The sequence below is a fragment of the Mus caroli genome, unplaced genomic scaffold (genome assembly GCF_978045245.1).
Source record: "Mus caroli unplaced genomic scaffold, Mus_caroli_1 scaffold_15, whole genome shotgun sequence".
In the NCBI taxonomy this organism is placed as follows: Eukaryota; Metazoa; Chordata; class Mammalia; order Rodentia; family Muridae; genus Mus; species Mus caroli.
Window position 1 is genome coordinate 2,706,722 of NW_028227270.1, and position 144,179 is coordinate 2,850,900.

The 144,179-nt window shown below is 37.2% G+C and overlaps 1 long non-coding RNA gene, 1 other non-coding gene and 2 pseudogenes across 2 annotated transcripts; 2 read left to right on the forward strand and 2 right to left on the reverse strand.

The window, feature by feature from the left end:
* Window positions 1-7,463: 7,463 nt before the first annotated feature.
* On the forward strand, window positions 7,464-67,655 carry LOC110307756 (phospholipid scramblase 3 pseudogene; annotated as a pseudogene).
* Window positions 67,656-70,259: 2,604 nt separating this feature from the next.
* On the reverse strand, window positions 70,260-106,762 carry LOC110308540 (uncharacterized). Its single transcript, XR_002379566.2, has 6 exons — window positions 106,719-106,762; window positions 99,441-99,592; window positions 77,323-77,373; window positions 76,578-76,665; window positions 71,473-71,726; window positions 70,260-70,368 (listed from the first exon to the last, which is right to left on the reverse strand). It is a non-coding gene; the product is annotated as an uncharacterized LOC110308540 (long non-coding RNA).
* Window positions 73,475-73,547, reverse strand: LOC147000845 (small nucleolar RNA SNORD36). The gene has a single exon (XR_015045502.1). It is a non-coding gene; the product is annotated as a small nucleolar RNA SNORD36 (small nucleolar RNA).
* On the forward strand, window positions 94,613-95,375 carry LOC110308538 (NADH dehydrogenase [ubiquinone] 1 alpha subcomplex assembly factor 4-like; annotated as a pseudogene).
* Window positions 106,763-144,179: the final 37,417 nt, after the last annotated feature.

Consider the following 144,179-nt stretch of genomic DNA (forward strand, 5'->3'; position numbering starts at 1 on the left):
CTGAAAACTAAGAATGGTCAAAGATAGGATCAATATGATAGTTCAATGGATAGGATGTTTCGGTTATGATCAGCCAGAGCTGATCTCTGAAACCTGCCTAGTAGGAGAAGAGATCTGAAGAACTGCTAAATCAAGGTACAGTAAACATACAATAGTAATTGTTGTTGTCTGAAAAAGTATTAGAAGGAGGATGTAGCTCGGGGGGTCAAGTACTTTCCTGACAAGTGCAAGAAACTTTCTTTGGTCCACAGCATCATTAAATAAAATAATATAAAATGGAGAATCAGATAAATGTGCATGTTGCTTTCATTTTAGTCTCATGCCCGTTTTCTATTTATCGAAGTAATATTGAAGATAAATATGCTATGTAAAAATGACCTTACATGCAATAAAACTGCTTGAACTTTTCCTGTTTTTTCAACATGATTAATTTAATTCTAAAAGTAGTATGCAATTATTCTTAATATTTCTCTTCTATCATAGAAGATATAGACAGCTTTTCTTACATGTTTTTTCTCTGTCTTGTGTACAATCTATACGGTCCTGTTTTACTTATTAGTAGAGATAAATCCTCAGTAGTGTACTGTCAGGTAGGTTTGCTTTGAGTGAGCACCCTGTCATAGGTTTATGCAGACTGAGATAGGCATGATGTTACCAGGTTTAATTCATAGACGGTTAGGTCTATGAGAAATCTAACTAGAATGTTATGTTATTATAGACTGAGTTGGTTTAGTTTAATATGAACTTGGCCCTGTAATGAGATGTTCAGTGGGGTGATAAATTCTGATTTCTGGCTTTGCTTGCGCAGACCAGCATTTGAATTGGAGTAAAGATGGTTTTCCTCATTGTGTGTAGGCATCCTCTGGTCCCCCAAAGGCACTGATAACAGGAAAGCTGACGAACAGAAATGCCACATCTTAAGAATATGGATCTAGATAGACTTGATTGAACTGTATCTCCAGCTGTCTAGTTTGCAGATGGCACACTGGGGGACTACTTGATCCTCATCAGCACATGAGTTAATTTCTTCTTTTAAAGTTTACTTTATTTATTTAGTTAGTTAGTTTGTTTGATGTATGTGTGCACTGCAGCATCTGCATCTGCACACCAGAAGAGGGCATCAGATCCCTCTGTAGATGGCCATGAGTCACCATGTGGGTGCTGGGAATTGAACTCAGAACCTCTGCAAGAGCAGCTGGGGCTCTGAACTGTCAACTCAGCCCTGTGGGAGTTAATTTCTTAAAAAGAAAATAAATGTTTCTGTGATAAACCTGTGAATATCCCATTGATTCTGTCTCTATAGAGAACTCTGACTTATACACAGGCCTTCAGTAGTGACCTAACAGAATACGAACAGTAACTGGGCTATGTGCCCAGACTGTTATCAGCTATATCCAAATCTTACATTTCACCACTGCATATCCACTAGCTGTATAATTTGGGGGGAAATTACTCAGTTTTTCTGTCTATTATTTTTTTCTCATATACAAAGTGGGAAAACACAGCAACTATACTTGTTTTGTACCAACAAGGTCTCTGAATAAGAACAGTAAGCTTGGACATTCCCTCAAGGTCTATTCCACCTTTACCCCAGCACATCTTACAGGCAGGAAAAATTGGAGGTGGATGGTTTTGTGGCTGAGTTATTGTCCCACCCCCCCACCCCCCTGAAAGCCTTGCCTGATGACAGAAGATGTGGGAATCAGGCTCCATATTCCTTGCTACTAGGAGTCCTTGCTAAGGTCACCCTTTTAGATTCCACTGTTCTGTGTTTCTACCTTACCCTCTTGAAATGCACCCCTACCCCAATTCTAGTTGTCTCTCCTACTACTCTGTCTCCCATCCCCACCCCAACCCTGAACGGATTCTCCCGTCCCCATCCCCGTCTTCTCCCAATCTATCCTTGAGGTCTATTTTATTTCCCTTTGCCAGGGAGGTCCATATGTTCTACCTTGAGCTCTTTTGTTATTTTGACTTTCCGGGTGAGTCTGTGGACTTTACAGCTAATGCCCACTTATCAGTGAGTACATACCCTGTTTGTCTTCTGAGTCCAGGTTGCTTCACTAAGGATGATTTTTTTTTTCTAGTTTCATGCAGTTGCCTGCAGATTTTATGATGTCATTTTTTTAACAGCTGCATAATGCCCCATTATGCAAATGTACCACATTTTCTTTATCCATTTTTCCATGGAGGGACATCTAGGCTGTTTCCAGTTTCTGGCTATACCCTGAGAGGGAGTCCATGTCTGACACTGCCTGGAGGGTCAGAAACCTGAGATTGAATAGCCAGAGACCTAGGATAGAACCAAGCACAACTGGCAAAAGAAAAAAAAAAAAGAGTCAATGAAATGATTTTTAATGATATTTCACTAACTTAGACCAGAGCCTAGTATAATCATCAGTAGAAAGGCTTCATCCAGTAATGATGGAAGCAGAAACAAAGACCATAGCTAAACATTTGGTGGAGCTCAAGGAATTCTGCAGAAGATGGGTAGGATGAATTGGAGGAGCCCTAGGGGTCAAAATCAACACAAGAAAACCTACAGAATAAATTAACCAGGGCCCACAGGCCTTGCAGACACTGAACCCCCAAACAGGGAGCCTGCATGAGTCTGACCCAGGTCCTTTGTATATTAATGTTACAGCCCTGTACCTTGATCTTCATGTAGGAGTTCTAGTGGCGGGAGCAGGGGCTATCTCGGATTCTTCTGCCCACTTATGGGACCCTTTCCTTTTACTGGGTTGCCTTGTGCAGCCTAAATGTGAAGGAATGTGTCAAGTCTTGTTGCTGGGTTTAGTTGATATCTGTGGGATGTCTGCCTCTTTCTTATGGGAAATGGAAGAAGAGTGGATCCGGGGGAGAGAGGAGGTATAAGGGGGACTGGGAGAGGGGAAATTGTAGTCATAATGTAATATATGAGAGAAGAATAAATAAACAGATAACTTTTTACAAAAGGAAAACAATGTGCCCATGCTGATGTGTATGAGGGAAGACCCATGAAGCCAGTATCCAGGAAGTAAAAGAACTAATGAATGTTGAGAGCTGGAGAAACAGTCTTCCCTACAGAAGAGCACACAAATTGGTTACCCAATACAAACGGTCAGCCCTGAAAACATACACACAAATAAAATTATACCTACTAAGCAGGAGCACTTCAGAATTTAGGCATATATGCATGTTTGTTGTGTGCAACAACAACTCATAAAAACAAAGGGTCATAAATTTGATGAAGAGCAAGGAGAGGTATGTGGAAAGGTTTGGAGGGAGAAAGGGGAAGGGGGTAATTGGGTAATTATATCATACTCTCAAAAAATGGAAAGAAATAATTTAAGAACATACATTCTTGGGGGGTCTTGCTAGGTGGCTCAGTGGGCAATGGCATTTGTAGTGAGAGCCCAGCAAACAGAGTTCAATCCCAGGAGCCTGTAGAACTGTGGAAGGAAAACCTCGTCCGGAGCCTGTGGTTGTTAGAGGCACTTGTGTGTGACATGACCAAGTGCTGTCCTGCTAACTTGTCACGCTGGAAAACTCCGTTCTGAACACTTATGTTTATACCCACAGATCAGCTCTATGCCAAGCCTCCATCAGAGTAGCCTCTTGCTGGAGCGGGTGGCTTAGTGCCAAAAGCAGAATCTGACCAGACTGCTGAGAAAGGGTGCCGGTGGAGCACTGTGACCCCTGGGAACTGTATTCCCGAGGTACTCTCTCATTTCCCGTACTGGGTGTTACAACAAGAATCCTTATTTACTAAAGATAAATTCCATTACTATCAATTTAACTTTATCAACATTTTAACACTTTTGCTCTACCATTTTTCCATTTACTTTCCATTGATTTGGGGGCTATTATTTTGCATATTACATGTAATATTGTTTAAAGCATAAAAAAGTTGTGTAACATTTACATTAACAGAAACTTGGGCTTAAAAAATAAAGTGTATGTGCTTGATTTTAATTTATGGTCAGATTTAATATTATTTCAGTATTTCTTCTTCTGTCTGTTTTACTCTCTACTTTTAGAGGATTTGTGATAAAAACAACTTTTTGTTAGGTTTCGAAAAATAGTGGTTTGGGGGTAAAGAATTTATGTTTGCAGTTTTCCTCTTTATCTCTCTCAACACCATGGTGCCATTTTGCCCCTTTGTATCCATTGTTTCTGAAGTGGTCAACAGCTAATTGGGTTATATTCCTCTGTTCCTGAAACTCACATTAGACATATGTTAGTACATTTGATTCTTTCTGTTTTGTATTTTGTAATGCTTTGTCAATTTTCTTCAGAGACCTTTTTTCTGCATTCTATAGATTTATTAATTTTATACCCTTAAGCTCATCCTTCTTGCTTATTTTTTTTTCTGCCACTTGAACTGTGTTTTTGGATCTCATCAGGTGCATTGTTTCATGACTAAATGTACTGGCCTATTTTCAGTTGTCAAAACACAATACTCGATGCTGGGTACTTTATAAAGAAAACAAACTTATTTTGTTGGCAGTTTGGAAAACTAAAGGTCCAGCTTCAGGTGGCCTCATCTATTTGTCCTCTGCTGAGGGTTTCATGGCAGATGACATCACAATGGCAACTGTCTGTACAGTGTCACATGATGAGAAGGAAGACAGAGAGAACCGGGGTTTAAGTTATGCTTTGTGTAATAACTCACTGGTCTACAAAACCACATTTCAGATTGGCAGCATCCTCAATGAGCTAATCACCTTCTAACTGAATCCCGCCTCTGGAAGGTTCCAACAGCTACTAAAACAGTATGTTAGGAAGGAAAAGTTCAGTGCAGGAACCTTTGGAGAAAAGCCAAACTACACCAGAGTCATAGCAGTATAATAATACCATTCAAAGATCCAACTTTCACAGATTCTCTTGGTCTACTGAAACTCTCCTATCTTCTTGATTCCTGCTACTATATTTGTCTTAATTCCTTCGAACATAATTTGTATATGAATATGTTTATAAGATTTCAATTGAAGTCTTTGCCAGGTCAACTTAACATCTGCTCCCAACAAAAGCTGGATGTTTTCATTTCTACGTCTGATGATAATTCACATTTCTTGTCTTGTTTTTATCTTTCAAATTTTTGGTTGAAATACTTTACCTATTTATGTGTTTATTTATTTACTTATTGAGACAAGATCTCACTTTTTTGGATCAAAGTGGGCTTTCTCTTTTTATTACTTCTTTTATTTTGGGGATTATAATATAAATATCATCCTCTTCTTCCCTTTCCTCCCTTCAAACCCTTCCATAAAGCCCTCTTTGCTCTTTTTAAATTTATGGACATTTTAGTAATGGTTGTTACATATATATTTCTAGACACAACCTGTTTAGTCTGTGTAGTGCCACTTCTATGCATGTTTTCAGGGCTGACCATTTGGTATCAGATAACCAACTGGTGTGCTTTTCCATGGAGATGATTTTTCCCACGCTCAGCATTCCCTAGTTGCTTGTGCTTCTTCATTGATTTTCTTGCATGTATGTCTGTGTACCATGTGTGCACCTGGTTCCCACATGGGTCAGAAGAGGGACTGGAGTTACAGATGCTTGTGAGCCACCACATGGATGCTACGAACTACACCCTGGTCTTCTGTGAGAGCAATAATCACTCTAAACTGGCTAGCCATCCTTCTACACATACCCCACCCTTAAGGTTCATGACCTGGGGTTAGACAGAAAAAGGAAAGAAGAGGAAGAGGGAGAGGACAAAGGAAGAGGAAGAAAGAGAGGTAAGAAGGGTTTAAAGGATTTTAATCTTCATTTCTTGGTGGATACAGACCCAGTGACATAAAATCTCCTACTAGGCCATCCATTGCTTAAAGTTTCACTGCTGCTAGATAGCAATCTATTCTAACACATCATCCTTTTTACACATTAGGATCCACACAAATCAGTATATACTAGAAATTAGTGCTTTTGCTAGTTAATGGTGTTTCAGTATTTTGCTTGGAGTTACCCCAAATCAAGCAGAATCTGGTTTCCCTTGTGCTGTTGACATGTTTGCTCAGGGTTTATTCTAATGTTAGGTTTTGCTTGGGTTGTTTTTGTAGATCAACTTTGCATCTGCATTATTCAACACTGAGATGAGGTCTATACGCAAATAGTTCTAGTCTGTAACTTTTCTCTTCTGCTGATGTACCTATGGGTAGTGAAGCAAGAACCACTGCGCAGGTAGCTGTAAACTGTTTTGCCTTATATTTTCTGAGAGGTTATTGTGAATTTCCTTGCAAAATGTCTTGTTTTTATTATTATTTACTTCCTTCTCCTTCTCCTTCTCCTTCTCCTTCTCCTTCTCCTTCTCCTTCTCCTTCTCCTTCTCCTTCTCCTTCTCCTTCTCCTTCTCCTTCTCCTTCTCCTTCTCCTTCTCCTTCTCCTTCTCCTTCTCCTTCTCCTTCTCCTTCTCCTTCCTTCTCCTTCTCCTTCTCCTTCTCCTTCTCCTTCTCCTTCTTCTTCTTCTTCTTCTTCTTCTTCTTCTTCTTCTTCTTCTTCTTCTTCTTCCTCTCATTATTATTATTTTCAGCCAAATTTTATTTAATCCTTCATTTATTTATTTTTTTATTACATTTCTGTCTAGTCCACTACTGCCCCCTAAATTGAATACAGCCTCATGCCGATAAAGAGGCTTACTTCTGGTTTCTTTCTCTCTAAAAATATTTGAATTTGATTTAATTTTATTTTTAAGGTTATAATATAATCACAACATTTCTTTCTTTTTCTGCCCCCCCCCCCAATTCCTCCCATACATTTCTCTCACTCACGGCCTTTTTTTTTTTTATACCAATTGTTTTGCATGCATCTATGCATATGCATATACATCGATACATTCCTAAATATAACATGCTCAGTTCATGTAATGCTGTGTGTATGTATGCTTTCAGGGCTGACCATTTAACATTGGACAATCAGTGGTGTGCTTTTCCAGGGGAAGGCCATCTCTTCTGCCCCCAGCTTTCCTCAGTTCTGTGAGTAGAGTTGAGGCCTCCTGGGCCTTTCCAGTTCACTTAGGGATGTTTTTGACAGAATTCACTTCTCTATTCATCTCCTTACATCTATTTCTACTAACTTGCTACTGCTGCCTGTGGTCACATTATGTAAAAAAAAACTCCAGTTTTACAGATAGCAGCATCCCAGGAAAGAAAGGTCCAGATCTTGCTCCAACTCACTAAAGTTCTAGCCCATGAGATTTTGCAAAGAATTAACTAAACCACCCACACCATAGTATAAAGTTCAAAAATTTGACTATGTTAACATAATGGCTACAACAACAACAACAACAACACTTATTTATTTATTTATTTATTTATTTATTTATTTTTGTATCCTAAAGAAAATCTTGAGATATGCAAAATATAATCAGAGCCTAAATTTTAAGAGATTTAAAAATGTTTGATTGTAGTTCATATTTTAAAAATTATTTGTTTAAACATTTTTACATATACTTATTATCTAGTTACTCTAACGAATACATGTGTATATTCACTTGCCATGCACATGTAGAAAAGTCAGGAGAAAACTTGCAAGAGTCAGTTCTCTCCTTCTGCCACATGGGTCCCAAAGTTGAGTTCGGGCTAGACACGTCAGCAGATACATTCAACCACCGAGAGTTGCAGGCCCTGGTTGTTGGTTTTAAACTGTGTGACATAAACTTTCTCCCCTGTGAAGAGTTGGTAATTGGGTCTTTGGGTCTTCTGGAACAAACTGACAATGGACTGGCTAGGCTAACAGGAGATGAGATACTAGTGTTCAGAATCTCAAGTACTCGGGTGACACAGGATACTCATTAACCCATCGTGATCGCAAAGTGTGTACAGCCTTCTTCATTAGCAAAATAAATAAATAAATAAAAAATTAAAAAAAAATGGCAAGGTAGGAGGCAATTTTAGTAAATGATTTTTTTAGCAGAGACAAATGAGTCCAAAGAGTAGACTGTGAGTAGGGACAAAGGCTCCCTGAGGTTTGGAGTGTGGTGTTTCACTTTCAAGCTCTTCTTTTGTGGGAACCATTACTATGCGATGAGATTATAGAGAGGACTCTCGTGTGACCATTGCAGGCTTCTAGAAGTACTGAGTCAGGTAAGAGACTGTCAGAGATGCTCTTCCTGGATTTTGGGAGAGACTGTTCCAGACAGGGGAGTCCAGGAGAACTTAAGCCTTCTTTTCTAGTTCAAAGCACCCGGATGGTTAAATGTCACCCTGGGAGCACTTCTGAGTCCCACACAGCATCTCCTCAAATGAAATGCTAGCTCTAGATCGTTCTTAAGCAGATGACGAAAGAGCACTTTACAGGGTGGAGGCAATTTTGAAGGACATGGAAAAAAAATTAGAAATTGTACAGAGCAGTTGTCAGACAGCCCCGAGAACTATTAGAGTTTTGGAAGGACTTTTGAACTTGGAGATTTAAGTGACCTAAATTGAGTCTTAATTACTCTTCCTCTGGAGTAAGACAGTGCCCTCCCAGGTGGGTGGTGGTTCTCTGTAATGAAACAGTAAGGTAAACTGGCCTCTCCTTTCAGCAAAACATCCTGTTTTGGTTTTCAGTTGCCCCAGGCTGTGGCAAAGCTCAAGTGCGCAAATTTGTTTCTGAGGGTATTTAATTGGAAAGTTCATTCTCCTTTGGTTTTGGAAACACACACACACACACACACACACACACACACACACACACACACACACACACACAAACACACACACACGCACGCGCACTTTCTTCCCATGAGTAAAAAGCGGTGAAGAGAAAGCGCTAACAGATGGTAGAACTCTCTCAGCATGGATTTAGCCACTTCTGACTGGTAGATTTTACACTCTGGCCTTTTTCAGCTTTTGAGGCAGCAGAGTTAGGTTCTTCAGGCAGAGCAGAGCAGGCTGGTGGAAGTAGTCTAAACACCATTAAGTGATTCTCTGATGTAAGAAGAATTTCCCTTGAATACCTACACCACAGTAATGATTCCATTGTACCTTAAGTCTTCCACAGAGGGATGGGCTTTTGGGTGAGTGTACTGCCTGAGTCTGTATAAAGCTTTCGAGTCATTTTTGGTTCATTTTTATGTTATGAGGCCTGCTGCCTCACTCTTACTACGACAGGAAAGATCTCACCCAGTAGATAGATAAGTTGTAAGCTCTTGCACACTTGCTTACAATGGATATAGTTATGGTTTCAACAAAATGACTATTTTAAGCTATTTGGGGAGCTTTTGGTAAGAGGTGTGATATTAACTCAACTTTCATTTAAAAGAAAGGTTGCAAGTTCCTTATTCTGACTTTTCAGGACAGGGCAGAATTAACAGGGATCTCTCTCACTTTGCTAGCAATCTTTCATGACATCTGGCCCCCTCTCCTTTGATAAGCCATTCTTGACAGATGGCAAATCAGCCGACACACAAAGGTTCCCGGGAAGATCAGTCTCAACAGACTTGGAGTCAGCAGCGCCGCATTTAATACCACCATGCAGTTCTAGGAGAACCTTTGCGATATAGAAATTACACTAAACATAGAGGCATCTTTAGTTGTGTCAGCTAAATACCTATTGGGAAGTATGTCTTCTGTCTATGTCAAATTCTGGCTTCACTCCCTGTCATCTTTAGTTTTGGGGAGTCTGAACTGTAATGTGGTTTAGGAGCATAGACTTAAATCTGTGCCTTTGTTTGGCTGCATGGCAATTTTCTTACATTTTATTTCAAGTATAGGTCTGCCGCTGAAAATTAGTAAGGATAGCAACATTTACTGCTGTTACTTCTTAGACACTGTGTCAGGCTCTGTTTCTTTCAAAGTCTGTAACTTTTAAAACAGTGTAACTATTTAGCCCTCACCAACCCCTTAGTTGAAATTCCCGATCACTGCAGCACAGAAGTGGGAAGCATCAGCTCTTAAAAAACCCTGTCCATCAACAAGGTCAAAGTAGGACAGCAGAGCGGACTCACAGGATAAAATACTTCCAGAGCACATTCCTCCCAGTGCCATCGGCACAAAGCCTTCCTCTGTAATATATGATGTAATTTTCATTACAAACAAAGTTTACTTTATAATTAAATTTCTCCTTTTTCATAAATGGTGCTTATTCAAATGTTTCATCTAACTTCTGGGGGAATCAGCATCCTGGGCCTCAAGCAGTATTACAGAGCAATAGTGATTAAACACTGCATGGTATTGGTTCAGTGACAGGCAGGTAGATCAATGGTATAGAATTGAAGACCCAGAAATGAACCCACACACCTATGGTCACTTGATTTCTGACAAAGGAGCTAAAACCATCGAGTGGAAAAAAGACAGCATTTTCAGCAAATGGTGCTGGTTCAATTGGCAGTTAGCATGCAGAAGAATGCAAACTGATCCGTTCTTATGTCTTTGTACAAAGCTTAAGTCCAAGTGGATCAAGGACCTCCACATAAAACCAGATACACTGAAAATGATAGAAAAGAAATTGGGGAAGAGCCTTGAGCAGATGGGCACAGGGGAGAATTTCCTCTACTGCTGGTGGGATTGCAAGCTGTTACAACCACTCTGGAAATCAGTTTGGCAGTTCCTCAGAAAATTGGACATAGTATTACCTGAGGACCCAGCTATACCCCTCCTGGGCATATACCCAGAAGATGCTCCAACATGTAATAAGGACACATGCTCTATCATGTTCATAGAAGCCTTATTTATAATAGCCAGAAGCTGAATAATAGTCAGATGTCCCTCAACAGAGGAATAATGCTTTTTTTTAAACAAGTGAACAATAGCTAATATTTTGGAGGACCAACTACATATCCATTAGTTACTCTAAAAATTCATATAGACTTTATAATAAAAAAAATCCCTGTAAGAAAATAAATACATTCCACACTAATGGTACAAAGTCTACAGAACTCAAGCATGTCTATACAAGTAGAATTAGCACTGGGAGTGAAGGCTGTGAAGCTTCGTGTTAAATGTTACACTTCAAGTATCATATGTATCTTATGCACTTAACAACCACTAAACACCAAAAAACTCATGGCAAAATTACAATGAAGAGATGTTGGTCCACAATTTAAACTTTCCTTTTTACTATGTAATGCATCCTTGCATGGAATACATGTAAATAGGTATTAATTTCTGACACTGAATTAAAATCCTCTAGGATGCAGGAAAGCAAACAAACAAATAAAAAGCCCGCGCGAATATGTAGAATGCCAATTGTGCATTTGCATATAAAACTTGAATTTATAGTAATCACAGATTATTATTTATTTAATGTATTCCTAACAATGCTTCATTGATTTAGCCTGATTATAGAATGTTTACAATCTAGTAGATATTGAGGATCATTTTTCCTTATACATTTAAGTGAATAGTTAGTTAACTTGTTGTTGTTTCCAAAAGAAAATACTGCAGAGAGGAAGACAGAAAGTGTTTTGGATTATTTACATTTTTAAAGTGTCACGAGTGTTGAAATGGCAGCTGTTTATGTGATGATGTGCCCATGCAGGTAAGAAAGGAACTTGCAGGACTCAGTTCTCTCCTTCTACCACGTGGGTACTAGAGAGCAAACTCAGGTGCTCAGGCTTAACAGCAGGTGATTTTACTCACTACACCATCTTGTTGACCCTGATTTGGATTTTCATTTAAAGTTCTAGAATTAGTTAAATGTTTTAAAGCCCAAACTGGACAGTACTGTTTACATAATGTATTGATAAGTATTTCCTAAAGAAACTTCTCTCCCTCTCCCCCTCCCTCTTCCTCCCCCCCCCCAACTCTCTCTCTTTGTCTCTGTCTCTCTCTGTCTCTCTTGGTCTTTCTCATTTTTTAATTTCATGTTTTAGCAGATTTTTTATTACATTTTGTATGACAGTTACTCTTCTAAGCATAAAGGCTATGCAAGGAGCCACAAACTATAGCAAAACATTATGTAGACACTCTCCTATTCTTATCAGAATACAGTTCTATGCTTGGCCTTTCTACACTTACTTTAAATACATGAGTGAGCTGTAGTGTATTGGTCTAATACTACTTGTATTCTAATGCTAAATACTGGCTCCTAAAGATGTGATTGCCCCCAAAGAGCAGATCTTCACATACTCAATTTGATGCCATGTGAAACTTTGCCCCAATTTAACTGGTCAATAAAATGCTAGAATGTGTGGTTGGCCAGTGGAGGGAGAAAGGTAGGACTTTAGGTTTGAGAGAGGGATTACAAGTGGAGAGAGAAGAGCAGAAGATGGAGGAGGAAGAAGCCACCATAGATCAGAACTGCATGGCCAGGAGAAACAGCAAGTAACAAGGAAAGGACTCCATAGCTATATAATAAGTTAGTATAGCTTTAGATCAATCTAGGCTTATGGCTTGCAAATAAAATACCTGGATTCTGTGTCTTTTATATGGGCTTGTTAGGATTATAAATTCATTCTACAGTAAACAAATGTGCTGTTCAATTCTGTGGCTTTGAAACACTTCAGGAACTTAGTGTCTTCAACTAATGTGGCTCAACCATCTAGACTGTAGAGAAACAATATTCAGGGAATAGACTTTCTTCTTTTTTTATTGTATACTTTATTTATTTACATTTCAAATGTTATCCCCTTCACCTGTTCCCCCCTCCCGGAAATCCCTTATTCCATCCTCCCTTCCCCTGCTTCTGTGAGGGTGTACCTCTACCCAATCTCCACTTCCACCTTCCCGCCCTTGATTGTCTACACCAGGGCATCTATCGAGACTTCATAGGACCAAGGACCTCTCCTCTCATTAATGCCTGACAAGGCCATCCTCTGGTACATATGCAGCTGGAACCATGAGTACTCCTTGATTGATGGCTTAGTCCCTGGGAGTTCTGGGGGGTCTGGTTGGTTGATATTGTTGTTCTTCCTATGCAGACCTGTTTATAGCAGTTTTATTTATAATAGCCAGAAGCTGGGAAGAACCAAGATGTCCTTCAACAAAGGAATGGATACAGAAAATGTTGTACATTTGCACAATGGAGTACTACTCAGCTTATAAAAACAGTGAATTCATGAAATTCTTAGGCAAATTGATGGAACTAGAAAATATCATCCTGAGTGAGATAACCCAGTCACAGAAGAACACACATGGTTTGCACTCACTGATAAGTGGATATTAGCCTAAAATCTCCAAAACCCAAGATACAATTCACAGACCACATGAAGTTCAATAAGAAGGAAGACCAAAGTGTGGGTGCTTCGGTCCTTCTTAGAAGGGGAACAAAATACTCACAGAAGTAAATATGGAGATAAAGTATGGAGCAGAGATTCAAGGAAAGGCCATCCAGAGACTTTCCCACCTGGGGATCCATCCCATATACAGTTACTGAACCCAAACACTATTGTGGATGCCAAAAAGTGCATGCTGAAAGGAGCCTGATATGACTGTCTCCTGAGAGGCTCTGCCAGTGCCTTACAAATACAGAGGCAGATGCTTGCAGTCAACCATTGGACTGAGCACTGGGTCCCCTGTAGAGGAGTTAGAGAAAGAACTGAATGAGTTGAAAGGGTTTGCAACCCCATAGGAAGAACAACAATATTAACTAACTAGACTTTCTTCTCATTCAACCATAAAAGATATTCTCGGTCATTTTGCTCTAACTTTTCTCCTGTATTTCTGTTGTTCACAAAAAAATTTCAGATATTTAGTGATTTGATGGAAAAAAAATCTAGGTGGTTTGTTGGGTGTCTCATATTACAAAGCATCCTGGTATTTATTTAAACATTAGTCTGTGTGATGTGGTCTCCTATATTTTATACCTAAAATCAAATATAGTTTATAAGATGAACTAAATTTAGCTTAGAAAGATATCACTTAAGTAAAAGTAGAATCAGTTTTCCGGGAAAGAATTATAGGTAAGATTAAATCTGGGAGCAAGTGGATTTTATGTAATTAACCTCAGTATAAGATTTTCAAGAATAAACCTTTATATTTTTAACTGCGTTAATTCTTATTACTACTTGATAAGTATTTGAGAATGGGAGAGTATTATAAAATAAGAAAGCAAAGTATGTCATTCAAAAAATGACAAAAAATAATATAGTATCAAATATGATTTTCAAATACTTTTGAAATGGAACCTTGAGTGAAAAGAATAACTTCAATCCACTTTGAACCTAAATGCCTACAATGAATAGGCCCACATACGAACGTAAATACAGCAATATTCTTGTCTATGCTTCCTTGACTATTTGTATAAAAATTTGACATCTAAAATTTTTACACTCGCAAAAGAACATTGTATTTATTATTGCCTCTAGTAAATTTATGCAAAACATTACTGTTAACCTTGCTAAGGTGGTTTCTACTGATAGTTTGCTTTTTCTGCTATCCTCATGGAAGTAGTATTTCAAGTATTTATTCATGTTTTCCTATTTTCATTCTGAAGGGTTTAGGCCCATTTGTCTTTCCAACTGCATGACTTATCTTTGTAGTTAACCTTTTCCATGGGAATGTCGACTTTGCTTTTGAAGCCTTCCATACATCTTCATGGTATCCGTGGAGGTAATTGACATAGTATAGTCTGTCTGGGGGTAATAAAAAGCAAAAACAGAATTTCAGTCTTAAATATGATCATGTCTTCTGTGCTTAAGAATATAATATTTTTCTTCTATAATCCAGTGTTTGATGAGGGTTTCAGAAGCATTGACATTTCCTTGTGTATTTAGCTACATTCAGTTAATAAATACTTGAACTTTTCTTATGCAAAGAACTAGTGTGTTAAAACTAAAGGTCAGAACATGACTGAAATGCTTGCATTTATCAAAGCAAATGTGAAATAAGTCATATGTAGAAAATTGGTTCATAATATCTTTGTTATTTGTTAGATGACTTGCAGTAGAACGAAAATGTGGGCTTCAAATAAACTTTATATTTAGAACATAGTTATCCTTGTTTTGCCTTGGTAACATAAGACCAAGAATATAGAAAAATATAATTGTGGATCAAATAACTTTTTTCCTTGAGCTGTTAGATTGCATCTGACTTTGCAAGTCTAGTGTTTCAAGTATCTTTATGCCTCCATTTTTAGAGTTAAAAATGGAGGGCAGATGGACACCATCTGTATCTGTCATTAATGAACCAATATGTTTCTACAATGAAATAAGAAGGCAGACATTTTCACAATACTGTGCAGTAAATGAACCCTTTCTATTAGAGACCATTAAGGATATGACTTTAAAGTAGAACTAGTCATCTGTGTACTATTACAAAATGTAACCATCAGGTACTTTAAAAAAGCAAAAAGGAATGAATCAGATAATGTAATTTGATATTTTGCTAACATGGAGTCTTTTAAAAACTATAGAGCAATTTGTAAGTATAATAAGCAAATTTTCTCTGACATAGCAGTAAAAAAAAACAAAAATCATGTTGAGAGCTTCTCTAAGGGAATCCAGTAGGGAAAGGAGAGTCATAAAAACCTGGAATTCTTCTCTCTGAAGGGATTTATAGATGACTCTATCACTTCTAAAAAATCTAGATGACAGACATGGCTACCTCCAGACAAATCTACTTATATAATAAAAATACACAGACCCTAGCCTTTTCATTCCTCTACTGCTAGGCACCTTATAAAAATCTTCATGCATCAAAATTAGCTATATCTAATATCTGTAAAAAAAAAAAAACACTGGATTTTGGTAAAGTTGAAAATAGTCATGCTGAAGTTGTAGAGCTTCACATTGGGTTCTACACATCCATGGTCAGATATATTTTGCCTCACTTATTTGCCATACATAAAATAAAGAAAAACCTAGAATAGAGCTAAAATTAGGAAAAACGTTGGCTTTATAGATTCTATCATGACCCATGTGGCCATTACATGCATCTGTCCTTCCCCATCACATAAATCTACTCCTTTCTCTTACTATCATATTGTACCCATGGGTATATTTATATATACCGCCACACCCTTACAGTATAGGATACCTGTAAGAAGGAGATCATGCCGTTTTTACTTCTTATTAAAATTGTGTGACCTCACTTAATATTCTACCTCTCAACTCCATACACTTTCCTGCAAATTTTGTAATATAGTTCTTTTATAGGTGAATAGCATTTCATTATCCATTCACTTGCTGGTGGGCATGTAGGTTGATTCTATTCTCTTGCTGTCATGAATAAGACAGTAGTAACTATGAGAGCTTAAAGAACTCTATGGCAGGGTATGGTATTTTATAGGTGTATGTCCAAGAGTGAAATAGCTGAGTCATAATGCAATTATAATTGTAATTTTTTGAAAAAAAATCTCTAACAGATTTCCAACTGGCCCTATTCATAATCCACCCATCACTGAATAAGCTTTATATTTCTCCATCTCCTCTCAACCTTTGATATCAGATTTCTTTATGATGGCCAGTCTGACTGGGATGAGGTGTTTAATTTTTTTAATAAATATACAAGCCTGGTCTACAAAGTGAATTCCAGGACAGCCAAGGCTACACAGAGAAACCCTGTCTTGAAAAACAAAAACCAAAACCAATAAATAAATAAATAAATAAATAAACAAAGAAAATAGAATATATTTAAACTTTGGATACACCTGGGTATGGTGCTCATTATGTGATCCCATCAGTTGAAGGCTAAAGAAGAAGGATCATTTCATCATGAGTTCAAGACCAATCTGGAATTCAAACTGGGCTAGCAACGCAAAAAAAGACACTGAGGATCACCAGCATGCGACTGTGCAGAAGGCTTCAGGACATTAAAACAGTAATTCAGAAAAGGCTTTTGAAGACTTATACAAAACAGTAAAGCCATATCACTTGAGGATTTTTGTCTTATGTGTAGTTATGAGTAATAAATGTGGTTTACTTCGAGTTTGCCTTGGCTTCTCACTTGCTATTATGTTATAGTGTCCATTAAAAGTCAAGCATTTATGGTTTGTTTTATTTACACTTTTATCATTATTTATTTGTATGCATGTGTACTGTGTGGAAGCTGGAAACCAAACTCTGGTCATCTGCAAGAAGAGCAAGTGATCCCCACTATTGAACGATTTCCCCAGCCCCACTGATGGTTTATTTATTTTTAGATGCTTTCCTTCAAATCATTAAAATGTTGCTACTCAAACTTCATATTTCTAAAATATTTTTATTTTCTTCAAATCTTTAAAATGTTGCTACTCAAAATGTATAGTTCTAATATTTTGTTGTTAAATAATCAAGACACTGTAGTTGACCTGTCATGTAATAACAGTCCACACAGACATGTAGCATATGCATGGAGGAAAATTTCCTGTGAAGAAAATACACATCAAAGCACAGAAATGTATGCTTTTCATATCTTGTCAATGTTGATATGAAATGTTATAAGATGATATTATACATTGTGTGACCCGTGTCTTTTATATTTGTGTTATATCATTTAAACAGTATATCTCTTAAGAAAATAATCAAACTAAAAGCAAGCCAAATTTTAATAAACTACCAAATTGACTTAACTTGCTTCAGTTCTGAAAGGCTGTGCGTATTGAGTTGTACTTGATGGAAGTGGGAAGAGATAAACCATAGAAAGACCTCAGATCTTTGGTAACAGGAGGATATTATGAAGAAACGTTTACACTTCGCAGCGCCTGAACAGGCTTCCAAACTCCATGTCAATATAGTAATCACTGGTTACTTCAGTGTCTTTGAGACAGAGAGTGAGGGTAACTCCAAAAACAAAATTAAAAGAACAACAGCAACAACAACAACAACAACAACAACAAAAAAGGATGGAGATCTGGGCAGCAATCTCTGACACAGAATATTTCCTCCCAGGAAGCTTTTAGTCTTTATATTTTCCCAGAAAGGCAAAATGTGCAAATCCCATCCTTCTAAATACCCAGAAGTCAGTTGGGGTTAGTCTATTTTAGTGGGGTTTAGCTTTAAGCTCTTGCATGGGTTGAGTTCTTTCTTTATTCTCTCTCTCTCTCTCTCTCTCTCTCTCTCTCTCTCTCTCTGTATGTGTGTGTGTGTGTGTACGAACATGTGTGTGGGTAACCTAGGAAAAATGTGATAGAATACCATCACTTTATCCACTAGGAACAAATACTCTTAGATGCCTGTAATGTCAGTGTTATCTACTCAGTCTGAATGGACTAGGCTAGGGTCTATGTGTTTGTATATTGATGGCGAGTGGCTAGGATCTTACTCATGCTTTGCTGAGGCTGTTAAAAACTCTTATCTAAACTCCTAGTCCTATCCAGACCAATCTTCAGACAAGACAGGTAATGGTAAAATCATAGCACATTTTTTACTAGATTACTCAACACGCTGGGGTGTGTTGGGTGCTGTCTGTCCTTTAGTCTTCATCTTGACACTCTATTAGAGAAGAGCATTCTTCATGTTGCCTGTTTTACAGAAGATACAGAGGAAGAAACTGGGTCTCAGAAATATTTTCTTATTTGCCCAACATCATTTAGCTATCAAATGAGGAAACATGCAGAGTCATTTTTCTATACCATCTTGCTTTTTAGATGGAGAGATAGGTTCTTTATAGCATCTTGCTTTTAGGATAGATAGTTAGGTTTTTGTTTTCTTGCTTGCTTGATTATGCTATTGTTATAAAATATCCTGAAAAAAAAACTTATGAGAGAAAGGGTCTATTTTTAGCTCAGTTTCAGGTTCTGGTCTGTAATTGTAGGAAAGTCTGGTCTGAAATTGAGAGAAACTTAAATGAATGCAAGCGTATTTGTGATGATCTCACTTTCTCTATTCTTATACTCTTCAATATCCCTGCCTAGGGAATGGTATCACTTACAGTGGGTCTTCTAACATCAATTAATGTAAAACAGGTAATCCCCTAAAGTCATCACTGATTACCCCTTATCAGGTGATTCTAGATTGTTTCAATTCGACAGTTAAAACTTACACACATGTATGTGTTTATGTGTGTCTGTGCGTGTGTAGTTCACATATTCTAATATTGTGGCAGTGCACTGTGACAGAATACTGCACAGGGTTATGTTCTGGCCTGTAGGCCTTGTTAAACAAAGATTTTCCCCTTCTCAATACAACCAGTTATATCCTATTACACCTCACAGGACTGTTTAACTGAAGTAGTATACAAACAGATAAGCTGAGAGGTGTCTACTTTCTCATTATTGTTTGCCAGAATAAGAAGTATCTTCTGTCCTGGAACTCACTCTGTAGACCAGGCTGGCCTCGAACTCAGAAATCCACCTGCCTCTGCCTCCCAAGTGCTGGGATTAAAGGCGTACGCCACCACGCCTGACAAGAAGTATTTTAAAAGAGATGAGAATTCAGTCTTTTGTGAGATCTGGATTTAATCTGTGACCTCTTTTACAGCATCATAATATTTTTCAAAATTTCAAAGGTCATTTTCACAAACACAGGTATCTGTCTGCTATTTCATATCGCCAACTTGTTATTTGTAATTTGAGGTTAAGACTGTAGGGACCCGCTGGGCGTGGTGGTGCTCGCCTTTAATGCCAGCACTTGGTAGGCAGAGGCAGGTGGATTTCTGAGTTCAAGGCCAGCCTGGTCTACAAAGTGAGTTCCAGGACAGCCAGGGCTATGCAGAGAAACCCTGTCTCGAAAAACGAAAAACAAAAACAAAAACAAAAACAAAACAAAAGAAAACAAAAAAAAACTCAAAAAATCCAAGACTGTAGGGACCCAATGAGTAAGAGCACTTGCTATTTGTGTAGTGGACCTGAGTTCAGTTGCCATTACTCACATGGTAGTTCACAGCCCCAATTTCAGAGGATCTGATCCCTCTTTTGGCCTCTGATTTTTATCAGGCATGTACATAATACATATACACAGGTAAAATACTCACACATAAATACATCTTTAAAACATTTAAACATTGAGGTTATGAATCATGTGCCTTTATGATACATATTAGGACATAGCTAATAATTTGCTAGAGATATTATTTTTATTCACTCAAATTCTAATATATTTTCTTAAATTGAATAAAAAATATAATGCATGATGGTTAACAAATCAAAAATTGTTCCTTACTGCTATTTTTCAAAATTGCTTCTTTCTAAAAAGAATTAAAATTTATCGTATTTGGTATATTGTCTCTAAAATTTGGTGTGCATGTTTACCGATTAATCAGGCTGATTTATATGTCTTTGGAACATAGTATGCTAGATAAATGGACAACAATTCTACTGTGTAGAGTCATCAAACAACTATGACCCTATAATGCTGGGTAGTTCTACAAATCAAGACTTGGCTCTTCACACCTAGTTCTTTTAGCCTGAAAGTCATGAATGGCATGTCATGTATAAATGAATGTTGAAAATTGATTGGTGATATGCTGTTATAATGAACTTTCAGAGCAAACTTTACTTTGAAAGCTAAAATCTTTTAAATTAAGGAAATTACCAATTTGCTGCAAAACAGTATATATAAGAAAAAGGGTGATGCAACAAATATTTTTGGGTACAATCAACTAAAAATACTCATGCATTTATTTTATTGGCTGTTGGTAATATGTTTTAATGCCCAGTATGCAGGTCTTGTAACAGTTGAAAAAGACAGAATTCAATGCTGTTTATATACAAAATAGCATTTTTACATAGAAAATATTCCTTTAGAATATTGTTATTTCATTTATTAAATTCCATTTTTTTAATTTAATTCATTAAAGAAGCTACAAATCTCCCCCTGTTTGATACTTCACTGAATTAATAGTCCTTGACTAGGAAATTTGTATTGTTATATGTTTATAAATATTAGTATTTTCAGTGAATGGCAGTAGGTTTATACATAGGGCAACTAAAGAAGTGGAACAGAGAATGACAGACCCTGAAGCTCTACCAATGTCATGTTCAGAACTGTGTCTTGAACACATCCACCCATTGTCACTCTCTGTTCCTTCTTTGTTTGGTTAGGATCAAATACCAGTCTTTCGTTTATTGTGTAGAGAGCCTACAAAGAAAAAACAAATTCTCAACCATTTTGGCAGACATTTGAATACTGTGTTTTAGCACGTGGATCATCCAAACAGAACCTTGGGCATCCCTACCATTAGCCGGGTCACCAGCTAGGCACAGAGGGCCACACCTGAGTAACCTGAGCAGTCTTCAGCCTGGCTCTTTGATTTGGCTTTCACAGGCCAGTCGTTTTTATTTCGTCTCATCTGTCGGCTATCATGTTAACAAGCCAAGCACATCTCAGCAGCTCATTGACAGCATAATAAAATGAGATGAAAATTTCACCGGCTAAAGAAAGTCTTATTTTTATGGCTTTTGGCCTGAGACGGTTTTCATCTGTGTCTCAATAATCAAATAAGGGTAAAAATCCCCCACACAAATCAAACAAACAAACAAGCAAATAAAACCACAGTGGTTGCCTGCAAAGGACTAGGATCCCCTCTGTGGCTGATTGAAAGCAAGATAAGTTCTAGACCAAAACAAAACGGTATTGTTCATATTATGACAAATTGCTGCCAGGCTCATCTCGATGTTGTTTTTGTAGCACTAGAAACTGTTACCTAATTTACATTTTTTAATAAGAAGCCTGGTTCAAGAAAAAAAAAAAAAAAAAAACAAGTGATGATGTTTGGAACTGCTGGGAGCCAGCTGCTTCATGTCAGGCGTTGAGAACAAATGGGTGGAGTTGTGGTCATGGAGTTCCTGAGGTACGTATCTCATGGCTACTGGAAATTTGGGCAGCTTCTAAAGGCAATTCTAACCAATGAAAACAAAGCTTAGGCATACAAACAAATAAACATTTCCAAGCTGGAAGGAAAACAGTATTGCTTATCGCACAGCAGGAGCTCTTATGAGCTGCAAATTAATATCTAATCTCAAATACATGCAAGCCTTAATCATGTTTATATTTTCAGTATATGCCATATATAATTAAGCTATTTAAAATTCTTTAATGGAAGTACTTGCCTTTAATAATAAGGTCTAAGCTTATTTGAGTACAGTGTGACTTGGTATGGTTAAGTGTCTAATGTCTTATTAAGGAAATTGCATTGGCATCTTCTGTATGAATCTCTACACTAGCTGTTTTCTTTATAAGTTAGACATGGTATGGAGATAGACTTGGAAAATTAGTTTACTATGTTCTATTCTACATGGCCCAAGAGACAAGGAGACACGTCCAATAGAAAGGCAAATAAAATGACTCTTGAGTGCACTATTCATTATTAATTAGTACAATACAAGAACTCAAAATAGCCCAGGCCATTTTAATGAGAATCAAACATATTAAAAACAAAGAAAAATGGTGATTTTGTAGCAAACTCTATTCCATCAATATTAATTGCTTTCCTTACATTTAAATCCTTGTGGTATTGAAAGGTAAAATAAAGCAGACAGCTGCAGGGCTCCTACAACAAACAATTCTTAAAATTTTCTTCTTGCCTAGCCCTATGGCTTCAGAAATCACAATTTGGATTACATACAGTATTCAGTGTTTTAGCTCTTGACATTTTAAAACAATATCCCTATGAAATTTAGCATGTTGTTTTATGATAAAATAATTGTGCTATGTATTAAATCTCTCTCTCTCTCTCTCTCTCTCTCTCTCTCTCTCTCTCTCACACACACACACACACACACACACACACACACACACACACACACACACACGGTTCCTCCCCATGTGTCTAAAGTGTATGTGAAGACAGGCTTTTCTCTTTTCTTGTATTGTTACATTAGAGTGTAAGGTTGATAAAGAGAATGAATAAATTATTAACTCTAAATTCATTTGTATTTAGTAGAGCAAATTTCATAGATGAATATGTCAAATCCTGATTCACTTTGGTTAATTAATATCTGAGTAATGAAGATGCTTTTTTCTTAGTGCTTTCTTTTTTATTAGATATTTTCTTTATTTATATTTCAAATGTAAATAAATGTACTCTTTCCCGGTATCCCCTCAGAAAACACCCTATCCCATCCTCCCTCTGTTTCTATGAGGGTGCGTCCCCCTCTCCTCTCCCCTCCCCCCCCCCCCCGTATTTCCCAACACTGCGACATCGAGCCTTCACAGGACAAGGGCCTCCCCTTCCATTGATGTCCACAAAACCATCCTCTGCTACATATGGGGCTGGAGCCATGAGTTGTTCAATGAGCACTCTTTGGTTGGTGGTTTAGTCCCTGGGAGCTCTGGGGGGAGGGGTATGGTTGGTTGATATTGCTGTTCTTCCTATGAGTTGCAATCCCCTACAGCTCCTTCAGTTCTTCCTCTAACTCCTCCATTAGAGACTCCATGGTCAGTCCCAGGGTTGGGTGCAAGCATCTGCCTCTGTATTTGTCAGGCTCTGTATATTAGGCTCCTGTCAGCTAGCCCTTGGCATCCACAAAAGTGTCTGGGTTTGGTGTCTGTATGTGGAATGCTCCAGGTGGGGTTTTCCTTCAGTCTCAGCTCCACAATTTGTCTCCATATTTCCTCTCTTGAGTACTTTGTTCCCCCTTCTAAAAAGGACTTTGGTCTTTCTTCTTCTTGAGCTTCATGTGGTCTGTGAATTGTATCTTGGTTATTCTGGGGTTTGGGGCTAATATCCACTTATTAGTGAGTGCATACCATGTGTGTTCTTTTGTGACTGGGTTACTTCACTCAGGATATTTTCTAATTTTATCCATTTGCCTAAGAATTTCAAGAAGTCATTGTTTTTAAATAGCTGAGTAGTCCATTGTGTAAATGTACCAAATTTTCTGTATCCATTCCTCTGTTGAAGGACATCTGGGTTCTTTCTAGCTTCTGGCTATTATAAATATGGTCAGGACTTTAAATATAATTTTCTTCCAGAAAGATGTGGTAGTCTACACCTGTAACCTCAACACTTGGGACTCAGAGACAGGAGGTTTCCCTGAGGTTCTCTGGTCACTTTCACCTGAAAGGCTAGAGGTTCATTGAGAGACTCTGTCTTCAAACGTAAGTTAGAAAGTAATAGAGGAAGTTCCCTGGTGTCACCTTCTGGCTTCTTCCTGAAGACACACAGGTGCTCACACTCAAATACACAAATTCCCCCCACCCCCCACACACAAACTGTCTTACTTATGAGTTCATATTGATGTTGATCTGTGTCAACCAGGATAGATAACAAGCTCAGTGTAGGTATTAATCTGTAGAATCACAATGAAGCTTTTTATGTCTAGAGGTAGCGATGTCTTTCTGACTTTAATTGCAACTGTTTGCAGTTGTGACTCGATCCATAAAAGAAAGATAATTCAAATCTATTCTGCAACATTATCTCATTCTCACAAGATATAATATTTGTTTCCTATTTTCATCAGGCATTGATTGCAAAATTCTAATTATGAGTGTTTCTATCCTGTGGATGTGTGTGCTATTTCAGTTTTTATAGGAATAAATTCAATATGCTTTTGTAAATGGAGGGCTTCCTCGTCGGTCAGCAAAGAAAGGCACTGAGGTCCTCTGCTTACAAAAGCAACCGGAAAGCACGATGTATTTTCCTATTGCCATCAGAGTTGATGAAAGGCTCTAACCAAAACTGACAGAAGCTGGTATGGCCGTATTCTTTTGTTTCCTTAAAGAAGTACTTTTGAAAGAAGACTGAGGCTAATTGTAGGAACTGTGTGATTATTTAATAGACTAGTTCTTATGCAACATTTTATTTAAAAGAGAAAAAACATCACAAACTGTTGGCAGAACCAAAAGAATGATACATTTTTAATTACACAGAGAATAAAGTAGATAGACTGGTGTAATCCTAAGAAAACACATCCTAATCATTAAAGCCAAGCATCTGAAAGCACTGAGCAATCTGTCCATTCCTCTTGTGATGGTCCAAGGATGCTGTGTTACTGCATCGTAGCAGGTCCTCTTACGTTTAGTGGCCATTGCTTTAGTTATTAACCGTGTTCAAAGAGTCTGTTCCCTTTGAACACTGTCTGTGGAAATGCTTATACTTACATGTGTGTATGTATTTTTACATAGAGTTCTTTGAATGAGTCATTGTCTTAGGGAGAAATTAGATCCAACAGCTTTTAAAAGTTAAGAGTGGAAATCTCTTATCCCAAGGATGAAACTCTCAGGGTTTGACAGACAGAGCTCTGTTGATATTATCTGCGATACAAAAAACGTGCACTTTTAACAATCTCATTGACTAGTTTGTGTTGGTCTGTTTTATGGAAAAATGTCATAAGAATTAGTCTTTTTGACTATCTGACACAATTTAGTGCAGGCATTTTTAGAATGGAAAATAATCAAGCAAATTACTTGGTGAATATTTAGTATTTCTATGATATTAATCTTAATTAACAAATAGTAGTTTCCATGCCACATATATTATATTTATGCTTAATCTAATTTATGATTTAGAATAATCTGACTAGGAAAAGAACTTAATTTTTGTTGCACTCTTGAAATTCAATGTTTTTAAGTTTTATTGATCTACCCTTTACCAGTACTTAATTTCTTAAAATTTTCTTCTGCACATAAAATGGGGAAGTTACATGCATAAAAGGGGTGTTCAATTTGAACACAGTAATTATACACTTAAACATTATTATTATTATTTTATTATCATTATTATTATGAAAAATCTTTGAAAATATTGACCAAAAGAAACATGTTTTTGTTCTTATTGGAATTATATTTTTTATAGATATATAATACTCAGAACTCTTTAGACTTACAAATATTGCCCCAGAATTTTTTACAAGGACGAAATGATTTATGCATATATGTCAGAACACACTAGTTTCTAACTGCATTTTGTTGTAGTATTGAGCACTTGAACTCTAACCAGTTTAACTGAGGGGCTATAGTTTTTATTTCTATTTTATTGGTAGAAAATTTAGTGCCACATTCTTGTATAGTATGGAATAGAGTATTATCTTTTAAAAAAAAAGAAACAAATGGATAATTGTCTTTGCCCTCACATTGATTATCACTAGGAAATTAATAAAGAGTATTTTCCAAGTATCATGAAGCATTTGTGCCCCTGTAGTACCTGTAACTATATCTTCACTTTTTCTGGGATTTACTCTTGAACTATCTTCAGGAACAAATTACTTTTTGAATGCCTGGACTATCCTTTGGAAACTAATGACTATTCAAAATACACTAGTAGAATATGCAATGTAAGGCTGATTATTTGGTGATGTATGTAACTCCAAAGAACAAATTCTATTTTGAGACAAAGACAAACATCAGAAATATACCTAAATTACATATAATCCTGCAAAATTAGTCTTTCTAAGTAATGAGATTGTCAGGCCAATTCTTCAACTTCAGGCTAAGCCAGTTTCAACACTTAACAACCAAAGTGTCAAAACCTGTGTCAAAATATTACATTGTAAAAATTACTGTATTAATTAATTTTAACTTCTTCGGCACCTGATCATCTCTCTTTCGTTTCTGGAATGCTTGTTTTGTGTGTGAGCCCTGGTTTTTTTTTTTTCCCCCTCAGAACATGTTATTGCCCCTGCTTTTCCAGTAAAAGCTCTTGGCTTCTGTGTTTCCAATCAAGAACTCCATTAAACAGTCACAGACGTTACTGTTTGGCTATGTTTGCAGTTAGTAGCTCTTGGTTTTATCTACTAAGTGGCAGTTTACAAATTCCTGCTAATGCTAAATTAGAACTGTAATTTCTGGAGGCTTCTACTACTCCTATCTTCTTTTCCTGTTCCCCAGCTGCAGATCAGAGATGGAGAGGAGAGGAATTGCAGAGAAGAGATGGAACACTTCAACCAATTCACCCTGTGGGATAGTGGATAAGAAAGATCACAGTTGTTTAGCCTGGGGATCTGGAACTTACTAATGTCATCAGACTTCTCCAACCTGCGGTGGCAGAAATTTGGACTCTTCCTGTTCTTAAGAGACCTTCCTGTGAACTGAAGCTCACTAAACTTTGTAACTAAATGAAGTCAGGGTTTCTTAAAATCCCCTCCTCCCTTCAATAGCCCAACAATTGGGTTAGTATTGCTAATGTCTCCACGCAGCTGCTTGCTGTCCAAAACCTGATGTGCCAAACCATATCACTTGGGTGACTCCTTCTCTCAGACATTAACCTGCTCCCTAAATTTGTGATTCAAAACATGTAGTTTATGAAGCCCTAGAAGGGAACACGCTGTGTTGTGTGAACAACCCAGTGCTGGCTCCTGAAGTCCTAACGGAAGAAAACGTTTGGTTTTGCAATTTAACCAATGTTCACTTCTTTCAAAGACATGTAAGTTAGTGAGAAAATTAAAAAAAAATGTTAAGTGTTAAATGTTAAGATTACCTATGGAGAAGGAGGAGATTTTAATCCTTCTTTTATAAAACATTTAGAATATTTATGGGAATGAATTTTCATTCCATTAAGCCCAATCTCCCCTGCACTAAGTCAGTGTATGCATTTATATGAGCATATATTTGATGACACTTAATCTGATTCAGGAAAATAGCAAAGGCAAGTATGATAGAAAACTGTATGATCTTGATCATGCCTCTTATTGTGAGTAGTTGACAGTATTGATAGTAGAGGTAGGTTTGCATGCCTGAAATGGCAATAGTTAAATAGCAAAATATTTAAAACCAACTTTAATTTGTTCAATTCAATAAGACTAATTATATGAGAGGGATGTAATTTATTAGATTGAGTGGAAGAAAAATCAAAGCTAGTGAAAAGCTTCATAGATTCCACTCTAATTTTTTATCTCAGAAGCCGTAGAAATGTGAAAAGAAAAATGTTTTGACACAAAGGAAAGAACTCAGTTTATTTTCAAGCATTGAAAGAGGCCTCTAAATTTGCCAGACTTGACTACTTGATTTATTGATGTATTAATGAATACATAGCTTCCATTCCACACTTCCACTTTACATAGATTAGCCTGTGTCATGATAGGCACAATATCTGTTTAGTCGTCTTGAAACCCTGTGAGGTAGGTACCAATGACTATCTGCATTCTAAGATGATGATGCTAAGACACCAAGCTGATAAGCTTCAGGCTAGGATTTTAACCCAGAGTGTCTGGACTAATGTCTCTGGCAGTACTTTGGATTACTCTGGCAGCATCCACTCTTTTATTTTCAATGCAGTGGATCTAGCCTGAGACCTCATGCATAGTTGAAATAGTTCTTAAATTTTTTTTCTTAGCATTGCTTTCAACTCCACTGTCTTACATGACTACCCTACTTACTATATCTAAATAACTGTATAATTCTCGGAACACTTTGGCTTATCAAGGTTAAACCAGACTTTCCAGAGACTGTGACTAAGAAGGCTCACCAGAGATGGACTGTGCTGGCTCAGGAAAGACTGTGACCCTTCGTCTGTCTCTACTTGGGAATCATATAGCTTAGTGTGACTTTTGCTCTACTGGTTCTGTCCTTCTGCGATGTCTATAATATTCTATCAAAAGCCGTGAGAACTCCAAAAGCTTTTCTCTCTCTGTGCCTTCCAAGGGAAATGGTGAGCAAAAAACAGCATAGCTCATTATTTTTACTATTTTGAGATTCAACCTGTAAATAAAAATTACAGGGGGAGGGGGAAGCAACGCCAATCAACAAATTCATCTTTGCTGTTGAAATTTGTAAATATTATGGAACAGATAGTATTTATTATTGGTCTGGTTGTTGCCTGTATCTACACTTCAAAAGGTTTTAGAGATGTTCGATGGAGTGAGCTTCATATGTAGTTGGTACCAGTTTCCAGCCTTTTGAACACCTAGCTTTTTCAGTAGAGTAAAAGGAAGGTCCATCCAATAAAAAGCATACTGTAACTTTTGCATTTTTAATCTTTTCCGAGACTGGTGATAGGGAGAAGGAGGCTTCCTGTTGGAGCTGGGCAGCAGTGGGAACCTCAGCTGAGAATTGCTTCCCTCAGATTAGCATGTAGGTGTGTATAGTATTTTCTTGTTACAAATCGATGTAGGGGTTCCCAGCCCACTGTGGGCCATACCACCCCTTTACTGGAGAGCATGAGCTATATGAGAGAGGTAGATGAATGTGATTCAGAAAGCAACCCAACAGGCAACACTGCTCTATGTTCTCTCTACTTCAGGTCCTCCCTCCAGTTCCTTCATAACTCCCTGCCCTGGCTTTCCTTAGTGACAGAATGCAAGCTGTAAGCTGAAATAAAGCCTTTTCTCCCCAAGTTCGGTTTGGTCAGTGTTTTGCCACAGCAATTGAGAAGCAAACTAGACCAAACCCTGAGCCAAAGTAGCCCTCTGCCAGAGGAGCTTATTGATGGGGAAAATGCAGTCTATTACTCAGTCTTGGCTCACACCTTTTATCACTATGGTGAACTAAGCTATTCTTATTTGCATATACTATAGTCACTTGAAAATCCCAATTTCTGTGTAACTAGGGGCTGGAGATGGAAGAGGCTATGCTTTGCTTATAGGAGGTGAACATTTGTGAAAAAAAAAAAAAAAAAAAAAGAGCAAATGTCTAGCTTTCCAGAGACTCACAGATAAGGGTGGAATGTTGTCTGGAGACCTTCCTTGGCCCTTATGCCAATCCTTAAAACAGTAGCTCAGAAATTATAAGGTTGTACACATGCAGTATTTTCTTCTGTGTTTTTCGGTGCGTTCAGCCCAACTGTTTTTTCATTTACTTTATTCTTTTAGAAACCTTGAAAGGAGATCACTGTTTCTTGTTTTGGGAAAAATGTTTTAAATATATTTCATTTTCAGATATTTTTCAGGTTGAGAGTCTGGTATGATCTGCTTTTAGATCTTTTCTGAGTCCTCTCCAGATATATTTACTGGCTGCCCAAACTGGTGTTGCTTACCACTATAAACAATGAGTTCTCCTTTGTATTTCTCCATTTTGATTGTTTTTAATTTTTTAACTTCCAGTCTTGTTATTTTCCCCATGGTCTGGCTTCCAAGTTGGAAGAGGAGGCTTCCTTGACCCTTTCCTCTTTATATCCACTTCTCAATGAATTACCAAGTCATGAGTACCTTGCTACAACCCTAAATTTTATCACATATATTTCCTTTACATCAGCCAACTATTTGTCTTAAAAACTAAATTTTTTTTATTGTGTATGTGTGGATTTGATGTCTGTGTATATGTGTACATGTGTTTGTAGTATACATACATACATGTGTGTGCACATATATGTGCTTGTGACATGTGCACATATCATAGGACAATTTGGAAGAGCTGTTTCTCTCTCTCCTTTCACTGTGAGAATTGAATTCAGGCTGTAAAGCTTACATGGCAAGCACTAGTCTAAGGCACTTAGACAAGGAGTAGAAGGTTGTTGAGGGTGAATGTCCCTCTTCACATACAATTTGGATCTCAACTCTAGTTTCCCTGGTAAGACTAGAAAGAAAGAAATAAAACCTCTGTAAATGCCATACATTAGGCCTCCTTGGCAAAAGAATGGAATACTTCATTCAAATACTTCACATTCAAGAGAATGGAATGGCAGTATGGTCTTTTCCAAAGATTAAAGCTTGCAAACTTTTGCTTTCTTTCTTAACAATTCATCTGAGGTTGTTGATCTCCTGGGCCAGGGTCCACTGCCCTCACAGCCTCACCACAGCAAAGGTTGATTTCTCCAAGCCATGTTGAGGAAGTGGGAGGAATAATTATCACCTTAATTAAGTACTGCACTTACTCTTTCCAGAAACATCTTCCCTAAGTCACGCATGTGTAAAGCCTCTGCCATGCAGTCTTACCCACTTTTCTGTGTTCTATCTTTAGTACCTATCATCTATCTATCTATCTATCTATCTATCTATCTATCTATCTATCTATCTATCATTCTATCATCTATTATCTATCTATCTATCTATCTATCTATCTATCTATCTATCTATCTACCTATCTATAATCTTTCATGAATTTATATCTTTCTATAATTTGTCTCTATCAATCATCTTTATGTCTGTCTGTCTGTCTGTCTGTCTCTCTCTCTATATATATATCCATATATATATCCCTCAACCATATATATATATATATATATATATATATATATCCCTCAACCATATATATATATATATATATATATATATATATATATATATATATATCTCCCTCAACCTCTAATACTGTTTCTCTGAAGGCTCTTCTCCTTTCCTCCAGGCATCTGCTTGCTAACCTCCATTACTGATGGTGCTGGCCCTCTTCAACCAACTCAAAAAGGCATGACTTTCTTTCTATCATCCCTCCTGGCAGCTCTCAGGATTTGCAGCTTTCCTGCTCTGTGTTTTTTCCCATCAAATTCAAATAAAATAATTCTCAAGTTTCCTATTGAGAAGTTTTAAAAAATCTTTTTATTAATGAAACTAAGGTTCCAAAAGGGAACCATAGTTTTTCTGGTAACACTTTCACATGCTCAGATATATTGTTGACCCTATTTGCCATTTTTAGCTCACACACAATCCTTACTCATTTTCATATTCTTTCAACCCCGAATAACAGTAAAGACAACCTTCCATTCATGCATATACACACAACTCTAGGACAGCCAGGTCATATGCAATAGGCCCCTGGTCTGCTTGTACCATTGTCAGGGAATTTCTTGTCTTGTCCTGCTTACCAAGATCTCTTTCTAGAACACTCATCACAGTTGGGGTCCCCTCTGGAAAGTCTTCTTACATATCTCAGGCTGTATGATGTGAATAATCAATGCTGAAGTATCGTCCACTGAATATGTCTAGAAATTTCCATTCTGTGATGGTTTCTGAGCCTGCTGTCCCTACTCTAGTGTGAACATTTTCTTCTAATTTCTCAAAGAATATCTGGCAAGTTTATAAATTTGGATGAGTTAGAAATTTCAAAGATATATCTAAAACACATTCATTTTCATTCTCCTTAAATATCCCAATGGGGAATGCCTTCAACTTCCTGCTGGATATCTTTCCCATAAGTTGTTTTGAGGAGTATCCTCCTGTTAGAAGCTCATGGAGCAGCAAATGGAAGCTTCAGTGAACTCCTTTCTGATCTCTTGTAGAACAGAAGACTTTCCTTCAGAGTCCCTCTTTTCCCTTTGAACTCACGTGTCACATTCCCTATCTGTACTCTCTCCCCAGCCCCAGGCTTCCTCAAAGTCAGTTCTAGCCCATTCTCTCTCCCTTTCCCTTCTCTGATCTCTGAAGAGCAGCTCTGGAGGTTTGAGATCTTATATTGAGGGGCAAGTAGTCCTGTCAGGATGTCATAACAGACTTATCCTCTGATAGTGAATCTCTATGATCATGTTCCTGCTCCTCAACCTTGATAAACAGAGCCACCCATAACAATATTTCTATCATAGTCCCCTCTACTCACTACTTCTTGCGTTTCTGAAGGTCATATACACACCACCACATCTTATCCAGCCCGTAAAATCGGTACCCTCTCTTCTTAGATTATATTTTCTCCTCATCTGGCTTTGTGAAAAATATTGTTCCTAATTTGAGGAACTAAGATTGGTTCCTCTTCCTTTAGTATTTCTCTTTCCCATAAAATCGAGGGCATCAGTCATTTCTACTGCACAAATCATTTATTACTTTCAAATTGCCACCTGTATCAGCTTCTAAATTCCAGAGTTTTGTTTTTCATTGTTGGACAATTTTCCTCTTCCACAAAGAGAACTTCAAAACCATAAATTTCATACAATAGCAGAGAGGAGCAGCTAGCCCAATTTTTATTAATAAAGAAGAAAGTAGAAAAAGACAGGTTGTACCATGTTTTCTGAATCATGAAATTGATATCAGTGTAGCCTAGATCCTGCAAATTTCAATTAAGCTGTTAACAACTGAGTCTGGACCTCATGCCTTCCCATCTGGTCATTGATATTACCACTTTAACACCCTGCTTACTTTACTATTTTATACAAGTATAAATGAACTATTCTCTAGTTTTCTTTCCTAGAAAAGGCAGATGGTTTGGAGGTGTTGATTTATGCCCCACGAGTTGAAAATGTATTAGTTTGGAAAGTAGATATTACCAAATTTCTCTATACATGAGATGACATTATTTATAAGCAGACAAAGCAATGCAACTTCCTTTCTAATTTGGATGCCTTTTGGCCCTTTCTTCTTCTTCCTTGCTAAAACTCTTTATATTTCTTTCTCACAATCTCAAGGGTATGAAGTAGATACTACTCATAATTAATAATTGTTATTTTCACTTGTGTAAAGATTACTTGAGGCTGAGAATCTTTTTATATTTATTGATTATTTTTATGTCATTGCTCTGAGTCATTTTCTTTTTTCTCTCCTTATTTCCTTCCTTCTTCCTTCCTTCCTTCCTTCCTTCCTTCCTTCCTTCCTTCCTTCCTTCCTTCCTTCCTTCTTTCCCTCCTTCCTCTCTCTCTTTCTCTTTCGTTCTTTCTTCTTTCTTTCTTTCTTTCTTTCTTTCTTTCTTTCTTTCTTTCTTTCTTTCTTCTTTCTTTCCTGCTTTCTTGCTTTACCTAATTACATTCCATAGGACTTTTAGCACACAGTATGCTAAGTAGAAGTGATGAAAAGTGGGCTTCTGTGCCTTGTTCATGATCTTAGACCAAAAGCTTTTAGTCTTTCATCATTGTTTGATGTTAATTGTGGACTTTGATTATTTTTCAGTGTTTTTGTTTCATGTCTCAATCTCTTTCAGATTTAAAATGCTGCTATAGTATTTCTTCTTCCCACAAGACAGCTTTATACCCATAAAGTGACTTACTGGAATGCTCAGTCATATATGTATGCAGATTCCATTAAGAGATACATGCACCTGTTTAATTATGATGCTTCCCATGACACTTCCCCAGGACTGATCAGTTACCATACATAGACCTTGGCTCACTGGGATTCAAGTGGGAGTCTGATAACATACCTGAGTTTATCTCTCATTTTAATTGGTCATAATTCATACCTTCATGTCTGTGTATATGGCATTAATTTGTTTTTGCTGCAGTGCTGGTGAAATAACTCACTGCCTATGGTCCTTCACTTCCCTTAGACTAAGTTTTGTGAGTGTGATGAATTTAGTATTTCACAGAAAGCTAGTTCTGACAAATGTGACTGAAGAGTAGTTAGGACCTATGGAATAATTTCATTGTGATAACAATCACGTATCAACAGTCACCAACAAAGTTTGCTACTTAGGGCAGTAGTATTTCACAGCTGCTAATAAGTTCTGTGAGCATGTACAGCTGTTGTCTGCAGTTGAAGATAACAAAAACAGCCCAGGAACAGCAGGAGGAGACATGGCCTCTGTTAGAAACATGCTAAAGAATCTTGATGTGTATAGTACTCTCCTTGATTAAAGTCAACAAGCATAACTAAATTAAGCCAAAAGCGAAAATTAAGATTTATTTATTTTAACGGGTTGAAATAAGTTTTGGCTTGCTTAAGCTTTAAGTGGAAATTATTATTTTTTAAATCATGAAATACTTTCAATTAGAACTGAAAAGGGAATTTAAGTATAACTACATCAATATTTCTCTGAAGCAATAGGATCATAATATTATAAACAATGTATAGTTCTTCTTAAAAAATTAAGACCTGTTTTCAAGTCTCTATTGAAAATTAAGTTACCATGGCCTGTCTTTTGATCGTAGGCACTAATGTAACAAATATTTAGATTCTTTACAAGGAAGATAAAGTAATGTGTATGGAGCGAATTATTTTAAAAGAGGTAAAATCAATAGCTGTGAAGTCAGGTCAACTGTTCTCTGGTAGAGTCATATTTAATAAAGTCCCAAACATGTATTTCTGGGGAAAAATAAATAGCTGAGAGTATGAGGATAATATATTTGGAGTGATTCAGATTTCCCAGTATGTTCTAATTTATAATACATTATTCTGAGATGCAACGAATGCAGTGAAGGAGATATTTGGAAGTGTGCTAGTCTACTGAACATTCTGATTATCATGTAGTAAGTAGGAGTCAGTATTTGTTATACTTAACATGACTAAGATTGGAACAAATTTGTCCCATAACAAATTGAAGAAAAGAGAAAGGGAACATCATATTTATGAACATGTGCCCTCTTGATGTAAGAATATGCCATGAGAGAGGGGGTATGTTTCTTGTCTGTACAATTTTTCCCTTTTCAGGTAAGAGGTGAACAGAGCTCACCATGAGTTAGTCACAGAAGTAGAAATTGCCTGATAATATCTCAGTGATCGGGTTACAGAGACTAGGACTTGTGTGAAACAGGATTAAGTCCTCACAGCCTAAAATCATTTACACGTACGGTGGTTCTCACAATACCCTTAGCGTAAAATTAAATGGCACCACCGTAAGTTCTGATGCTTTCATCAATGAGTGCTTTAGATTTCCACAGGCACATTGGTCACTTGCTATTCATGCTGTCCGAACAAAAGTTACATGTAGGACAAACCCAAACTGTCATTCTACTGGATTAGGTTTTTGAAAATGACTTATCCTTTTGTTTTCCTTATATTATTAAAAATAGGAGAGAAGGAAGGCTAGAAGTCTGGGAGGAGTTGTCGGTTTTGACTTGGACCTCGCCACTTTATTCTGAGTGGTTTTCTTGGACTAGCTACTAATATTCTCTGGTCTCCGATTTTTCACACTTAAAATGAGGATAATACAATACGCTCCTTTTGAAAGTCACGAAAATGAAATCCCCATATAATACCATAAGCGAGTATGTGAGAATGTAAAATTTCTTCTTTTAATTTCAGTTATTGGTTTTTGATAGAATTTTATTTAAACAATAGCAACTGAGTCTTTCCTTAGGAGTTAGATATCCCACGGACACAGAATGCCACCCACATGAGCTACAACTGTTCTCATGTTATGGAGGCCAAATTGAAGGATAAAGACTTAAGAGATTGACTAGAAAATACTTGCATTGGGACAATTAGTTCTGTTAAAAGTGTTATGTGGTGTGAGTTGGAAAATATTGCCACCCATGCCTAAAGACTAGGGTGAAGCAGATAGAGGCAATAATATTCATCTGTGTAGCTGGTAAGGACTTTACTGTGTCTCATACGTAGTTAAGCCAGCAATAAAGCGTTTCTTCTTAATACTAATTGAAGACAGCAAGCTGTGGCAGCCCAATATTCCAGTTGGACTCTTGCTATTCTCTAAGTCTTTAATGCATCTGACTTTTTTCCAGACTCCCACACGTATACCCATTAAAAGCTGCATAATCGATCAGTGCTGTACCTGAGACCGCCATTTGGTTTCTGTGGCATCTCTCAGGTCTCATGTTTCCCCTTTCCCTATCAGATCTTTGGCAGGGCAGTCTTGGGACTGCTGTGGAATATTTTTGAACATCCCGTGAAGCTTCCTAGTCTTTTCAGTCATTTAAGTAATCATTTAGCTTATTCTTTCTTTTTTATATGGGGAGAGGTGGTTGATTTTTCCATCACCAGCTATGTCATTAGTTAGGTTTAAGTACTTTGAACAAATATGTAAAAATGTTGACTAACATTGTGAAGAAAATTGGGGTTATTCAACATAGTTGGAGCTGTGAGATCTCTCCCATTTTCCTAAGGTATTGAAGAAGAAATAACTTTAGCTCCTATCTGACTTCCTGCTGTATAGTTTGTTGAGTCACACAGAATTCAGTCAGATATTTATTTATTTATTTATTTATTTTGTGGTACTGTAGTTTGAACATAGGACCTCATGCATGACAGGTAACTATTCCACTATTCAATTACATTCTCAGCCTTTTAAAACTTTTATTTGAAGGCAGCAGACTTCGTAAGTCACCCAAGTTGACTTGGGAGGTGTTCTGTAGCCCATACTGACCTTGAATTTGTAGTCTTTCTGATTTGGCCTCCTGAGGAGCTAAGATGGCTGATACCATCAGGCTGAGATGATGATACCACCATCTAACTAGTGAGTTAGACTTTAAAGAGGTAACTAAGATCCACAAAAATTTCCTCTCTTTTCCTCACTAAGACTTCAGTCACAAGTTCCTATCTACATCCAATGAGTTAGATTAAATGGTCACAGAAAGGCGACTGATCCACTTTGCCCATTCCTGTGTCTGTACTAGCTAATTGTTTCTACTGGACCATGTGCTTATCCCATTAGTTTGAAGTGCTTAGAAAATCCCTATGTAGTCTCATTTATCTGTTCCAAAAAAGAAGAGATGAGGGCAGCAATGCCCTACATTTACTCATTTTAAATTTCCTTCAAGTCGTCCTCTGATCTCTATCTCTCAGCCTACCCAGACGCTCTCTGCTTGGCATCTCTGTCTCCTCCCCTGGCAGTTTGGAGCAAGGAAACCTCCTTTCTTTTCAGAGCTTTCAGGGTTCTAAATGCCAAAATGTAAGGTCATACCCAGTGCATGCACTGGCTCTAAGTACATCTGAAGGCACAGAGGGAGTTGGCAGAGACCTTAGTGATTGAGGTCAAGTTTAAAGGAAACAGCAGCAACTGTTCAGCCTCCACAGGTCTGCGTTAAGGAAACACAGGCTCCATTATAGCAGATCTTCAGGGATTTTCAAGAGAAACCAGAAACCCTAGATATATATTTTTTTAAATTATGAAATCATTTGCTTTCTAAAAGCTGTCATATGTATTATGTAAAATTCTGACATGAGCCAAAGAAAACACGTGTGTGGCCTTGATTTGCCCAATGGGCTGTAAGTCTGTGGCCTTCGCTAGAAGCCTCATTTATTATCTGTGTGAGGATGGCTCCAAGGCTCTGTGCTCGATAACTTACAATACTTCTCCAAAAAATGCACACACACCCGCCTTGCACCAGTTTGAGCATTTTGCCTTGGTATAACTTGACTGTCAGGTATCACACACAGCATCTCCTAAGATGGGTATCGCCTGCTCTGAAGTCTCTTAACATACAGAGTATACCAGTTACTTGCTATTTAACAAATGTCTATTTTTATTTTATTTAGCAAACAGTTTCAATTACTATTTTATTATTTTTCAACTTTTCTCGACTATTATAGCTTCTTTCCTGGGCTAGATAATAAGCACATTGTAAGATATTTAAATTAAAGGAATATATAGATTATCTTGCTTAGTGTCTTCTAGTGAATTATGCACACACAAGATATATTTGTTAAATATTTGGATAGTTACATCTAAAAGTTAGTAACTCCTTTCTGAGTTATTAACCGACTTAACTTTTAAATGAAAATATACTTATTTTAAGTATGATTAAAATATTGTATATAGTTAAAATATATTTAAGCATATTTAATTTAAAAAACTACTTGTTAGGTTATCACTAGACACCATGGGCTTTAAAGTCTTGCTAGTTGATCATTATTTAATTCTAATTTATATAGGTTTTTAAAAAAAAATCCCTTAAGTATCTGAGCTGGAAGCTTAATTTAGTGGCCTAACACTGGCCTAGCCTAAGGAACTTCTGGGACTCAAATTTTGGTACCACAAAAATGGAAAGTAAAAGTCAGACTTGTCTCAAAGCTTTTTTTCTTCAACTCATATAAAGTATAGATCTAGTGTGTACTTTAATATTAAAAACACCAGTAACTGGATTGGAAAATGATATGAAATGAATCACTGAAAAAATTTAAAAGTAGGCTAATCCAATATTGCAAATATTCATAACTCAACAAAATTGTAAAATGAGTATTATTTAATTAGATTTCCGTCCTCATTTAAATATGAATATTAGTAAATATTAAGCATATTAACACCATGCTATAACTATTCTCACCTGTTTAAACATAATCTTCCCCTTCCCCAGTTACTCGTCTGCAAAGAATTAATTCTTTCAAAATTAGTTAGTTTTAGGAATTATTTGTTGTTATATTCATTATCAAATGAGATACACAGACAGAAATAGATTTTTTTCAAGTTCGTATTAGTTAAAAATCCAGGAATTAGAACCAGTAAGGTTTTTTATAGTACAGAAATAATTTGAGAACTTATTCTTAGAACATTAGCATAGTTAGTTTTAGATAACCAGTACACGCTTCCTGGAACCTCATTTCTGGATTGAGAGAGAACAAAGGTATGGGGCTGTCACCTTCTGATACCATTTCTTGACTGTTGTGATTGTCTTAGCAAGAGGTAGCTGTTGATGAGGACAGTGATGCTAGGAGATTAACTTTTAAAGAGATGGTTGACAAAGACATTCAAGTTAATACTGCAATCACTGAAAGGTGGAACTGCTCAGAAAAAGTAAGATATAGAGAGACTTTAAGCTAGCAACAAGAGAGAGCAAAGCTTTTACTTCTGAGAGAGAGAGAGAGAGAGAGAGAGAGAGAGAGAGAGAGAGAGAGAGAGAGGACTATAAAGACATGTATGGAAGCATTAAGCTATTTAATGTACCAAGAAACACTAAAACAAATATATATGGGAATATATAATGTTGACAGAAGAAATAATAGCCCAGCCAGAACTTATTTCTTCAGCGCAGGAGAAATTTCGTGTTCCTTTATTCCTATAAAACCAGCAATATGATAGACACATAGATGTTGGTGGATAAATCTCTCATCTAGTTGCCCTGCCCCCACACCCCCAAAAAACCAAAGACTAAAGCAATGGTCAAATTAATCACATCCTTTTCCTGTTTCTAAGTAGGTAATCATACATTAAAAACCAGAAGGCTTTAATTTCAATATTGACATGGCTGTGTACACATTGATAACTGAATTGCTGCTAATCTTGTCTTTGAATCACTCTGCTATTTTAGTAAATTTGAATAAAAGTGAATATAACTTGATTGGACAGCTATAGGGGGTCTCTGTTACATCCTGGGCAGACCTGCCTTTTGAGAGCAGATATAAAGGGAACACAAACTAGGTTAATTTAAACTCAAACCCAAGGTCAGCTGGCAGAAAGCAAAGACCCCTATGACCTCTCGTTCAAACCCTGGAAGCTATAAATCCTACCAAACTACTCAGGACTTTATTAAGCAAGCCCAACAAAAGATAATCAGCATTGTAATTATTGTTCACTTAGGGACTGAATAATAAGCCTGGTTTTTATTTGTCAAAACAACTGGACTTAAGTCATTAAAAAAAAAAAAAAACAGTCTCATGAATAGTAGAAGGCTGAAGGTTACATAAGTAATTAAAGGAGAATCATAAAATCCACTCACGATGGCTTGAAATCTTAAAAGCATCTGTGTAGCTCTTAGAAAGTCTAGGTTATAAAGGTAATACAAAGGCAAAAGGTAAGGATAAAATCCATGCAGATTCCACAATCTCCAGGGTCTCGTATTCATCAAAAAAGTTCAGCCAAACCAAGAATGAAAATCCAAAAGCTCCACATCCCTAAGCAGCCAATCACGTGACCTTCATTATCCTTGAAATGTGGGCAAGATCAAGATGTGGGGTGTTCCTAAAGCAAACATTTAAACTAGAGTAACACCTCATGGCGTCCTTCTCAGTACTTAAAAAAATAAATACCTGCCGAGAAATCCCTCTTTAATTATTTTAAGATGTATTTTTACTTCACTGTCTGTGTAACACACAGGCAAAGTGTTTTATAAGGCTGTTATTATTGAATATTAAATTATTTTAAAGTGTTATATTTCCTGAAATTATGCTAAATAACTATGTGTAATCACAGAGAAAATAATTTTAAAAGTAACTTTTTGTTGAGTTTTTACACTTTATATTTTGTCAGTTTTGTGCTATTTCTTTCTTTTATAAATAAAACCACAGAGGGCTCTTCTAATAACAGTGGTCATGTGTGTGTGTGTGTGTGTGTGTGTAAAACAATATGTAGAGTGATCATATGATAACTTTTGTAAATAATTGGAACGCCTCTTGATATGTAAGTCTACTTTTCTCTATATGTGTGCCTTAATTTTCAAAAGCCATAAACTTCAGCCTAGCCTTGTAATTTATATGAACACATATGTGATAGATAGGGTGCAAAGACTGCAGAGTCATCCTATAGGATACACTCCATAAGCATAGAGCAGAGCAGAGAGTCTGCTGCACATGCCACAGCAGCCTGACTAGCACAGGAGCGCCCTGACAGACTGAGAGCAGCGGTGGCTTACCCTGCAGTTTGATTTTGTTCTATAATGAGCAAATGAGGAAGCTTTCTCTGGTAAATGTGAAACTCACCAATTTGGCGTTTTGACCAAGACTCAAACCCTTGGCAAAACACACATTCTGTTTCTAAGAAAAGAGGGTTCACAGAGCTCAGAAAACCTTGGACATCAAATACCTCTTACAAAACAACATTTTGATGATTTAAGTGTAGATGAATGAGACACATATGGATTAAATTTCTCTTAAAATACACATGGGTTTAAAAATTAAGGGCAAAAGTGCTAGGCAAAATGAACTTCTTAGTTTTCCTGACTCCAAAAGGTTTGAAAAATAGTTCAAGTCGTCTGACAAATCCAAGGCTCAACTGAGTTCTTTCATTTCTCCCTGGTAGAACCTACCAACAGAACTCAGAGTCCATGAATTCCTACCTTGTTCTACCGACAGGCTAGGTGTGCCTTGACTGGGTTATTACGATTGTAACATCATAGGTTCACCAGTTACATAGTTACACAGGCATAAGCCCTAGGTTTATGTGTTAAATTATGGACTGTTCTGCTTGTCCTTATATCTTACAATCATTGTTTAACTGTTACAGGAAAGCAGCAAAGGCTTTTGGAAAATCATAGTTAAATCTAATGTCTTTCTACTTAAAACAAAACAAAACAAGAAATCAGAAGTACTTATTATATCAAAATATTCCAAAATATGGAACGTAGACTTGAATCAAACATAATGTTCACACAGAGACTTCTAAACTCATTTTCCTAACTTGAAATTCAATATGACATTAACACCATCATTCTTATACCATCTTCTTGAAACAATGAGAATAAACTTTCCAATACCTGTAGCAGACAGAATTAGATGTTCACTTTCGGAATGCCTGAACCGAATGAATGGCCCTCTGTTTGAACTTTGCAAGAACAGACTTCAAATTCCTTTTAAAAAAGACTTGCAACCCTATAGAAAGAACAACAATATCAACTAACCAGAACCCCCCAAAGCTCCCAGGGACTAAACTACCAACTAAAGAGTACATATGGAGAGACCCATGGCTCCAACTTCTTATGTAACAGAGGATGGCCTTGTCAGACATCAGTGGGAGAGGAGGCCCTTGGTCCTGTGGTGGTTCAATGCCCAGCTTAGGAGAATGCTAGGGCGGTGAGGTGGGAGTAGGTGAGCAGGTGGGTGGGTGGAGGAGCACCCTCATAGAAGCAGGGTTGAGAGGGGGGATGCAATAGGGGGATTTCGAGGGGAAACAAGGAAGGAGGATAACATTTGAAATGTAAAAGAAGAAAATTGCCAAAAAACAAAACAAAACAAAACAACAACAACAACAACAAAAACCCGACTTGATGGGTTTTAAATGTTGCTCCAGTCAATGGTGTCTCTTCTATGTTTTATTAATTTTGTTTTTTACAGTCCAGTAGTTGCCCCCCACTTCCGATCCTCCCTCCCACAGTTCCTCATCCCATTCCTCCTCCCTTGTGTCTCCAAGAGGATGCTCCCCACCCAAAGCCTCTCCACTATCTGGGGCCTCAAGTATCTTGAGGGTTAGGCAAGTCTTCTCCCACTGAAGCCAGACCAGGCAGTCCTCTGCTACATGTGTCTCTTGAACCAGCTCATGTATACTACCTGGTTGTTGGTTCAGTGTCTGAGAGATCTCAGCGGTCCCCGACTTCAGTCCAATGGTTGGGTGTATCTGCCTCAGTTAGCTGCTTGTTGGGCCTCAAAGAAGACAGCCATTGTCTGTAAGTACACCATAGAATCAGTAACAGTGTCAGGCCTTGGAGGCTCCCATTGAGATGGATCCCAAGTAGAGCCGACCACTGAACCAGCTTTCCCTTAGTCTCTTCTCTATTTTTGTCGCTGCAGTTCCAATAGAATGGGACCAGTACAACCTTGATTCTGAAGCTCCAGCCAACCACATGATGGTCCATTCTCATGCATATTCTTTTGGTTTGGGAGATTTAGTGCCAGATATCTGAAGCCAGCCGGGTCTACAGAGTAAGTTTCAGGACAGCCAGGACTACATAGTGAAACCCTGTCAGTCCTTAGGTGTTGCTCTCCTTTGGCCAGCCCTGGCCAGAAAGGGCTGACAGGTAGCTCTCAGAGTGTAGAAGCAAGTTCAGTCAGATCCTGAGAAGAGGGCACGTTTGGAACTCGTGTCGAAGCCCTGTAAGTCAAAAGCATTTCCATCTCTCTCTCAATAGTAGGCAGGGACTTTATTATTCCTCTTTTCAAGGGCTCTGTTTAGGTCCTATGTGTAAAAAGTTGCAGGACTGTTGCTATGATCATTTTCTTCCTTTGGATATTTATTTTTTATTTTTTAATTTGTTTTTGTGAGAAGGGGGTCTCTCTGTGTAGCCCTGGCTGTCCTGAAGCTTGCTCTGTATACCCTACTATTGGCTTTTAACATGTAAGTGTGAGAACATTTAAATAACATCACATGAATGAGAAAACAGTATAACATACCGCATGCACCATCTAGGTAATATTAATCCACCTAAATTGATCGCCTCTCCTAAATCTCATAAATAATTCCATCAGGGGGGTAAATGTTAAATCAAGGATACAGTATCTTCATAGTCAGTTGCTTAATGACTCCCTGTCTGTATCTGGTATCACAAGAACAAGCAAAAAGTTTATCCATGTAAGGTGATACAATGAAAGAAAAATAAGTGATGAATCACAATCAGATAAAATATTCATGGCTCAAGATACAAAGAAATGTAATGACATGAGAAGAAATACTTTCATACCTATCATTATTAAAAACATTCATTTTAAGAATAAAAACTTCACGTGTCAGTCATTTTCCATATTTATTAAAATTTCTGTATTTTCTAATTGTGAGAAAAATATAAAAGCAAAGCATGGCCAAAATGTCTTTTTACAGTACAAGGTCAATGAGAATGTCAATGATTCAAGGACTCTTTTCCTCCATCAGACCACCTTAGATATTGAGTTTTGTGTTTAGAAACACGCATACAAACACCTTATATAAGTATATCACATAAATGTATCCTTAAAACCATATTAAAATTCACAATTATGGCTAAAAATTAATGTTTCCAATTAACCCAACAGTAATCATTTTGTTATCAATTATTTCTCACTTTAATGATTATAAAATAGTTTATCAATTTCATTTTCTTATATCCTTAATTTCGGATATCTAGAATATGTGTTACCCAACTTGGTTTTCAAGCATATCCCTGCCTGGTTACCTTAGGATAGACTTTTAATATCTACTTGATCATGATGGTGAATGTTTATCTGACATGTTTATGTGGCTAACCCTGAGTTAAACTTTTCCTGAGCTTTAGCTCATACATCCTTTGCAAAAATACCTGTGAAACCAAGGTATTAATTTCCTATTTAACATTCTTAGAGCCAAAAAGATAGAATGAGATGAAGCTGGGCTTTGAACTCAATACAGGTTCTTTCCAAGAGAGGTACAATATACCTGGATCAAATAATGTGTTGAAAAGTATAACTATTTCACTGTTTGATATCAAGTTACTTTGAGAAAAGTTAAATTTGAAAATCCCATAATAACTGAACAATGTCAATTTGTTTGACAAAAAGGGGCTTAAGTTTTAATTTAATTTTTCTTTTTTCTTTTCTTTTCTTTTCTTTTCTTTTCTTTTCTTTTCTTTTCTTTTCTTTTCTTTTCTTTTCTTTTCTCTCTTCTCCTCTCCTCTTCCTTTCCTTCTTTCCTTCTTTCCTTCTTTCCTTCTTTCCTTCTTTCCTTCTTTCCTTCTTTCCTTCTTTCCTTCTTTCCTTCTTTCCTTCTTTCCTTCTTTCCTTCTTTCCTTCTTTCCTTCTTTCCTTCTTTCCTTCTTTCCTTCTTTCCTTCTTTCCTTCTTTCCTTCTTTCCTTCTTTCCTTCTTTCCTTCCCTTCCCTTCCCTTCCCTTCCCTTCCCTTCCCTTCCCTTCCCTTCCCTTCCCTTCCCTTCCCTTCCCTTCCCTTCCCTTCCCTTCCCTTCCCTTCCCTTCCCTTCCCTTCCCTTTCTTTCCTTCTTTTCTTTTCTTTCCTTTTCCTTTTTCCTGGTAAGGAGGCTAGATATTTTATACATGTCTATGTTTACATACTTTCTTGCAATTTTTTTTTTAAAGAACATAGTCCTCTTTTATTGCTTTATGAAAAACAAAAGCAACTTTATTTAATTTTTCCCATTTTGGCACTTGTCCTTGAATTTGAACTTATATTTTTGATTTATAGAATTGATTTATTTAAGAGAGACAGAAAAATAAACAACTTCACATTGCTGAAGTGGTTCGTGCTTAATAAATCCCCTCCTTTCATATGTACCCAAAGTCTCATTTTTAATTTTCTCTCAATTTTCATATTTAACTCCATTTTACTTAAAGTCGGTGTTCATGTCTAAGAGCAGTCTTTGAAAATATGAATTTGTCCCTCCTTGCATAGTAGCAATTCATACATCTAGTAGAATATTCTGTGTGGAGAGTGTTCAATCTGCAAAGCAGTGTCTTTTTGTGTCCACTTCTCAAGATCTGCTTTTGGTTGCTTTTCCCTTTCTGCCTGCAGTTGCTAACCCTCTAAGGAGTTCCCAAGTGAAGTGGGAAGAGCAAGCAGTTCAAGGATCTCATTTTCGGCTGCTTCTTACGAGGGAATTCCAGAAAAAGAAAAAAAAAAAAAAGCAAAAAAGCTGGACTCTAGAATTTTTCTATTTATTTGCTTATAAAAAAATAATCCTGGATGGCAATTATTTGTTGGCCTTCAATACTTGAATACTTCAATACTGGCCTTGAAATAGTTGAGCTAGAACTGTAACTCTTTATGTTGACTTCCTTCTTCTATGATTATCAAAGATTATCATGTTTAGGTTAAATGAATTTCCTTGAGTCAATAAAGTAAGGTATTTGAAAATATTATGTGTTCAATTTTGCCAAATGTCTTTTTTCCTTGATTCTATTGTGATAACTCTTTCCAAGTTGCCAAGACTGAGATCAGCACTGATGATTTCAGAGGTTTGTCAATATGGCAGGTTAGACTTAACCCTTTATGTGACCACCACTCCCCTCAAGGATTGAATCGGCCAGGAATCAAATACTGAACTCTACGAGAGAAAGAAAGAGCATCAGAAATCACAAATGAGACTGGATTGAAAAGCCCAGAGGAATAGATGATTAAATAGTATAATAAAACAACAACAGCAACAACAAAACAAAACAGAAACAAAAACAAATGATCAAACAAACGAGCATAAAACAAAACCCCCAGAGGAACCAGTTTACCTGTCTCTGTGATAGAGGAATGGGGCTGGGGACTTTCTCAGACTGGTAGTCAGGTGGCCTTACATTAAGAAGAGGCCACAGTTCTGCCAAGAGACTGCAGTTCTGTCAAGCCTCAAGTACAACGTGAACGTTGAGACTGAGAGTCACTTCTGTGAGAGGTGTCAGCACTGGAGGTGTCCACGTGGGCATGCTTCAAACCAGGAACTGAGCTATACAGGTACAGTTCTGATAGCAGACAGGTGACTTTGAGACTGAGTCACCTGGAGGCCGGATTAAAAGATTCTCAAAAGTCCTATCTATCCCCAGCTAAGCGATAACTGCATGAAACAGTCGAGGGTGAGGCAGAGGTGAACATAAATGATTTGAGAAGGCCTGATGACCTTTGGAAGCCGTGAGTTACATCATGGTAGATGTCTTTAATTGTAGAAGATGAAAATCCTGAGTCAGAGGAAGATGGGGGACTAGAATTCTATTTACTGCTTTAAAAATGATATTTTTCATTATTCACGAGAATTTCATACATGTATACAACGAAACATAATCATGCCCACCTCCTCTTTCCCCTTCAAACTCCTCCCAAGCAACCTGTAAACGTAACCCTCTCCCAACTTCATGTGCCCATAATGTATTAATTTCACTTTGTACTGCCCATATGGGATAGATGTAGGAGGCCCACAGAAGGATAGGCAATGTACTAGTGACAGCACAATCAAAATGAGAATGATTCTTCTCCCTTCTCTCCCAGCTATCAACTGCATCTCTCTGTAGGACAGGGGACCTCGGAGATCTCCTTCCTTCTCTATAACATGACTACTTCTTTGCCTCTTGTTATTTTACAAATGAGAATGACTGTTGGCTCTGAAACTCGGATCCTGTGGACTCCACACAGCTTCCTCCTTCTGGAAAGGCGTTTCATATTTAATAGAATCAGAAACTCTGCTGAGTAGTGTTCCCCAGGAACAGCTCAGTGATCTACCTGGCTTCCCCTTCTCCAGCACATTCAAGTGGTAACTCATTCCTTAGACAATAGATAAGCAAAGGTTTACAAGCTGTCTGTCTGGTTTGTCAAATGAGTAGTAAGTCAGAAATGTACAAAATGTAGGGAGGGCTAACATGATTGCAGCACTGTGGACAGACTGACTCTTGATCACCTTTGGCTCAGCACCATGACAAAGCAAGTCTCCAACTTGCTGACCCAACTTCATGTGCCTTCCCACTTGGCTGGCTTTGACATTACAGAGTGGAGAAAGAATCTGCTCAATACATTCGTTTTGTGCCTTTCTTCCCCTTTTCTTCCTGTATTATTCTTTCTTTTTTTATTATATTCTTGCTCTTTACGTATTAGAAACAACTCAATGTTTCTGCTCAGTATTCCACTTGTTACATTTACATATTTTACTAACTCATTTTTGTTATTGTATAACTATTAATATCTGGTTATTTTCTCTCCTTCTCAACCTTCCTATCTTCATATCATTTGTTCTAATACTTAGTCTCGATTATAATCCTTTTTCTCATTACCACCTCCTTACTTTATCTCAGTCAATAGTTATTTTCCCCTAAATGATTATTTTCAAATTTTGTTGTTTACTCTGCATTATTTTGTTATTTTCTTTTCTATGGTCAATAGTCAATGATGTATCATAGTTAAGAATCAATCAATTTAAAATGTTTTCTGTATGAGTTTTGGTGTAATGATGTTGCTATAATAGTTTATTTTCTCCTTCCTAGAGTGGTACTGGGGACTGAGCACTTAAGTCAAAACTGCTCACACTGATTTCTCAGTTAAGCCAGAGAGATAGCCTCAACCCACAGATGTGCAAATTGCAACACAGAAGGAGAGACATGAAAAAGCAATACAGTTCTTTCCAAAGGTCGTAATTTCTCAATTACCAAATGCAAAGATAATGAAGTGGGTGAAGTGCCGAGTCCTTAAAGAATTCAAAGCATAGCCTGTGAAATCCATCAGCAACTCTGAAGAGGGAACCAGCAAGAAGAGGCATGAAGAAAATCAAGTAAGGACCCAGGGAAGAAAGCACAGAGGAGAATGTCAGCAGAACGGGTGCAGAAGACATGAAATCAAGTACAGTTGTGAGGGACAACAACAAAGCACATGCACTGGACATGAAGTACTAAGCAAATCCCAAATAAAATAACACAAGAACAAACATCACTGTCAGGCTAGACCAAAGAAGAGAATGAGTAGGAGAAGTAAAGAGGTCAAGAATATGTGTGCTACTTCCAGATAACAGCAATGTGAATAAGTGTAGAGATGTGTGTTTGACAACCAATTTCAAAAAACTTTGATCAAGAGACCAAACCCTAAGAATCAAATTATGAAAAGGAGCCACAGCAACAAAGCCAGCATGACAGTAGCACGAAGTACAGACACAGGGACTAATAGAAGGGAATAGAGTAGTAGTTTTCAAGCTGTGGGTTGTGACTCCTTTCAGGGTCCCATGACTCATTCACAAAGGTCAAATATCAGATATACTACATATCAGATATCTACATTATGATTCCTAACTATAGCAAAATTACAGTTTTGAAGTAGCAATGAAATAATTTTATCATGGCGGGCAGGGTCACCACAACCTGAGGAACTGTATTGTGAAGGGTGAGAATGACCAGAAGAAAGGATGCAGACCTAATCCCATCTACTGACAGACATACGGTTCTTTCAGAAGACAGCAAAAAAAAAAAAATATTAAAGAAAAGAAAGCCTCTTCAAATGGCACTTGCAAAATTGAATCTCCACAGATGGAATGATGAGACTACATCTCAGTCTCCCACTCTGTAATAAACTAGTTAAAAATTGGTCAAAGTTTTTAAGCTAGACCCTAGACGTTTGAAATTGCTGTGTAAAGCACATGTAAAACATTGTATGATCACAAGCATGAGCAAGGATGTTATGAATAGGACTCCCATAGTTCAAGAAACAATTGTAATAATGGAATGAAATTTAAGTATTTCTGCACATGAAGTCACGAGACTGCCTAAAGAAAAACTACATGTCCTGTCAGTTTTAATATCTAGAATCTATAGAGAACTGCAAAACCAAACACTAAAAGTTTCATTAAAAATGGACAGGTGAGCAGACAGTTCACAAAAGGAAACATATTCCCCTAATTCCATTAAAAATATGAGAAACTGTCAAACATCCTTTGCCTTCACGGAAATGGAAGTTAAAAGGGCATTAGGATTCTATCTTAAGTCAGAATGATTATCATTAAATAACAGCAAAGACATGTCAAGTATGGTGGAGAAACTTGTACTTCTAGTGCTGGGTAAGTACAGGTGGTAGTTCAAAGCCATCTGTTACAAAGTGCGTTCAAGGCCAGCCTGACCTACATGAGAAACAAGCAGGAAAAGAAACAAAAGTTTGCAGCAAATTCTGGTGCAGAGGTGAGGAAAAAGGAGCCCCTGCACAGTATACTGGGAACATATATTTCAGTCAGTGTATAAATAAACATAAAGTGCAGAAAACTAAGCATACATCTTTTCTATCTCGATTCTAGCAAGATCCATGAAGGAGTCTTAAATCAGCATAGTACAATCACACTTGCCATGTTCACCACTGACTGTTCATAATCCTTATAATATGAAAGCTGTTTATATACATAGCTGTCCATTAATAGGTGAGTAGCTAAAGGAAATATTACACACACACACACACACACACACACACACTACACTGGAGCTTTAATCAGTCATAAAGAAGAATAGAATTATATAATTTGTAGGATAATATATGGATCTAAAGAATATTGCATTAAGCAAAATATCCCAGACTCATAGATATTATATTATTCTAGATTAAAAATGCATATATGATTGAAAGAAGAAAAGAGGCTATGTAGGAAGAGGAAAGAGGTGTAGGGGAAACAAAAAGAAAAGATTTCATATTCTTTCTTATATGCATCACCTATATTTAAATATACATATAAATGTATATGAAAATGACTCAGAAACAGGAGTGAACATATTCATGGGGAGAAAATGATCCAGCATTTGGGAGCAAAAAAGGGTGATAGATATGAACAAGATACCAAGATACTTATATAAAAGTATTTCTACACGTCTTAAATATTTAAAATATTTATGATGTAATATTAAATATTTGTATTTTAAGACAAACAAAAGTTGGTTACAATACATTTCTTATATAAACAATTTTTTATGTTTGCAAACTTTATTCATTAGTTATGTGTAGATTTCTTTAAAAGTTTTAGTTTTGATATCTAGTTTTGATACAAATAATATACTGGCTTTAGAGAAGGGATTAAAGAGCCTTCTCTAAATTTTTCTGTAAGAAGTCATGTCACATTAGTATTTAATTATTCCGAGTTTGATAGGATTCACATGACAATCAGTTTGGACACAAGAATTTGCTTTGTGAATTTATGCTTGTAGATCTACTTTTATAAAGAAGTACACAAGCTGGGCGTGGTGGCGCACGCCTTTAATCCCAGCACTTGGGAGGCAGAGGCAGGCGGATTTCTGAGTTCGAGGCTAGCCTGGTCTACAAAGTGAGTTCCAGGACAGCCAGGGCTACACAGAGAAACTCTTTCTCGAAAAAAACCAGAAAAAAAAAAAGTACACAAGATTCCACTTGTTTTTGTTGTTGTTTTTTACTGATTAATTTTTTCTTTCAATGAAAATAGATTCCCCCTCCCCCATTTATTATAGCCTGATTATGGTTTCCCCTCCTCTACTCCTCCCAGTTCTTCCCAGCTTCTTTTCCCATCAAGATCCATTCCCTATCTGTCTCTCATGAGAAAAAAAAAAAACACCTAAGGAATAAAAAAATTTAGTAAGATGCAACAAAAGGTAATACATCAGAATAGGACAACAAACAGAAGGAAAATAGCCCAAGAGAAGTCACAAGAAACAGAGACCCACTGGTTCACACAATCAGGAATCCCATAAAACCACTAAATAATATAAAATAAATATATATTATAAATCTGTAATATACATGGAAAGGACCTAGAAGGTAAAGAGAGAAAAAGAAAATACACAATAGAGATAAAAATAATAAGTTTTAAAAAACTAATGGGCAGTGTTGGGGTAGAGGGGTAATATAACATTATGAGACAAGGAACCCCCAAGGTGCTGTTGTGTTCATTTTCAGTTGGCCTTTTACTCACCCTTATATGTAGTCTACATCACCAGTCAAACTCCCTTGGCAGAAATTAAAATTTTGTTCATAAGTGGTTATCAATTGAAGATTGCTCCAGGGTTATGGATGCAGGGATGGATCTACTTCTTTTAGTCCATCTGATGAGACCCATGTAGGTACTGTTCATGATGCCACAGACTTACTCCATTGGTGTCCTCCATCCCTGTGGCTCTTACACTCTTTATTCTGCAGGCTTCACTGAGCACTGAGGGAAAGGATGATATGATAAAGGCATGCTGTTTAGGTCAGAGTCTTCCCAGGTCTCTCACTCCCAGCATATTGTCTGACTCTGGGACTCTATTTACTCCCATCTGCTGCAGGAGAAAGTGTCTTTGATGATGCCTGAGCAGGAGCAGAGCAGAATGTCCTTAGGAGTCATTTTATTGCTACCATGTTTCTAAGAGTAGAATTTGGCTTTACCCTAATGTCTGGGCTGTCTACTCTCAGGTTCTTGGTCACCCAAGCAGTGTTGGAGTGTTGGGCATGGGCTTCATCTTGTGGAGTGAGCCTTTTGTTTATTCATATCAGTTTTGTGCCACCATTGCCCTAGTATATTGTGCAAGCAGGATACCACTGTAAACCAAAGCATCTGTGTGGCTAAGTTGGTGTTTAATTTTCTCCTTTGTTAGTTTGCAGAGTCCCTTCCTGTAACAAAGATGCTAATATCAAGGTGTGAAATCTCTGTAGACACCAGCTCAACGTCTCCATGTTCAGTGTGTTGTGTCCATGTTTTCTGAAGTAATGAGTCCTTGCTTTCAATTGAGGGAGGGCAACCTGTGTTCTTGACAACAGTCTTGGGATGTTAGCCTTGGGACACTTGGGTCAATGACTCAATCAGATGTAACACAATCTCAGTAATAGCAGCTTCATTTCATGACAAGAGATTACCTCTTGGGCTTCTGTCTCTCCCATTATTTGGCAATTTCATTTAGATCCCCTTCATTTGTGTATATAGTTTAGGAAGGTTTTCATACTACCCTCCAAGTGTCTTTTAGCTCTCTCCCTATATTTGCTCCCTTATACTTCTATTCCCACACCCTTTCCAATTGATCTTCCCATTTCTGCTCCCAATCAATATGTAACTATCTAGTCTATTTCTATTTTCTAGGAAGATCTATCTATCCCACCTTAGTCTCTTACTCTATACCTTAACTCTGTGGTTCTGTAGATTGTTGCTTGTTTCACATTGACTTAACAGCTAATGTCAACTTATAGGCAAATAAATAGCACATTTGTCTTTCTGGGTTTGGGTTACCTCACACAGTATGACATTTTTTTTTTTTTTTAGTTCCACCCATTAACCTTGGAATTTCATGATTTTATTTTTTAAATGAATGAGTAATAAACTGTTGTATATTAAATGGATCACATTTTCCTTATCTATGAATCTGTTGAGTAAGGGACATTTTTCTTTTCTTTTTCAATTTCTGGCTATTATGATTAGAGTAGCAATGAACATTGTTGATCAAGTTTCTCTATTGTAGGATGAAGCACCCTTTGTAAATATGTCCAAGAGTGGTATATCTGAATCTTGAGATAGATCTATTTTCATCGTACTGAGGAACCACTGTACTGGTTTCCATAGTGGCTCTAAAAGTTTTCAGTCTCACTAGCAAATGACATTATGGACTGTCATTTGTGTTGTTGATCTGAGTCATTCTGACAAGTATAAGATGAAATCTCAAAGTAGTTTAAAGTTACATTTCCTGATGGCTAAGGAAGTTAAACATCTCTTTGTTTCTTAGATATTAGAGTTTCTTGTTTTCTGAAGTCTCTGTTTAGACTAGCACCCTATATTTAAACTAGGTTTTTTTGTTTGCTTTATATCAAGATTTTTGAGTTCTTTGTCATTTGGGACGTTAGCTTTTTATCAGATGTATAGTTGATAAAAATCTTTTCATATTCTGTCGGCTGCTGCTTTGTTCAAATGATGATGTTCTTCTCTGAGCGGAAGCTTTTCAGTTTCACAAAGTCCCATTTACTAACTGATGTTCTTAGTGCTTGTGCTAATGGTCTCCTATTCAGAACATCTTTTCCTGAGACATGAGTTCAAGACTATTCCCCACTCACTCATCTGCCAGGTTCAGTGTGTCTGGTTTTATGTTGAGGTCTTTTTATCCATTTGTCATTGAGTTTTGTGCAAGATGTTAAGCATGGATCTACTTGCATTCTTTTACCTGCAGCCATGAATTTTGACCAGCGCAAGTTGGTAAAAATGCTGTTTATTTTCCACTGTGTATTTCTGGCTTCTTTATAAAAAAAAGTTAAGTCTCCATAGCTGTGCCGATTTATGCCTAGGTCTTTAATCCTTATCCATTAATCAATATGTCTCTTTTTTATTACTATCACTCTAGTACAACTTGAAATTGTGGATGGTGATAGCTCCAGCAATTGTTTTATTACTCAGGTTTGTTTTAGCTATCATATATTTTTGTGTTTCCATATAATTCTGTCAAGAGTTGTATTGAAATTTTGATAGGCATTATACTCAGTCTTGCTTTTGATAGGATGATCATTTTTACTATGTTATTCCTACTTATCTATGAGCATGGGAGATCTTTTTATCTACTGCTTTCTTCTTCAATTTCTTTCTTTTGTGTAATAAAGTTTAATCATGCACGTCTTTCACTAATTGGTTAGATTTATACCAAGATACTTTATATTATTTGAAACTATTGTGAAGATGACATTTTCCTGATTTCTTTCTCCGTCTATTGGTCAATTTTATAAAGAAGAGCTACTGATTTTTTGAAATTAATTTTTTTATCCAGCTACTTTTCTGAAAGGTTTTTTGTTTGTTTGGTTGGTTGTGTTTGTTTGTTTGTTTGTTTGTTTGTTGTTTTATTTTCTCCAAGCTGTCACTTTTCCTAGAGAATTTTTATGGTGACTTATGCACACTATCATGCCATTTGCTAACAAATGCCTTTTTCCCTTATAATTTGTATCCCTTTGTCTCCTTCTGCTGTCTTATTGCTTTAGCTAGGACTATAGTTACTATACTGAAGTTATGGGGAGAGTGGACAACCTTGTTTTGTTCTCTGGCTTTAGTAGAAGTGTTTTGACTTTCTATATTAGCTGATGCTGGATTTGGGCTTGCTGCAAGTGACTTTATTATGTTGAGGTATATCCCTGGTATTTTTAATATCTCCAGGATTTTTATCTTAAAGAGCTTCTAGATTTTGATAAACCCTGCCCCATTTTTGCATCTAATGAGATGATCTTTTGGTTTTTGTCTTTCAGTTTATTTATATGGTGAATTACATTTTTGATTTATATATGTTAAATAATCTATGCATCCCTCAGATAAATCCTACTTGTTCACAATGAATAACCTTTGTGTTGTGTTCTTGGATTTGTCCTGCAAGTATTTTATTGAGAAATTTTGCATCTATGTTCAGTAGGGGAATTGGTCTGTAATTCTCTTTCTTGGTTGGATCTTTATGTGGGTGGAGTATCAGGGTAATTATGGCCTCTCAAAATGAATTGAGTAATATAACTTCTGCTTCTATTTTGTGGAATAATTTGAGGAGTAATGACATTAACTCTTAGCTGAAAAATCATTCCATTAAAACCATCTGACCCTGGAATTTTTTTGATAGGTAGACTTTCATTACTGCTTCTATTTCACTATACCAGTAGTGTATAATGAGATAAACATAACTCTCAAGGAGTCCTTTATTACTGTCCATACAATTCTATGTGTCACACCTTAGTTAAAAATTATGAACATTGCTAATTCTTATTTGACTCACAAATTCTTTAGGAGAAACTCTTTTGTAAATTGATGTCACTTATAAATTAATTATGTTGTGATTTAAGAATATATTTTATAATTTTTTAATGTAATATTTTAATAAGAGAACTTCATATATACATAAAATATATTTAACCACATTCTCTCATTTCTCCCCCTAAGCCTTTCAAAATTTATATTCTCTCAACTCCATGTTCTCTCTTTCTTTGGCATTTGTTTTTTGTAACCCACAAAGCCAAATTAATGCTGTCATATATCCATGGGAGTTACATGAACTATTGGAGCAAAATCCATTTAGCATGGACCATATCATTATAGAAAACTGACTATTCTTTCCCGAGTGGCTATCTACTCTCATATCGCCTTAGCTGGTCATGAAGGCTTGTGAACCCCTTCTTGCTCTATACAGAAGTGTTGACTGACTTGACCTTCCACAGTTCTTGTGTTCACAACCACAGCTGCAGTGAGTTCATGAGTATTATGTCCAGAAATCACTATTTCCCAATAGTGCCCTCCCAACATCTGGCTCTTAAATTCTTTTGGTTTCTTCTTCCACAATAGATTTTTATATATTCATTTCCAGAGCAGCTTATAGGAAGGAACGTGATATAGATGTACTTCCCACTGGCTAAACATACCAAAGGCACTTCTTTGATCAATTCTAAGGCTACTGAGTTAGGTGAAAGAACAACTACTAATAGAAAGACATAGTAAAACACTGGATATCTGAAAGAAGAAAAGGAAGTGGAGAAGGGCATGGGAGAGTAGGGCAGAAAAGGGAGGTGGGGTGAAAGGGCTAACTAACAGGAAGGATATTTGAGAAGGACAAACAGAAACATGTTATATAAACTTTATATATACATATATATATGTATGTGTGGGTACAAATATTCATACACAGAGAGAGAGACAAATAGAGACAGACAGAGGGAATGAGAGAGAGAGAGATTGTCATTATGCTATAGGTGGTTATGCTCCTCCAGATGCCATAGATTTCCCAAAACAAAAACGAAACAAACCAAAACAAACAAGCCCCCATCCAATACCAAATCTGACATATCTCTCTTCAAGTTGTTGGTGGGAGATGTTCTGTAGACTCCTCAAACAATATAGACGAGTCTTATTGTTCTTTGTTGCTCATCAGAGTTTGACTAAGACTCTATTCCTGAAGATGTCACACAATTTAGTCATAATACATATAGAAATCAAGTTATTACTGACCAAGGAGCTTCCTTTCTGATGACTACCTATCATAGTGCCAGAAAGTATTATATAGCCTGTGGGAAGAGAAGAATCCTTAAGAGTCTTACCCCAGCCGTAAATGCTGTGCAGCTGTAAATGCTGTGCAGAATACTCCTGGTAATATATTCCCACTGGAGCAACAATGGCGAGAATGTAACCGGAGAACCCAACTGCTTTCTAATTTGTCCACTCTACTGGAGGAACTGTATGCCTGTTTTGTAATTCTGACCAACATCTTATGCTAGGAAGTACCTAGATGACCCTATTATTATCATTTAGTAAAATTATACTCTATCAAACTTTCCTCCAATATATATCTCTCTACTCGTAGACTAGGGAAGCTCTCAGTCTTTCTCATAGAAGCATCTTTGTGCAGTAGATGGCAGCTAATCCAGAAACACAGAACTGCTGAACACATGTGTTCTTCTAGACCAATTAAGAACAAAGAAAATTTATTGCACCACTAATACTTGCTTTCCATTTCATAGAGATCTGAATTTCTCATCTATGATGTTTTTCTCTTCCACCTGTAACTCCTTTCAACCTTTCAGGCACAGCGTGTCTGTGACAAGGAGTTTTCTCAGTGTCTCCATGTTGAGAAAAGATTGGTTCTCTGACTTTGGATGATAAGCTTCAGTTGTTCTAGAGTGTTAGCTAGCTTGATGGTTTTACAGTTTCTCTGTAAACACTTCACTCGCTCGTTCTTGCTTGCCTGGTTCCTGATGTAAAGTCTCTTCTTTTATTTCTTCCTCTTCCCTCTCCTTCAAGCAACCTCACCATTTTGTTTTGTCTAAGGATTTTCAGTGTATTTTTTTTTCTTTTCTGCATTTATATGAGCTTCCCAGGGCCCTGTAACAAATCACCATAAACTGGGTGACTTAAAGCAACAGACAAGTATTTTCTCACAGTTATGGCAAGCAGAAGCCCCATATCAAGGAGCCAGCATGACTGCATTCTGTGCAAAGGCCTTAGGGAGGCGTTTTCCCTTTTGTCTGCCAGCTAATGGGGGCTGTTGGCAATCTGTGGTCCCTTGGCTCATGTGTATGTTGCACTAATTTCTGCCTCTTGGTTCATTTTCTCTTTCCCCTCTGTTTCTGTTCTCAAATCAGCTCTTTTCTTATCAGGAAAAGATTTAGGGGCCACCCCAAGTCCAAGATGATCTCAGCCTGTGATCCTTAATTTAATTATTCATGCAAAGACATGTTCCAGGAGTTCAGATTTGGTTGTGTCTTTTGAGTGGCCACTATTCAATTCACAAGAGGGGTCCAGTTGGGGACATTTCTTTTGGTATTTCCCAACGATCCCAGTTACTTTCTCCTGGCCATGTTCAGTCCACTGCTGAACCCATCAAAGGCATTCTTGCTTTCTTTACTTTGCTTTCCAGGACTTTGTTTTAGTATGAAATTAAGTTTTTATCTTTCTAATTACACCACCATTTGTTCTTGTGTATTGTCTACTTGTACGATTTTCCCTTAACACATCAGCTTATTACCCAGAATATTAATCATTTTAAGTTCTTTGAGAACTTAAAACTCATGTCAACTGAGTCCAGTTCTAATGCTTGCCTTGTAAACTCAGGCTGGTTTTGTTTTGTTTTGCTTGTTTGGTTTTTGTTTGTTTGTTTTTGTTCTTGCCTTTTGGCATACCTTAGAGATTTTTTTCTTATTGAAAACCAGGGATGATGACCCAGTAACTACAACTGAGATATGTAATCTTTTATTGTGAAGTTTTATGTTAATCTGGCTACAAAATAGACTGCCTTTAATTTTTGCTGTAGCCATAGGGGTCAAATGTTGCAATTTCTCTTGTTTTTTTATTGTCTACAATCTTGTGGTTTCCTTGAGTATTCCTTGTCCTGAATAGTCCACATTTCGTAGTTCTTCCACCTAAGACTCGTTCTTACTGGAACTCTGTTGCTATTGTGTGCAGTAAGGGAGGAATTCTATAATTTTATTATTTATCCTATGGCTTACATTCTGGTCTGTGATCTCAGATTCTTTCCCTAACTCTCTTCAGGTGAGACAAGAAAACTAGAGTCAGATAGAGTTAGAGAAATGCCTACCCTCTGGGTAGTTTATACACTGGTAAAATTATACCCTGGCAAGTAAGATTTGATTGAAAAGCAGGGGACAGTCTTTACCTATTTAAATGGGATTACTCTTTTCCAAGTTCACAACTGGGTTTCCAGAGAAGGCTTTACACCTCAGCATTGTGAGAAACTGGTGGGTAAAACACAAACTCACATCCCTTCCCCACATGATGGGCTTTCAAGAATTTCTCACTGGCCAGCTGCTCTATATTTGGTCTTCAGAAAGTCATCACAATGGCCATTTAACTATTCCTACCTGTTGTGGCTTTTATTTCCAGATGATTGTATCTCAGGTTGGACTGCCTAGATTTTCTCCTTAGTTTGGGGTGTGTAGTCTTTCTGAACAACAGCTATCTGAAGTTAGGCAGCTCTGTTACTCCTTACAGCTCAGCAGTTTTCTTGCCGTGAGGGTATCTGTGAAATCCTATTTTATGAAGATCGTTTCTGCTGCCTTTTGCTGTACACTACTCATTCAGAGTCTCCTAGAATTCGTGATACTGTCTTTCTCTTGCAGAAGTCCTCTCAGATGGAGTACTTCTGATGTGTTCTTCAACATCAGTTGCCTCACACTTCCTGTCAGAGTTGAAGCAGGAAGTCCAAGATTAGGGAGAGAAATCCCAAAAAGGATGCAGAGCTTCAGTATTCCTGTCTTCTTTGTTATCCTCTGCCCTTTGTTTCTTGGCTCTGGCTTTTTTTTTTTTTCACAATCAGTTTGACTTGTTAATTAATTGTTCTTTTTACAATATGCTTTTATCTGTCAGATTACATACACTTCCAGAGATCTTCTGCTTTCTTGTAAAGAGTGACCTAGTAAATGATGTTGTTCGCATTCCTAACTCATTTCAACCTTCATTCAGAAAGCCTTGCCTGCTAAGATAATCGAAGGGGATCTCTCATACTTTTGTTTGTCTCAGAAAAGTTATTCGGAGACACTGAGGAATAGATCAGCAGTTAAAAGCAGTTGCTGTTCTTCCAGAGGACATGGGTTAATTTCCTAGCACCTACATAAGGTCTCAAAACTGTCTGTAGCTCCAGTTCCAGGGGGTTCTAATACCCTCTTCTGGCCTCAGAATGTACTGAACACATATGATACTCATACTTAGAAGCTGATGAACAGGCATATACATAAAATAAAATCGTTGATTATCTGTATGCCATTCAGTGATTGGTTTATGATGTAGACGGGAGGATCTCTAATTCTCTTGATCTGGCTGTGGTAGAGAAGCCTTTGTCTTGGGACTGGGTTCGCTTTAGTCAGAATTCCTGCTCACTCATGTGCAGAATCTGAATCCTGCCTAGCCTGCTCTGAAGTCTTAGGTGGAATAACTTCCTGAGATTCTCCCTGTAGCAACTTGTTCCAGTCCTGTACTGATATAGAACTTTTCACTGTGGAGTTTTCTTGTTCCTTTCCAAGGTCTGTTGACTCTCTAATGGATCCCGGGAAAGAAGACTTTCCTCCATATGCTGCCCCCGGCTCGCCCACCCCAGCTACACACGTACAAGCTGAAGAGTTTGCACCTATCTTGCAGTGAATGGAATGAGCACTGGCTTTTGTAAGGTCTGGGGAAATGGAAAACTTCGCTGCCTACAACCCGGGTCCTGAAGCTTTTAGTCTGTAAGAAGCCAATTGAAATTTTACAGCCTTATCCTATGTGCTTCCTCCCTGACCTGCTCCATTTTTAGTTTTCCTCATGAGTATCTGGTCAAAAAGTCAAATCTCATAGAAGTTTGCAAATAGCGTTTCTTATCCCAGTGGTATTTTATAGTTATTTTAAAGAGACACGTTAGTTGAAGTTAATTTTTAAGCCAGTAGGTATTTCTTCTCTGAAACTGTGAAAGCAGAATCCCACCGTGTTTTAGCTGCCATTGTGCTATGGATAAGAAAGCTGTCATCCCTGGCAATGAATATATTCTCTCTATGTTGTTTAAAGTGTGTCATCTCTATTCTTTGGGAGTGTATTATTCCCTGTTGACTGGCATGTGTTTGGCATGGGTTTCATTCCTCTGTCCATGCCTTGTATCATGTTCCCTGTATCTTGCCTTTGGAACCCTAACAAGCAGCTGAATCTTCTCACGGACCCTTATCATCTTTAAAGCTTAAAGCTATACTTTAACATTTTAAAAACTTTCTTAGAAGTTTTCATAAATGCCTTAATTTTTTTTTGTTAATGAGTTTGTATTCAATCCCAACTTACTCTTTAAATGTGACACCAAGAGTCCGTTCTTTAAACATCAGTGTTTATAAATTTCTTAAAATTCTTCTTCTGAGGACTGAATATAGGAACTGATGACTGAATGATAGGAATGCTATCATAAAAGAAGATGCAAATGTCATTGTCTTTATAGTTTTCATCCTGTCATAGAGTTTACATTCTTGGTTATGGATAAGTGCATCATAATATTTTTTGATAGTGAAAGTAGAAAATACAAGGTAAAGTTCCACAGGTTAGTAATGGCTAGTCTAACTTTATATAAGTTCATTGATACATATAGACCATGGGTCAGGTCAATCTTTGTGTATGATGTTAATTTTATTTGTGATTTTTTTCATGTAATAAGAGTTATATAATATATAGAAAGTCGGGAGACAGAGGCAGGCGGATTTCTGAGTTCGGGGTCAGCCTGGTTTACAAAGTGAGTTCCAGGATAGCCAGAGCTATACAGAGAAACCCTGTCTCAAAAAACTCAAAAACAAACAAACAAACAAAAGACAAGTTTCAAATTTCTAACATTTTCCATTAAGTTTTGATTGTCTTGTTGATTATCTAAAATATATATGCATATTATGTCCATGTGATGTAGCCTTCATTTTCAGCCTCTGTATATCATAACATAGGTGTTATGTCCATCTTCTTGGGCTTCCATGGCTGCCTGGGCAGCTGGCCTTTATAGTCTCACAGTTCTAGAGTCCAGATGTCAGAGATCACAGCACCAGATGGCCCAAGTCCGGTTCAGGCCTCTAATTCTCCTTCCAGGAACTTGCCTTCTCTTTGTTTTTCTACAGTTTGCATAGAGATAAAGGTATTTCCATATAAGCAGAGTTATCTTCTTCACCTGTTCTGAAAAGATTACTATTTACAGTTTGTCTTCTAAACCAAATGACCTATTGAAGTCCCAACTCCAGAAAACAGCCCCTGTGTGCCAGGTCGGGGCTTGATAGAGATTTTGGGGACTCTTATGAGGTCCCCATCAAGTATCCTTAACTTGTAGTTTTATTTATTTATTTATTTATTTATTTATTTATTTATTTATTTATTCATTTATTCATTTATTTATTTATCCTTTCTTACTTGTAGGGTTTGCCTTGAGAAAACTCTTCAAAGAAGTGTGCTGGTATAAGGAAGACATTTAACTAGGATTCCTCCACCCTCTTCCAGGCAATCAGTTCTCTGCATGCCTGTCATTCAGAGTCAATCAAGTCTTGAGATAAAAGACACCAGACTCTAAATGCCTTCCGACACAAACAGGCTTTCTAGTAATGCTGGGTCCCTGTGTTTCAGCTACTTGCACAGCATGTGACACCATTGCTGCAAAATTGGAAGCTATTCTAATGTACAAGAAACAAAACAGCAAGAGCTGTTTACACAATATTATCCATTAGATTTGTATCGCACATTTTCAAAACTGTTCTGGATGTTCTGCACTCTCATCAGTGTGTTGATTTCTAGGTCACTTTCTCATAACGATAAATTAAAACAGAAGAATTTGTGACAATAAGCTGTTCTTTTAGAACCTGTATGTTACAAAGGTGCTTTTGAAGAATAGATAGACTGTTGGGTGCTTCTTATAAACTTGAGAAAGTAAAGTTGTGGATAAAGGGTACTTTTATTATGCTTTCCTGAATGCAGTCTGAGAATTATTTGAGCTTCAGTTAAAGATAATTAACAACATTTTCTTGCTCTGGAATATAAGCGTATCATGTTTAGTCTGAAGTGAGTTTGAAACTTTGTTCATGATTTGGCATGTGTGGCAATTTATACAGGAAACAGAGACACGGCGGCAGGATGTGTCATTTACAGCTTACTCTCAACACCTTTTCTGTTTTATGAGCTGAAAGCAACGAGGACATTTTGGTCTCCCTGTATCGTTTTATGCACTTACATAGGTAAAAAGAATTGTATTTTAATTTTACTTTTAACATATTTATGCATGCCAAAAATGTAATTACCATTTTTGACGTATTAATAATGGGATATAAGAGAATAAAAAGTTTGAAATTCTAGTATTTGGAAACAAGCTATTTTATCAAATATTCATTTTAAAAAGTACATTTCAGTAAAGTGGACACACATGTAAATTTTATTTGAAAAAAAAAGTAATTTTAAAGATTTTTCCAAATCTGTATCTTCTCTGTCTATCTCTCTGCACATGGCAACACATACTTACAAATGCGGCACCACTGCAGAGTTAGTAGCAGGGGTTCTGGTGGTTACCTGTGATATAGTGTACATCTTCTTAAACAAAGTTATAGTAAACAATTCCTAATTTAACAAAATAGCCAGACTATATGAGAATTTCTTCAAAGTCCCTGACTTCTCTTTATTGTATTTTTACTTTTGTTTCCTATTAATGACCTTATTTATGAACACACATTGTACTTAGAAGTTATGCCTTTTTGCTTAATGTAATGCTGTTTGTATCCCAGCTGAGGTGTTCTTGTAACAGATCCACCTTCACATCTTGTCTGACATTTTTATCACTATTACTTAACTTGCTCCAGTATTTTCTGTAATGGAGTTGGAGGGATTTGATTAGATTCAGGTTAAGTATTTTTGGCAGTGATACTTCTTGAACAATGTTTCTCTCATTTTGCGTAGCATCACTTGGTAAATGCTAGGATGTCTCACATTAAGGAAAGCTAAGCAGTCATGAAATTAAGAATGTGTAGTCTACATTATGAACTAACCAGTACCCTGGAGCTCTTGACTCTAGCTGCATATGTATCAAAAGGTGGCCTAGTCGGTCATCACTGGAAAGAGAGGCCCATTGGACACGCAAACTTTATATGCCCCAGTACAGGGGAACGCCAGGGCCAAAAAGTGGGAATGGGTGGGTAGGGAAGTGGGGGGGAGGGTATGGGGGACTTTTGGGATAGCATTGGAAATGTAATTGAGGAAAATACATAATAAAAAAAATTAAAAAAAAAAGAATGTGTAGTCTCCATTTTTTGGGAGAGTTTGTGGATAGTTTTACTTTGGACTCAAGCTTGTTCTTTCCTGGTGATACTTTTATTGGTGATTCTATCATGCTTTAATAATTCTCGCATAAGAAACAAACCAACTTCTCGTCCTGAATGGGATCAAAATCAAGTCATATGTCCTTTTATCGGCAGACTGTCTTGTGATTAATAACAAATTCAATTTACCTCCTACTTATTTTCTTAGCCTCATGTCTTATACACTGGAAAGATGCAAAGTACAACTTGCCCACTTAAAACCCTTGATTTATCTATTTTCACACTTTTCAATTTCTTTTTAGGTTACACACATACACATACATACACACATGTAAGAGAGGGTGTTGTTTATAAATTAGTGTATGAGGTCAACCTAAATTTATTTTGGACCCATTATTATGTCTGCAGATATTAACCCAGGAGTCACATCAGAGGAGAAGGGGAAGAAAAAAAAGAGGAGAAGGAGGATAAGAAGAAAGAGAAGGAGGAGGAGGAGAAGAAGAAGAAGAGGAAGAGAAGAAGAAGAGGAAGAAGAGGAAGAAGAGGAAGAAGAAGAAGAAGAAGAAAAAGAAGAAGAAGAAGAAGAAGAAGAAGAAGAAGAAGAAGAAGAAGAAGAAGAAGAAGAAGAAGAAGAAGAAGAAGAAGAAGAAAACCACCTATATCACTCCTATTAAAAGAGAGTTCTAGATTGGCAACAAGTTCTTACTGACAGAATTTGTCCATCCCTTGATGCTTTTTGCTTGATATGGATATTCCTGTAGTGGAGAGTTAAGTTTCTAGATTCAAAGAGCCCATTTATGAAATGATTATGATAGAAACATCTGATTGGGCAAGAAGCATAAGCATAAAAATTTTTAAGTGCCTCTCAGGCTTCCGTCTTGCAAGCTAGAGCTAAGTCATCTTGAAATGATTACTTCTTATAATAAAAGTCATGACTATAAAAATGGTATTTCTTTTATTTTCATAAATTGAATCTAAATTATTTACACAAATGAGTTTTGATTTCTCTACTGTTTTGAACCTCTACAATGTTGAAACATTTTCATTTTTTGAAGATGAACTTTATTTCTGAAAAAACAATTGGAATTTGTGAACTAAGCTTGGTGACTAAGAACTGTGAAATAAACAAAATAATAACCAATTTGGTAACAACAAAATATTTTTTGCTGAAAGTACACAAAATACTGCAGTGGATAAGGGACCAATTATTGTGTCATAATTCTCAACTATTTACAAATTTCAAATGCTCATGGTTTATATAGCTTATTGGTTTAATATTTATTTAATAATCATAAAACACAAGCACTATATCTTCATTACAACTGTTGGAAAATGAAGAAGCTTTGCTATACCTTGCAGTTGGAAATCAATAGGTCTCCCTGGGTTGCCTCTACTATCTGTTCCCATTCATGGGATCTTTGTCTCACTAATTTGTTTTTCCTTGCTCACAAACATCCTGTGTTGTCATGATCCATGGCTCATGCCCAAGGAGTATCTGTCAGAAGATTATATAAGGGCATCCTCAGCTCATTAATTTAACATTTCCCATGATCTTTCTTCTGTCAACCAGGACAGAAGTCTTATTTTTCTTCTTTACATAGTAGTTATTAACTCATTAGTTATAGATTTATTAAGTATCTGTTAAACACAAGGCAATATACTAAAGTATGAAATTATGAAGATGATGGTGAGATATTTCTTAATCTAAGAGTACAGGCTAATTAGCAAGGCTTTCAAGTACTAAGCAATAATTTAATACAATGTAATAAAGTACAAGCATATTCTATCACTTAGGGAACTCCATGGCTGACAAATATCCAAGCAACTCTTGTTTGCCAGTACTATTTTCTCTGTTTAGTCTCAAATAAAATAAATATGATGTTAGTTGGCTTTCTCAATTACTCTTCACCTGATGTTTCATCACCAGGGTAGGGTCTCTCACTTGAACCTAGAACTCACTGATTGAGTTAGTCAGTGTAGCCCACTTGCTCCCAGGATCCCCTGTCTTCCCCTCCAGCACTAGCGTTACAGGTGGGCTGCCATGATCTATAGGTCCTGAAGATCCACACTCGGGTCCTCACACTCACGTGTGTGGCAAGTACATTACCCATTTCCTATTCTTTATTTTTATTGTTTGTTTAAAATAGTTTTCTTTAAGGGACCAGCCACTGGCCGTGCTCCAGTGAGTATATGGGCAGCACAAAGTAGACTTAGTATTTCTTTTGTTTTTCTTCTTTGATTTTCATTTCTTCTTTGTGTGTGTGGTGAGGAGGAGGGGGAGGGAGGGTTCATAAGGATGGAGGGATGAACCTGGGAAGAATGGGGAACACTGTAATCGGGGTGCATTATGTGAAACTCCCAAATTACCAAATAAAAAAAAATATTATGAAAAACATTAGGCATCTTGCAGTGTTGGACTACCTCAGCTACCAATCATCCTTTCACAGTCAAGAGAAAGATCATTTTCATTTTTCTTTTTTTGGTAACTTTGTGACAACTAAGGATACGACTTTCCATGTGAGAATACATGTACTCTTTAAGGATGTGACAAAACATTCAAAAGTGAATAGAAATCTGATCTGAAAATGCCAAGAAACTACCCTTGAACTGTTGCTTTATTTAGGGATATGATTTGAGTTAGAAGTCCGAAGGGAACTTTCTGCTTCTGTGCTTAGTTTTTGTTTGCTTTCCTTGTTTTGTTTTCTATTAGATTGCATTTTGATATTTTTTAACTTGTGGTTTGAGTAGATTCCATGAGATTAGAAGATACATATACTTTTTCCTTACTCTTTGGTAAAATGTCAAGCATACTATTAGAAGCTTAGACATATTATTAGTCCTTAGAACATCTTTGGAAATGTGGGTTCATTTTTTTTCATTGTGGCCCTTGAACACGGGCTCTCAATTTTCTTTGGTATAGTTTAAATGTACAAAGAATCTGGTAATAACTATCTGTTGCAAACCTACCTAATTTCTGGACGTTTAAAAACTACTGAAGAAGCTGGGCAGTGGTGGCACATGCTTTTAATCCCAGCACTTGGGAGGCAGAGGCAGGTGGAGTTCTGAGTTCGAGGCCAGCCTGGTCTACAGAGTGAGCTCCAGGACAGCCAGGGCTACACAGAGAAACCCTGTCTCGAAGAAACAAAACCAAACAAACAAAATTACTGAAAAGAAGCAATCCTGAGTCCACACTGGGAGTAGCTGCCTCTTTGCCTTTGCCTGTTTGTTTTGATGTCTGTGTCTTTCTACTCCTTAGCTTGTCTCTACTCCAGAACTAAATCTCCTAGATGCTGACAGCCCAAGACTCCCTTCGCATTTTCCGTGGCAGGCTACTTAGCTACCAAAGGCTACTATGCCCCTTCAACCTACTTCCCTACCCAGTCACAGTCACTGCTGCATAGCCAGAGCCTCAGCTGCATCCTGGACCAAGACAAGCTCCAGTGCCTGCCCAGGTGTCTTCTTCCCGTGGTTTTCCTCTCTTCTCCTTCCCAGGCCTCATTCCCCCAGGGTCTCCTGCCCCTTCCCGCTACTGCTAAGGTTGCCTTCTTGCCCCTAGTTCTTAGGGCAAATTGATCAAATCTTGATTCATCACAAGGCTAAATGAATGGAAACATTCCTAGGATAGGAGACCTGTGATAGGAATCAATTGCACTCTGGGACTGTGCAGCATCCCCGTCAGGCAGCGGAAGAGAGCAAACATTGTATCTGTCTGTGGGTCTGCTCTGCGGTATCCACTGTCTGCTTTGTGTCCACCTAGCAGTCCCAGAGGACCTGGAATTCCCTGCCTCCACCACCCACTCCACTGTGGCTGCAGCTGCAGTTCATGTGGTCTTCAAGACACGGAAGTACATGCTCCACTCGGGACCACCGCTGATCATGTGCTACATACCTGGCCACCCATCCTTCCTAAGCTTTCTATCCTAGAGGTTGATTACCAAACCGTCCTTTGAGGGGTGGGGCTTTCCGAATGTGAGGTTGTGATACAGAGGCCAGTTTTGAAATAAAGACTAAGGATGATTCTTGAAGAGTGGGCCTCATCTGTGAGGGATTGCTTGGAGGGTAGCTTGGAGAAGCACTCACAGACGCTGATGGCTTTGACCTACATTTCCCTGTAGATCTATATGTCAGAGTGAAAGCTGTGCAGCTGGGAGCCACATTCCCTGTTGATTATGTGTTCTTCCAGAAGCCACGAGGCCCTGGGCCCTCTGCCATCATGATTTAGAAGTCAGCTCAGGATGAGGAGACCACGAGTCACCTCAACTGGAATTCAAGATGGTCGCCTGCCCTGGCCTTTTTGAAATCTCCGGAAGTAACCCCTCCTCTGGTACACAAAGCAGCAGACAGACAGGGGTGGCAGAACATCTGAGGAGCATTGAGTCCCATCCCTTCTAATTCCTCTCCCCTCCTTCACCTTTGGCCTTGCAGAGGAATATGTATGTGAGCTGTTTTCACTGTGTCTCACCATTTCCCAGCAGCCCCTATGCCCACAATCCACTCCTTCCTATCTTCCTCCAAGACCCTCTGCACTAGCTGTCTATAACATTGGCTGTCCCATAATCTATACTATTTGGATTAAAGAGAAAAAGAACCTTGAGTCAACACACACACACACACACACACACACACACACACACAATTACTGAAATAAAATAATATTTGCTCAAGTGAGCTTTGGGATATCTAGTCTGAATAATTGTCCACACACAACAAGAAATGAAGCATTCTGTGCCTCAGCCTCTTCAGTTATCAAGTGCATGCATGTACGGATTTAGCATTTGATGATATTGAAGATCTTCTTAGTCTCCAGAATTCTGTTGTTTTTATAGATTTTTTTTCACTTCAAAAAAATTCCCTAAGCTTTATTATGACGACCAACATCCAAGTCACTACGACAATGAGCATGAGAATCGTGGGTAGCACAGTTACCGAAATATTCACTGAAGAGGTGCAACATGGTTAGCGATGCCAGCATTCATCTCACCAAAATGAGGAAGGATTAGGTTTCAGTAGTTATTCTCCAAGCAGAAGCTGATGTCAGGTCTTCTTCTGAGTTGAGAACAGAGGCATAAGATGAACCGAGGACAGCAATTTCAGGAACCATGTTCCCAACATATTCCAGATCTAGTAAATCGAATCAAAGAAGTAGGTGCCATTCCACTGTCTGAATCCTAAAGATCCAGCCCCAGACAAGGACCAGGGTCACACCCTCAGGTATTCAAACCCAAGCAGGAAACTGTCACCAGGTGGCGCCAAACTGCAGCTAAGGTCATGGTGAATTTTAATCATACAATGTGTACCTTAGGTCCCCAAGTAATTTTTAAATTTTTTATTTTTATTTTTTTGAGTCATCTATTACATGATGAGCAAATTCTGTAAGTTCTGACAACTCATTGGTCCATATGGGTAAAGTTGTGAACTTTCAAGTGTTGACCAAACTAAAGCCTTCTTCCTTTGTTTTTTTGGTTTTTGGTCTTGTTTTCTTCCTTCTGAGCACTTGTGTTCATTCACTTGGAAAGACCAACTATTTGTTAAGTTTCCATCTCCCTATGCCTTTGCCAATCCTCTTCTTTTGTCTGGGATGCATTTCCGGCCACAGCTTTTGTGTTCTAGATCTAATTAAAAGCTTTTGCTCTGAAAAGGTCAAACCTGTAGTCATCTCTCCCCGAAGTGTCACCTTCTGTGAACCTCTTTGGATCACTTCCAGTCTTTCAAAGGGCAGAGTCAAGAGTCCGAGTTCTCTAGGCTTCCAAAGCACTTTGTTCATGTTTGTTGTAGTTATCACATTAAGACGTCTTCATTGTGTTTGTCAGTTTGCTACTTAGTAGGAAGGCCACTCAATCACAGGAGCAAGCCAGACTTCCTAGCTTTGCATCATCATTGACTGCAGTCACACGGCTCTCACGCTGTGCCTCTAAACACACACCACAGTAGTTTAATAGAATGTGTATGTTTCACTTCTAAGACAGATTAAATTTGAATAAGTGAAAGATGGTAAGCATTAAAAAGAAGAGATAGTGATCATCTTTCTATAAAGGAAATGAGCATTTGAAAGTGTGGGTAAACACTGTGTTGTTTTGTGTGACTGCAGCTGTAAGAAAATATTCGTAAGCATTAATTATAACATGTTCTTACCATAATGCTCCTGAATGATATGGGTGTTTGTATGTGTTAAGATTTGTTTTCTTGTAAATTGATTATTTTATTTACATTTCAAATGTTACCTGCTTCCCAGTTTCCCCCTTCACAAGTTCCCTATGTCCCCCTTCCCCCTTCTTCTATGAGAATTCTTCCCAACCACTCCACCCACCCCAACGCTGGGTCATTGAGCTTCCACAGGACCAAGGGCCTTCCCTCTCACTGATGCCAGATAAGGCCATCCTAGGCTACATATGCAGCTGGGGCCATGGGTCCCACCATGTGTACTCTTTGGTTGGTGGTTTAGTCCCTGGGAACTCTGACCAGTTAGTTGATATTGTTGTTCTTCCTATGGGGTTGCAAACCCCTTCAGCTTCTTCAGTTCTTCCAGAAACTCTTCCACTGGGATCCCCATGCTCAGTCCAATGGTTGGTTGCAGGCACCATATCATGGTCTTTGTATAAGAGGGAATAGCATGCAAATATTCCTCCTAGTTTCTCTCTTACCTACTTGATTATCATTAAATAACAACTGGTATACAGTTTTACAATGACAACTAAAGTACTACAGCTTAGGTTCAAGTCAAGAGGTAGTTTATTTAATGAACCAAAAAGGAATATAACCCTACCTCTGATTTTCATAGAGAGGGGTACATAATATAGAAAATTTAGATGGACTCCAGCTTCTTCATGAAAAAATAGTAAGCAGAGGACCACTTCTTCCACTGCTGCTGACTTTCCTTGACCCACAGTGTAATGGGTCATCTTGATTTACTTACTTTATGAGATGGGTCAAGAAATCTGAAAAATAGTGGGAGAATAAAACCTCAAGTGGCACATACAACTGTAACCGTAAGCTGAAGAATCCTCCCATCCAAAGGCAAGCTTACTTTATAATTCCATGCCAACGCTGTGGTTCTTAGATCTTCTTTATGCTTGTGTGAAGTGCTTTAGAGATGCTCTAAATCCTTCCTGCTTTTGATCTGGTCTGAGATGCTATTTTGGCAGATAGAAGACTTAGAGTATCCCACGGGGCCTGTTTGCTTTCTTATCTAATCTTTAGTGCATCTAGCAGCAAAACAGGCCACTTGGTGATATCACTCTGCCAGATGAAGGTTGTTTGAGGATACACAACTCTTGTCGCTTTTAGCGTGCATTTGGGTAAATAACTGAAGGCATCTCCAGCTCCTGATTGCATCGTGTGTTTATAAATCAGCAGCTCCATTTTGCATCTCTCTTGTAAGGACAGGCTTCTATTCAGAACCCAGCAACTGTTTGCTAAATAGAATTGGCCTTCTGCTTAGGCAGCCCAAGTTAAGAAATCTCACAAAAAAGCAAACTTGGTGTTGTTGTATTTTTAATTTGCTACTATCTCCCCACTTGTGAAATACTTGGCACGGCTCACTTGGCCCGAACTTTTCACCTGTTTCTTCTTTTTCATCTCCTTAGTCACTTGTAAAAGTAACTCCAAAGAAAAGGATCCGTTGCCATGTCCTGTCCCCCTTTGATCACACACGAATTGTTTGGGTAAAGCTTCATACCCTACAAGCCTGTCTGCTAAATAAGCTTTAAAGTACCCACGAGGCTCTGCAATTTGTAAAAGGGCTGATACCAATTTGGGAACTGGTGAGTTCCCTGGGTTACTTCAAACACAAGTTCCTTTTTTGGCAGGCTGGGCCACCTGCTAACAAACCAGAAACACACAGTAGGTTGCAAGCAATGCTCAGAAAGAAAATAAATAGATTGATGCCAGAAGCTTTAGAGACCATTACAAAATCTCAAGAAGGAAGGAATGGAGAGGGTAGATGCTGGCGACTGCAGGAGAATCTGGCTCGAACCATAAACTGAAGCATTTTCAATTGGCAAGAAACTCAGACATAGCGAAAGAACAATGACTTGATTTACCACTGGGCAATGGATGAATGCTACTCTGTGACGCGGCCGATCAGTTTGATGATTATCTCCTCCATGTGCGGGACGTGCTCGCTGACTCCTCCTGCTGAGAGGGCATGGAGTGCTCCAGGAACACTGTTGTGGTATCTGCTGAGTCTTCTTGTCACTATGTGGGGGTGAAATCCAGAAACAGATGTTCGGCAGGTTTTGCTTCAGGCTTAGGTTTCCACCAATCAGTGATAAAGAAGAGTGAAAAATCCAATAACCTATATATACAATGAAGGACAGTCAATGTAAAGGGCTGCTTATTCTTTTGAAAATTGCTAGATAAAATGTGGGTAACAATGCCCATACATTTGCTGCATAATAGAGAAAACAGAACAGAGATTACTATCAAGTAATCCTTTATCAAGCAATGAATCCCTGCTACATCCAGACAACTCTTGTCAAATTAGAACAATTTTAAGTAACCGAGACTGCATTTCTTTCTTTTAACCTCTGGATGGTGGGTTTAAGTCTCTATCAGGCCTTTGCTCTAAGTTTTTTTTTTTTTCAAGTATTTGCTGAAAATGTTTGGCAGCACATGCTTCAGGGACACCTAGTACAGTGAAAGTCTCTTGTCCCTGGTACTTGCTGCTACCCTAGGGTACCCGGTGGAATGATCAAGCAAAGGTCTGCTCTTCATAGGCAGGTGGGACCGCATCTTTTTGCCTAAGTTTCCCCTTCTCATTAAAACTTGTTGTTATGTGTTTTGTTTCTTTGGGTATAGGGGTGGTGGTGATCCATGTGTACGTGGGACATGAGTTCTTGTAGGAGGGGGCTGAGGTTGAGGTCAGATGTCTTCCTCAGTCACTTTCCTTCTCATCTTTTGAGACAAGACCATTCACTGAATCTGAAGCTCACTGACTGACTTGGCACTGCACCCCAATCTCCTCAACACTGGGGTCATACAGACAATGCTGTTGCACCTCCATTTGGATGTGATTGGTGAAGAGGACTCAGGTCCTAATGTTTGCATGTCAAGTATGCTACCAAGTGAACTGTATCCTTAGTCTCTTTATTTATTTAAGACCATTCTGAACATTAGTTCTTTTTATATAATATTAATTCATATTTTCATAAGCAATTCATAAGTTTATATCTTACTGCATTTAATGTATTATAGAAGACTGCACACTTAAGCACTATTCTATAGAAGATTATATCTTAAGAGGTGTTATTCCCTCTGATTCTGGTGTAACTTACATTTTGCTGCTGGTCAGGAAAGAAGAAAGTCATAACTTAATACAGGAAAAAGGTGTGGAGAAAGGAATTTTAGAATATAAACATGAAGCAGGGTAAGCCATAAAGGAGAACTTTTTTTTCCCTCACTGAAAGAATAACTTAATTTCATGATGCAGGGAAGTCTGGTGTCCCAGGAAACAAGAATTTTGAGACTCAGTTCCTCTTCCGTAGAATGTATCTTCAAATGTATTTATAGTCAAATTTCATGTTCCCTCATAGCTATTTCTACATATTTAAAATGTATTTGGTTCCTTTAACTCTTGGAAATGTTTTCTTGTTTTTTTTTTTTTTTTTCATCCTGAATAGACTACTTGGTCAGACTTAACAAGTATATTTTGATAATAATATTCTATTGTATCAAAATAAATGAAATTTTCTGTGGGTGTCAAAGAATTTAAGACAATAACTTCAGAAGGTTTCTGGTTAAAAGACTAATATTTTCACTCAACTTGTTGAAGTCTTTACCCATATACACCTGCTTGGACATATTGTGGGAAGACCATAGACAAACAATTAAAGTTGAGATGCTTCAGGCAAACCATGCTAGTTCTTACTGTAAAAAAATAAGGGACATTTCTGAGTCATTGCAGTCTTGGAATGCAATACCAAACAAATGAGAACCAGACCACAAGTCGTGGGGCCAAGTACATCATTACCGAGGGAGTAATGCGAACAACTTGCATAAACTGTGGACGAAACTGAGTTTTTAGCAGACAACCATAACCTTTTGATTGCATCAAGAACAGTTAAAAGCTCTTTAATCTGCATGTTGTTCTTCAGGAAAGAAAAATTCATCAATCCAATTCATAATCTCAGAGACCTGTGATGCTTCAAGCTGGAGCTAACCCTGGTTTTTCTGACTCTATTCCTCCTTAGCTACAATAGCAGTCAAGTAGAATTAGCTGGTTACCATGTATGTTTCTTCTATCTGTCAAAAGAGGGAAAGCATGTTAGAGGTAACTGAGCCTTTTCCCTTCCTTTCCAGTGCCCTGAAATGGCTCCTTTTAATGCTTTAGCTAAGAGAACAGCATATGTTACTTTTGAGCATTTGTGTGGTATACCACGCTTATCATCTTTTAGGAAATAGATTTTCATATATGTCAAGATCATTTCTTAATTCTGATGGATCACAAGTGCCACAATCCAATTTCCTTGGGGTATTCTAACTCCTTCAAATAAGCAAAAGGCCAAACATCCTTTCTCGAATACTGTACTCCTTGCTGGCCTTAATTTGTAGCAATCCCTCTACTTCTGCGTTCCAAGTGCTTAAATAACAGGTATCAACCATTAAGCCTGACTTTGTCCAGCTTTCCCTGCCCCCTTCAGGGCACTCTGTGCTGTAAAAGCAAAATACATAAAAAGCACCTTCTGTGACAAAGAGTAAAACTGATAATTTCTGCCTGGTTGCATACACTTTAGTATTCTTTAGCAACCATTTGCTAAGAATTCCATTATATATTTTGTAATTTTTTTAATATCCAAAATTGTTTATTGGGTATGAATTTTACAAACATTGTGTGCATTGGCAGTAATGGAGGAACTGAGGATATAGTGAGGTCTCCAGGTTGCACAATGAATGTGATGGAACTTGGGGTCCTTTCCAAGGCTACTGCTCTTGTAGCCTGCAGATATCAGCCCAGTCATCTCTCTCTGCTTGGTGGCTGGTTTGGTGATCCACTGGGTGTTAGGAATCCTTCTGAGAGCTTTATGGAATGGATCAACGAGGATAGCCTTAAATAAATTTATATGTGGGATCTTCACCAACCCAGAATTCAAAACTCCCAATATCCTCCAATGGCATCCATTCAGCCACATACTGAAGGCTTTGGGTAAACTTTAGCTGTTTATCACCATGATGGACAGGCTTGCCATACGTTGAACCCTTAGGAACTGGGCATTTGCAGCCACTGTGACGTACACATAACCTGTATGTGACATAACCTTTCATGGCCTTGTATCCCAGCTTTCATACTCTATCAGGCTGTGTGAGGCAGGGCACCCTGTGCAGGGCAGAGAGCTGGTCGTATTGTCAGCAGCAGACCCTTGGGTTAGAGTACATCACAAAGAAGCCCTTCCTCCACAGCTCCTAGATGTATTTATACGCACTAAACTGGCTCGCCTGGTTGCTGCCACCAGAAGAAAGGAAGAAGCCTTTCTCCATATTAGGTAATTTTTATCTTGGGGAAAAATAAAGTCATACATCATTCACTACCTAAATAAAATGTTTATGTTCAAAGTTCTACATATATACAGAACACCTGTTTATGTATCAGACATCACTAAACATTTTCTCCTAGATTGGGCAGGATTATTATTTTGAATATCACAATGTAATTTGGCACTATGCTATTTGAAAAAAAAATCCTTTAAAAAACGAAAGTTAAGAATTCTCTCGAGTAGCCTCTGATATACTTTAAACTATTCTATCTGACTCTTTCTTCTTGGTCAGTACATTTTTTTTTCTACTGTGGTTATAGGAACTAGGTCCTCTACTCCATACCCACCAAATCAAAAGCTTGACTTTAATATGAATGATGTTAATAAGGCAATCTCTGTACATGTTTAAATATGATCGAATCTATTTGCTCAGTGCCTAAAATGATTAAAGTCAGTTATTCTTATCTGATAACTCCTCTTACCCTGTCACAATTATCCAATTTTTTAAAAAAGTGTTCCTTTCTAATGTTAAGTGCCTTCTCTTCTCAACTCTTGAAAAGAAAACAAACAGAACAACATAATCTCGCTGTGCATAAATGGCTTATTTTAAATATCTTGCCTTTTCTGCTCTCTGTCTTACTGTCCTACAATTGTCCAGTGCTGCCCACCAGCTCCTACGACCTCCGTGATTATATATTTATCTGAAATTGTTTAAAACAGATAGATCAGCAGAATCATTCAGTGGGCAACGATGCTTGTTGCCAAGCCTGATGACCCTAGATACTTTCCCAACTAAGGGAGGCGAAAACCAACTCTTGGGAAAGCCGTCCTCTGATCTCTGCAATTAAGCTGTAGAACACGTAAATAAATGTGCACACACAGGCTCATCCCCCCACACCAATAGATAAATGCAATTTATAATTAGCAGTATTATCATCTGTCATTTTGCTAGTAATCCCTTTCTTTAATCATTGTTATGAAATACACGACTTGACAATGTAAGGGAAGCAGTGCTTCAGGCTCATGGCTTAAGAGATTTTATTCTAGCATGGTATGTGCTGGATAGCAGGTCAAATAATATTGGTTAGGATTTAGAGAGAGAATTCATGCATAAGCCGTTTCCTTAGGTCTTTAATCATATTGGAGCCCTTAGCTTATGGGATAGTATTACCCATAGTCAGAGCCGGACTTACTAGCTGCTTGATCTTCCCAGGAACAGTCTCACAGACACATCCAGTGGTGGTGGTATGTTTTACCGATAATTTGCGGATTTAATTCAATCTTTGGTCTGCGTTCATCATCACAGCTGCAGCATCAGTCTTGAACACCCTGGCCTTCACTGCTATTTCTCTGACTTCACCTCTGCCTCTTAAATTTTAATGATCATTTTAGGGGCTACAATCCACTTGGTTCTCCTTTTCTTCTTTTCATTCTTCTGATCACATATAACTTTTGTCTTTACTTGGCCTGTCTTCTATTGTCTATCAGTACCCTCTCTTCCTCACCTAGCCTTTCACTTTGGAATGTCTTGCCCTGTTATTCTCATGTTACAAAAGTTTATTATGGGCTAAGTCAAACCCCTCATCACTGTGTGCCTCAGTATACCATAATTTGGCTGTAAGAAAAGAACAAGAAAATAGAGTCATTCTGCTGACAAAATTTCATACAACACTAACCTTCAGTGAAATTCTGGATTGCCTGATAATTCCATTTTGTATTTTTTTCCCCAGAGCCAATTTTCTTCTGTTTATTCTTTACTCAAATCTGTAAAGAATAATGACAACACATTTTATTCACTGTTCATGTGTTCCCCCCAGACCTGACTCCTTATGGATGACTTCACTTCTTATTTCACAGATTAAGTCTGGAAGAAATGAGAAAAAGGTCTCTTCTATATACAAGTATATACATTTACTAAAGCAATTGGGACCTGCTTTCCAGTTAGAACTGAGAGTAGTATGACTTCCAGAAAATCTTCTAAAATGTTAACACTGGAGAGCCTCTGCTCTGCACCGGTTCTTATTGAAAATTAGCAACTGTGTTTCAAAGCTCCTGTCTAGCCTCCGGTTTGTTGAAAGTCTACTTTAACTACAGAGATCAAGGCTAGACTGGTGTACTGAGAAAGCCTGTCTTGAAGAAACAAAACAATTGGTGGCTAAAGGTTTCTTTGATATACCTCTGCCTCAGCAAGGGGCTCCAGTTGGATCCTGTTGAAGCTCAGCTGCCATGAAGGTAGGGCAGAGAAATCTGGTATGGGAGGGGGAGAACTTCACCTGGAAAGTGGCCTCCATCTCTCTAGCCCTGCAAAGAACATTGGGAACTGGGAGTTGATGTCCCCACACTCAGCCTGGTTTTAAGGGACTTCTGTCTCTATGGTGGGTCAGGACTGCTTCTAAAGGACGATGAAAATCTAGAGCTCACCCTTATCCCAAAGAAGCATCATCAGCAAATAAATATGGTGTAGCCTCCACTCTGAAAAAGAAAAGGTAACTATAGTTACTTTCAAATTTTTCTACTTTATTACATCCATTCCAATGATAATTATGCTTTTATTTCTCTACTAAACTTTTGGTGGGTTTTGGTCAAGTCATTAGCAATTTTTGTAATTATATACTATTATTAATGCTTACATTCCACTTTTGCTTAATCTATCAGCTGTGCTTGGGAAACTCTTCTTGATTTTTCTTGGAGCAATTTGTTAAAGAGATTCACGGTATCACTTTCCTCTGCTTTCTATTCTTACTTGGTTTTTCTCCCTCAGTGCACTCTAGTAGTTCCTTGTTTTCCTCGATTTTTAAATACTGGCTTCTTTTCAGAGCTCAGTCCCTGGCCCTATATTTTTTTCTGTTTTCTCCCCCTTGATATGGCTCATTTTTTGATTTCCATCTTCAGCCTTGACTTCTCTTATATGCAGCTGCACACTCCACATCTCCAGCCTGATGCTGAACTCTGAATTTATATATATATATATATATATATATATATATATATATATATATATATATATTACATCTTTCCTCAATTACATTTCCAATGCTATCCCAAAAGTCCACCATACCCTCCCCCCCACTTCCCTACCCACCCATTCCCATTTTTTTGGCCCTGGCGTTCCCCTGTACTGGGGCATATAAAGTTTGCATGTCCAATGGGCCTCTCTTTCCAGTGATGGCCGACTAGGCCATCTTTTGATACATATGCAGCTAGAGTCAAGAGCTCCGGGGTACTGGTTAGTTCATAATGTTGTTCCACCCATAGGGTTGCAGATCCCTTCAGCTCATTGGGTACTTTCTCCAGCTACTCCATTGGGGGCCCTGTGATCCATTCACTAGCTGACTGTGAGCATCCACTTCTGTGTTTGCCAGGCCCCGGCATAGTCTCACAAGAGACAGCTATATCTGGGTCCTTTCAGCAAAATCTTGCTAGTGAATGCAATGGTGTCAGCGTTTGGATGCTGATCATGGGATGGATCTCTGGATATGGCAGTGTCTAGATGGTCCACCCAGAACACCCATGGAAGGAGTTACAGAGACAAAGTTTGGAGCTGAACTCTGAATTTAAAACTTACCATACTCACTCTCTCACTCAGCCTACTCTAACATACAGATGTCCATGTTCCATTTGATGACAATTCCATTTCCTGAGCTGCCCAAACCATTTGAAGTCACTATTGGCAGCCAATAGAGCAAGCCCTGTCAGCACTACTGTCAAAATGAACTTTAATTCTGACCCCTTTCTATTGTTATGCTCTTCCAGTTATCCATGTGGCATGCCACCTATTTCTGTCCCTCTTAACACACCTTCCAATCTCTCAACAGTAGCCAAAATAACCCTCTGTAGTCATAGCTCAATCAATATCTCTACTCTTCAATAACTTCCAAGGTGTCTACCACACTCCAGAATAAAACCAAACTTATTTCAATAAACCCACATTATCTATGTCTGATTTTTTTCCCCTCCAAAACATTTATCCTGCTTTTTTTTGGTTATTCTTTCTAACTTAGCCACAGAAGAGCCTACCTCTGGGCATGAGCATATTCTACTTTTTCTCCAGAAGTATTTTCTCCCCAGTTCTTTGGAAGTTTTGATATCTCTATCTGCTCTCCATTGCATTTAGCACAGAGATGCCTGTATCTCTTATTTCTGATTTGTCTTCATTGACAGAATTCAACCCTGACAAGAAGAATTTAAGAAAATTTTGTTCGCTGTTGTATCTGTGTTTGTTTAGTGACTTTACTTGAACTAAACATGTTTGTTCAGTTTTAGACTGTTTGATTGAATGGGTATATAAGTTTTCTAATACTTCAGAATAATTCCATTTCAATATTCTCTTAAATGATGGGATGTTCAAAGATCTCTTCCTTGATGGGCTCCTGACTATAATTATTTAATGGAAGTTCACTGGTGGACTGCCTTTTTATTTCTTTGAGACTCAGTATAGATGAAGCATAGGGCTCAGTTTTAATTTAAACTCCCACTTGAATTTCATATTATTGTGTCATGAAAAAAATCCTCTTGTCATTAGCATCGTTATGGATTTTTACTAGAATCTCACAAATTGCCTTGCACCCAAATGGGTCCTTAAATAAATACTTGAGTAGTGACTGACTACAGTAATTGAGTCCACTTGAAATTAATTATTTTTATCTTGATCATTTATCCTCCAGTTTGACAGCAAGGCAAGGCTGTTGCAATTTGTTTTGGGTTGTTGTAAACAAGTGTAGTGGCCCCTGGAGATCCCAAATATATGTTAATTGGTGATAAAGTGGATAGTACTCTTTCTGGCATCTGTTATAAATTTTCAAAGAAATCTCTCTCGTATATTATCATAGAATTTAATAAATCTAGAAGCATTTCCAATACATATGTTTATAGTTTTGTGTTTTGAACTGTTCCAAGAAGGAATTCTCCTCACTGGTATCCCAGCCTCCTGCCTATCTCTCCTCCAAACTGTCTTATGCATATGCAGAATTACAGTCCCTCATCACAGCCCCAAACAAACCATTTTCCTTTTGAATACTGAGGTTGATTTCCTACTGAATTCTAAATAAAGTCCAACATTATCAGTATACATATACACATATACACATATGAAATGAAAGACCCAATATATACCCTATAGCCTCTTTTCAATACTTGCATAAAGTGTTTTGTGAAATATTTGGATAGCATAGAATCAATAGTTTTCCAGTGAAGACAAAATAACTAGAATTTATGTGAATCTAAAATTGCCTAATTAACATGTAATTGGCTTGATGAATTTAGGATTTTACTTAGACTTTAAGCTTTTAAGTGTGACTACATGAAATGTAGATTGTTTTGACTATGAAACTATATTTTGAAAAGAACCAGCTATAGGTCATAGGAAACTTATATGTTTCCTTTGCAGCATAGCTTGGAACATGCTAACTACACCTTTCCTCTCAGATTGCTGTCAACCAGCTGACAGTCCTTATTACGTAACTGGGGTGGCTCCAGTCCTTGACACTTTCTATAACATTTTAGTATTCCTAGCAATTACATATTATGTTTAAAATGTCTCAGTGACAATATCTACTTAACTCATTACTCATCTTTAATATTTGGGCTATGTAATCAGGGAAGATATTCTTGTTCTCTCAATAACCAAGATGCTATCTCAGACCTTAGATTTACCACATGATTTTAATGTGATCATTTTAGACATCATCAGTTTCCTCCTCTACCTTCAGCTAAATGAGAACAGAGAATGTGACTTATTCATTGTCACATACTTAATGCCAAGTATGCTACATATAAAACAGTAGGAATTTTATAATTATTTATTGTTCAAAACTGAAGATAGAGGATGACAAGCATTTGGAAAAGTAGACTACATAAATAATTTGCAAATTGCATTTTACTAAGCTAATATAACATGCATCTGTGGAAACAAGAAAATTAGAATACATAAAATCGTTACTTATATGGATGACCTTTATCCTACATATGATAGACATCTCAATAATCTATTATATTTCATTTTTTTCTATTTTAATTTTTTGAGAATTGCTTATAGGAGTACTACATTTCTATCATTTACACCTCTCCCTCTCCCAACTCTCTGTGTCCCACCAGACTTCCTCTCAAATTCATGACATCTTTTTAAATTTCTCTCTCTCTCTCTCTCTCTCTCTCTCTCTCTCTCTCTCTCTCTCTCTCTCTCTCTCACACACACACACACACACACACACACACATTCTAATGAATCCATTTGTTGTTGCTCATATATGTGTGCTTCTGGATGACGGTTTGGGATAGGCTAAAATGTCTGGGTTTCTTCCCTGGAGAAGATCAATTCTCTATCTCTCAGCAGCCCATTGATTACTTAGAGCTCTTTATCTTGAGTAAGACCTTATGCAATTTTCCTCTTTGGTATTGACATGTCAATGGGGTATTTTTATTCTGTAAGTATAGTTTAAGTGACAGTATTTTTGCAGTATAATGGGCTCAGCTTTCCTGTCGCACATGGACAGAGATCTTGGATAATAACAGATATGTGGGCCCTCTGGCTCTTACAGTCTTTCTGCCCTGTCTTTGAGAATGTCACGTGAACCTTGGGTGTAGGGGTTGTGCTAAAGATGTGTAGATGAATCAATTGGGGTTACACACCCCACATTGATATATATACTAAATGTAGTAAAATACAGTTAGAAATTATAACTGGTTCAGTAAAAGTAAGCCTAGGATCTATGACCTCACCAGGCACATGCAGATTTACAGTCCAAAGCATGAGTCCCTCTCTCAATTGTGGCAGTTTTAAGTCAAAATAAATAACTAGGTTACTCTAGAAATATATGTTTCACAGTTGCACTCTGTGTGTATATTGCCATGGTGGGCCTTGTTGTGGCTCCTAGGATTTACAGCTACTCAGGACTAAGGATTGCTTTTCTGTAGAGCTCCCAGGGACTAAACCATCAACCAAAGAGTACACATGGAGTGAATGAGCCATGGCTCTAGCCGCATAAGTAGCAGAGGATGGCCTTGTCAGGTATCCATGGGAGGAGAGACTCTTGGTCCTGTGGAAGCTCAATGACCCAGTGTAGAGGAATGCCAGGGTGGGGAGGCGGGAGTGGGTGGGTGGGGAAACACCCTTATAGAAGCAGGGGGATGGGGATGGGATAGGGGGTTTTTGGAGTAGAAACCAGAAAAGGGGATAACATTTGAAATGTAAGTAAATAAAATATCCAATAAATAAAAGTAATACTAAGAAAGTATCAAGGCCTGAAAACATCTTGGAATGTTTTAATCCTCCTAGTAAGGGAAGAAACTTGTGCATTTTAATTATCTTTGGTGGTAGTAAGGTCCAAGATGATTTGGCAGATGATAGTAGAAAAAGAGGCCAGTTTGTACCAAGGGAAACCTCTCCTTTTGATTCCCAGAACTGTGATGAGGTAGAAAAGCCGAGGGAGAGAGAATCCAAAGCTCATTTCTTTTCTACCTATCACTAGGTGGTAGGAAAGATTGTCAATGTGCCTAAACTGAGAGATTCCATTCTGGAAATTATGCTGTGTTAATGTTTCTGAATAATCTTATATTTTATGATGGGGGACATTCAAAGGCAGATTAAGTAATCTCTCATCAAGGAACTCATATTATAATTGAGTAGGTAAGATCAAACTTCACATAACTATGAAGTAACCTGACAGTAGATACCTGAATTTTGAATGGCACACACACAAAAAAAAATGGTTAAAAATGCAGGAGAATTCTTTCCATATGGGCTCTTCTGGGAGGTCCGTGTGGAATAAAGAACACATGAACCACACTATGAGTCAAATTCATTATAGAAATTTGAAGACTGAAGAGGGAATTCAGAGTCACTGAAGGGCTAGTGGTGCATAGATAACAATGAGGGAATCCCTAGAAGAGCCTTAATCTAGTTCAGGTGAAGTATATGATTTAGGTTGGGTCATAGTAATAGATTAGAAGATTCTTTTTTCAACAGTGACTACAGTTTCAAGTCTCAAACTAAGTTTGCTCTTTAAAAGAAGGAATAGAAATAAAATGAAATTAAAAAATAAAAAGAGAAAGCAGATACCATTGAAGGCACAAGAGAATATCTTAACCATGGTACCTGAGTCTCTCTTAGGGCATGTGTGCCTTGTCTGACCTCTGAAACAGATTGCAGGATAAATAAACAATAAAACTGATCTCTTTTTCAGTAAATATATAGGGCTCAGTGTAGGTAGGGGGAAGTGAAGTAGAAATTGGAATGATTTTTTTTTTAAATAGTAGATACATTGACTTCTAAAAATTAATTTAAAACTTGTGTTTAGAATCATAAGAATGTTTATTAACCTTTCAAAGGCTTATCAATAGAGGAAGTTCTAGTGAATACATTATATGCTGTGAAAAAGGTGAATTGTGGAAAGAAATGAATAATATGTGAAATTGGCATGTTAGAAAAAAAAAGGCAAAATATATCATCAACCATGCTGCAACTGAAATACTAAATCCTCTAAGATATAGGTTAGATTTTTTGAAAAACAGTATATTTTATTAGTCATATATAAAATATCAACATAGAATTGTTGGAATTAAAACTATTTTTATCTAAAGAGGTATGATTTTTTTGTGTTAGGACCTTGAGTAACATGGTTTCTGAATGGCTATCCTAAGTGCAGAGAAGTTCAGTGATGTGTGTAGACTTTGGGTGTTGCAAACCTGATTATGAAATGTCTTTTATTTGTGAGTTACTTGTAATCAGGTGGTTTTTGTTTAAAACATAAAAGTGAAGTGAAAAAAAATCATCTTATTAACTATGAGACTATACTTCTCTCAATATTTTTTATTCATGCTAGAGTTCCTATGGCTATCTAACTTAAATATTACCGCTTCAAGATGAAATCCTGAACGTACATTATCTGTGCAATTGTGTTAAGTGACAATATACCTTAGGATCTCTTTTTATTTTCCTTACACATAGATAATACACATAAGAATGATCATTTCCGCATTATGTGGATTTAGTGACGTCACAGAAGCGCAACCTCTGATCAGAACTGAAAACCTTATTGAGAACCTCAAAGAATTTCTGTTCATTTTATATGATTTATATCACTGGCTTTTAATCTTATTAAAATTAAAATGGGGGAATTACAGGGAATTCTTATTATTTTCTTCAAAGTAACAATGATAAATTTACTGTATGTCCTTACAATTACCTATTTAAAAACAATTTTTCAGTAACAAGCAAAGTTATTACAAAGAATTGTCTTGTTTTCAGCTTTGCAGAACTTTTCTGTGGTGATAAATAAAGGATGCTGGATTTTCCTGTCAATTCCTTGTCATAATTTATTTCAGTTAGTGTCTGACAAATCCCACTGGCACTCACTAAATATTGGCTGTGAAAAGTGGCATGTTAGTATTCTGAAAAAAGTAACCTTGTTCTCACAGAACTTCTGAAAGCAAATGGATTGCCACAGGACTTTCTAGACCGAATGTCAGGAGTGCTAAAATTTAAAAATTATAGAAACACTAATATGAAGGAAAAGAAAACGTAATGTGAGAATTCTTACATAGAACAGAAACAAAAGAAATTTGTGCAAACAGCAACCAATTCATCAAGAGCATATAATTATAGGTTTTCACAGACATATCATCAGAAACCTAAACTATATCAAGCAAATTTGACAGAATTACAAAGAATTTCTTAGAAATTCGTAACCATTAGAGGAGATGAGGATCTTGCTTAATAAGTGGTTAAATAATTAATATGTACATTGTTTAATAATATAATTAGTAAGGCTGTGTTTTGGGATACACAGAGAAAAATTCAGGGTAAAATAACAAGGCACAAGGTTTTTAGAAATGGGAAAATAACTGAAAACCATTTTGCTTATGTATTTCAAGCTGATATGATGTCAACAATATGTTACTATAGTTTATTAACTTGAATAGAAAATAATTATTAATTATATAGTAAGAGAATCTCAGCAAACTTATTATATAGACAGCCTCAAAATTATGATGGCTAAACTTATGATGTTCAGACTTCATAAGTATATTCAGTAAACAGAAATCACAATTTTGAATGTTGAAAGTGTTCTGCCTAACAATGAACAATGTGTTTCACAGGTACGGAATGGCAGGTTATGGCCAATTGATGGTATTTCCAGTTGGACAACCAATCATGAAAGTAAATACTGATAAATTGAAGTTCTTGATGTTGTGAGCAGTTTGTATTATAAAATAGGTTTCGTGTCAGAGGACTTCAGTGGCTGTTAAGAGTTCTGAATTTGTTGAAGGCAGATTAGGCTAAACTATGATATTTATTCTGTAGTTGAGGTGTACACAAAACACCTTTGACTCATGACATTTGTACTTATGATGGCTTTATCATAGAACACCACATTGTAAGTTAAGGAGCGCCTTCATATAATTTATGGATTATGTTTTCTCATCACGATGCTTTAACATAAAATACAAACTGCTATCCAAAAAGGTAAATTTATCCATGCATTTAGAATTTTCTAAGTAGATTTCTTGGTAATTAAAATAAAAAAACTATATTTGCATAATTTTGTCAAACTATTGCCTTAAATAGTGATGTAGATGACTTAATCCATCAACTCTAGAAACTGGATGAGGTTGAGGATGAGGTCGCTAGTAGAAAGGAGTAGGAAGGAGAAATACTAGATAAAAATCAGAAGGTAGGTTGAGTGCTTGCTGAACTCAGAGTTCTGTTGCCAGCATCCTTATTGGATAGCCCCAAGCCACTTGTACTCCAGAGGTCAGACACTCTCTTCTGGTCTCCATGAGTCCCCATATGTACATTTACACACACACACACACACACACACACACACACACACTACTCAAACATGAATAAATAATAAAATAAATCCTTTTATAAAAAGAACGGTATAGTTAAATGGTAGATTGCTTGCACAGCATTTATGAGTTCCTGGATTAATGAATTTGGCAGTAAGCACTAAAAACAGATGTGAACAAAAACAATATTTTTTCTCCTTAAATAATAAGATAAAACTCTGGCAAGAATGCAAAGATAACATAAAAAAGAAGAGACAGTTTTTGTTAGGAATGGACAGGCCACATGGGAAAGGTTGAATAGAAACTTTTTATAAGGTGAGTAGTTTATACAATTTTATGCATAAGAAATTGCTTTAAAAAACTAAATTATTGAAAGATATAAATTAATGAATGGAGAAACTGTGATCAAAACAAAATCTAGATTAACTGAAGAATAAAAGGAGAATCAGTAGGTGAATTTTCTCCATGAATATGCTGCCAAGTTCAAACATTGTTATGAGTTAAGTTGCAGCAAAATTAAAGTTATTATATTATCCTCTCATATGAATATTATTTTAAGATTAGCAAGGAAAATACAGCTATAGAAATCAATTTAATCTTAGTACCTAAGTAGGACAAACAAAACTATCATCTAATTTCATTTAACCAATTCCTAAATAAAATGTTAAATTCAACCACTTGTTGGCATACTCACGCAGTTTCATACAAACACAAGTATGCCTTTAGTATTATGATAACGATAGTATAACTCATGTCCTATGAATACATAAATAAGTTGTTATAAAGGGAATATCAATATAATTTACCATATTTAAAAAAAAACGGAGAAAATGATGGTCATAGAGGTAAGACTGTAAAAATACTCCAACTCTGTAAAAGCTATTAACAGGAAAGAATTTTTAACAGAACACTTTTCATGTTACAAAAGGTATAAATGGTTAGAATGTTTAAAAAAAAAAAAAAGAGGTTATGGCCTGTGGTGAATGAAACCTGAGAAGCATTTCCATTGAACTCAAAAACAATGAAAGAGGATAGATTTCTTAGTGGCATGTTCAGTATAAGGGGAAAGGGTAAGTTGTTTGAAAAGATAGGAAAAGAGAGACTATATTATTTTGATAAGATTATCTGCAAAGATATAGATATTACAAGAATACTCAGAAAAATGATGACATGAAAAAAGAGATAAAAATAAAGTCAACTTTTCTATTTGTAAGTTTGTACTCATTCAATGACCACTTCTTTTCATTTGCTTCCTAGGTGCCTCAGATATATGAATACCTCACAAACGTGGGATAAATATGACAGTTGCTGCACCCTCAACATGTTTCTCAGAAGTCATACTTGTTTATTTTTAAATGTCAACTGCCACATTTTACTTATTTTTATATTATCTTGATGAATATCCTCTCCTGTACTTGTTCCATCCCTTGGCAAGTCTTACCTGTAAACTACGTTAGCCTAAGAAGCAGGAAATTTGCATGCCTTTGTGGGGACACCAATTAATGTCTAGATGTATCAAAACCCTAGTAAATTTCATGGTGACTTATTTTATACTATATACCTAAATAGAGCTAAAGTCTCTAAGTAAAGATGATAGCTAAACCGGGATTTGTTTCTAGAGTCTTGTGGATAGAAGAGCTTACATATGAATGACAATTTTATTGTGAGAACAGGAATCTGTCCTCATGTTTAAATGATAGACATGCATTCACCTGGAGTGAATACAAGTAGCCGTGGCACAATGCAAACCACAACCAAAGCTGATTTTTAAAATATCATTACTACTGATATTAAATATTCATATTATGTACTAATATATTTATAGCTTTAACTGGCCTATTTCAATACTCTGTAGCTTTTCAAGGTGTTTAGTTGAACAAGGCCATTGAAAGTCCTTAATGGTGCCATAGCAGAAATAAAACTTTCTCAATTACTGTGAAAAAGACTATTGTCTTAAAATATTTTTATGGTAGGTGATTTTAAGCTACTGGTGATGTGGCCTATGGACAATGTGTTTGCAGTATGCTATAAAATAATGTCCAACATAAGGATCTTGTCACTGGTTATTCAAACACTAAACTAGACAGACAGCATTGTGAAAAAAGCTTTTCACAATTAATTAAGGTGGTCAACTCCGAATTCCCTGAAAGTACTGTCTTACTAAGCTTTTAAGAAAGAAAAGAAAGAGAAGAAAAGAAAAGAAAAGAAGAAGAGAAGAGAAAAGAAAAAAGATGTATGTCATTGAGATAAAAAAGAAGTCAAGAATGTGCCAAATATAAGAAAGACTCAATGTATGTTGAGATAACATCTGAGGATGATCTAAATCTGACAGTCATGAGTGATAGACCTCAAGTGTATGAGTGCAAAGAACAGAATTTTGTGAATTACCTAAATGAGATTGGGAGCAGATTGCTTTCAGAGATTCTCAATAAGAGGCCAGCAAGTCAATAAATTGATTATATCCCTGTAGGGCCCTGAGCAGGAAGGCTAGTGGAGTCACCCTAAATTTTGGTGGAATCATGAGATACTTCTTTTTTTCCTTAAAAAGTGGTTGCATTTTTAAAGCAGTCAAGTCACAGGAGAACTAGGATGAAGATGTACCGGTGTGTGTGTGTGTGTGTGTGTGTGTGTGTGTGTGTGTTCCTATTTATACCCTTCCCCAACCCCACAGGTGAACCTCCTCTTACCAACCTCATCTAGTGTTATAGCCAGTGTTCTATCTGAGAAGAGTCTATAACTACAATAACTCTTATAAATGAAAGTTAGTTGGGGCTAACTTACAGTTTCAGAGGTTAAGTTCATTATCATCATAGTAGCATACAGGCAGACGTGCTGGAGAAGAAACTATGACTTCTACATCTAGATCTACAGGCAACAGGAAGAATTAGATGCTAAACCTGGCATGGGCTTTCGAAACCTCACAGACCACCCTAGTGACACACTTTCACCAACAAGGTCATACCTATTCTAACAAGGCCTCACCTCCAAATCCTTCTCAAGTAGTGCCATTTCCTGATGACTAAGCATTCAAATATGCGAGCCTCTGGGGGATGTTTACATTCAAAACACCACAGCCTCGACTCAAGTAGTATATTTGTTACCAATGATGGAGCTGCACTGACACATCAGCACCCAAAGGTCACTGTTACCATTCGAGATCAACTTATGTATTTTTTGTTTTAAACAAATCTACAGTGATGTGTATTTATCATTATATTAATATGGTGTCATAATGACCTCACCTGTTTCCCTCTCTTTTCCACCTTCTAAATCTCATCAGCCACTAAACTTTTTTTTAGAATATAATTTCATGGTTTTGGTTTTTTACAGAGTGCCTGTTGCTGGAATCATAAGGCACAGAAACCTTTTAGATTGGCTTTAATCATTTCATAATATGCATTGAAAGGCCCTTCACATTCTTCCACTGACAATTCATTTCTTCTTATGATATATTAAGATTCTAAAATACCAGCTTATTTACCCAGGGATCCATCCCATAATTAGCCTCCAAACGATGACACCACTGCATACACTAGCAAGCGTTTGCTGAAAGGACCCTGATATAGCTGTCTCTTGTGAGACTAGGCCGGGGCCTAGCAAACACAGGAGTGGATGTTCACAGTCAGCTATTGGATGGATCACAGGGCCCCCAATGGAGGAGCTAGAGAAAGTATCCAAGGAGCTAAAGAGATCTGCAACCCCGTAGGTGCAACAACATTATGAACTAACCAGTACCCCTGAGCTCTTGACTCTAGCTGCATATGTATCAAAAGATGGCCTAGTAGGCCATCACTGGAAAGAGAGGCCCATTGGACATGCAAACTTTATATGCCCCAGTACAGGGGAACGCCAGGGCCAAAAAATGGGAATGGGTGGGTAGGGAAGTGGGGAGGAGGGTATGGGGGTCTTTTGGGATAGCATTGGAAATGTAATTGAGGAAAATACATAATAAAAAATATTAAAAAAAAATTCAGGGCATTATTAATTAATCTTCAGCAAAATTTTATGGGCAGTAACTTCTATGAACATTAGTTTTAACACCCCTCTGATATAAGTTTCAATGACTTCATCTACTGATTTATATGGAGAAATATATTTAGTATTATAACAAATAACCTCTTCTGTTGTACATCTCTGTTAGTATTGAGAGCATATATTCGGTTTCTCTGTATCCTCTCCTGCATGTAGTGATGTCAATCATCTGGACAGTTGCCATTCTGAAGTCAATTGTATTGAAGCCGATTGCATTTATTCCAAATTCTTTTTTTTATTATTAGATATTTTCTTTATTTACATTTTAAATGTTATTCCCTTTCCTGGTTTCCCTTCTGAAAACCCCCTATCCCATCCCCCCTCACCCTGCTCACCAACCCACCCACTCCCACTTCCCTGTTTTGGCATTCCCCTACACTGTATGTCTCTTAATGTCTTTGAAACTTTAAAAATTGAATTTTCTTCTAGGGGTATTTTAAATTAACTTTAGTTTTATATTTAAGTCTGAGGTACTTTTCATTTTGACTTTTATAAGAGATATGAAACCTGTGTCTACTTCTTCTATTTTTTGCAGGTGGTTATTCAGTTGCTCCTGCACTGATTATTGAAATGTATTTACTTCTCAGTCAATGATACGTTGACTAATTCGATGCAAATTTATTTCTAAACATGCTACCCAGATTCCCTTGCTATGTTCCTAGATTCTCTAGTCAATTCCATTGTCTTAATTATGGAATTCTGTTTTAAGATTATACTAAGATGAGATTGGTAGCATCACTACCCTGTATTCTTTTTCTTTACAAGGGTATTGGCTACTTTGTATTCTTTTTTTCTTCTTCATATAAACTTTGAAATCATCTTTTAAACATCTTATACACAGCTCACTGGAATTTTGATTGTGATTATTTTGAATCTTCATATCATTTTACATCATAACAATATTGATTATATATGTAATATTTAACCATTCTCCACTAATGTAATTAATATTATATAATACATGCAATATTCTCCATATTGTTGACTCATCTTACTAATTCAATATACAGAAAAGTGATAAAAATAAATCTCATGGCTTCTATTTTAAGAGATTTTATTTAACTTATATGAACATGTAACCTATGGAGTTAATATATATTACTAGATTATATGAATACAGATCTATTTTGAATAAAAATTGGGAATTCAGATATAAGAGAAAATGTGGAGTTTTTCTTCTTTCTCTTGGTCTCAGTTTTTGTGCATCTGTTTTGTTTTGTTTTTATTTTTGTGTATGTCAAACATCTATTAGCTTTCTTTTTTATTTTTGGTTGTGACCTTTGCCTTTAACAACTGAGCTATTTTTCCAGCACTCTATTAGTTTTCTCTAAAGCTAACTTTGGTGTGTCTGTAAAATTGAAAATTATTAATATATTTGATTTGTTACCTTTCTAACACTTTAGTTTGCTCATAGTGTCTAGAAATATCCCTACTGGATATATTATCCAGTTGCCAGAGTATCTACTTCCAAAGCTCCATTCTGTTTTAAATTAAATAAATTTTGAAAATTGGAAATTGGTTAACACCATTGTTAGAAAAATAAACTGTAACAAGAGAAGAAAGTCAGAGATTTTACTGAATCGATGCTATGGCATTTCTCCAGGAATTTTTGGTTGAAATAAAGCTCAAATATCCATGGTCCATTGTATCTAAAGGACAATAGTTGCTTTATGTTATACAATTGTATTAACTATTTGTGAACTGTTTGATTAAGAGCTTACATCAATTCTTTTGATAAAAGTAAAAATAAAGGAGAGGCCATTTGTCCATCTTGTTTGATGACAATCAGTAGGTAGCTGAATCAAGTTGGCTGAGGCAAATGCTTGTGTCACTAGTAATTATGTGCACCAACTCTTTCAACTGTGATGGACTACCCCAGGGAGCAATTGGCATAGTTGTTTGTTAGCCTGTGGGGTAACCTGTACTTTCAGAAGTTTCTCTGTTTTCTGTACCGCCAAAGGAAATATGATCTGGCACGCTTGGAAACCCTGTCTACTGACTCTGACCTTGTTCAATGTGAGCTTGCTGGTCCTACTTTGAAGAGGGGGGCCCAACTGAGCAAATCCTCTTCCTTAAAAAAGGAAAGCTAATTAGGCACTAAGAAAAGTCTCATTCTTTTGAGACTGAAAGCATTCCATTTTGTTTTGTTCACAATCAAACAGTCTGAACGAGCTAATAGTTCGAAAACAGAATGTCCCATTCACAAGTAATTAGGGCTTTGTATTTATTTGAGTTATTAGAGGAAATAACTTTACAATTTATTTTCCTAGCATATATTTAAATTTTAGGACAACTATCTTGACATCAATTATTTTCGTATTAAGTAAGACTTTTTTCCTATAATTTGAACTAAAATGTGATTTAATCACTGATTTAATTAACCATTGATTAAAGTGGTTGCATATTAAAGACTTTAGAAAATTAATAAAATTCTCTACTTAGTGGCATAGGCGTAGGAGAGCTTTGCAGAAACTAGGTTATAAAAGCAGATATATAACAAGTAGTTTTTAATGGTAAGAGTGACTTCTATTTCCTTCTGTTTCTCTTCAAAAGAGCCTCATAGATTTTATAGCGTTTCCTATTAAAATGATGGTATAAGAAAAATAAAAGAAGAAAATCATTTTACCCAATTAAAAAAACATATGTACTAATTTTTTCTATCATATAAAATATATTTTTATAGTTTATTGTCACACTTTCAGGAGTAAAAACACTTGGTTCAATCATAATTATTTTTAGCTTTTTTCTCCAGGTTACCTAACAGAATGTAGCCAAAGATTCCCATATGACCAGTCGATCTACCCCTCTCTCCACAACTGTTTATATCTGGTTTAAACTTGTGTCAAATTCTCCCTGGCGGATGAACCAGATATGTTTGTACAGAATCATTCTATCTGAAAGGGGTAAGAATGTAGTTTCTATTGCTTTGTATCCTCTTCCCTGATTAGTAAGGGACTCCAGTTCTAGTTTGTACTGAGGTCCTCTGACCTCACATATTTACCAGAAGTGCACTGCCCAGACACACAGACTCGAGAACACCTATTTTTGATTGTTTTATTAAATATTATATGTTTTATTGCTTTCATTTTTCTCCTTTTCTTCAAAACAATAGAGGTTGATTACTATTATCTCTGTGGATTCATGTGACTCATTATTGACTGGACTGAGCTACGTGGAGAGGTGACTTATGTTGCAGGAACAGAATTTAGATTTCTTGTGAAAAAAAATGCAAGCTGTTGAAGGTTTAGGTATGTCACAGTAGCTTATATTTTAAACTATGGCATATTTCTGTGGGACATTAAAGCATTAGACTTGTACAATGACCAAATTATTGCCTCAGGTCAGTCCTTCAGATGCACGAGGCACAACAGATGCAGAGAGTTCTACATGGCACAATTTTGAGACTTCTCTGGATTATATATCCCTCTTATAAGCGGCATTAGAACAAGCAGCTTAGTCTCAGTTCACAGTTCACATCAACACATGGAGACAATTCTACCTGATAGCTTTGTTGAGCTTGAAGGTTCTGAGGCTTGTGTCTGAGTCAATTTGAGTCACACAGTGACAGAGTATTTCCGTTCATGAGATTTGTAGCCCTGTAAAGTTACTAATTGGTACTTGAATACTTATTCCTTTGTAACACATTTGGCTTCCATCTGTGATTTTTACCAGAATGCATGATAACAGAAGAGCTTATACTAAACATTTTGACTATACTTCTATAGCAAACATTTTCACAGTAACGTCATGTCTTCCTGTTCAGAGTCACATTCGTTATGGCGAGGCCCCATATGAATGGAATCAAGGAGTTTACTTGGGAAATCAGTAGGAAGCAGTCACTTTACATAATGAATATGGGGAAAGATGAGATTTGCTAGAGGCCTCAGTACAGAAGAATAACTAGTTTGGTTCAAATCGTAGCTCTTTGTCTTGGTTTCTTGGTATTACTTCAAATTAACAAAGAGTAAGCAGGGTTAAATACCACTTTCCACTTTTGAAGGATAAATGATAAAATAGATATGATAAAACAAAGGTGACCTTCCAGAATGGTGTGAAAGGTTTGCTTCTTGGTGTAAGTAAACTTGATTGTGATTTATAAGCACTCCAGAAATTGTAAAACATTTTCCCTTCAAAATTCTACCTTAAAAATAAAAGAATCGCTCCAAGGATAATGAAACATTTTTCTAGAAGGTTCTGGGAGAGTCCCTCATATAATGTGCTGTTTAACATGCTTAAAGGATAGATGTGACTGATTCCAAAGGTCCAGTCACCTCTTTAGATGTAATAATTAGTTAATATCATTATGACTTATTGAAATATTGCCAGCTTTATTGCCATTTGTGATGGCTAAGAATGGTCACGTCTAGCCACACACTAGGAAAATTTTGGCTTCCTGTTCCCAAGAACTTATACTCTCCTGTCCTAGGAATTTTGGTTCCAAACAAGGAGGGGTACACCTGTTAGGATATACAACAAAAATTTCATTGAACTGAAGGTCAGATAGGGCCACTTCCGATGCCCATACATCATATGGCTAAGAAAGAAGTAATAGTATTACAGTGAGTGTGTTTTTAGACTACCAGTGAGGAAAATGAATTGTTTCTCCACAATGACAGGATGGAAGATAACAGTAGAGCAGGAGAGCCTAGCTCTCTCTTGGTATCATCACCATGCCCTGTTACTAAGGTTAATGGGAAATCCCCACCTAGCCCAGACAAGATGACAAAGGGTCTTTAATGATGAACATACGCTCACCACTCTAGGTAAAGATCGAACAGCTGCCGCAGTGCGTGCATAGGACAAGCCAATGTAGAATGAGTAGTCAAAGAAGATCATTGTAAATACCAGTGGCACGTGCCTAGTGAACTAAGGGCATCATGATGTAGAGATGGGGGCTCGTGAGACCTGCGCCTTCAGGAAGTTTAACGTAGAGAATCGAGCGGAGCAGGTCAGAAAGAGGAAGCTCTCCAATGGCACCCAAGCACCCTTCTACTCATGGCCTCCTGCAGGAGCACCTGAGCCAGTATGCAGAAATTGAAGAAGAAGTTTCTAGAAAAGATAACAACCTGCTGTCATTGATAAGAGATGTATATGTCGATTTCGAAGATCCGTAACTTCCTTGCCAGTAAAAGATGTTGAACCACCGCAAGAACCAAAGGAATTCAGACTGCAGATAGGAGATCACTTTGATAAGGATATCATGGATTGCATATGCAGCAGAGGATGGCCTAGTTGGCCATCAGTGGGAGGAGAGGCCCTTGGTCTTGCAAAAATTCTAGACCCCAGTATAGGGGAATGCCAGGTCCAGGAAGTGGGAGTGGGTGGGTTGGGGAGAAGAGGGAGGAGGGAGGGTATAGGGGATTTTCAGAGAGGAAACTAGGAAAGGGAATAACATTTGAAATGTAAATAAAGAAAATCTCTAATAAAAAAAAAGTTAAAAAAAAATAAAAAGAATATCATGGACATTCCCAAAGGCAAGATTACTGTTGTAGAACCATCGAACCTTTTCAATAACCATAAACTCTTTCCAGAAAGTCACCCAAGAATACCATTTAGAACTGAAGGGTGTAAATTCCCTTCTCAAATATTTCGTTACTTTTGAAGTCGAAATCTTTCCTCCAGAAGGCAGGAAAGGAATATAATCAAAATGAAGAAAATTACAAAACAATTTCCTATGTGTGATCCCAAGCCCAGTGTCCTTGTTTTTCATGTATTAAGTTATATGTTACTGTGAGTTGAGGGCCATAACGTTGAAAGCTCTTTGCCTCGTCAGGATTGTTCATGTAATTTATTTTTAAATTTATAGTTCCTGGGTATATGTTAGCAGTATTGATTATGTGGCCAAAATGATTCAATATTAAATTCACTTTCCAGTTTAGGATGGTTTGTTCTTTTTAGGCGATATTTAAAACAAGAGCCCCTGACTCCTGTAAGACTGGCATTGTGTTAGGGACAGATAATCAGCAGGGAGACACAGTGACTATATTTCCCAAGTGAATAAAGAGGAAACTGAGTGCAAAGGAAGAAAAGTATATATTACTACTCTAGATAATAAAAATTCATGAGGGGTTTTTAATATTTAAAATTGTTTTTAAATATGAAATACCTTTTTAGAAGAATTAGTGGTATCTGTGATATGCTAGCTGGCTCTCTTTTGACAAATAGAAATAGGTAACTTGAAAAGTTTTCTGAGAGACAATACTTAAGACTATTGAACAAATAACTTCCTTTAAATTTAGAAATGACACCATTGCATACACTAGCAAGATTTTGCTGAAAGGACCCAGATATAGCTGTCTCTTGTGAGACTATGCCTGGGCCTAGCAAACACAGAAGTGGATGCCCACAGTCAGCTATTGGATGGATCACAGGACCCCCAATGGAGGAGCTAGAGAAAGTAACCAAGGAGCTAAAGGGATCTGCAACCCTATAGGTGGAACAACAATATGAACTACACAGTAACCCCTGGAGCTCGTGTCTCTAGTTGCATATGTATCAGAAGTTGGCCTAGTCGGCCATTAGTGGAAAGAGAGGCCCATTGGTCATGCAAACTTTATCTGCCTCAGTACAGGGGAACGCCAGGGCCAAGAAGTAGGAGTGGGTGGGTGGGAGAGTGGGTGGGGGAGCAGGTGGGGGACTTTTGGGATAGCATTGGAAATGTAAATGAAATAAATACCTAATAAAAAAAGAAATGAGAGAAATATGAATGAACAGCTAAAATTAAGAAGATCTAATTTGATAACCAAATGTTTATACCTGTTTTCATTCTAGGAGAAAAAATAGCCAGTAGAAGTATAAAATAAATCCCTGAAGGGACCTAGAAAGTTACTGATTCATTCACTTAAACTCCGGAGCATGACACATTCCACTAATAGAATTTCAGATGAGGTGAGATGAATTTGGCTCATTCTGGCATGTTACACCTGTGGTTTCTTGGCCATATTGTTTGACCTCTGTGAATTTGAATTTCTATAAAAGCCTAACTGCCTTATGTAAATTCCAGGACAACAGTGAAGATAAATGACAAAAGACCAAGCAAATACAAAAGTCTTATAGTTAAAATGGGTGTCTACAGAACAAATGATGGAGTTGTTTCTAGTTTATGATACAAGGAAGCCCGGATTTAGGTTCTCAGACTCCTACCAGTATTTTTATTTATTCTGCCAAATTGAAACACATTTCAAGAGGACAGAATGGAGTTGGGGGAGTTGGGTTTGTCCGTATTCTTTCAAGGGAACAGACAGACATTCTTGCCTCGAGATTTCCCTGGAAAGGATGTGGACAACGAGAGGAGTCCAGCTTGGTGATGGAGGGAGGCAGATGTAACAGCAAAGATAGAAGGTGACTGAAAAGTTTGTAAGCTTTTTCAGATCTAGTTCCAGTGAATAAACTATACCTTATTTGCGATTCAGTACAGAAGTTTAAGAGAACATGCTAATTCTAATCATTGCAGATAATATTGGAAAGTGCAGTAAAAAAAAACTTAATTCAAAGCGAATATGTGAATCAGTAGTACTGACTCCTGTTTCCTAGGTGGCTAGCAGATGTAAATATAGTTTTTTATATCTGGTATCACACAATAAAATCCATCCATTTTACACATTAAAAATACAATAAAATAAATACCAGTGAATGCTATGTGACCAGTTACAGAAGTGAGGCTGGTAACTGACATTCAGGTTTATGTTGTATTTGTTAAAAGCATGTTTGTATACACATATGTTCATATAATTGTGTTTTCTTTCTTCTATTATTTGTCATGTAACATGACATTAATGGCAAAAATACCAGGGGTTAATTAATCCTTGTGAAGCTATAGTATCGTATTTAAGTTGTGAGATACTAAGACTAAGCACTCCTCAGGGGACATTACCACCTATTCTAAAACATATGGCACGTCAGCAGTTGTATGTGGGATAGTTACAGTAGGTAGGATTTTGACCTGAATATTGTTGTGATTTAAAAATCAAGTATGACACAAGCAGACGTGGTTGTATGTCAAATTGAGGACTTGGATTGACAATCATGCTTGTCAATTCACTTAATCTGGAATCAATCAAAATGAAAGCTGCTGGGCACTCCTGTTAGGGATTATTTCCATCAGAGTTTGAAGCATGCATTCTCACTGTAAATGTGAACAGAACCAGTCCAGCCACAAGGACACAGGAGGAAGACTATTTGCTATTTGCCTACGTGCCCCTACCCTTGCTGACAAGTTCATAGATTTTGTTATTGTAGGATTCCTTCACTGTTATTTGAATCCATTTCTTTAGGAACCCAATGCAGACCAGTGACTCTCCAGTATTCTTCCAAGTCTTAATTCCAATTGGGATTTGTGAGACATCACAATCATGTATTAAGCATGGCCTAATGTGAGATTGCCAGTGTTCCACTGTTTTACTGTCTGTAGCATATTTGTGTGTCTCTATGTGTGTGTGTATAGAGAAAGCACACACACACACACACACACACACACACACACACACATAATTTGTCATCATTTTAGAAGAAAGAAGAGGGGAAGATGTGTATCAGCAGTTATTCTAGGTTTACAGTGTTTGTGAAGGCCATTACCTTGCATCTTCCTTAAATTCAGACTTAGCATTACCTACAAAGAAAATGGAAGTCTTCAACTCAGAGGTGACAGTCAAAACCCTCAGATCCCCAAAACAGCAGGGACAAAATTCTCTCAAGATAGGGCTATCAAGCAGTTAGACTGGATCCTAGCCATTAGCAACCATTACAGCCAAGCTGGGACTTAGTGGCTGACAGCCCAAATGAGTGACACTTCTGATTTTGTTCCACTATTCTATCTTCTTCAAAGCAAGCAAAACAGAAGAGAAAGAAAGAAAAAGAAAGAAAGAATGGGTGAAAGAAAGGAGAGAAAGAAGGGAGGAAAGAAAGAAAGGAAGAAAGAAAGAAAGAAAGAAAGAAAGAAAGAAAGAAAGAAAGAAAGGAAGGAAGGAAGGAAGGAAGGAAGGAAGGAAGGAAGAAAGGAAGAAAGAAAGAAAGAAAGAAAGAAAGAAAGAAAGAAAGAAAGAAAGAAAGAAAGAAAAAGAAAAGTTAAGATTAGATTTTTCCTTCAAACAGCTATTAATACAAAGCAAGATGGGAAAAGTTTGTTGTTGATTATAGTAAGAGCAGCCTTTGTCTTCATATAACAGAGGTTAAAATTTGGCAGTGAGCATCCTGACTCCCTATTTATGCACTATCAGCAGCTGTCTGCTACCAATCTTGATGAATATTTGACGGAGTAATATTCATAAACAAGGCAGGCATCCAACATGCAAAATGCTTCTTGTTTCACAAATTCCAAACATAAATTAAATAAGAGAACTTAAAAGAGATTAAAGTTCTGGATAGCAAAGCAGTTTATATTAGAAGCAGAGAATATTACAAAATTCCAGGCCAGTTCTTAATAATAAGAAAACACATTCACACACATATACACTCATAGGCATACTCTCATACACAAAGACATGTCTCTTTTTTACTAAGTGCTGTGCGTAACACAAATTCTCACAGGTGATTAAGATTCTGACAGCTGCATGTGTAGTGATAAATCATATATGTATATATACTGATAAATCTTAAAATCTTATGAATTAGAATATTGCCTCTGAAAATATGCATATTCCAGTCTTAACTAAAACATCAACATTCATATTACTCATTTTTACTTGTTTCTATACCCCAAATGAGGTTTGATGAAGCACCTTCCAACTATTCTGTCGTAGTCAGTTTGCTATCACTGTAGCACATCAGGGAGACAATCAACAGTTGCTGAGGTCTTAGTCCATGATTGGTTGGCTCCTTTGCTCTTCAACCTGTGGTTCACTGTGTGTGGTCCAGCAAAGTCGTTCATTTCCTGGTGGAGAGATTGAGAGAGGAACACTTGGAGCTGGGTCCTACTATTCTTTTCAAGTACATGTCTCCGATGAATCAAAGATGTGACTGTACATACTTTTTCAATTTTTCCCCAACTCTAATAACAGAAATCTGTGAGCAGGCCTTTACAAACATAGGGGGCTTTTGAGACCAAACTTAAGCAGGGTCTATGGTTGAGACATGGCTAAGTGCTGATGGAAACATATGTAGTCTTTGTTCTCATTGCCCAGGAATATAACCTTTGACTTATCCACAGATTTAGCTTATTATCTCTCTACTTTAAATCTAAATGAAAAAAGTAGGAGGGAATAAACATAATATCTATCAGTTTCCTTTATATATAATTATTTTCTTTCTCTGAGTGTGCCTGTACATGTGCGTGTATGTATGTATGTGTGTGTGTGTGTGTGTGTAGGTGTGTATGTGTGCATGTGTGTATGGGTGTGTGTGTTGTGGCTTTGCCTGCATTTATGTCTGTGGACCACATGCATGCAGAGGTTGTAGAGACCATAGAAGACAGATTCCCTGGGACTGGATTTACAGAAAATAGTAAGCTGTTGTGTGAGTGCCTCTAGAGCAGCAGTTCTCAACCTTCTTAACACTGAGACTCTTTAAGACACTTCATGTTATGGTCACCCCAAACCATAAAATTATGTTATTGCTACTTCATAACTGTAGTTTGCTACTGTTATGAATCATATTGTAAGTTTCTATGTTGTGGTGACCACTGTGAATGGGTCCTGTGACCTTCAAAGGGGTTGTGACCCACAGGTTTAGAACCACTGCTCTAAAGGAGTGCTGTCTCATAAAGAGTGATGTGATGTCCTATAACTTACATTGCTTTCTGGTCATGCCTCGTCTTCTTCATTAATCTCAGTTCAAATGCGACTTTCATCTCAATGCAGCTTCCATGCTCTTTAAACAGGCCAGGGCTGTTCATGCACTGCGGCCTTGCCTCTGCATCAAACATGCTCCTGAAGTCTATATTCCATTTCTCTTTGGTCTCAAGCCTGTCTCTCTAAGAAGACTTTCTAGGTTACCAACATTTAAATAACTATTCTTACTCCTCTATTCCTATTTTAAAAATAAAATCCATTTTCTACCTTATAACATAATGCATTTTATTTATGTGATAATTTTCTGCTTATTTTTCCAGAGAGCAATGTCACTCTGCTTTGTCCACTGTTATGTCCTCTGTGCCTAGACAGGTACATACCACATAGCAAGCAACAAGAAGTGAATTACAAATCCTTTCTCCTGTTTCTAATGCTTCATTTCTCAGGGGATTTGATGCAATTCTACTATAGTAAAGCAAGCTTGTTATAGCTTACAAAGCTTTTGATAACTTCAATATTGTTTGCATTTTTTATTTAAAACCTATCTGTATGGATTACCAAGGGTTGTTTATGTTTATACTTCCTTTCACTGTAGTTATTGGCCATTTATTTCTGAAAAACAAATATCTTGGTTTATTTCTGGCCTAAGTTAGCCAATATTCTTTATGAAGATCAAATAAGCATTTTCAAAATGCCAAACTGGTGACTCCTAAACTTGGGGTGAAGTGACATACCATTTCCCTGACCTGTTTGAACGTAGGTGCTTTCACCACAGAAGTGAAGTGAGGGCACTCAGTTTTCTACCTTTCTTGTTCTAGTTCTTTTGTGGTATTTTTAGGAAGTGAGCATCTTGCTTTGAAAATAGGAGTGGCACCCATATTTAAAGACTACCAGATTCAGAAACTATAAAACCATTAATGATAGTTTTGTGACATGGTTTATATCATTTCTCATCTATTAATTAATAAATATAACCATGCACATGGATACACACACACATACAGAGAGAGAGAAGGAGGAAATGAAATGCATCCATGAATGTTCGAGAATAACTGGGAATTTCTATTCCTTCATAGTAATTTTCTCCTTACATAGTACTGTGTCTTTATTCTTTTTATTTTGTTTTTAATTTTTAATATTATAATAAACCATTTCCCCTTATCCATTCTTCCCTCCAAATCCTTCAATGTACATATCTATTCTTTATACATCACAAATGTAACATCTCATACTCTTAAACTCTTCTAAGCCCTAAATTAATTTGAAGGACATCCTTGGAGTGTAATGTAAACCAAGTTATAATTGCATCTGAACAATTCATGTTTACAAGACACTAATAATAACCAGAGATCAAATATACATTTGAAAGAATATTTAACATACATTAGAAACCAAGAGGGGTCAAAATAAACATAATATATTCATCTGAAAGGATGCGGAGAATCATAGACAGCTATTCAATTCAGATAGTCTAACAATGAAGGAATTTAAAAAATACTAGCATGGGGAAAAAAGGAGGTTAGTTAATGTTATTTGAAGAATCATCTCCAGTAGATAGACATGGCACCCCCAGTTGAGAGATGGAGCCACCCACCTTTCAAGAATTTAACCCAGAGCTCTTCCTATCTAAAGGAAATAGAGGGACACAAAAAGGAGCAGAGACTGAAGTATGGGCCATCCAGAGTCTGCCCCACCTAGGGATACATCTCATCTGCAGACACCAAACCCTCACAATATTGCTTATGCCAGGAAGGGCTTGCTGACAGGACCCTGGTATTGCTATTTCCTGAGAGGTTTTGCCAGCACCTGACCAGTACAGATGCAGATACTCATAGCCAACCATCCGACTGAGCCTGGGGACCCCAGCGGAAGAGTTAGGAGAAGGACTGAAGGAACTGAGGGGATTATAACCCCATAGGAAGAACTATATCAAGTAACCAGACCACCCAGAGTTCTCAGGGACTAACCAACAAGGAGTACAGATGGAGGACCCATTACTCCAGCTACATATGTATCACAGGTCTGCCTTATCTGGCATCAATGGGAAATGAAACCCTTGGTCCTATGGAGGCTTGATACCCCAGGGAAAGGGGACCCAAGAGTGGTAAGGCAGGAGTAGGTGAGTGGGTAGGGGAGTACCCTCATAGAGTCAAAGGGGAGGGGTGATAGGATGGGAAGTTTGTGGAGGGGAAACTGGGAAGGGGGACAGAACTTAAAATGTAAATAAATAGAATAACCAATGAAAAAAAGAAGCATGGGAAGCTTAAGGGTGGCTATGCCACTGAAGAATGAAAAAATCCCTCCCCACTAGCAATATGTATATCATCTTTATCTCTATCTCTCTATCTCTATCTCTATCTCTGTCTCTGTCCCTGTCCCTGTCCCTGTCCCTGTCCCTGTCCCTGTTCCTGTCCCTGTCCCTGTCCCTGTCCCTGTCCATCTCCATCTCCATCTCCATCTCCATCTCCATCTCCATCTCCATCTCCATCTCCATCTCCATCTCCATCTCCATCTCCATCTCCATCTCCTATGTCTATCTATCTCTATATCTGCATGCCATGGCCTTGGAAACCCATCCCCCACAGCAACTGTTAATTGCCAATAAATCTTGTGGAGGATCAGTACCTTGTAAGCACACCCCAATTATTTGTTAGCTATCTGTGAATCTTGATGAGAGACAAGAGTCCTCTCACCGAGTGACCATTAATAGTCTATAAATGCTTTAGTTGGATATGACCTGATCAACCCCTCTGCATCTCCATAACAGAAAATCAATGGTCTAGTTTCATGCATGTCTTCTTTGGGTAATCAGTGCTTCCATTCAACAAATAAGATGCTGTCATGAGATGACAGACTTCTATAGCGAGACGTGAAGAAGAGCAATGACTATGTGTATGCATGAGGGAAAAAGAAAAAAAAATCAAAAGGTAGCAACACACCAACTTGCTTTGGGAGCTTGGGTGAAGACGGGAGTTTTGGGAAAGTGGCTATGAAGCTTTTCTTTTGTTACAAAGGAGCTGACATCATTCATCACCATCTCTCAGCTAGACATGGCGTCAGTTTGTGACTATACTGAAAAAGATACCTGAGAAAGGTGTAGGTCCCTGGGATAGAGGCTTTCCTATCCAGTGTGAGTGAGATACCGTCTTGTGATTCCTGTCAAACATGGTAGGCTAACAAGGCTGCTCTGGCTATAGTCTCCCAAGGAAGAAGTCAGAGCCATTTCAGAATCTCTGAAATAGAGCAGCTGCCCAGTACACCACTGGTGCCTAGCTAAGAGCTATTTGCCCTACAGACAGCTCCTCACCTGGAAGCCCTCCATTTTTATCTTCAAAAGTGGTCATGGATGTTTACATCCTCCTAGATTATCTCCTCTCTCTGCTGTAACAGCTCCTTGACTTCAGATGGGGAAAGCTCTCTGTTGGCATCAAAAAATAGCAAAAGGCTTCATAATAAGATATTGTTTCTACTGTGTGAAAGGAATTGTAGAGTGTGTGTGTGTGTGTGTGTGTTGTGTATGTTAAGTATGCCCATCAATCATCAGACATGTATCCTATGGGGATATGTATAATTAAATTCTATTTAAGTAGTAAAATAAAATTCTACAAGTAACATTTTAAATACTCTAGAAAAAATCTGAAAAAATGTTAGAGCTTTGGCAATGAGAACAAGGTTTTGACGTCTTAAATTAAAAACAACAACAGCAACAACAAATCTGTACTCTAAATAATCTTTGCCTCTTAAGCTCTCAGAGAATTACAGTCAAAGACTATAAATGCATTAACACCAAAGACAATAATACTCTCTCAAATCACCTTCTATATTGTCTAAGTGGTTTCTCTAAAATCAAGTCCAAAACTCTTTGCAAAGCTTTTAAATAATATATTTTAGGCCATTGGTACAAGGTTCCTTGATATTGAACCAATAAAAAGTAACCCAAGGTTAGCAATCATGTTTGTATGTTTGTATTTGTAGTATTTTATCTATTGTATGACATACTTCCCATTCACTTTGAAAAGCTTTAGGCTGAGTCCTGTCTTACAGCCTCTTCAATACAAGAAACATCCTTGACCTGATACAGTTTTTGTTATGGATGTTAGTGTCTCAGTAGGGAACCCTTGAGATAGCACTGGCCTATATTTAGAAGCAATTCATGATCAATCATCTTATTGACAGAATATATTTTCATCAAAACTACTTTTTTTTTTCCTTTATGCAATCAGTGAGCAGGGTCTGTAAGTTTTTTAAATTTTTAAAGGATTTCCTTTTTCAATTTTGAGATTAAAACATAATTACGTTTCAGCTTTTCTTCTTTGTAATATTATTACAACGTTCCTCCCTCCCTTTAATACTCATACACCTAAGGCTCAAGAACAATTGCCAAAGAGAGGGCAGCAACAGGCAGAGGTTCATGGAGCCCACTGTGAGATTGCGTTTCTTAGTAAAAAAAAAAAAAAAAAATTGATAACTGAGTAGAAAGTGAAAGGCCTATAAAGACATATTTTTATTTTACTTCACTCATTTTTAAATTATACTAAATAATGACATAAATATGTGGCTAAATAGCTAAATAATCTAAATAAACCTTTATAATAAATTAAAATTTCTAACTGAAAAATACCTTGTTGCATAATAGGTTAACTAGTAGTATTAGTACTTATAAATTTATATAGTAGCTGTCTTAGTTACTGTTTTTTTTTTTTTTTTTTTTGCTTAGTTACTGTTCTATGACCAAGGCAACTGTTATATATATTAAAAAAAAAAAAAAAAAAAAAAAGCATTTAACTGGGAGCATCCTTACAGTTTCAGAGGATTGGTCCGTGATCATCACGGTGGGAAGCAAAGAGCTGTGGTGCTCAGCAGGAGCTGAGAGGTTAGTACCGTGACACACACACACACATACACACACACACACACACACACACACACTTCACACACATACATACCCACACATACACACACACACAATTCACACACATACCCACACATACACTCACACTCACAATTCACACACATACCCACACATACACACACATACACACACACACACATAATTCACACACATACCCCCACACACATACATACACACACATACACATACCCTCACACACACATACCCACACATACATACACACACATACACACATACACAATTCACACACATACCCACACATATACACACTCACAATTCACACACATACCCACACATACACACACACATACACACACACACACACACACACACATAATTCACACACATACCCCCACACATACCCACACATACATACACACACATACACACACACACACAATTCACACACATACCCACACATACATACCCACACATACACACACACACAATTCACACACATACCCACACATACACACACACTCACAATTCACACACATACCCACACATACACACACACATACACACACATACACACACATACACACACACACACACATAATTCACACACATACCCCCACACACATACATACACACACATACACATACCCACACACACACATACCCACACATACATACACACACATACACACACACACAATTCACACACATACCCATACACACATACATACACACACACACACACACATACCCACACATACATACACACACATACACACACACACGTTTCACACACATACCCACACATTCACACACACACACACTCACAATTCACACACATATCCACACATACACACACACACACACATACACACACACACAATTCACACACATACCCCCCCACACACATACACACACACATACCCACACATACATACACACACATATATACACACACACACTTCACACACTTACCCCCCACACACATACACACACACAATTCACACACATACACACACATACACACACACACACAATTCATACACATACCCACACATACATACACACACATACATACACACACACAAATACCCACACACACACATATACCCACACATACATACACACACATACACACATACACACACATACCCACACATACATACACACACACACATACCCACACATACATACACACACACACGCACAGAGAGAGAGAGAGAGAGACAGAGAGAGACAGAGAGAGAGAGACAGAGAGAGAGAGACAGAGAGAGAGACAGAGAGACAGAGACCTTGCAGAATGTTTCTCAATACCAAGTCACAACTTGAGTTGGGGAAGTCATTAATGTTACCTGACTCAAATGACATTGATTTTCCCTTTACTATCTTCTCAGACATACCTATTCATTTTTCTTCCTAGAAGAGCTTGGCCTGGTTCTTCACCTCATAACTACTTTACTGTGCATAGAATTGTCAAAAATATTGTCCAGCTTCATTATGACATCAGTTCACTCACTATAGTGCTATAATAAGAATGCATTCTTAAATCTAGAGAATTAAAACATAATAGTATCTTATCCATTCATAACAACCTATTCCTCACCGAGCCTCCCTATATATAGACTTTCTTATCCTAGCTCAAGCTTGATCTTTCTAATGCTGCAATGCCTGTCCTTGAGCTAATTTGCTTATTCCAGAATGTCAGTGATGTTCTTGTTTCAGTTGCATAAACTGTATTGAATGTCTCATAAAATTCTTCCTGACCTGACCACAGCTATCTCAACACCATATCCACTTATCTCCAACTTCTTTTTGGCTGCAAATGTCACTCTACTTACTCCTGTTTCAGCTCTGTAATTCATTTTCTCACAAGGCTTTCTTTTGGCTACTCTTTTGCTTTCTGTCTTCTTCTGTTAGCCTGATAGCGACATAATAGTCCCTTCACTCACCTTTTTGTCCTTGTTCATAATAATATTTTCCCATGAAGTCTAAATTCTTTCCTTTTTTGGAAACAGCCTGAAATGACTCTCATACTTTGATTCTCCTTACTTTACGCATTGTGGGGAAAAATCCCACCCCACACCCCAACCAAAGCAACTTAAGGAAGTTGTCATTCACATGCTGCTGAGTACAGTTACAGTTCATCCGGGTATGGAAGTGAGATGATAGCTGCTTAAAGTACCTGGTCACCTTGCATCCATACTCAGGAAGTAGGGGATAGTGATTGCTCAGACTCACCTCACTTCCTCCTTTTAATGACGTCAGAGAACTGCTTCCCAAAGTGGGTGTGTCTTCTCATGTCAATGCCTGTCTAGAGGTGACTGTACATTACTCAAGTTAACATTTAGAATTAACCGTCTCTTTCAATTTACTTTTTTCCTCTGTAAAATTATGTGGTTATTTAATTTACTATATCTCTTTATCATTCATTTACTTGCCTAGCCTAGAAATAATCCCTGCCATTAAAAGAATCTTTGTTTTGTTTTAAGATTTCCCAAATGCCAGAGCAGCACTTAGAACATAAAAGATGATCAATAAGTATTTGTAGAATGATGAAGATGAATCCATTTTAAAATTTGTAATTTAATTCCCTCTTCCTAGTAAAAATGAATAAATGTGACTTCCTATATGTATTTATCTTTATTTTCACCTTTGTATCATTCTGTAAAAATTACACAGAACACTTTAACATATGACTGTCTTGTATTTCATACCGAACAGTATGAACAAAAATGTGGGAACTACCAGCTATGTTTGGTGATTTGAAGTGGCTCGATCATGCATTCATTCATTGACGTGTAAAACAACAGCACACGCTTAGCAATGATACATGTTCTTTTAGATGCTGTTTGCTAGATAATTGCAAAACATAGCAACTGGAAACATCACATTTGTGATCTCTTTGCCTTGTTAGGTCTGGAATAAAGAGCTGCTTAGCTGGTAACTCTGGCTGAGAGTCTCTGTCTGTTTGGAGTCAGGGTGTCAGCAATAGCTGATGTTTCTGGAGTCATGATTGAGGCTGGTGGATCCATTTACATGATGGTCATTCAAATGACTCTTGTCCTTTTGGATCTTGATTTTTGTCTTTAAGAGCATAACAGTTAAAGTCAAGGAGAGAGAGAAGAGGAAGACAGAGTGAGAGAGACAGACAGTCAGAGACAGAGAGATAGAGAGAGACAGAAAGAGGAGAGAGATGAGGAGAGACAAAGACACAAAGAGAAACACACACACACACAGAAAGAGAGAGAGAGAGAGAGAGAGAGAGAGAGAGAGAGAGAGAGAGAGAGAGAGAGAGAGAGAGAGAGAGAGAGACTGAGCATGTCTGGGTATGCTGAGTGAAGACACATTCTATCAAGTTCCATTTCATTTTGTTTTGAGTGTGTTATGTATTTTCTACACCCTCTCAGGAAGGGACTTAGCTTCAGATCTAGAAGGGAGGAATAGTGTGGACATAATTTAAAACTCCCTCTCTGGGAATCATCTTTTCTTTGTTTCATATTTTCACTGGAGAGTCATTCCTGTCCTGGTCTTCATTTTCTTCCACACGATCTTTCCATAATTGCCAAGGAATAAGAGTGACTAACTTGACTTGTGAATGTTAACGAAGAAATTGGTGGACATTGCATTCTCTTTCTTTCCCCTCACAGGCTTGTTTGAAGATTTTTACTTGTTCCTGAGAAGGGATAAGCCTCTCAGGCATGCTGTGTCCTCAGGTCAACAAGTTGTCTGTGACTGAGTGCATACGTGTAATAGAGAGATGACATATTAAAAATGTACCTGGCATGAAGCCAGAGTCTTCATCTGTAGCATCTCTTTTATTAAGTGAAGAGATCATATTTTGAACTCTCTCTTTTCACTTCTCTGTTTTGAATTAGTTTTGGTGGGCAGGAAAAATGATGCTATTCATTGACCTTATAGATTGTCAATATGACTCTTAAATGCAGAATACAAAAAATAAAACAAACAAACAACAAAAAGCCCACACAGTAAATATAATACAAACCAGACATGTTAAGGGCTGAAAGTAAATATGAAGGGTAGAAGATGAAATGTATCTAGGGGAAGGTTTTGCTATATGAGTTGAAATTTAGCAGTAAACTGGTGACTAATGTAAAGTCAATCTAGGGCAAAGGGACACAGTATAAAGAATAGTGCGCACATGAGAACACACACACACATACACACACCTACATATACAAGGTAAACATCAAAAACCATGGTGGTATTTTCTATAAGGAAAATTTTGGTTTGATTGAGTTGATGTGGCATAGAAAGCAACAAAGACAGTGTGTGTGAAGAACTATGATTAATTTTAAAATAATAAACAAGATTAATAAGTATATTAGCAGACAGAAAACTCAGGCAGCAGGATATGGTAATACAGGAGGCAGGTAGAATGATCAGAGCACTTACTGGCAACACATTTCTATGCACAGGGAGAGGAGGTAATGTCGGGGGGTGGGGCAGCACCTCAGGCATTTGGGATCATTTGATTGCTTCAGTGATTTTATATCAATAAAAGAGAAAGTTAGATGAGATCAATGATATGTACTGGGATAGTAAGACTTGGGTTTTAAGACTGCCATAATCACTTCACTAGAAGGAAGAGATGTGTAGGTAGGTATCAAGAGGACACGATATTCTCGGTTAAATATGCTGAACAATTTAAACCTAGGGTAAAACTTTCTTTTGTAATTGGAAAACGTTTTCCTCAAGGGAAAACTACTAATTCTCTTTTTTTTCCCCCTAAACTTCCCATCCAAAGATGTTGGACAATAGTGGACTAGGTAATAGATCTCTTCAATTCTACACTGGCATGGAGACAGTATCGCCTTCATGTTGATGTTGGCAAGAAAAGAAAAAAGAAAAGATGTCAAACCTCCACATCCCATGAAATGTACAGAGCATCATGGTGTAATTTAAATGTAAAGACCAGAGAGGAAGAGGAAGAGAGAGAGGAAGAGGAAGAGAGAGAGGAAGAGGAAGAGAGAGAGGAAGAGGAAGAGAGAGACACAGAGAGAGAGAGAGAGAGAGACAGAGACAGAGGGAGACAGACAGAGAGACTTAATATAGCTGTTTAAAAAAGACAACTCAAAGAAGATGGGAGAGAAAGCCAGCCTTGGTAAAGTAAGGGCGGATTTGGCAGCAGAGGGGAAAGGATATGAAATGGAGAAAGGAGAACATAGAGGAAATTCAAATTCACACTGCAGTCTGCCCATGTTTTATTTAGTAAAAGCTGTCACATTGCCAAGTCAGAAAACCATTTATGTGCCTTATAGAATCCAATGATTTCTTGCCAAAGAAATAGTGAGCTTATTTTAATGTTCTCTCTGAGACTATCAGCCACTTGGCCATACTGGCTTTATGATCACTTTATAACTAATAGTATTTCAAAAGAGTTTACATTTGTTGGCTAGGAATAATAATATCATTTTTAGAACAGTGTGCGACATTCATCTACTGGTCTGGTTCACTTATACTTTGGTTAATCACGTTTAACTTTCCAGGAATTTATTTAATTTATTTTATCTGTAATTTCTTTTAAGTATTAAGTAAACTTGAATCGTTTTTTTTCCCACTTAAAAGAATTGCTTATACACCAAAAAGTTCACTCTCAGAGCTAAAAGTCTAATAACCTTTCAGTGCTTTTAATTATATTAACACCAAGCATTTGCTATACTATACTTACTATACTCAATCACTATACTTTTAAAGACAAAACCATAAAACTTAATTGATCCCGATTGTTTCATTTAAAATAGGCAGGTAAACCAAATATACAGTCTTATGTGGGACTTGATCCAGTCAACTATAATTATTTTTGATTATTCACTGTATGAATACTACAAGGTTACCTATATTTCAGTATTGGCGTGTATGTGTATCTCAATGTGTGTGCAGATGCATATGCAAGTACTTGCACATATGTGTAAGGTCAGAGGTTAACCTTGGATGCCTTTTCTCAAGTACCACACATATTTTCTTAAGACAAGGTCTCTCACTGGCACAGAACTTCCCAGGTAGACTATAAAGGCAGATCAAGCCTCAAAGATTTGGCTGTATCCACCTCCCTAGAACTGGATAACAATCAGACACTCCCACCCTTGTAGTGTTGTGGGGCTTATAGTGATTGGACTCGGGACTTCATCCATATCTTAGAATTTTAAAGAATGAGAGCTACAATGGGTAAAATATTATCATTTATTTAGTCATTACAAAACTCTCTAAAAAGAAGATGGTAAGATAATTTTGTCCATTTCTTTTAGCAGTTTTTGCTCTCACCATTGCTGCCTTCTAAGCTCTTGCTAGAATCGCTCACTAAACTCTGCTTACAGATTCCAAAGGTTTTTGGTTCAAAGTTGTCAAGATTTCTCTAAAACACAACAGAATCAGGCTCTTGACAGCAACACCCCACTTCCTGGTACCAACTTCTAAATTAGTTGTCTGTTGCTAGCATAAAACGTAACAAAGGCAATTTATGGAAGAGATGGTTTATTTGGGCTTATGGTTCCAAAGGGATGAGTCAATTGGAGCATATTGGAAGAACATCAACAAATGGTAGGTAGAGCTGCTGGAACAAGGTACCAGAGTGCTCATATATTCTGCTTTCTCCAGAAAGCTTGCACTTCTTCAAACTCTTGACCTTAGCATCGACAGTCCATTTGCAGTCAAACTGAAAACCATGATCAGCCATCACAATAAGGAAATCAACTGTAGTAGTTAAATCGTTTAAGGAACATTTTTTTTTTTTTTTTTTTTTGGTTTTTCGAGACAGGGTTTCTCTGTGTAGCCCTGGCTGTCCTGGCACTCACTTTGTAGACCAGGCTGGCCTCGAACTCAGAAATCCGCCTGCCTCTGCCTCCCGAGTGCTGGGATTAAAGGCGTGCGCCACCACGCCCGGCTGGAACATTTTATAGTAATCCATAAACAACAACTTCCTTTTTATTAAATGGATTTAAGAATCAATGGCTATGGTGGACTTGAAAACCCATAAAGTTCTCTGCTATACTATCAAGTTTAAGAAACCCTACAGGAAACTGTGTTTAGATCCATTGCTTCATAAACCTATTGGCTCCCTGAGAACTGTTCTGGCACCTGAACTATCTTCTGTGATCTAATTTGACAAAAATCATTATGGTCTCATAAGAATATAGTGATCATCTTTCATATGAACCTTGAACAAGTCAAATAGCTGGTTCAAAAGTGTGCCACGGGTTTATGACAGTGTATCTAACATTCCATACAGCTTCCAGCTAATAACAGTTGAAAATCAAAATTGTTTGCCAGCACAAGGGTATTATGATTCTTCACTATAGATAAGTACTTAATAATCTACTTTAAAATTTTCTAACTCCTGATTTGTTCAAGTGATCTATTCCACTCTCCATCCTTTGTTACATCATCTGTTCCTTCAGACAAGCCTGGGGAATATTGAGTCTTTCGTTCAGGCATTTCTGACAGTTGAAAAGACAGCTATGTACAGGGAGTATCACTCTACCCCCTAGACATATACAAAGGTATATGCTAATATTTTCAACTTTCTCCCCCCTGAGGAAATCATTCTGAGATCATTCTGAGTCTTCATCAGTTCTACACTGTCACATAGAGCTAAGTTTCTATATAACCACTGGTACTTTACTATGAATCAATTATATAGAAAGATCAGTTGATAGTTTCATCCTGTGAGATAGCAAATAGAGTCTGTCTTGCTAAGCAAGAATCACCCAGAAGGATCTAAAAATCACAGGTCTCAGGCATTACATATAATTCATCGTAAAAGTTCATAACCCCCAACTTCTGGAATTTTAGTTTATTGTTAGATATGATCCAGAAAACATTTTGTGATGGAACAATTATAGTCATTTTAAATATTCCTTTCGTTTTTTGAGATTTATAATATAATTAAATCATTTCCTCCTTCCCTCTCAACCTCTTTATTATTGTGCTATCTTGTGTTGACTGACTGATTTGATAATGTTGTACATGTACACGATGTATTCTGATTATAACCCTCTCACTTCACTCTCCCATCTCCGTCAATCCCTTTTCATTGATATCAGACTCTTTCTAAGATTCCTAATTCTTCATTTTGTTTCATGACCTGGCTATATTCACCAAAGCTGTCTATGGTGACCATTGAGTAGATCAAGAACTATACAATGAAACTTTGTGAAGGCATCAGTACCTAGAGAGCTGGAGACTGTTCCTTCTTCTTTTTAAACTGCCAGAGGTAAATAGTTAAGAAATGAAGGGTTTGGACCCCTGAGCCCCTTTTCCATCCATACTTGATTGCTGTTAGAACCATTCTTATGCATACTCAGTGCAAGCTTATGCAGCTGATGAAAATTCATGGTTGTGAAGGTTGGTTTTTTTTTCCCCCAGCCTTTGACACTTCACAGCCCTTCTTCTTACCTAGCGTCTACTAATACTCCAAGTTCAACATGTAAAATCAAAAACTTGAAGCTAGAAGCCAAACATGAGAGGAACAGGCAATGATGTGTTATTTTTTGGTGCATGGTAACTTCACTCCTTTCCATTTATGTAAAAATTTTATAATTTCATTTTTTAAAGCTTAATAGAATTCCATTATATTCAAAATGTACCACATTTTCATTATTTATGGTTATCTAGGGCAATGCCATTTATAGGTATTTCTAATATAATGACAATGTATATAGATGAGAAAGTTTTTCTGCAATAAGTTGAACAGACATTTATATGTCCAAGAGTGTAATATTTGGGTCATATACTAGTATATTGTTGACACATTTGCACTTATGTTTATAAGAGATATATTGGCCACTGCCTCTCCCCCCCCCCCATATTTTGCACTATCCTTTTATGATTTTGGTACTACAGTAACACTTGCTTCATAATAGACTGGGAATGTTATTTCCATTTCTAGTTTGTGGGACAATTTGAGTAAACATGTATTGCAGTTTTTCTTTAAAGGTCTGGAAGAACTCAATTGTGGATCCATCAGAATTTTTTTAGTTACTACTTTGATCTCCTTTTATTTTTGCAATTCATCTACTTACATTATTAATCTGTGCTATTTCTCAGTATTTCAATGTAGTCACTTAGAACTATAAATTTTCTTCTTAGGATAGCTTTCATTGAATCTCAGAGGTTTTAGTTTGTTATATTTTCATTTTCATTTAATTCCAAGAGTTTTAAAACTTCCTTATTGGGTTCTTCAATGGCCCATTTAAATACAATGTGATTTAATAGCCATGAATTTGTGCATTCTCTGGAATTTCTTTGGGTTTCAAGTGTTAGTTACTTCACTGTGGTCAAATAGATGCATGAAATTATTTCAATTTTCTTAAAATATGTTGAAATTTTCTTTGGGTCTTAAAGTGTGATTATTGAGGTTTTGTCTGTTGCTATTGTAATACTAAATTCTATACCTGAAGGTCTAGTCCTATGAGTGACTTCTCGTGTTTAAAAGCATTTTTTTGTGTGTGTGAAAACCTTGTTTCTTGATTTGAAACTACTGGTGAATTGAAATTGGCTACAGCCAATTTCTGGAGGGATTAGAGTTAGGTGAATTGGGAGTGAACTGGTTTGAGGAGAGAAAGGAGAGGAGAAGAAAGAGGAAGTCACCTTGAGGTAAGGTAGACCATGAGAACAAACAACAAACATACTACTCTGGAGGTAGCCAGACTAGCAGTTAGAAGCATAGATTAGGGATTACCCCCCAGTAAATTTCAAAATGAAATAAAATAATCATTGTCTGAAATTTATTTATTTGTAAGCTAGTCAGAGATAAGCTTAAATTGGTTCTACTACATATGGTCTATTTTACAGAAACTTACTATGTGCTGCTAAGAAATTATGTATTAGGGTGAAATATTCTTTAGATGTCAATTAAATCCATTTGGTGTGTGGTGTCTATTATCTCTAATGTTTCTCTGTTTTGCCTCCATAACTTATTAATTAGTGAAAATGAGGTGTTGAAGTCACTTAGAATCATTATTTTAGGGTTAATGGGGTTAATCTGTGGCTTTATGCATATTTAAATTTGCTCTTTGAAATTAAGTGGGCCATATTTAGAATTTTGGTGTCTTCTTTGTAGACTAGTTCCTTGATCAAAATGAAGTGACCTTCTACATCTGTTTTTGATTAGTTGAATTTAGAGTATATTTTGTCAGATATCAGAATAATAACAAGCACTTATTTACTGGTTCTACTGGATTGTAATATTTTTTCCATCATTTTACACTAAAGTAACGTCTGTGCTTGAAGGTGAGATGTGTTTGTTGTAGACAGCAAAACAATGGACCCAATGGGCTAGCCTTGTCTCAGGAGAGGGAAACTGAGGTCACTAATATCCAATTATTATTGAAACATGTTTCAGTTGCTGTTATTTGGTTGGCTTTGTATAACAACTATCTAAGCATCATTTATTTTATTCCCGGGCATCTCTGGGGTATACTTATCATTCCTTTTGATCTGAAGCATGTTTCTAGTATTCTTGTAGTGCATATTGGTAGCTATAAATCTCTTTGGTCTGTTTTTGTCATAGGAAGTTTTCTTTTCTCTTTCAGTCATGACATGGGTTTCCGAGGTCAAGTAGTCTGGGTTAGCATTTATGTTCTTTCAAAACTTGGATATCCAGACTTGACTGGCTTTTGAAATTTTTACAAAGAAAATCAGTTGCTATTCTAATGGGGGTGACTCTGTATATAACTTGACCTAAATGTCTTACGGCTTTCAGGACCCATCTTTGTTCTATATATTTAGTTTTTTTTAAAATTTAATTTAATAGGCATGAATGTTTTGTTTGCATGTATGTTTATATATTGCATGAGTATATAAGGCTTTCAGGGGACTGAAGAGGGAATTGGACTGCCTACGATTGGAATTACAGACATTTGTGAGCAGTCATATGGATGCTGGGGATCGAACCTAACTCTTTTGGAACTGGTCTTAACCATTAAAGTATTTATCCAGCCCCAAGGTTTCAACCTTAACATAAATCAAGGAACTTCTTATGTAGACCTACTTGGAGTTCTTTGTGCATGGATGGACACTGCTTTCCCAAGATTTGAGAAACTCTTCTTTATGAGTTATTGAAGATATGTTCTATGCCTTTAATCTGAAGCTTTTCTTTGTGTCTATAATTGGTAGATTTGGTCTTTCATAGTGTGTCAAATTATCTTCATAAACCATGAATGTAGAGAAAAACAGCATTTTATTTTATTGAGTGATCCATTCTCCAGCTTTGCCTAAACAGGTTTGATAGTCTGTCTCCTATGTGAACCATTCTATCGGTGAGCCTCTTCACTGAGTTTTATTAGGCTTATTGAATATTTCATTTCCGTTTTCATTTAAGTTTGGTTTTATTCAATATTTCTCTTTATTGAATTGTGTTTTCATATCCTAAATTGTTATTATTTCATTCAGATGTTTATTTGTGTTTTTAATATATTTCCATCTCTAGTATATTCTTGTCTTGTTTAAGTTCATTTGGGTATTTATTGGTGTCCCCTTTAAATTTCTTGAATTTCTTGAACATGTTTGTAATTATTCTTTTGAATTCTATGTCTTGAAGTTCATATAAGCCATTCTTCACAAGGACAATTAACACGGAACTGGGATAATTGCTGGAGAAATATTGTTTTTGTTTTTCATAATTCACATTGCTCTGCTGGCTTACTGTAGGACCCTGTGCATTTGAAATTCTGTTGTTTTTTTTTTTTTTATGTATTTTACTATGAGTTGTTAGTTCACCAGGTTGAATAACTCAGGTGGGGTGGCAGGTTGATTGACCTGGGAAAACCCTGAGGCCTATAGTCAAGGGGGATATGTCTCTTAGTCATATGAGCAGGTAGAAAGTGCCCAAAGACAGGAAACTAGGCTATGTACATTGGGAGGGCCACAAGGATACTCTTGGTTGGGATGGCTAAATGGACTGTGTATCATTAGAGACTTCAGGTAGATGATGGGAGAGCTGAATTTAAAGAGGGGTCTGATCTCTGATCAGGGGCTGGCACTGTCAGTTGGATGCTGTCGTGGGTACATAGGAACATGATCTTCAAAGGGTCCACAGCAAAGTAGGTAAGTTTGGGTAGACTAAGAAAGAAAAATATGAACACCTGTTCAGCAGTGCAGCCCATCTGGGTCTAAGGAAAGGTGGGTAGGGTTTTAGGCAACAAAGTTTGGCACAAGAACAGGGTTATACCTCGTTTCAGCATTGGCTTAGGGTGTTGGAAAATTCAGTGTGGGTGTTGGGCAGCATATGGTGAAGAATGAAAGAGTCCTACCTGGTAGTGTGAAGTTATGGGTAAGGTAGGCAGAGAGTTGGTCTTAGATGATATCAATTATGTAAATTAAGATCCTGAGAATATGAGAATGAAGCCAACAAAACTTGAAATGGACTTAAAAAACAAAGTTTGACTTTGCTGATATTATATGATCAAGTGTTATGAATCTAGTCTCCCCAACTTTAGAAATACATGAATCAATTATATCCTTTCTCATTTTAAGATATTTCTCAATATTTTGCAAATTATCACTGGAAATCCTATGTGGGTGCTAAGAACCAAACCCTGATCTTCTGTATATAATACTTATTCTGTCACTGAGTATGTTTGTGTCATGTTAGAGTCTCCACAGTCCCTTAGATTATGTTGACTTTTAAATAAAGGACGAAACTGTTTCATATGCTTTTCAATTTGTTATGTTATATGTATTTTCATGGTTATAGGCAAAATGATTGTCTTTGTCTGGGCTAATAATGTTTTTCTTAAAATACTTTATTTGGGTATTTTAATTATTTTTTATGTATATGGTTGTTTTTCCTGCACACATGTCTATGTGCTTTGTGTGTACAAGATGTAGTAGAAGCTAGAAGAGGCCATCATATTCCCTGAGACTGGAGCTACATTTGGTTGTAAGTTGCTATGTGGGTGCTAAGAACCAAACCCTGATCTTCTGTAGGAGCAGCCAGTGCTCTTAATCACTGAGCCATCTTTCCTACCCACATCTGCTACAAGAAGATGGGTTGATGCTAAAGGTTACACATGTCCACTCATTGTCTTTGAGATTAAACTTGGATTAATCATGACTATGAGATGAACAGGGTGCTAATTTTATTTTCGGCATATATTATTTTAGGCTTGTTCACTCGACCTTATTAAATGTTGAGAACATGAAGCCATGGAAATATTTTCTTTTGACTGATGCTTAATATATATGCTGATTTTCTGATATCATTGGTTTATTTATAAATAATTGTATCTATCTCAAGAGATGAAACAAAGAAAAAAATAATAAATTCTGGGCAAGGGAGTAGAGATTTCATAGCTCCTCTAACTACCTTTTCCCCCCTTCCTTTCCTTGCATCATGGTGTCAGGCATCCTGTACATGTTAACAGCATCAACAACATCAAACAAAGATATCTTTATGGATATTTAGAATAAATCAAAGAAAATAAACATAAACCCCAAAGGCAGCAGTTGGTGACTGTAAGTATTATACCTTCTTAGAAGGTGATGTGAATGCATGATGTATGTGTGAAGCACTAGAAACTGACCTGATCAAAAGGAAGATGTCCAGGGAAGGATGGGTACTCAGTGCAGTTGCATAGCAACACTTAGAACAGTGTCTAGAAGAACTGAAAAAGAAAAGCATATGTGTAGCTCTGAGACAGAGCAGCGTACAGCATGCTCAGGAAGTGCAAATAGAGTCGATCAGTGTGATCTGGGCATGGTGACTTAAGCCTGAAGAAGGAATGTAAATTTGAGCTATCTTGTCTCAAGAAAAGAAATCAAAAGATGTAAGACAAAACCAAACAACCTAAAGCAGGCCATTGTGCCTGCCCTGCAGACAATAAAAGAAAGAATACAAAGATGGAGAGAGACAGTGGGAGAAGGTCATGCCTAATGGTGCTGTCTTTATAAAACGTTGTCTTTAACCTATGAATAAAAAAGAAGTCATCAAAAGTAGAAACTTGAAGAGATTCCAACTACCTGGCATTATTACAATGTGTAGTGTGGAGAGAACAACTTAAGGGCATAGAGAGAGATTCATATATCCCAGGTTCATGGTAGAGATAATGCCTGGTTAGAAATAGGAAGTATGGAGAGGATAGAAAGAAAATGAACCACATGCAAGGTAACCCTGGAGAGGAATGCACACTTTCTGTGATGGACCTATACTTGAACCTCTGGAACCTAAAACAATTTTTAATGTTAAAGAATTAAAAATAATTTTAATTTCAGTGTGTTAGTGACTCAGATACTATTCGGTTTAAATAAGCTTACTTAATAGAAATCGATATATAAATACATATTGAGTTCTTTTAAAACTTTCTTTTTAAAGAACTGTTAGCAAGTTCACTAAAGCTTGGAAGACTGTCATTATGCTGTATAAACAGCAAATAGTCCAACTTAGCTCCAGTTCCATGTGTTTTCCCTTTCACTGCCTGGGCTGTCATTGGCTGTAGCGTCAATGAAGGAGGTCTAAATTCCTCATTGAGGGAATGACTCTTCTGGAAAGTATTCTAACTCCATTTCAACACTAGGAATCACTTCCAAAAAAGAACTGAGCCCTTTTTACAGGAAATTTTATCCCTAGAAAGTCACCCATTTTGCAGAATGTAAGAAATAGACATAAACATTATATTCTCTAAGGAGTCTTTAATTACATGTCTTCCCTTGTTTTTAGAGAAATCTTGTTAAGATGTCAACTTTGGGATAGCATTCGAGATGTAAATGAAGTAAATATCTAATAAAAAATTGGATAAAAAAGATGTCAACTCCCCTTAAGATGACTGTAGTTTGAGAGAAATATCTTCTAAAAAGCGCTAGAAATATTTGTTCACCTATGAAAAAGTAGGATCTCAAAGACAATGAATAAGACAAGGATCACTAAACAACACCTTAGAGGTAAAAGTTTTCCAAGTTGTTTTGGTAGTTACAATGATTACTTTTATTTCTCTGTAAGATTAGCTGAAGAGAAACTGCTATCCTAATATCCCAGTAAAGTTAAAACTATTCTGAAAGCATTTAAGGAATATCAAGTAATTCATGCATACCCTGCATGAATAGAATAGATAAAAATATTTTCAGATTACCTTTGATATATAGACAGTGGTTTGTCATATAATTCTTTGTTTGTTCTTCCTTTTCTAGTATATTCTGCAAAACCTAATTATAAATTCTTCTAGTTTTGGTGTTTCTCAACAAAATATTCTTTTACAGGGCGATAAAGTACACACAAGGCCAACTACTTGTATTTTGTTTTTTCGCTAAGGGAGAACAAGTATCTATGTGTACACTTCAGACGGGCAGCAATGATAGAACAAGGAAATTATTTCAGTTAAGTTTAGCTTCATGACAATACTGAGTTTAATTATGGTTGTTTACCAGAATACGAGTATAGGGTTAATTACAGGTACACAGGTTTATGAATAGCTATACTCCTAAATGAAAGATACTTCTTTCACCCAACAGCTTAAATGAACTACAAACCTTTGGGAAAGCCCATAGCGTCATGAGATCCTGGTCTTATAGGAACAGTTAACATATTCATTCATTTTAAAAATAATTAAAAATTTTATGTGTATATATGACTTTGTGCGTTTATGCTAAATGTATGCAAGTGCCTGGAGAGGCCAGAAGAAGGAGTGTATCCCTTTAAGTCAAATTTGCAGGCATGTGTTGGGAACTGAGATCAGGTCCTCTAGAAAAGCAGCAAGTGCTCTTACTTGCTGAGCCGTCTTTGTGGCCCCAAGGGCCCAATCATATGCAGGTCTACCATTACACTTCTGTTCTGCTTTTAGTTAGGATATACATTACCTCTTCAGATTTCACATCTAAGCGAGTTGCTTTGCCCCATTGTACATGTTAGGTTTGTGACTATGAAAGACACTGGTAAGAAGGTCACACTCCTGGGTGCTATTAAGCAGAATAAAGTCTAATACCAAAACCTCATCTTATTTTGCCTTAGTCTTGACAGATGGAATACAAAATTTAATCATAGGTATCAAAAGGCTCTTACTTAAAATTACCGTCTGTGAAGCAACAGATCACAAATAGCCCAGGTTTTGCTAAAAGCATCCTTAATTATAATGGCCAGAAGTTGGAAGCAACTCAGACGTCCCTTTACAGACGAATGGATACAGAAAATGTGGTTCATTGACACAATGGAGTGCTACTCAGCAATAAAAAAGAATAACTTCATGAAATTTGCAGACAAATGGATGGAACTAGAAAATATCATCCTGAGTGAGGTAACCCAGTCACAATACCCACGATACAACTCACAGATCATATGAAGCTCAAGAAGAGGAAAGACTAAAGTGTGGATGCTTCAGTCCTTCTTAGAAGGGGGAACAAAATACCCACAGGAGTTAGAGGGTGGGAGGGACTTGGAAGGAAGAGAGGAGAGGGAATGGAAACGAGGGAGCAGGAGCAGGTATGAGAAGAGATGGGATGATAGACAGAGGGTCAGAAAATCAAAGAGAGGTGTGTAGCAGTGGGGGATGAGGAACTGGGAGTAGACACCAGAAAGTCCCAGATGCCAGAAAAGCAAGAGATTCCCAGGACCCCCTCGGAGATGAGCCAACAAAGGGGAGGGAGAACCTGTAGAAGTTAGGCAAGGCTCCTGGTTGAGGGATAGAGCCACCCACTCATCTCCAAAATGTTAACCCAGAATTGCTCCTGTCTAAAGGAAATACAGAGAAAAGAGTGGAGCAGAGACTGAAGGAAAGGCCATATAGAGACTGCCCCACCTGGGGATCAATCCCATATGTAGACACCAAACCTAGACACTATTGCTGATGCCAAGAAGTGCTTGCTGATATAGCTGTCTCCTGAGAGGCTCTGCCAGATTCTGACCAATATATATGTGGATACTTGCAGCCAACCATCGGAATGAGCACAGGAACCCCAACAGAGGAGTTAGGGAAAGGACTAGAGGAGCTGAAGGAGTTTGCAACCCCACAGGAAGAACAATATCAACCAACCAGATCCCCAGAGCTCACAAAGAGTAAACCACTAACCAAAGAGGACCCATGGCTCCAGCTGCATATGTAGCAGAGGATGGCTTTATCTGGCATCAATGGGAGGAGAGGCCCTTGGTCCTATGAGGGCTCCATGCTCCTGTGTAGGGGAATTCCAGGGCAGGGAGGTGGGAGTGGGTAAGTGGGTGGGGAAGCATCCTCATAGAAGCAGGGGGAAAGGGAGTGGGATAGAGAGGTTGCGGAGGGGAAACCGGGAAAGGGGATAACATTTGAAATGTAATGAAATAAAATAACCCATAAGAATTTTTTAAAAGAAAAATTAAAGGCTTGATTAAAAGCAAGATGATTAAGTATATTTGAAGGTGCTATATGAAGATCTTTTGTAAATTAAAAAATATTATCATGGAAGAACAAGGTGAAGAGGAGAGAGAAGCTGCCATGGGTCAGGGGAGTCATAAAAACTTGGCCTGGCGGGCTGGCCAATTTAGGACAGCCCCGTTGAAACATAATAAGTAGTAAGTAATACTTTGGGGCTATTGATGGGAAAGTGGGTTCTAATAGCATAGAGAGTAATTATCTGCCCAGCTCTTGGGTTGTTTAAGACTTATTGTAAATAAAATATATTATCACAAAAGTTTTCTATTTGAAAAGTGATGAAATAAATATTAGATGTGGATTTTGAAGAAAAATAATTACAGAGGAAAGTACTTGGATCAACACTGCCTGATTTTTCAGCCTCAGTGATTTATCCTACCTTTCTATGAATGATAATAAGTGTAGACACAGAACAGACATCCCCCACCTTTTCATTACATGCCATGCCTTAGCATTGTTTCTATAATTTATCAGAACAATTGGAAAGATTGTTGCCTTAGAGTTAAGAGTGTATAGAAAATAACTTTAACAGTCTCAAAATTAGTGCTAAAATATTGTGATATGGCAGGAAGTTAAGTCTCTACTGGAAAGGCATGTTTTTGTTGTTCTCATCAAGTATCTTGTGATTAGAAAATTTCACAGTGGATGCTTTTCGGTGATTGTTAAGTTATATTATTGCCATTATTAATTCTGCAACAAAAATCTTAACTGCTGTAGACCCGCATTTTTTTCACTGCTGTATCATAAACACTGTTCCATCTCTGAGTGCATTGTGTGAATTTGAAGTAATCCTGTTTCATTGGGGAAAGCTCCTTCCCCATTAAAATGAGCTTCTAGTTGTGTTTCAGAGTTACCTGAAAAGCTATCATGTCAAAAACCTGCTTCCAGAAGTAAAAAGAAAATGTTCAAAATTTCCAAGGGATCTTTCCAAATTGCATTCTGTCTTTCAACAAGGTTTTGGCAGCACCAATGTTGTCTGTTAAATAAAGGAACCCGTGCAAGCTGTGATAAATAAAATAACCCATAAGTCATCAAGGATGACTAAGGCCCATAAGAAAGCAGGTTTCAGTGCCATGTGAATCATAAATACTGGAGGTTCCATTGAGGAACTGAAACTAGCCTAAAAATTATGCCATATTTTATCCAAAGTCATTTATGCTAATATGGGTACATATTGTTTCTGTTATGCTAGCTCAATATTCCTTTAGCTTTCCCTCCAGGCTCGACATACTCTGTTTTGTTTGAAGTGAGATTGTAGTAAATCCTCCTGCAGGCTCACTTACATATTCCCTAATCACCCTTTGCTAAGTACTGTTAAAATGTTCATATATTAGATGACACTAATATGAAACAGGAATGAATCCAAAGGATATTTTACTCGAGAATGTAGAGCTTTGGCATATTTTTTATATTTCCAAATGTTATTTATTTGTTTAGAGATGATTATCTTTTAAAAGCTTGTAGGGCAAATCTGTGGAATGCCATTGGCTTGCATGTTTAATGGCATCACTCTGAACATGTGACGCTGTTGAAGAGCATTTGTCTCTGTCTCCTTACTACATCTAGTAACAGGGCAAATAACTTAACATCATCGCTAGGTGTCAGTCATTTTACTTAGCAATTACTGCAGATCCTCTTGTTGTCAAGAACTGTTCACATATTCTATATTTAAAGTAAATATGCAAGATACCTTTGTAAGATTACTTAATTGAAAATTTCTCCTCTGAAATGAAAAATTATAATCCTTATGTGTTAATAACGTGTGTGTTTTATACATTGAAGAAATCCAAAGCATTTCAAGTTTATTTTCTTCAATAAGGTCCTTTATTGTTAAGCAAACTCAAATGCTTGTAACTGTTAGCATCATATTTCATAATTAATGCCAACCCTTTTTTGTCTTTCCCACTCTATACCAATTGCTGTGCTAAGGAAATCAAGATTTTCTTTGCTCAAATGCCATGTGGGTGGTGATGTTCTATATGAGAAAGAAAAATTTAAAAGAATGTGACTTCTGAAATTCAGTTCTGTTTTGGGCTACTGTCATACTTTATTTATTTACAGATCCCGTTTCTTAAATTTAAAAAAAAAATAAATTTAAAATTACATTGTGTTCTTTTAGGGTCTGTATGACATATGCCCAGAATCTTCTAGCTTTCATAGTCCCTAGTGAGAAGTCTGGTGTAATTCTGATAGGTTTGCCTTTATATGTTTCTTGACCTTTTTCCCTTTCTGCTTTTAATATTTTTCTCTGTTCTGTGTATTTGGTGTTTTAATTATTATGTGACAAGAGGAATTTTTTTTCTGGTCCCAGCTGTTTGGTGTTCTGTAGACTTCTTGTGTGTTTATGGGCATTCCTTTTATTAGGTTAGGAAAGTTTTCTTCTGTCATTTTGCTGAAGATGTTTGCTGGCCCTTTGAGTTGATCCTAGACACCAGAGAAATATGAGGCTCCCAGGACCCAGTGGGGATGACTTTAGCTGAAATGTGCAGAGAAGGGGGGGATAGGACCTGTTGATACCACCTCCAGTAGATAGGTCGAGGTATGGGACCACTCACCCATCTCAAAGTTTTTTTTAACACAGAAGTGTTCCTTTCCAAAGGAAGAACAGGGACAAAAAAATGGAACAGAGACTGAAAAAGGGAACAACTAGTGATGGCCACAGCTGAGTTCTGCAGACAACAAAACCCAATATTTTTGCCGTGATCAAGAGGCGCTTGCTGACAGAAACCAAGTGTGGAAATTCCTTGGGAGGTCTGACCAGCAACTGACCAATGCAGATGTGAATGCTTGGAGCCAACCATCAGACTGAGCTCAGGGAACCTGGTTGGGGAGCTGGCAGAAGGACTGGAGGAGTGGAGGGAGAGTGCAATCCTACTGGAAGAACAACATAGGCTGGTTTGACCACCCAGTTCTCCCAAAGTCTAGACCACCAACCAAGGAGTGTACCCATAAGGATCTGGCTCCAGATACATATGTAGCAGAAAATGACCTTTCCTGACAGTAATGGAAGGGGAGGCCTTTGGTTCCAGGAAGATTTAATGCCCCATCATAGGGGGATGCTAGAGAGGTGGGGCAGGAGAGTGTGGGTAGATGGGGTAACACACTCATACGGGCAAAGGTGAGGGGGAAAGGCAGGTGTGGGATGGGGGATTGGTGGAGGGGTAACTAGGAAGTGGGATACCATTTGAGATGTAAACAAATAGAATGATTGATACAAAGGAAAAAAAGAAAAAATTACAATTACAAATCATCAACTCTTCCATAATCCTTTCGCCCCATTAATAACTTCATGTCTTCATCCTCCTCATCCTCTTTTTCTCCCTTGTCCTCTTCACCATCCTCTTCCTCTTTATACTCCTCCTACTTGTCATTCCTTTCTTACTCCTTGTCCATGTCCTCATCCTCATCTTCCCCTCCCTCCTCCTCCTGTAACTTACTCAATCCAATTGGTACTGCTCATATTTGCACTTGTTAAGACTGTCCACTGGAGCTTAAACCTATCATAAGGCCACACTAGTGGAGTAAACCATGTGTCTCTCCTTAGCAGTCAAAAATGCTAATAGTTCATGAGGTAGGTATGGGCCTCATGACGCCCTCCCATCTCTGTGTTGGATGTTGACTTTATTGATCTTCGGTCAGTTTTTGGTTGACAACTACAGCGTTTGTGAGTTCATGAATGTAACCAACAAATCCTGTGCTAAAGGCATGATTTTTTTATTTTTATTTTTTTGTAATATTCTCTGGCCTTTTGCTCTTACAAGTTTTTGCTGTTGTTATTCCTTCTGCGGTGTTCACTGAGGCTTGGTGACAAAGGGGTGTGATGGGGGTATCACATTAAGGGCTGAGCACCCCACAGACACTTACCCTCTGCACTTCAACCAGTTGAGATCTCTGTAATCATCTACTACATAGCTGATGAAAACATCACACTAACCTATAGATATAAGTAGGGATATTTATGAGGTTATTTGTTAATATGGTCCTTTAACGAAATAATAGTAGCAAGGCTTATAACTTCTGTATCCATAGGCATTTGACAGGCTTACAGTGCCAGACATGAATTTCCTCTTGTGAAGTAGGCCTTAAGTATAATTAGAAAACATTTAATTTATCCCCATATCATTGATGATATCATTACACCAATGAGTGTATCTTGACAAACTTCTCATTACTGTAATTTTCCAGAATCATATCTGTGTAGGATTATTGATGGCTTTTCTTCCCCCGAATAGCCCACAAAACATAGGCACACCAGCCAGCAGGGGGCAAGTCTCCAAGTCAATGTTATCTTGATTTCTCTATACCTATGACCCCAGTATGGTGTCTTACAACAACAAGTTATTACCACCAAGTTCTAAAGGGTAGCCAAAAGAACTGGAATAGGCTATACTATTTTGGGAGGTTCAGGGAGTCTTCATTCAAAAACTTGAAAGGAGGTATACCATATCTGACACTAAATCAATGTTTTATTTAATAAATTATATGAAGGAACATTATACTCCCATGTAGAGCAACTTCAATTTAACTATTTAAATAATAATGCACATTAAGAAGTGTGATGTATAGTCTGGGTTTCAACTTGGCTGAATCTGTAGTCAGTTACAGTGCAAGTGATTAGACATTCTTGTGGGAGAACTTTTTTCTTCCTTTTAATCAGCTTTTGTCCAGATTGTGCTCAAACTCACACCAATCCTCCTGCTTCTGCCTCCAAAATATTGGAACTAAAGGCATGAGTTGCCGTGCATTTCTGTGTGTCCCGAACCTTAAGAAGAATTGAGTTTGTACAGGATGGGAGATAAGTGTTCCATTTCATTTAGTTACATGAAGCATCCAGTTTGTCCATTTATTGAAGTTTCTGTCTAGTCTCCAGCATGCTTTTGCCTCTATGAAAAATCAATTAGCTGTAGGAGTGTGGAGTGTTAGATCTATGTGCTTAAGTCTGTTCTATTGATCAGTGTGTCAGCTTCTATTGGAGAACCACTAAGTTCACTATTGTGACTCTGTAGTGACTCAAAATTAGGAATGATGATAGCCCTAGCCATGTTTTTGTTGTTCAAGTTTGTTTTAGCTATTCTGAATATTTTGTTCATTCCATGTGAATTTTAAGCCCTTTTAAAAATATTTATAAATGATTTCATTGGGATTTTGATGAGAATTACATTAAATTTGTAGATTTTGTGGGATAGTCATTTTTACAACATTAATCTTATCAACCCAGAAACATGAAAAGTCTGTTCATTTTCTATCAGTGTCAACAACTTCTTTTTGCAGTGTCACAAAATCCTCATTGTACAACTCTTCTGTATCCTTGGCTCAATAACCCAATGCCAAAATTTTCAAAATATGCAATTATGTAGCTCCTGTCTCTCTCTGAATCTACCACCATTGGTATGAGGTATGCATAGTCATAATACAATGATCGCTAAAATGAACACAGCAATCTGGCATCTTCAATAGTTGTCTGCTTTTGTGTTTAGTGTATTACATGTCAATAAGACCAAGATATTAAGATACGGTGTCTGGAATACTATCAAGTGTTGCTACTTTGTCTATGTATTGAAGATACTTTTTTGTATGAGCTCGTCTTGATCATAGGGAGCACTTCTTAGAACGCACGCACGTTTGTAGCTTCACATTTCATATTAGCACCCCTTCGAACTTTAGCTGTCAACAATTTGGCCAGTCTCTGTTTTGGAACAAAATAAAGAGGTACATTTTTTTCAAATTAATAACAGTCAGCTGAGTTATAGTAGCATAAATTTATCATTGGAGATTTTTTTCAGAGGTAAAATTAATGCCGAAAGTTAAATGAAAAAATGTAAAGATACATGTTAGCTTGGGGAGGAGAAATGCCTCATTCTTTCAGACCCAAGGAAAGATAACCATAAGAATGTGAGAAGGTTTGCATGGAATATAAAAAAGGGGAGAATAATAATTCTGAGGACAATACAGCTGGATAGATAGATGATTAGTGGAACTAGATGAGACATTTAGGAAAGAGAGAAACCACCTTTCTCCTAGTCCCCTCTGTTCATTCTTTTTCATCACTGGTTTAATAGTTTGTATTTTCCATATTAGGATTTTACATTCAGTTATGCAGTACTCTGACTGTTCCACATTACTCCCTTTCCCCATCTCTCTCTTCATCCCAACAGGGTCTTACTATATGTTGGTCTCAAACTCATGACCCTCCTACCTCAGTCCCTGCCCCAAGCTATAGTAATAGGTGCATCCTACTACAGCTGGATACTTCTTATATTTCCTTCCTCAAATGGTCTTTGATTCTCTTTTTTCCTGCTGATCTACACAAAAATTAAAATCTAAAGGAAATTAATACACACCATTTAGTTATGCCTAATTTAAATACCAACTCTGGCTATTAATATATTTCTTTATAATAACTTAAAAATGATCCAAACTATAAATTAAATCTAGAAAAATAGAAAAATAATAGAAAATGTTAAGTGTTTGATTGCATTGGATCCATCTGGCAATAATTTTTTTTTTTTTTTTTTTTTTTTTGGTTTTTCGAGACAGGGTTTCTCTGTGTAGCCCTGGCTGTCCTGGCACTCACTTTGTAGACCAGGCTGGCCTCGAACTCAGAAATCTGCCTGCCTCTGCCTCCCGAGTGCTGGGATTAAAGGCGTGCGCCACCACGCCCGGCGCATCTGGCAATAATTTAAAGACATATTTTTTATCTTAGTTCTATCACTTTCCCTTAGTTTTGTAATAGGAAGCTGCTGTCAAGGTTAGGTGTCTAAGCAACTGAGCAGCTTGGATATTACACATCTCTTATGAAACTGCTACACATACAAAACCAAAAGGTCAAAACACAATATTTCATCTATACATATAAATTAAATTACATATTTACAATGAATAGGAATTCATAGTTAGAAAATAGTACTGACAATAAAAACTCAAATGGAAAGCATTGTATATCCAAACCTAAATTATCTTGGGCTATCTTTAGGCTCCTTAATAATTTTTTATTGCCCACTTCTGTTCCTTTTTTAAAAAATCATTTTCTTTACATTTCAAATGTCATCCCTATTTCCAGTCTCCCCTCCATGAAGGCCCCCACTCACTTACCTTCCCCTTTGCCTCTAAGAGTATGTTCCCCCACCCAACCAACTACTCTAACCTCATCTTTCTAGCATCTCCCTTCTCTGGGCCATTCAGCCTACATAGGACCAAATGCCTCATTTCCCATTGATACCAGATGAAGCAGTCCTCTGCTATATATGTATACTCTTTGGTTGGTGATTTAGTCCCTGGGAGTTCTGAGGGGTCTGGTTAATTCACCCAGTTGTTCTTCCTATGGGGTTGCAATCCCCTTCAGCTCTTCCCCTGACTTTTCTGTTAGGGTCTATGGACTCAGTCGAATAGTCAGCCGTGAGTATCTGCATTTGTTTTAGGTGCTGGCAGAGGAAAGCCATATCAGGCTCCAGTCTGTAAGCACATCTTTACATCAGCTGTAGTGTCGGGATTTGGTGTCTGCCAAAGAAATGTACTGCATGGTAGGGCAGTCTCTGGATGGCCTTTCCTTCAGCCTCTGCTCCATTTTTGTTCTGCATTTCATTTAGACAAGGACAATTCTGGATTAAAAATTTTCAGATGGGTGAGTGGCCCTATCCCTCCACTAGGAATCATTTCTATCTACTGAAGATGATCTCGTCAGGTTCTATCTCCCTGCTCTAGGGTACTTCAGCTAATGTCATCCCCATTGGGTCCTGGAAGCCTCTTGTATACCTGGCATCTGGAACTTTCTAATGGTTCCCCAAGTTCCCACACTCTACCTGTACTTATTCCTATTCATTTTCCTGGTCCTCTGGACTGCTCTCCTGTCCCTTTCCATACCCTGCTTTCCTTCCTCTCCTCTCTCCCAGCCAGATCCCTCATTCTCTCTGCATTCAATGATTATTTTGTTCCCCCTTTTAAGTGGGCTTAAAACATTCACACTTTGGCCTTCCTTTTTGTTAAGCTTCATATGGTCTTCAAGTTGTATTGTAGGTATTATGAACTTTTGGGCTAATATCCACATATCAGTAAGTATATAGCTTTGGGTCTGCATTACCACACTCAGAATGATATTTTCTAGTTACATCCATTTGCCTACATTGTTCATGAAGTTGTCATTTTTAATATCTGTGTAGTATTCTATTGTGTGAATATACCACATTTTTTGTATCCATTCTTCCATTGAGGGACATCTGGGTTGTTTCTAGCTTCTGGCTATTATAAATAAGGCTGCAATGAACATAGTAGAGCATCTGTCCTTGGTATGTTGGAGCACTTCTTGGGTATATGTTCAGGAGTGATATAGCTGGGTCTTCAGGTATAGCTAGTCCCAACTTACTGAGGAAGCTCCAGACTGATTTCCAAAGTCATTGTACCAGCTTGCAATCCTACCAGCAATGGAGTTTGCCTCTTTCTCCACATCTTTGCCAGCATCTAGTGTCCCCTGAGCCTTTGATCTTAGCCATTCTGATTGATGTAAGGTGGAATCTCAGGGTTGTTTTGATTTGCATTTCCCCAATGACTAAGGAAGTTGAACATTTCTTGAGGTGTTGCTTGATCATTTGAGATTCCTTGTGGGGCAATGGGCTATGCACAGACAGCTTGGTCTCCAGTGGAGCTGAGGCATGAAACCCTGGGGAAAACCTGGTGGTGATAATTCAGCTACATAGGACAGAAGGTGTTCCCCCATGTCTCCTGGACCCCTGGCTCCTGTCGAAGTTACTGCCTCCATAGCCCCCACAAGAGAGGCTCCTGGCTAGCAGTAACGTACACAACTTCCCAAACTTCTGACCTTCAGGCTAGACTCCTCCCAGTTACCTAGCAACAGCAAGATAACAAGCCTACCATAAGAGGGGCTGCTTGGCCCCACCTCACTCTCTTCTCTCTTCTCTCTCTCTCTCTCTCTCTCTCTCTCTCTCTCTCTCTCTCTCTCTCCCTCTCTCTCTCATTCTTTAAGCTTTTACCTCTCTCTCTTTAAGCTTTCTTACTCTCTAGCCTTTCTTCTCTCTCTCCTTTCCCCCTCCTCTCATCTTGGCCATGGCCCGTCTCTCTGTCTTTCTACCTTTTTCTTTCCCCCTGCCTTTCTACAATAAAGCTCTAAAACCATAGGCTGTCTCTGTTCATCAAGGCCCAGACTAAGGACTCATGCCTGCATGGGAACTGCTACATCCACTTCAGTAGTGACAAGCACAACAGGCCCCGAAAACCTGGGCACTGTCCCGAGGCAAAAAGTTCATGGAAACTTAGTCTCCTAGAATCGTGGCATCCTGTATAACGGATGCTCCAATGTCCTTGCTTTAGTGGTAAACAGATCTGTGTACTTTCCCTTAATATTGCTTTATTATAAGTGCTCCTAAGGATTGATATTTTGACATATAGCTAAGTTAGATTCTAGGCAGATCTTGATCTGACCTTGGGCATGGATAGCTAAGTCACTGCCCTACAAAGAAATTTTCCATTATCTAGGAAGAAGGAAGTTTGTGACCTAAAGAGGAACCAGAGTAGATACTTAGAACCATAGGTAGCTGAGTTACACCCATGCACAAGTATTTACAATGGCCTAGGGGGAAGGTGGACTATACAATAGACTAGAGTAGGAACTATGGCAAGGGCATGAAGCCCTTGCCCCTAGCTTCTAAGATTAAGTGGACCTTAGGTGGAGCTGTTTTTGATCCCAGTTGTTAACATTGAGTTTTACCCCAGTTGGTTCCTGCCAGTTCTTCTGTGTTTGCATTCCTCTGTTTTGTGTAAGAATCCAGAACCTCTTTGTACCTTGCTGGTGTGTCATCCAACTTCCCTATTTTCTTCTGTATAAAAAGTTTGATGCTTAGTTTGACAAATTACATTCAGATCCACACTCCCTTGTGTCGGGTCTGTCTGTCAATTCCCGCCGACTCCTTGCCCTCCTGCACCAGAGACTCGTTCCACGCAGACAAGGGACCAAGAGGGTCTGCAGCAGGGAACCTCTCTCCCTCTGCCCTTTTCCCATGTCTCCCAGGCCTGGTGCTGCTCCGGGCCCCTATTCTGTTCTCAGCTCCTCTGCCATATCCAGTGTGGGATGCTGGAGACTTAGAACCTGGTACTGGGGGCTGCCCCTTGTCCACCCCCGCTGTGTGGGGTCAGTGGCTTCACACAGCCAAATACTCACTCAGGGCCGAGTGGAAAGCATCTGGCGGTCCTCCCATGTTTGCCTGCCCAGAGCACAGGAACATTGGCTGCACACGGGCACTCTCCCTCCCCCCTCTGTCCCTATACCCACAGCCCTGCAATTCCTCAGTTGAAGAATTGTTTAGTTCTGTATTCCATTTTTCAATTGGGTTATTTGGTTTTGGGGAGTCTAACTTCTTAAGTTCTTTGTATATTTTGGATATTAGCTCTCTATTGGATGTAGGGTTGGTAAAGATCTTTTCCTAATCTAAAGGTCGCCATTTTGTCCTATTGACAGTGTACTTTGCCTTAGAGAAGTTTTGCAATTTTATGACATCCTTTTTGTCAATTGTTGATCTTAGAGCCTGAGACATTGGTGTTCTCTTCAGGAAATTTTCCCCTGTACAAATGTGTTTAAGGCCCTTTCCCACTTTCTCTTCTATTAAATTCAGTGTATCTGGTTTTATGTGGAGGTCCTTGATCCACTTGGACTTGAGCTTTGTACAAGGAGAGAAGAATAGATCATTTCATTCTTCTACATGAAGACTGCTAGTTAGACCAGAATCATTTGTTGAAAATTATATCTTTTTTCCCCTGTTATAATTTTGGCTTCTTTGTCAAAGTACAAGTAACCAGAGGTGTGTGGGTTTATCTCTGAGTCTTCAATTCTGTTCCATTGTTCAACCTGTCTGTCACTGTACCAATATCATGCTGTTTTGTTGTTGTTGTTTTTATCACCATTACTGTGTAGTAGAGCTTGAGGTCAGGGAAGATGATTCTCCAAGAAGTTCTTTTATTGTTGAGAATTTTTTTCAGTATCCTGGATATTTTTTGTTGTTGTTGTTATTGAAGATGAACTTGAGAACTGTTCTTTCTATCTCTGTGAAGAATTGAGTAGAAATGTTGCTTTTCTATGGATTGCTTTTGGTAAGATGCTCAGTTTTACTATATTAATTCTACTAATCTATAAGCATAGGAGATCTTTCATTTCCTGAGGATTTCTTCAGAGAATTGAAATTCTTCTCATACAGATCTTTCACTTGCTTGGTTAGAGTTATGCCAAGATACTTTATTTGTGACTATCATGAATGGTGACATAAACTAAACAGAGACACAGTGAAATGAACAGAAGTTATGAACCAAATGTACAGAACATTTCACCCTAAAACAAAAGAATATACCTTCTTCTCAGCATCTCATGGTACCTCCTCTGAAATTGACCATACAATCCTACACAAAAGAAGCCTCAGCAGATACAAGAAGATTAAAATAATCTGATGCATTTTATCAGATCACCATGGACTAAGCCTGTTCTTCAAAACAAACAAACAAAAATCCAAAAACTCCACAAAAACAAAAACAACAGAAAGCCCAGATAATCATGGAGACTGAATAACTCTCTACTCAATGATAACTTGGTCAGAGAAGAAATAAAGAAATAAATAAAGACTTTCTAGAATTTAACTAAAATGAATTATGGCATACCCAAACTTATGAGACATAATAAAAGCAGTGCTAAGAGGAAAATCATAGCACATAGTACCTTAATAAAGAAATTGGAGACATCCTACTCTAGCAATTTAACAGCACATCTGAAAACTCTAGAACATAAATAAACAAACACATTCAAGAGGACTATATTGCAAGAAATAAACTCAGAGCTGAAATTAACCAATTAGGAACAAAGAGAACTATACAGAGAATCAACAAAACTAAGAGCTGGTTCTTTGAGAAAATCAACAAGATGGATTAACCCTTAGCCAAACTAACCAAAGAGCTCAGAGAAGTATCCAAATTAACCAAATCAGAAATTAAAAGAGAGACATAGCAACTGAAATTGAGGAAATTCAAAAAGTCATTAGATCCTACTACAAAAGCTTATACTCAACAAAACTGGAAAATCCAAAAATAAAAGCCCAAGACCAGGTAGTTTTAGTGCAGAATTCTATCACATCCTCTAAAAAGACCTAATACCAGTACTTCTCAAACTTTTCTACAGAATAGAACAGAAGGAACACTACCTAATTAATTCTATGAGGCCACAGTTAAGCTTTTATCTAAGCCACAAAAAGACACAAAAAAGAAAGAGAACTTCGGACCAATTTTTCTTAGAAATACCGAATATCAATGCAAAAATACTCAAAATTCTTGCAAACCGAATCCAAGAACACATAAAAATGATCATTCACTATAATCAAGTGGGATTCATCCCAGGGATACAGGAATGATTTAATATATGGAAATCCATCAACATAACTCACTATATATACAAACTCTAAGAAAAAAATTACATGATCATAGCATTAGATTCTGAAAAAGCTTTTGACAAAATACAACACTACTTCATGTTAAAAGTCTTGGAAAGATTAGGAATTTAAGGCACATACCTGAACATAATAAAACTAATATACTAATAAAACTAATATACAGGAAACCAACAGCTATTATCAAACTAAATGGAGAGAAACTTGAAACAGTCTCACTAAAATGAGGGATACGTCAAGGCTGCCCACTCTCTCATTATTTATTCAATATAGTACGCAAAGTTCTCACTAGAGCAATTAGACAACAAAAAGAGATTAAAGGGATACAATAAGAAAGCAAGAAGTCAAGGTATTTCTATTTGCAGATGATATGATAGTATACATAAATGATCCCAGAGAGTCTACCAGAGAACTCCACACTGATAAAGGACTTCAGCAACATGTCAGGATATAGAATTAACTCAAACCAGTAGTCTTTTTTCTACACAAAGGATAAGTGGGCTGAGAAAGAAATTATGAAACAATTGCCTCTGTTCTTAACTTACCATCTCTTCAACTGTTATGTAAAATACATTGGATGTATTAAAACACTACAGATTTTCTCAAATCCAAAGCCAAGGACATAGTGTGATAACTTCTGAAACTTCTACCAGACTTTCCCCTGTTTTACTGTAATGTACCTACTTTCTGTCTCCACAGACATGTGTGGTTATGCCTTGATTTATGTCTTTCTTTTGATTTGTAAGTATTAAGTATTCATAAAATGACTTACACGCTGGGCGTGGTGGCGCACGCCTTTAATCCCAGCACCCGGGAGGCAGAGGCAGGCGGATTTCTGAGTTCGAGGCCAGCCTGGTCTACAAAGTGAGTGCCAGGACAGCCAGGGCTACACAGAGAAACCCTGTCTCGAAAAACCAAAAAAAAAAAAAAAAAATGACTTACACGTTAGAACATGTTAGCTTTAGCATTCTAAATGCATGCTCTAAGGTCATGGTAACTAATTTTCCTCAGAATGAACACAAAAAATTACAAAATTAAAAAATTTCAAACCACTGAGTTAAAGTATAAAATATGTCTCATATTTCTTTTTTTTATAATTTCAGTGTCCTTTTAAAAATTTTTTATTAGATATTTTCTTCATTCACATTTCAAATGCTATCCCAAAAGTCCCCTATACCCTACCCCTGCCCTGCTCCCCTACCCACCTACTCCCACTTCTTGGCCCTGGCGTTCCCCTGTACTGGGGCATATAAAGTTTGCAAGACCAAGGGGCTCTCTCCCCAATGATGGCCGACTAGGCCATCTTCTGATACATATGCAGCTAGAGACAGGAACTCTGGGGGTACTGGTTAGTTCATATTGTTGTTCCATCTATACGGTTGCAGACCCCTTCAGCTCCTTGGGTACTTTCTCTAGCTCCTCCATTGGGGGCCCTGTGTTCCATCCAATAGATGACTGTGTGCATCCACTTCTGTCTCATATTTCTGATTTACATCAAAGGACATAGCATATTATCATTTTATATCATAATTTTGCCTTGTTGAAAGCACTTTCTAATCCCCAAGCTTGACATTGTGAATGAATATTTGTTTATTAATTTAAACTTAAGAATATATTTAGTATTTAATTTTTTAAAAATTTCATGTAGCTTATTTTTTAGAGTCTTTCTATATTGTTGCTTCATCTGAAGACTATTAACCAACTTTTTATCATGCATACTTAATGTAACTTGATATTCTGTGGACCTGCGTGTTACAGCAATATACTTTAAATATGCCAGTAATCTGTGTAACTTCTTGGCTGATTTCCTATAGGAAGAATGCACACATATATAAAGTATTTAATAGAAATTAATTTAAATAGAAATTATCTACGTACAACTGGCAATTCCCTGATTCATAAATGAGTAGGCTTTTGTTTTTTGTATCTAAGTATATTACATGTAGATAATTACATATAATTGATTTAGAAATGCTATTCCCTTCTTGTATTAGGAACAAGTCATGCTGGTGATTTTACATATTATTATATATATTGCATATGGTGAAATTCTGATGTTCTTTAGTACTTTTTTGTTTTAATTTTCATAGTTGACAGTCCTCTAAGCTAACTCAAGCATATCGTAGCAGCTCTTATCTCTTATTATACTCTCGGTAGGTAAAAATCTATGGTATCTGTTTGTGGTGAGTGGGCTCATCAAAGCTTCTGTAATTGCACAGGACTACACCCTTCATATAAAACACACATTCACACAGAAATTATTAAAAAGCCCATAACACAAATTTGATTTAGATGAGGTAAGTCATTTGCAAGTTCTCCAATCATTCGGGATGGCAATGATCAAACCTGAACTAGATTTATGCACCTAAAATCTGCCCCTGCCTGTCCCTTACTATTACCACAGGGGATTAGGGATGGGTGAACCCAGCCATGTTTTGGGTTCGTCAAACATCTTGAACTACTTTTCCAATGTTCTGGGTTAGGCAAAACCCAAAATGTGTTTTGCCAAGCACATTTCCCCTTAATTCTAAAACCCAGGAGTATTTTAAGGTAAATTTAATCCATATGCTTCTGATTCATTTACACTAAACTCATCAAAATGTTCTGTCTTAAGAGCTATTTGATGTGCAAGACGCTTTTTGAATATTTTATAAGCCATTTAAAGTCCTATGCATTGGGGTTTTTACATTCTCCTGAGCCAAGAGCAAGTGAACTCAAACTCCAATAAGACCAAGTTTGGTTGCAGAATTGAAACATCAAGGTTGTACAAAGGTTCTAAACTTGGCAGCACATAGTTCAAGCCTTGGTAAGACCATATATTAACTTTTTTTTTTCCAGAACTTGGATTGTGTAATACAATGAGTAGTGAACAAAATGCAAAGTAGGGCATGGAAATATAAAGAAGCCAAGTGACAAATAACTCGAAGCAGATTGAATGTCTGTTCTTTAGCAAGAAGCATGCATGAGCTAACATGATGGAGGATGACACCACATCTGTTTTCATTCTGCTCTCTTCTGGGAGGACTTTCTTCTTTTTTGGACTGGAATTTTTTTTTGTTTTTTGTTTTTTTTGTTTTTGTTTTTTGTTTTTTTTCTGCTAGATTTTCTCCTATTTGTATCTTTGGAGTAATTAGAGAACTTATAGCTATCCTTTCAATGTTGATACTAACAGGAAAAAAGCAATGTCTAATGCTATACGTAAAAGGGATAGTCTCTTGCTATAAAGAATATAATGGCAAGATTTCACCATACCATTTTATATAACATATAAGTCTCTCCAAAGGAGTGATGTCTAAATTGAGATTCACTATAAACTTCTCTATTCACAGCTCAAAATGACAATATAAATTCTATCACTTATAAATTAGACTAGCAAGAATTTACTAAAATTTGTTACAAACTTTGATTATCTATCTAAATGTGTCTTTATCTCTTACCATTATTTCTTCCTGTAGGACTAAAATAATAAAATTATATATAAAATTGGTTTTCAAATGATGATAGAGGAATATATATATATATATATATATATATATATATATATGAAAACTATTAAATAAGACATAAAAGTAGAATGCAAAATAAGATACTGCCAGGGAAGAACAATTTATCACCGACTCAAAGGTTGGAATCTTGATTTTACTTTGCAGTTATGCACATGTCTAAATGCCAGACCCAGACACTGAATGAAGCTGAATAAACATCAATAACAATTTTCTCATAAACTTTGACAGTTGCTCTTGAGGAAAGCTCGATTTTCCTACTGTTGTTGGCTTAAGAAGCATTTTAGTGTCTTTCAAAATATTCTGTTGTAATGGAACACAAATTATAATAAATATCTTTGTTATTATCCTATAATTTCTCTTTAAACGTCCTCAATGACATTGAAGACTGACAAGGATGAGGATGCCAATGAAGAAGTTGTGGTAAGAACAAGATAACACAACAAGAGTGTTGTTTCCTGGGTAAAATGATGCACTTGAATATTTCTAGTGTATACTCTCTCATTTTGTTATATCCATTAAACATATTAATATGCCATGCTAAAACTGTAGTTTTTAAGAGTAATGTCTCCAATTCATAATTTAATAATTAATCTAATATATACATATATATATATATAATTTTTAACCTTTCTTTAAATTCAAATTTATTCTCTGAACAATGAGAACAACAATACCACATTCTCTCAAATTTCGTATGTTGAAAATATAATGCTGTATTACCCAAATTAATGTGTTCATTGGAAATTGCAGATGGGGTTTTAAGTAGGTGACTGGATTGTGAAGTCTTTTGTGATGAACAGATTATAGAGGGAATATGAGCATCCTTCAAAAATACCTTACCAGATGATTGCTCTCTTAGACCTCTCAGATTACATGACTATGAACTAAATTTTTTGGATAAACATATTATCCAATCTTAGATATCTTGTTAAGGTAGCAGAAAAATGAGTTAAAAACTTAAAAAGTTTGACTAAACTTTAGAGACAAATAATTTCTAGTAATTATAGTAATAATAATAATTTACATGTAAAATTCAGAGCTTTTTAAATTTAACTTCTCAGTGATGGACTGTCACATCAGAATACACCGTTGACATTCCATTTTGTTCAGGTCTTTGCTATGGAAACTTAGCTAGACAACAACAGCCTTTGGTTGTTCCTTGAAACACTGAGTGTTTCTATGATGGTATTTAACAGATTTGATTATAGAGCATAATTAATTTCTTTGGGTAGATTAACTACATGGGTTTGATCTGATCCTTTGAAAGGTCTAAAGAGCATTTCTTTAGTGTTGGCTTCTCTGAGAAGGGAGAAGCTTTTGGAATTTTTGGAAAACAATGTCACCTTGAACTATGATTTCTAACCACCATAGAACCTGTCCTGTGGATTTTCAACATGCTTACCAGACACAATCAGGCCATCTGCCAAGTCTGATAATCTCTGTTGCATTACTATCCTCTGCTGTATATGTACAGTGCTCTTGTATAATACTTGGCACATAGTCTCTTATATAATATTTACTTGTATCTAGTTTCATATGTACAAGGTCTATATTTAGTCGTCAAATATTTATAGAAGATTTTTGCCTCTTAAGCATTGTTCTAGGTATCTGAAAGACCAAATTAGTAAACTCTCTTAAATTTTTTATGAGTATTTACATCAAATTGATAGGTTGCTTTCAAGAAGAAGGAAAACATTACAGTACTTTAATATTAGTTTTTCAAGTTTTTTTATTAAAAAGAAATTTTGTCTAATAATTTTTAATCAGGCTTTTTTATACTTTAACTCAGTGGCCTCCCATGAATCTAGATATCCTATTAAAATGCAAATGTATTTTTCTTTCAAAGTGAAATACATTTAGTTTTATTATTCCTGGGCTTAATTTATTTGAGTATATCTAGTTTCCTGTGGAACTAATACAAATGAGGTAGAGATGGGCCATCTTAGCTTCCTCACCATTTTATTTATTAATTACTCCTTCATTATTGAGTCTCACTATGAATTGTTCTAATTGTATTGTTATTTAGATAATATGGCATTATCATTCATATGAATATATTCAAAGTTCTTAAAGCTTTGGTGGGAAATTATCAGAACAATAAAGAGGATTTTAAAAATATGAGCACTTATTAAATGTTAAAATAACCTTGCAAGCTTGATATGTAGGAAACAATTTTGCATATGGTTTTCATCTCAGTAATGAAGGTAAATTGTAGGAAATGTGATGCTTCACATGGAGTGTGTTGTAAATGACACAGTGTCATTCTGAGCATGGGTCTAAGGTAGCTTCTGTGAGCCTTGAGCTAGCTGGAGTTGAGAGTGAGTTTCAAGTCATTATCCTCCAGTATTTCTCTCTGGAGTAACTGAGATGACAAGCCTGAATGCCTCCACCACATGATTTCATGCTGTACTGGAATTTAATCTAGATTCTCTGGTATGCTAGGGTAACTCTCTACTCATTTAGCTACATTGCAAGAACCACTGCTATAACTAAGGTTTCTACTGAAAATATGAGGACACCAGTGTTTGTTCAATATGAATGATCACTTCTGAAAATATACATGTGAGTAATATACAGACTGGTCATGTTATATTTAGGAATGCATGCGCATATACATTTACATTAGATGTATGCAACAACATTTAAGGAAAAACAGGCCATGACTTTTAGAAACAAAAAGAAGTAGTATATAGGAGGCTTTGGATGGAGGGTAGGGAATGGGTAAATGATGTGATCAAATTATAGCATCAACAATAAAAGTAATAAAAATGATTTAAAGTTACTTCTATGTAATTGCAGTGTTACTTTTCAGGCAATCTGTATGGCAATTTACAGAAATTGTTTACCATTTTCATTATAACTTCATAAAATTCATTAAAATGTAATTACTTGATTATGTTATCAAATGAAAAGCCCATCTTTTTGTTAGTATAATGTGTGTGTGTGTGTGTGTGTTATACAGGTGATCTATGCATGTATGTCTCTATCACTACCCACCTTCTGTTTTTGAAAGCGGGTCCCTCAGTAGACCTGGAGCTCAGCATTTTAAGCTAAACAAGTTGGCCATCAAATGTCTGTGTCCTTCTGTCTACAGCCCTCCAGTCTTGGGATTACAGGAACTATATCCAGCACTCAGCTTTTTACATGAGTACTGGGATCATAACTCAGGCCCTAATGCTGAGCTTTCTCCCACTTTGCTACCTCCTCAGTCAGTTGACTAGACTTTGATGCCCACATCCTGCTCCACTGATAACTTTAATTGCTATGTTCTGCCCCATAGACCATTTTGATGCTCACCACCCTGCCCCAAGGACTTTTCAAACATCTATTGAAATACAGATTACAAGCCTTTCAGTAGCCAAGTTCTAGCCATGCAATTGATAACAAGTAGTCAGGTTTGCTTTTGGCTTTCTTTTTCTTTTTTTTTTTTTTTTACATGCCAACTTTCTTCTATTATAATGATAACATCTATACAGATTTTCACATAACAGTACTAGTCTACTGTAGATGTGCTAGCTGGGATTAGCAGTCCATTGTCATTTGTTGTCTGCATTTTGACCAGTTATGCATTTCTATAACAGCCTGCATCTGAGGCAAAGAGAAGATATAATGAAGAAGGCTGAAAGCTATACTCATCTGTGTGTATAGGGATAAGTATTTGAGAATTCAGTTAAAAATTATAATTTTAGGAAAGCGGTATTAATAGGGTCTCTTCTAGGGTCTATGACCTCATCAGCCACAAATACATAGCTGGATTTACAGTATTAGGCATGACTCTCTCTCCTCATAAAAACATACATGATAATTGAGTGGGCCATAAGTCCAATTAGATGTCTGTTGGATATCCCCTAAGGTATAAGAGCCATTGTTTCATTCTTGAGGGTATCTTTCCATGCCGCAGGTTGTTGTGATTCATAGCTTTTATACTTAAGACTCGATAAATAAATTCTGTAAAAGAATGGTAGGGAGATTGTAAGAGACAGAGGACAAGGACATCAGCTGTGGGATAGTGTCTTCTCTATATGGCAGGGAAAATGCACTAATGAATGGCCGCCTATAAAAGACCAGAACAGCAACACTGGTTTACATGACAATGTGAGTGGGAGAAATCTCACATGGCCCCACTGCAGGCTATTGAGGGCTGCTGAGAGAGGGACTCTTCATAGACAAGATTCCTGACAAATTATCCAATCCCAAGTGGTCCCCTTTAAACACACACATGTATATTTATACACACACACACACACACACACACGAAGCATGCATGCACACACACATGCATATAGATTTGGAGGAGGGAAATGATGGAAATATAGTACAATGTACGAAATTGTTTTACAAAATTAAAACATTTAAATATGAGAAAAGAAAATTTGGAGGGATGTTGTGAAATCTAGGAGGCCCTTGGGGAGGGGTAAGGGTGAATATAATGAAAATACATTGGACACAGGTATGAAATTCTCAAATATTTAATAAAAATGTGGTTAAAAGCAATAATATGGGTAATTGAGAAATTTGCACAAGTTTTCCAGACAATACTGAATTTGTAGCTTAAATAAACCAACAAACACAACAACAGCAGCAGCAGCAACAACAACAAAACAATCCTTAAAGTCTCTCCGTTGCATCCACTTGAAGAATGGATACCATGTCAGCAATTATACTGCTGACATTCCAGAAAACGTCCATATCACTCTGAACTGGTGCAGTTATCATGAAGGGCCCCCCGTAAAGGAATTCAATTGTGTGAGTGTTGAGCTGAGTCTCCTGGAATGAAAAAGAAGAGGCTCTGGGTAGGTACATGATAGGGAGTGGGAAGAGTCTGGGTACTGTGTGAACTATATATAGTCATGTTCAGAACATGATCAAGGTTGTTACACTGGATTCTGTTTCAAGGATATGTCAGTGTATGGTCACTTGTCTACTAATATTGTTATTCAGGAGAATGGGTTTTTGATTGAAATAGAGATGTCGTAGAAGATATATCTGCAGGGTTCAGATGAGGACAGGTGTCCCTTGTTTTGCTTTTCAAGCCCTGAAAGCTAATTAATCCTTAAAGGACATGATATTGAACTTGTTTCAAATTCATTGGCATTGATTCAACAAGACACAGCAGCTCAAAACACGGATATCAGGAAAGTTTTGGATGGCATCTATTAGCCGGAAAAAGGAGCAATTCAGCATTCTGCTGAGTAAGACTTAAGTCACCCAGCTCCAGAAATAAGATACTGAATTGTAAGCCTGATTTGTGATGTCTCCGAGGATAATAAAAGATTTCTATTAAAATTATTAACTTTTCATAAATGTTTTTAAATTGGCTCAAACTCAAAGAAAATATAATCAGAGGAAGGGTGTGCCTAATTTCCCAGACTTCGCTAATTTTGAAGGTCAAAACAAAAGGGCCCTGTTTCTATTGCCAAAGAAAGATTTTTGCAAATATCAACAAGTTTTAAGAAGGAGTATCTATATGAACAACTTTTCTGGGACCATCCTTGAAGAACTGATTGAGTTGATACAGAAGCTGCCATTGGTGATTTGTGTCAATAGATCGCTACTTATTGCTGTTCTTGTGTAGA